We start from the raw sequence: 114,011 nt of genomic DNA on the forward strand, positions 1-114,011 counted from the left end.
CTCCTTGCAGTCCAAGGGACTCTCAAGAGTCTTCTCCAACACCACAGTTCAAAAGCATCAATTCTTCGGCACTCAGCTTTCCCTATAGTCCAACTCTCATATCCATACATGACCACTTGAAAAACCATAGTGACACCGGGACTCTTATCACACCTGAGCTTTCAGCCACAGGACTGCTGTCTGATGCCAGCCACCTGGAACCTGGTGGCTCCAGGAGAGGTGGCTCCCTCTCCTTCCTTGTGTGTGTGCTCCCTCGCTCAGTTCTGTCCAACTCTTTGCGACCCTGTGGACTGTAGCCTGCCAGGCTGCTCTGTCCATGGGATTCTCCAGGCAAAAATACTGGAGTGGGTTGCCGGCCCTCTTCCAGGGGATCCTCCCAACCCAGGGATCCAACCCACGTCTACTGCATCTCCTGCATTGGCAGGCGGATTCTTTACCCCTGTGTCACCTGGGAAGCCCCGATACTACTCGTGATGTTAGCCAAAGGCCTAGAAGCATTGAAATGCACCCTCCTTGGTGCACTGAAAAACCGCAAGATACAAATTAGATCCCACAGGTTCTCGATAAGAGAAGACACAGAGCATTCAAAAGCCAGTGCCTGAGTGGGACACAGGTCCTGTAGTGACCTGGGACCATCTGCAAGGCCTGGGATAGGATGAGTAGGATGAAGCAATTTGTTAAAAAAAAAAAAAAAAAGCAGTGTCCGGTAGCTCACATCATTCGCTCCCTGATGGCTCTCATTTTTCTTCTGATCTAGGCAAACCACCATGTTCTTGGTGTTGTAGCAAAAGGGAACAAGCCAACCCACGCCTCGCCTCCTTTAAACCCCTTCATCTGGCCTTGCTAAGGCAAACAAACCACAGAGCACGCCTGCAGGTTTTGAGTTGTTCACCCCAGGCCCGACCCTTCAAGTCCTCCGGGGACAGGGCGCCCCGGCCTCGGGGGCGGGGCGACACGAGGGGCGGGGTCAGAGGCGAGGTAGGGATTTCGAGGGCGGGGCGCCAAAGGCAAGGGGCGGGGCAAGGGCGGACGCGGCGCCAGAGGCAGTGTTACGGGGGCGGAGCCTCGGGGCGCAGCCGGAGGACTCGCGGCCCCCGCGCCGGACGGGGAGGGGCGGGGCGGAGGGGAAAGGCCTGGGGGGAAGAGTCGGGTCCCAGCTTGGGCCCCGGCTCCCCGATCCAGTTTTGCCCGCGGCCTGGAGCGATCGGAGCGCAGCGGCCCGGCCGGCACCCACGTCCATCGGAGCGCCCAGAGCCCGCGGACCCCGGCGTCGAGCTCAGCGGCGTCCGACTCCGGCGCGTCTCTAGCCGCCATGGCCGCGGCCGCGGGCCTGCGGGCCTTGGGAGCGAAGGGGTCGGGGTGGCTCCGGCGCGGTCCGTGGGCTCCGCTCACCACTGGCTTCTGCAGCGGGGGGCCGGCCGGGATCGGGCGGCCGGAGCCGGGGCCGCGACCCACCATCGCGCGGCAACAGGACGGCATCAGGTCAGCGGCCCGCCTGGGTGCGGGGCTGTTCCCCGGGGGGTGGCCAGCGGGACCCAGGAAGAGAGAGGGGCGCAGGAGGCTGGCTGCCAACCGTGCCACCCACGCAGAGTCCAGAGCGGCTCCGTCGGTGGTCAGCTCCGCCCGCCGCAGAGTCCAGTTTATCTATCGCAGTCCATCTGTTCGGCGGAGTGTCCGACGTGAAAAGAATCCGCGGATGCGGCGTTTACAGAGGTCCCTTGCCTGGGCTCAGTGGCCTCTGGGACCCTGCAGGATTCACACCGAGGATTTAAGTGGGGCTGCCTGCGACGGTGCCAGCACTGCCCCTAAACCCCAGAGCGAGTCGACCTCGCACTTGGACTCAGCGTGGGCAGCCTTGTGGGAGGCTCCTCCGCTGCTGTGCCTTTGAGAAAGCCCTTCATAGAGGGCTCTGGGCCTCACAAACTTGACGCGGCTCCAAGGCGCCGTCAGGCTTAGCGGAGCTGCTCCTCGGCCTGCAGCCAGAAGTGCCCACGTGGGGGCGGTAAATAAATAGGACGAAGGACACACTGCACTGAGCTCTGCCCTTTGGCTCAACAAGCCTAAACCTCTTTTACAAAAACAGACCTGGGCACACACTTGAAACTGGACGGTGGAGTGGTAAGGGCAGAAGGCCTTCAGCTCCATCCAGGCCTCACCTTGACGTTTGCCTGGCCCAAGCAAGAGTGCCGAGGAAGGCCTATCTGACATGTCTTGAGTATTTAGACCTTACAAATTAAGCAAACTGCAAGATAGGCCAATATATTTCCTTCTCTCCTGACAAGTAGGCAGTCCTAAAATCTGGTGTATGTGAGTGCTCAGTGCTCAGATGTGTCTGATTTTTTGCCACCCCATGGACTGTAGCCCAGCAGGCTCTTTGTCCATAGAATTTTCCAGGCAAGAATACTGGAGTGGGTTGCCACTTACTTCTCCAGGGGATCTTCCCTATCCAGGGATCGAACCCACATCCCCTGCATTAGGCAAGGTTTCTTTACCAGCTGAGCCAGCAGGGAAGCCCAAGATTTGGAAGGCTCTTTGAGTCCTCAGGCTCCAAGGAGCTCCCCTAAAGCAGTGGAGAGCACTCTTGGCCTGTAGCTTTGTTCTGTTCTTCCCACCCTGCCCTGGCACCCCTCACCTCTCCCCCACTCCGTCCTGATGCTCTGCTGGGGTCTTGGCACACAGGTCCCAGACATCCTGTGCAGCATGCCCACAGTATCTACTCCTTCACCCCCTACACTCAGCTGCTCACAACCACCCCGTAGGCCTTAGGGTGCCCCCTGCAGAGCCATGGAATTCCAGGGTTTCAGGTGACTGCAGTGGGGTGTGGAAGGGTGTGGGGATTTCCAGGTGCACACATCTCAACATCCCACTGGACTCCTTGCTTGCCAAGAGGGGTACCGCTGGAAGGGGGCCTGTCGGAGCAGAGTTCTCCAAAGTGCAGGGCCAGGGCAGGAGCCCTACTTGCCCATTTTTAAGGGCAAAGTAGGGCCCTTAAAAAACTGTTTCTTCAAATCTGGCCCATTTGGCATGGCAGCCAGATGACAGAAGATGTTTTTGATTATCCAGTGGATGTGTGTGTTCTCAGTCCCTCAGTCGTGTCCGACTCTGTGACCCCATGGGCTGTAGGCCATCAGGCTCCTCTGTCCCTGGGATTCTCTGGGCAAGAATGCCAGAGTAGGTTGCCATTTCCTCCTCCACAGGATCTTGCCAACCCAGGGAGCAAACCCACATCTCCAATGTCTTCTGCACTGCAGGTGGTTTTTTTTACCACTGAATCACTGGGGAGGCTCCCTGGTTCTCCAGAGGTAAAATAAACATAAATAAGAAAGGAGGATGTCAGGAATGGTTTAATAGGAAGGAAGGCAAGCCAGCACTAAAGCAGAACAATGTCAGGCGCTAAGGGGTGAGCTGCAGCAACTCACTGAAGTGTCCCTTTCAACAGCTGCCCCTGTGCTGCCTCCTGTGAGGGCCAGTGCTGAGTGTGGTGCTGCACACTCCTCACCCGCAACCCTCCCTACAGCCACCAGGTGTTATAGATGACGTCATCCCCGCTTGACTGAGGAAATGAGTTCAGAGGACGGCCTGCTGGAGGCCACACAGCTAGGAGGCAGGAGGGCTGACAGAGAAAGGCCCATCTGCCTCCAAAGCTGCCTCCACTCTTGCTGAGCCATTCCAGGGTGCTCGCCACTTGGGTTTAAAAGAGAAGCCAGGAAACTAGACGAGGTGAAAATCCACGGCAATTGGTGGAACTGGCCTTGCAAAATAGAAGTGCTCTTTTTGGTCATGAATTCAATCAACAGATTCATGTTGAGTGTCTCCTCCGCATGGGAGCCTGGCAGCGTCTTGCCCCACAGACCTGTGAGTGGTTTATGGCAACGGGATAGACTCCAGGCAGCTCACTGAAGCATCTACAGGGACCATCTCTTGCCTCGTAAATGGAAAGATTACATTTTTATCACCTGCCCTGGTGGTGACCTTACTCTTAAAGAGATCCCCTTTCAAAAGGGGTGGTGTTAAAGCTCTGGTGCAAGACAAGGTAGCCGCTGGGGAATTCAGACCAGCAAGATTCTCAGGAGGTGTTATCCACTGGGTTTCATGACCTTTGACATAGAATGGAGCAATCGGGTCTCAATAACCCATTGAATAGCAATCCAGGATGGCTTTCTGAGATAAGCAAAGATAGAGGGTTTGTTTGGTCACTGGGAAAAGGAGGCTTAAGGGGCACCTTGGCGGGAGAGTCCAGAAGCCATGCTAGTGAACTTGTGGGTCTGGAGCTCAGAGGTTTGAACTGAGGCAAAGATTGGGCGTGGTCAGCACAGAGGTGTAGCTGATGCCAAGGCCACAGGGAAGCTGCCTGGGAGGAGTGTAGGGAACAAGAAGAGAGAACCCTGAGGATCGTGGCATCTAGAGGTGAGCAGAGGGCGAGGAGCCCATCCCCAAAGTCAGGAAGAAGTGGCCGGAGAAGCACCAAAAAAACGAGAGAGGAGGAACGTGCTTCCAGAAGGCAGGTGGGATTAGTTGGGTTTAGTTCTGGCAATCGGGATTCTCAGTGGCAACAGCCTTAGTGGAATGGCAGGAACAGAAGGCTGGTGATACGGGGCTGAAGAGCAAACTCGCAACTCAGAGCACTCTGACAGGGTGTGTGACGCTCAGGCCAAAGGATTACCGGGACACACAACACCAAGGGCATCTGAGGGCTGGCGTCTTTGTACACAATTTTGCCCAAGGCCTTAGGATTTCATTTAAGCCTATGTCACTGATGGGAGGGCAGCTTTTTAGGTTTGTCACAGGGAGCACACTAATTATTTTACTGCAAGGTTTATCAGCGGTCTCTCTCCACCGCCGCCAGAATATAGGTTTCTGGGGCTGTCAGCATATCAGCTGTGAGTCATTTTTGTGCTCAGGAGAGAGTATGAGAAACCAAATGATGACCATCACAACCACCTAAAGACAGCAGCAAAACCAATGTGGCATTCCAGAGAAAATGGTTACTCTTAATGCTCCAAAATAAATTCAGTCATCAGTGGGTTTCCCAGAAAGCAGAGGCACAGAGGCTATTTAAGGAAGACGCCAGGTGACACAGCAGTGGAAATACCAGGTGCAGAGTGAGGAAGGCAGAAAAAGCACAGCCGGGGCCGGCTGGGAACCAGAAGACACGACCACCACCTGGTGTCTAGCTTGTGACTGTCCCTTAGAAGAGCAAAAACAAGACATTCTGCGTGCAGGCAGCAAGGTGACAAGCCAGGTTATTACCACCAGCTCATGGAGGACCATAAAACAGCAAGCAAGCCTTTGAACACGGGTTTTTCAGGGACAACATGGCCGGGAGACCCTCTTGCTGCAACAGTTCTGCACGTAGCACCCCCTTCTCAGACAGCAGGAATAGTTTGCTGGCTTACACAGTGTCACTACAGGAAAGGTAGGGAGACGCACGTGCCGGCTGGCGTCTGCACCTCGGCTGCCTCTTCCATGGTGTGGGTGGGAGGCGATTTGGGGGCGTATTTTCATTCCTGGCTCCTTTTCTGCCTATTCTTTCTGAAGAACAATGGAAAGAAGCAGGCGTGTCGGCCTCCATGCAGCCACTCAGCCTGGGTGGTGATTATGCTGGAACTCCTATGCCTTGCCCTTTCTGTGGAGGTGGCAGTAATAGTTCTGAGACAGACTTGGGAAAAAAAGGGAAACAACTCGAGAGCAAGGGGAGGAAAGCCTCCACATTTCAGGTAGTCCCCTTGTTGTGACTGAGCTGTCACTCCAGAGACTTGAAAAACCCTCTCAATGGCCTCTGAGTGCCCACAGCTCTCTTTTCCAGGGTTTTAAAAATAGGTCCCCAACCCCTCCTACATTGCTGGTAGGAATGTAAATTGGTGCAGTCACTATGGAGAACAGTACGGAGGTTCCTTAAAAAACTAAAAATAGAACTACCATATGACCTGCAATCCCACTCCTGGGCATATATCGGAGAAAAACACGATTTGAAAGGTTACACTCACTCCAGTGTTCATTGCAGCACTGTTTACAATAGCCAAGATATGGAAGCAACCTAAGTGTCCATCAACAGAAGAATGGTAAAGAAGATGCGGGGCATATACATACATACATACATATATATATATATATATATATATATATATATATATATATAGGAATATTACTCAGCCATTAAAAAGAATGAAATACTGCCATTTGCAGCAACATGGAGAGACCTAGAAAGTGTCATGCTGAGTGATGTAAATCAGAGAAGGAGAAATATCATATGACATCCCTTATATGTGGAATTTAAAAGGAAATGATACAAAAGAACTTAATTACAAAACAGAAAGAGCCTCACAGACTTAGAAAATGAACTTACGGTTGTTAGAAGGAAGGGATAGTTAGGGAATTTGGGATGAGCATGTACACACTGCTATATTTAAAATGGATAACCAGCAAGGACCTTCTGTATAGCACATGAAACTCTGCTCAGTGTTACCTGGCAGCCTGGATGGGAGGGGTTGGGGGAGAATGGATACATATGTGTGTATGGCTGAGTCCTTTCCCTGTTCACCTGAGACTGTCACAACTTTGTTAACTGGCTACACCTCAATACATAGTACAAAGTTAAAAAAAAAAACCAAACAGCTCCCAAATTGCAGCAGGGGTCCTCAGCAGCAATTGTTTTGACTGGCACACAACCCAGTAATTATAAAATGTTCTTTGCAGGAGCATCGTCTTGAGTGATCCAAAGAGGAGAAATGCGCTGTCATTGGCCATGCTGAAATCTCTCCAGAGCGACATCCTTCATGAAGCTGAAAGCCAGGATCTGAAGGTCATTATCATTTCAGGTATTGATGAAATGTCCATCCTCAGCATTCTGCAGAACCCAGAAGAGGTGTCTCAAATTTCTTTAGTTAACTAGGGCATTATCCTAAAGTTGTACTGACACTATCTGCTGTGGAAATTATAGCAAACATTACTGTGCAGTAAAAGTATATGTTTCCATTTTTGGTGGATACTGAACATTGCCACATGAGGCTATGCTGAGATCTGATGTCCTCGTGGGCCCTATGCGATGGGTTTAATCGCCAATCCTTTTGGTAGAGTGCCTGGTTGGCTGGGACCAGGCTGTTAGGACGTATGATGGGTTTGTCTTCCAACTCTTACCGGGCTCTCAGCTGAGCTGTGCAGCCTTCTTCAGTGGTGCCAGAATGCCTGCCAGATTTTGCCCAGTTCTTTCCTGGCTCTTTTTTCCAGTAAGAATTTTTAGCAGATGAGCTGGTGGTGGTGGTGGTGGTATAAATAAGAGCAACATCAGTATTTTAAAGCAGCCACAGACAAGTAATATGGAAACTGCTCTGTAATGCTTTTGTATTTCTTTAATTAAGGATCAGTGTTTCTGGAGAATGTGACCTTCTATCAGTAGTTGAATATACATTTTCAACTGTTTTATGTGGTGAAGAAAAAAGAAATACAGCTGGTAGAGATCAGCAGTCCTCTGACTGCTGTAACCCAGATACGTCGAAGGCAGCTCACTTCCAAACGACTCTGTTCTTTGGCTTGCTTAAAGGGAACAGCACTTCCTGTCACAACGGCCATGATCAGAGGAAATGTAAAATGTTCCCAGCTCATCATGGGATCACATTTTGATGTTGTTGTTAATGACAATGACAATTAAACCACCTCCTCAGGCCCCTAGTTTATAAAATAAAGGGATTCTCTTCACGCCCCGACCTTCCTGATTCCAGCCTTGGGGCAGACTGATGGACAGGGATGCTGCCAAAGGCTCTGGTGGATTTCCGTGGCCCTGCATGAGTTGATACACTCAGGACAGGCCAAGTCTCAAAAAACAAAGCTGAGACCAAAGGGACAACTCTGAAGATGGCTGGTTGCTGAGCTCAGTTGGTTACCAAGCCTTCTCCTTTACATAATGCACATTTTCACAGGTCTCCACCAGGGACCTTTTTAGAGCCTCACCCTGTGCTGTCATCATAAAATACTGGCTATAGCTCTTCCAGCTAACTTGAATTATTCTTATCAAAATCAGGCCATTAACTTTCTCTAAAGCTGTTTCCATAGTGAAAGAAATATAAAAAAGAAAAGAAACAACTTTCTCTAAGTGTCCAGAGCATCAATTCGATCACTCCCTGAAGTTATTCAGTAGACAGGTAAGTGACTGTCCAGCTCTAGCTGGACATCTTTGTATTTTCTTTTCTCAACTGGAAATGTTGCAGCTGAAGGGCCTGTATTTTCTTCTGGACATGATTTAAAGGAACTGACGGATGAACAAGGCCCAGACTATCATGCAGAAGTATTTCAAACTTGTTCTGAGGTAAGCCAGGGTGATGGTCAACATTGCAAGCCTGAGAGTGATAACTGTATTAAATACTGAATTAGGCTTCTATTTTACAGATAAGTATTTAAGCTATGATATGTCACCACTGTAGAACTACTGAAACCCCTGTGGTCACTGGTGAACCCTTCATCCAAGCAAATATTTGGTTTCAACTTTTCAGAAGTGACTGTGGTTGGCATTTGATCATGCAATGCTGCCACTAAGAGTTGCCATCCCTGCCTTACGGGGTACATCTTGGTACCCACGTCTTAAGTAAGAAATAGAGAGTGGGACTCTACCTTTTTAGAAAAGAAGGACCTAAGATTATTAAAATCTTTAAAGTTTTAAACTAAAACAACTCTGTCAACGGAAAAGAGAGCATTCATAACAATAATGATTTTAAAAATGATTTCCAAACCCTTCTTTCAACTAACTTTTATAATCACTGCCTCCCAAGTAGGAAAATTAACCTCTTCATTTTTCCTCTTCTCCCTTTTTCTGTCTCTTTAACCACATTAAGAAGGGAAATTGACAACAGATATAGAGGAGGAAGCGGGTTCCTTGGTGGCTCAGTGGTAAAGATTCTGCCTGCCGATGCAAGAGACGCTGGTTCAAACCCTGGGTGGGGAAGATGCCCTGGAGAAGGAAATGGGAACCCATTCCAGTATTCTTGCCTGGAAAATCCCATGGATAGAGCAGCCTCGCAAGCTACAGTCCAGGGGGTTGCAAAGAATCAGACACAACTTAGTGACTAAACAACATCAACAACCTATAGGAGGAAGAACAAAATTGGGGATGACTTATACATGTATCAGATCAACCGGATAATCAAAAATATAGAATCCACCTTAAGTAACACACTGTCCATTTAGTGAGCATCTCCTGAGCGCCTGCTGTATGCTTACTCGCAAGGTACTGAGGGAAACAGAAGGAAAAGAGAATTTCCAGCCGACCTGAAAACTGAAAATCGACTTGAGAAAGATGTATAAAGCAGTTTCATAACCTGAACCCTAGGATTACTTCACCTAATTTCTCCTTCATACATTGACTTACTCATTCATTTCTTTGGTCATTAATGATGCAACAAATACTTGAGGAGACCTTCAATGTAGACCAGACAGAAGTGAACATCAGAGAGGGGAAGGGGAAGGTGATTGGGATACGTTCTTATTTTCCTTGCCCTTCCAGAAACCCCCAAGGAGATCATAGTTTTCATTTTGTGGAGGGACAAACCTGAAAAGTGATTGACTTGACTTCATAGAGATGAAAGCAAGTCAGAGCCAAGACTTGGTCTTTCGTTTCACATTAATAATGTTTATGGGACATTCTGCTGTTTGTTTGCTAGGACTCGGTGCTTTTAAAAGTTATTTTCCTACTGATATGTTTCACCAAATATAAAATCAGCAAAGAGAACCAGCAGAGCCCTTCCATCTTCCCCTAAATGGCCTGCTTTTGTTACTTTGCTGTGATACCTTAATGAACTGAGAACTTAAACAGTCAGCAAAGGGCCACAGGGGAGCCGAGCTTCTTCAGGGGACAAAGGCGAGGTTTCTTGGGCTTCTACCATATGGATGCCGCCAGATTGCTGAAAAAGACAGACAGGACCTTGTCCTGACATAGCAAAAGAGAAGTTGTATTGACTTCTTTAAGACTTTGTCTAAGAAAATCAAATCATCCCGATAAGTCTGAGCACCATGAACTTGTGCAAGATTTCAGTTTGCAAGTGTAACCAGCAGGCACATTGGAGCAGAATGAGGCCAATACTTCCTTTTTGTTCCTGCATGAGAAGAGGTGAGGGCTTCCCTGGTAGCTCAGACGGTAAAGAATCCACCTGCAATGTGGAAGTCCTGGGTTTGATCCCTGGGTTGGGAAGATCCCCTGGAGGAGGGCATGGCAACCCACTCCAGTACTGTTGCCTGGAGAATCCCCATGGACAGAGAAGCCTGGTGGGCTGCAGTCCATAGGGTCGCAAAGAGTTAGACATGACTGAGCAAATAAGCATGCACGAGAAGAGGGGATGGTAGAAAGGAAGGAAGATCTGTGGACTGGCTCCGCATCTGATTTTTATAGTAGATTTGTCACAACACAGGTGCCTCACGAGGGTTAATTACTTACACATCAAGAATGGGGCAAATTGAGAAGGAGAAGAAACACTTGGTCAAGGTAGGATATTTTTAATGTTAGTGATCTACTGGATTGCCTAAGTATCACTCACCAGCTCATGTGAAATCTCAGGCCTTCTTAGACGAAAGGTGGGAGACAGACTGTGCTGCCCAAGTCACAGCCAACGGACTTTTCATACCCTCAGTTGATCAGGCAACAGATGACACTCAGAGCTGAAACAGCCTTTTCTGTCTTTGCAGTCAGACCTCAGACCTCAGAAGCTCTTCTGCAGCCTCCTGGCTACCATAGTCCCCACCATCCCCACCCTCACTTACAGGCACAACCCCCCTAAACCTACCAGCAATTTGGATGGGGGTACAGATGTGCATTCCTCTGGAGGAGGGCCATTAGCATTTACCAGAATCTCAAAAGGTGACCCCCTTGAAGTCAAGAATATGATATCATATCCCCAAATATACAATTAGTCATTTTAGAATAAAGCAGACAAGTGCCAAATGTTCATGAACACAAACGGTGAGTTCCTTAGGCAAAACTCGGGAACCCATGAAGGTCATTTTCCCTGGAGTGGCTGCTGGGAAGCCAACCCAGAGTCCCTGCTCCTCTCCGTCCAGCCAGGGTTGAAGGGCAAACATTTTGACACTGAAGTTACCATAGCAACACAATCGGTTAAGCATGTCAGGGAAAAGATGGAGAAATTAGCCAAGTTATTTCATAAGCTGCAAAAATAAGTTAAAGTTCGGGAGATTTGAGGGCAGGGGTCTCACACGACCCAGTTTCCGGCTCCCCTCTCTGTGCACTTTGGAATTTTACTTTGATAACAGCAGGGTGTTCCCCCCATCTTAGTAGAAGTGAGAGAGAATCACAGTGGCAACTGGAGAAGTGATCAGTAAGGAAGTCGCCTCCCAGCTTTTAACATGAGAGCTCCACGCTGCCATCGTTGAAACAGGGCTACTTGTTTCCCACAGTCACTCAACCCTCTTCTCTAGGGGGGTTGTGAGCAGAGTGGTCCAGGGGACAGCACCCTTGCTGAAGTCATGCTCAGGGTCAGACTAGGGACCTGGAGTCGGACAGAGACTGCTCAGACCCCACAGCCCCACTCTTGGGTCTGATGGCCTTAGGGAGTCACTTGTCTGGTGAGCCTTGGAGTCCTGGTTCCTTCCTCCTGGATCTCAAGGAGACCAAATCATACAGTCTGATTCACAGTCGAAATTTCATGCAACTTATTCTCCTTGGTCATAGAATCTGATACACTTATGGATTTGAGAAAGGCTCTGAACAGTAAAATCACATAAAATAACAAGCTTTGACATCCACCTCACTCTTGGATGAAAGTGAAGCAGGTGTGTTTGCTCCTCAGGTCATGATGCTGATCCAGAACCACCCAGTCCCCATCATCGCCATGGTGAATGGCCTGGCCACCGCAGCTGGGTGTCAGCTGGTTGCCAGCTGTGACATTGCCGTGGCAAGTGACAAGTCCTCCTTTGCCATGCCGGGCGTGAACATAGGGGTCTTCTGTTCCACCCCCGCAGTGGCCTTGGGGAGAGCAGTGCCGAGAAAGGTGACAACCCCCTGTACCCCCCACCCCTCCCCCAGCTGCGATCCTTGAGTGTCTGTGAGGGTCAGTTCCAGAACTTTCTTGTTGAAAGTACAGTGTGAGTCAGGACATTCTGCCCAAAGCAGAGCTGGCTAATGTACTAATGTCTTGTGTCAGGAGGTTATCCCTGTAGCTGTCAGTTTGTAAGTCATTGTTTTTCACTCTTGCCGGCCCCTCAGTACAGCTGGTTGTTTCCAGATTTGCTTTGCTTTCATAAAGGCCAACATCTTTTGCACTCATGTGAAATGCAATTGAGACAGTTTCATTGCACAGAAAGGCTGCATCTGAGCTGTAATAGCATGGTGACATATGCCAGTATAAGAGGCTAGGACACTGTGTCACTGGCTTCCTGTTTGCTGACCATCTGTCCCGCTCCAGAATGCTTTGAAAGGAGCTGATACGTTGAGTGTGTCACTTCTGCGGTGGCTGCAGGAACGTCCTGCACGTGGTGTGCTGAACGTGCCCCAGAGCTGTTCTGCCATCATTGACCTGAGTGAAGTCCACTTTCTTCACAAAGCTTTCCTCCTTCCTATAACATTGTAAGAGCGTTTACTGACCATCTCAAGTAAAAACTGGTGGTTTCCTCATTCTAGAAAAACACATCCTCATTCTCAATTGAAAATCTGTTTTTAAAGGAGGGTCAGATTCATAGGGCTTCCCAGGTGGCACTAATGGTAAAGAATCTGCCTGCCAATGCAGGAGATGTAAGAGACGGGGGTTTGATCCTTGGGTCAGGAAAAATCTCCTAGAGGAGGGCATGGCAACCCACTCCAGTATTCTTTCCTGGAGAATCCCATGGACAGAGGATCCTGTCAGGCTACAGTCCATAGGATCGCAGAATCAGACATGACTGAATTGACTTAGCATGCACGCATGCAGATTCATAGCAGGTGGGGAACCTAAACTGCTTTCTAGAATATATTATCCATTTTAGCATCAACTAAGAAAACCAGCAGTTGCTCATAGCCTGAGGCACAAAAGAAATGAGACCCAAGGGAAATCAGGCCGAGGGACCAAGTTCAGGGGCGCACTTGCCTTCCATGTGCCTCCTCGTTAGCTTTTACAGAAATATGTTTATTAGAAAATTCTGATCACAGGTACCTACAAACACCCACACCATGAAAACCAGCTGGACATGGGCTCCACGTGAGAGAAGGTGACCCGCAGAACACAACAGCTTGCTCCAGTATCCTCAGAGTCAGGGGGTGTCTAGATCCCACCAGGATACACATTTACCTTAAATGTTATATATTCAATAAATACTTAAGTCCCTATTCAGTGCCAGGACCTTAAATTAAAATACATCACAAAGATATTGTCAGAGCTTATGAACAATTTTATAATTGTTATAATTGCCAGTCAAATCTCATCTCCAGGACTTTTGCAAATTAAAGGTGGTGGCTGTCTGCTTGGCCAACCTGCCACTGCTCAGTTTCAACCCCTGACATTCTGGAAGGTTCTGTGTTGAGGCCTTTGAAACCTTTAAATCAGCCATACTGTACAGATACGAATCTGCTGCTGTTTAGTTATTCAGTCATAACAAACTCTTTTGCCGATCCCATGGGCTGTAGCCTGCCAGGCTCCTCTGTCCATGGGACTTCTCAAGGCAAGAATACTAGAGTGGGTTGCCCTTTCCTTCTCCAAGCTAAGACTCTATTCTTTCTCAAAACAAGGCTTAAAATCTTAAAATCTCTTAAAATCAAGGCTTGCAATTGAGTCCTAGAAACTTACAGGTTGGTCATATGTGTCAACTTTTAAATTCGTTTTTCAGAAGACAGAAGGGCGAGGGGGCGGGGAATGCGACAAAAACAGGCCTTAAATTCCAAGGGAACCGAACCAAGCGGCTTAAACCTCACCTGAGGCGTGGCCCCTCTAAGAGGAAAACCAGAGAGTCGTAGAAATCTAAACCTGACCCAGACACACCTGCCTGGTCGATGCTTGCCTGCACCCCTCGGGGACATATTGTTACAGCGGCCACCGACTATACCGGTGACAGGGCCGCATCCCCGTGCACATCCGCCAGGAAGCAATATGGCAAAACCTTTGCAAACCTAGCCGGTGCTTTTGCACACTGGCCCAGCCTGGAAGCTCCGCCCCTTTCACGCGGCTGCGGTAGCAGGCGTGTGTCGCCAGTGCCCTCTGCTGGTCATCGTAAGGAACTGCCCAGCTGTGAGGTGGCTGCCGCCTTTTGTCCACCGGACCAGCAACCGTGGCGAGGACCTCTAGTGTGCCAACCAGACTGAACCTGGGCGTGAATCATTTCCCCCATGTGCAAAGTGTCCCCGCCCCTGGCGTGACTTCAGCATGCACCTTCATTGCACCTTATAAACAGCCTTCCTGGTGCGGCTGCTCCCTCCCCCAGAGCTGGCCTCTCCCAGCCCCTCAAATAGTAGGTACCAGGGGCCCTGAGAGCACAGTGAAAGACCAGAGCTCCCGCTTCCCAGACCAGCCATGTCTCCGTGCGGGAACACTCGCTTCCCCGTGTTTATCCACAGGAGCTCTGTGTATCTGGGGAATCTGAGTTCTAATCATCTGGTTAATCAGAACCTGCACGCTGGAGAGTGTTAAGTGACAGCCCAGCTACCCAGCCCATGTGCAAATCACCAGAGAGTATGGGGAATGGGGGTCTCCGTGGAAGCTGCGTTCCCTTCTGACCTGGCCTCTGAAGGACTGTAGCATCGCCTGTTTGCACTGTCTGTCTGCCTCTATCCATCTATTCCTTAATTCACTCACCAAGAGACTTCCCTGGTGGTCCGGTGGTTAAGACTTCAAGCTCCCAATGCAGGGGGCCTGGATTGGATTCCTGGTCAGGGAACTAACCTGGTATGCCGCAACTAAGACCTGGCACAGCCGGGGGAAAAAACCACTCGCCAGTAAATATCCTATAAGCTGTCTACTATGTACAAGGTACTCTTCTGGTGCAGTAAAAAGAGAAGTCTCTGACCTAGAGAGGTTAACATGCCAACAAAGGAGATAATACAATAAACAAATGTAAACTATATAGTAAGTATGAAAGTGCAAAGAAGGAAAATGCAGCCTGAAAGAGGAATGGTGCTGGGGGCTGATTTGCAGTGACATGTGACCAGAAGGAGGTGAGGAGGGTTCCCCTCTCCTGGGCACTGGCAGATGCCATCCCCGCCAGAGTCTGGGGACGGAGGACCTTAGGGAAGATGGGTAACATAGCGTCTGAGGAGGAGGCAACCGGGCCGAGGCTGTCAGGAGAGTGAACAGGAGCAGGTGGGGCCCAGGTTGCAGGATGACTTAGTAACAGCCCCATCTCCCTGCAGGTGGCCTTAGAGATGCTCTTCACTGGGGAGCCCATCTCTGCCCAAGAGGCCCTGCTCCACGGGCTGCTGAGCAGGGTGGTGCCAGAGGAGCGGTTGGAGGAGGAGACTATGAGGATCGCGAGGAAGGTGGCCTCACTGAGCCGGTCGGTGCTGTCACTGGGCAAAGCTGCCTTCTACCGGCAGCTGGCCCAGGACCTCAGGACTGCCTACCACCTCACCTCCCAGACCATGGTGGACAACCTGGGCCTGCCGGATGGCCAGGAGGGGGTCAAGGCCTTCCTCCAGAAGAGGAAGCCCGTCTGGTCACACTGAGCAGCCTTATCAGAGGGACTGGGGGCCGTGAGCCCAGTGGGCAGTGCTCAGGACCCCACCACCCCATGCCCAGCCTTCCAACCCCCAACCACCGCCGCTGCCTTGCGACTGTAGCTGTCAGTCTGCTTTCCCAGCATTGGTGATGGTCTCAGTGCACACAGTCTGTGTTAGGAGCCACGACTCCTCGGGGAAGGGGTGACCTGGAGAGTCGGGCACCACTGTCAGCAGAAGGGCCATGCGCACCTCAGCTGAGCCAGCTGGGTGAGGAAGCCCACCCGTGATGCTCCTGGGACCTTAGATGAGGACGCCCCACAGGGGAGAAGGTGCCGTAAACTGAGGCAGGAAGGGAGGATTTCAGCCTGACTCTTACCAGAAAGTATCCCCAAGGTGGGCGTGGTGCTGTTTGCCTTCATCAGGTGAAGCATTTCAAATCTCCACAAGATACTCTTCACTCTGAAAATCTTCTTGGTTCTTTTAAAAAATAATCACACCTATGGCTTTGGGATAATCTTTGGGGTCTTTGAAAGATTACCTATTTAGTGAGACTGATCATTTTATCTTTCCAAACAAACTGTAAGCTGCTTGAGAGAAGAAAATCAGTTAGCTCTTTCTTTGATGCCTGTGCTAATGGACATCTCAGGTGCCTGGTGCTTCTGTAACGAGGGTCCCAGGCACTGGGAACCTGGACCCTGGACTGGGAATTCAAGCATTGCGGAAGAAGAGGAGGGACACAGAACACACATCGTACCCACGAAGAATCACCTACTCCAGAAGCATTCCCAAGCTCTGCTCAGCTTCCGGTAAAGAATCCAGACTAGCTTCAAATGCTTGAGTTCCCCAAAGATGGTCCATTTAGGCTCCAGAAATGTCCTAGACCTCTGGTCACACCTGGGGCTGATTTTTTTTTTTTTAACCTACCAGTTGAGTGGCCATAAGTGTAATTAGTACCAAAGACAGAACCTTGAGGCTCCACCAACTGGTTCTCATTCTAAGCCAGTGGGGCAAGCAGGCCCTGGAAGGGCAGTCTCCTAGTGGATTTCTGTTGAGATTGGATTTTTTTTTCCTTGCCAGAGTCTAGAAAGGTGACAAAGAGTGTTTTCTTGGAAAGGAGAAGCTTGTTACTAAGAATGTTCCTCAGAAGAAGAGAGATCACCAGAGCCACCACCAGGACACGCCAGACCCCGATATGTCCTCATTCAGTCCCCACCAGAACCCCACTGAGTAGGGCCACCATCACCTCCAGCTTGCAGACGAGTGGTGGAGACCGGGTAGAGTGAGTGCCCCAGGCTCTGTCTGCTGATAAAGCCGTGGGTGCCCTCCCCAGCCTGCCCACCTTGTGGGGGAGCCTGGGCTGCAGTGAGGCGGGCCTGCAGACCTGCCTGCCTTCGGGCAGCCTTTCAGAACCCAGAGCTGGACCAAGCGCGCCCCCTGCTGGAGGACTTTGCAAGCTCACCGGCGACGTGGGCTTTGACTACTGGCAAACCACCAGTGTAGTTGTGTTGTTTTGCTGGGAATCTGACAAACAACGGGCTGATATTCCAGACCAGGCTGTGAAGGACTGGCCGTGATGATCTGCTCAGTAATAACGCCGCCGGCGGGGCCCCTTCGGGTTCCCCGCCGTGGGGGTCATTGTGCGGCCATCTCAGACCCCACAGTGAGGAGAGCAAAACCTTCTCCCACGTCCCAGTGAAAACCAAAAGTTGCCTTTCCAGTTTCTGTACGCGCTGCACCATAGCTTCCAACCAGGAAATTCTCAGGCCTCCAGGCTGACTTCCCAGCCTGCGAGCTGAAGTGCCCTCGGGGGACGCGCTATAAATCCTAATAATCGTCGGAGCGGAAAATAATCCTGGAATAAAACCTGCTACCCAACCATCAGTGTCACATAATTCATCCCCAAGGCAGATATAAATTGGGGGTTAATTTGCATCTCTGCCTCCTTCCACTGAGACAGTGAATGAAAGCTCTCTGGTTGGCACACACGACGACCGCTTTTGGAAAGCGTGTGTTCACCTTTCCTTCTGCACCATCCGCTGCTCAGGGAGCTTCTCTGAGCTCAGTGGTCCCCACGCCGGGAGGGGACGGGGCTGGAAAGTCAGTGAAAGGGGCATCTGCTCCGGCCCGGCCTGAGCCCCCGAGAAAACAGCGCGGATACGTCGTTAATTTCCCCGCAGCGACTGAGCGGAGACCCACCAGATACGCTGCGCCAGGCTAACCTAGGAAGGAGCTCTCTGCTGCCCTGGTAGGTGAAGACTCAGAGAAGTGAAGGCAGTGGCCACAGTCGAACCAGCATCTAGCTGACTGTGGATCCCCTGCCCCTGACACCATACGTGTTTCTTTTCTCCCCAAAAAGATCGCTGTTCCAGCCAAGAGAGACAGACGACCGAAGCACTCAAAGGAAACCAATCAGAAACTGCCAAGCCGCAGCAACACAGCTTTGCTTACCAAGGGAATTCCAAGGAAAACACAGGTTTGACCTCAAAGAACACCAAGTTCGAGTCCCAGGTTTGCCACGAACCAGCCGTGTGATGGTGCGGGTGACCGGGCCTCTTTCAGCGCCAGGTCCCCTTCTGTAAAAATGCCGCGTGGACCCTTTTGTCCTCCTGGTTGTGACATTGTGGATTCTGCAGCACTGGATCGGAAACTTAGAACAAGACTGGAAAACAGGTAGCTTTGCCCAAAGAAAATGCTCTTTTACAAATGGAGATGGATTTTCCCCTGGAAGTGGTGAAGAGTGAAAACACCTGATTACCCTGGAGAACAAGAAGCATCACAGATCCTCCCTTCTTGGGAGCCACACCTGAGCCTTTTAAAGGCGTCCGGCTAGCATGGGGGGCAGAGCTCTATCGAAACTGACTATCACACTAGTTTTGTCTGCTGGTGGTTTAGTCACTAAGTCGTGTCTGACTCTTGCAACTCCATGGACTATGGCATGCCAGCCTCTTCTGTCCCGTGTCCATGAGATTTCCCCAGGGAAGAATACTGGAGGGGATTGCCATTCCCTTCTCCAGGGGATCTTCCCAACCCAGGGATCTAACCTGGGTCTCCTACATTGCAGGCAGATTCTTTACCGACTAATCCACCAGGGGAGTCTGATTTTGTCTAGGGGCCCCCCTTTCCTCTCTGCTTTCTGCAAACCCACTGCACTAAGCTTTTAAATTGTTTTTAAATATTTGATTAATGAATGAGTATTCTTTCCTTGCAGTCATCAAGAGGCCAGAGTTGGTTGAAGTTGACTTGTTACCATTAATAAATTTGTGAAATTTCAGTCATGCAAGGGTTTTCTTTCATGGTCTGGAGCCCCAAATGTATCTTTCAGGTTCCAAACAGAGGCTCCCTGAGAAACTGGCAGGCCATCCTGGACCTGTAGGGTGTCTTGGTGGGATGGCCTGGCCCTCTCTGGCTCGCTGGGGGAGAGGGAGATGGCTGTTGCCACAGGCAAGGCAGGGAGGAAGACTAGGGCTGGGTGAGTCCAGTGTTGTGGGGTTTATGTTCCCACCATGGATGTACCCTGACATCCCCATTGATTTTATAATGATGTCTCAGCTTTGACCCCAAAACCAATTTGCAGGTATTTGTCTACACATTTAAGAAGTCTCTCGCTTTTATGTTCTATGTTTTCAATATATACCTTACCAAATTTTGTATTGAGGTGGTACTTAGCACTTTAAGAAATTTCTAGGAATTTAGAAAGGGCGGGTGGCGGGGGGGTGGGGGTGGGGAATGTATGGGTCAAAGTGTCATGTGATTTAAAGCTTACCAGTGCTTTGATTGATGTAGTGCCAGGCACCACTGAAGCGTTTTATGGATGTTAATACATAAATCCTCACAAAATCTCTGTGCACTAGGCTTTATGAGCCTTATTCTACAGAAAAGAAACTGAAACACAAAGGTACTAGGTGACGTGCGTGTCATCACACAGCCAGTAGGGGGCAGGGTTGAGTCCGAAATCCAGGGGTTCCACCCCTTCCTTGTACAGGCTTTTAGGTGAAGGCGACATCCCATCACTTTGTAGATACTTTTGTTGTGCAGGAAGCACGCTGAATTATTATTTTAACTCACAGTCTAGTGTACCATGCCCCCTGTGCTCCAACACTGCAGGCCACATCAGTCTTGTTTGCTGTTTATTTCTCGGAGCCTGGACACAGCCCAGCACGGAGCAGATCTCCCATGAGATTTGCCGGGTCCAGTTCAATGTAGCCAGGGCACAGTTCCCCCCAACCCCATCCAAGCTCAAGATACAGACATAAGAAATTTCTCAAAAATTCTCAGACCATATTTTCTAAATCAGTTTTGCAAAGTTAAGCAGTTGAACAGAATGTGAATTAAATCCATCCTTTCTCTGTATGTCCAGGAAAGTTTTATAGAGTTTCTGTGTAGGTTAGTATTCAGGAGTCACACTGGATGAAATCAGATCCAGGGGATTCCGAAAAGTCCATTTTCTTTCTTTAAAGCACAGCTGACACGTGTTTTGGCCTCCAAATGCTTACATTTCTGGTGATAAAACAGAGAGAGAAAAAATGTATGGTTGTTGGCAAGAGGTAAAGAGCACCCCCTCCCCTCACAAAAAAGGTAGAAACAGGATTTAGCCAAGGAACACATCTTACAATGAGGCCACCAGGCCAGTTGCCAAATGAACACCACAGGCAGTAAGTACTACAGGAATCAAGAGGAAAAATAAATCCTGACTTATTCGTGAGCAGATGGATCCTTCTATGTGAAGCTTTAAAAGACGCTTACTCCTTGGAAGGAAAGTTATGACCAACCTAGATAGCATATTCAAAAGCAGAGACATTACTTTGCCAATAAAGGTTCGTCTAGTCAAGGCTATGGTTTTTCCTGTGGTCATGTATGGATGTGAGAGTTGGACTGTGAAGAAAGCTGAGTGCCGAAGAATTGACGCTTTTGAACTGTGGTGTTGGAGAAGACTCTTGAGAGTCCCCTGGACTGCAAGGAGATCCAACCAGTCCCTTCTGAAGGAGATCAGCCCTGGGATTTCTTTGGAAGGAATGATGCTGAAGCTGAAACTCCAGTACTTTGGCCACCTCATGCGAAGAGTTAACTCACAGGAAAAGACTCTGATGCTGGGAGGGATTGGGGGCAGGAGGAGAAGGGGACAACAGAGGATGAGATGGCTGGATGGCATCACTGACTCGATGGACGTGAGTCTGAGTGAACTCCGGGAGTTGGTGAGGGACAGGGAGGCCTGGCGTGCTGTGATTCATGGGGTGGCAAAGAGTCGGACACGACTGAGTGACTGATCTGATCTGATGTGAAGCTTTAGCATTTCAAGTCAGGAGGGTTCTCAGCACCCAGCTACCTTACAAACTGTGACATCACACAGACAAGGTCCAAATGACTAAAGAGATACAGACCTAGCCAGTCTTGGTACCCAACACAGGATGCTCTGACTGAAAGTTAGGGTGCTCCTCCTAGTGACATCCCCTCCAGACTGTCAGGGTGACCTGTCCAATAAATGTTCCGAGCTTTCCGGAATTTTCCTTAGCACCATTCAGGAGAAAGGCAGAGCAAGAGTTTCCTCCCCAGACTCTGCTCTAGAGGCCCCTGGAGAAAGAATTTATGAGTTGCAGTGTCTCCAGTCTCTCCCTTGACATTTATTGGCGTCTTGATGAATGTCAGAGTGATTTTTCTGTCAACAGCTTCTCATTAGGGGCCTGGTGATGTTCTCTGTGACCACAATTTTACTCAGAGACTGGCCTGATCACTGTGAGGAGAAGAGGTTCCACTTAGAACACATGCATCCCTGCAGTAGCAAGGAACTCAGATAATCCCACTTAAACACTCCTCTAGGCTGACAGCCGCCCTGGGGCTCTGGCACTGACCTCAGACAACCAGCCAGCTTCCAGCGTGGCGCTCCCCATCCCTTTAAAGACATATTTCAGGTCTGATTCTCTGTTTCTTTTTAAAATGAACTACAGAGAACTTGCGGGTGAAATGATCACTAGGATTCACTTCTCAGAGACGACAAGATCTCACCATGAGTGACAAGTCCTGCCTTGGAAAAGTCTGGAACCAGCAGGTATTGGTGCAAGGCATCTGGTTCCCTTAACGGACTGCTTACCCTGCCCCTGACATGCACTGTCTGCACACGGCAATGCTTCAGGAAGGCAAGTGGGGACACCTGAGGCTCTTGTCATTCATCAGTGTTGGTGTCAGCCTTCATCCACCCTCCTCCACCTTCCCTACCACCAGATACATAAACCTAGCCTGGATGATTATTTTTACCCCCAAAAGGATTTTTTGAATTATTATGAACAATTTCAAACATAGGGGAAAATCAAAAGGATGAGTAATAAACTACCCTGGTACTCATGGCCCAGCTTTCATAGCCATTATGGCCAATCTTGTGCTGCCCGCCCTATCCCTGCTCCTCCCAGCCAACCCCTGACTATGCTGAAGTGGATCCCAGAGTCCCCTCCTCAGAACAGAAAACGCTGCTGTCACCCAAGATATTCCAACAGTCTCAGAAGCCCTGCACCAGGACCAGGGCGGGCAATGACAAGCAAGCCCCTGTTGTCTCATCTCACAACAACCCCCTTGGATGTCTTTCCCTCAGGTTCCAAAGGATCACTTTCCAAAATAACTACCTCCATGCAGACCTGGGTTCAGGCTCTGCTTTCTGAGAAAACCCAGGCTGAGATGCCAGCCCAAGGGAGGGGTGAAGAGAGTTCCAAGAATCCAGTAAAGGGAGGGAGTCCTGATGTGATCACTTGGCACAAGACCACTGTTGAATTACTCTCCCAGTCTCAGCACTCCCACTGCAGTACTCTTGCCTGGGGACTCCCATGGACGGAGGAACCTGGTAGTTGCGAAGAGTCAGAAGACCACGAAGACCATGGGGTCGTGAAGAGTCGGACACGACTGAGCGACTTCACTTTCACTTTTCACTTTCGTGCATTGGAGAAGGAAATGGCAACCCACTCCAGTGTTCCTGCCTGGAGAATCCCAGGGACGGGGGAGCCTGGTGGGCTGCCGTCTATGGGGTCGCACAGAGTCTGACTCGACTGAAACGACTTAGCAGCAGCAGCAGCAGCAGCAGCAGCAGCAGCAGCAGTCTCAGCACTTAAAGCGGCAGTTCCAAATGTCTCCAGCAGAGGGCAGTGGTAGCTTCGCTCTAGATAGAAATCTCAGTGGCCTAAATGCAGCCATGAAATTCTATTGAGACCTACAAGACCTTCTAGAACTAACACCAAAAAAAGATGTTGTTTTTTTTTTTTTCCATGATAGGGGACTGGAATGCAAAAGCAGGAAGTCAAGAGATACCTGGAGTAACAGACAAGTTTGGCCTTGGAGTACAAAATGAAGCAGGGCAAAGGCTAACAGAGTTTTGCCAAGAGAATGCACTTGTCATAGCAAACACCCTCTTCCAACAACACAAGAGATGACTCTACACATGGACAACACCAGATGGTCAATACCAAAATAAGATTGATTATATTCTTCGCAGCCAAAGATGAAGAAGCTCTATACAGTTAGCAAAAACAAGACCAGGAGTGGACTGTAGCTCAGATCATGAACTCCTTATTGCAAAATTCAGACTTAAATTGAAGAAAGTAGGGTAAACCACTAGACCATTCAGGTATGACCTAAATCAATCCCTTACAATTATACAGTGGACGTGACAAATAGATTCAAGGGATTAGATCTATCTGATAGACAGTGCCTGAAGAACTACGGACGGAGGTTCCTGACATTGTACAGGAGGCAGTGCTCAAGACCATCCCCAAGAAAAAGAAATGCAAAAAGGCAAAATGGTTGTCTGAGGAAGTCTTACAAATAGCTGAGAAAAGAAGAAAAACGAAAGACAAAGGAGAAAAGGAAAGATATACCCATCTGAATGCAGAGTTCCAAAGAACAGCAATGAGAAATAAGAAAGCCTTCCTAAGTAATCAATACAAAGAAATAGATGAAAAAAATAGAACAGGAAAGACTAGAGATCTCTTCAAGAAAATTAGAGATACCAAGGGGAAATTTCATGCAAAGATGGGCACAATAAAGGACAGAAATGGTATGGACCTAACAGAAGCAGAAGATATTAAGAAGAGGTGGCAAGAATATACAGAAGAACTGTACAAAAAAGAACTTAATGACCCAGATGATCACAATGGGTGATCACTCACCTAGAGCCAGACCTAGAGCCTTACCTGCCTCCTGAGAAATCTGTATACAGGTCAGGAAACAACAGTTAGAACCAGACATGGAACAATGGACACGTTCCAAATTGGGAAAGGAGTATGTCAGGGCTGTATATTGTCACCCTGCTTATTTAACTTATATGCAGAGTACATCATGCAAGATGCCAGGCTGGATGACTCACAAGCTAGAATCAAGATTGCCGGGAGAAATATCAATAACCTCAAATATGCAGATGACACCACCCTTATGGCAGAAAGCAAAGAATAACTAAAGAGACTCCTGATGAAAGTGAAAGAGGACAGTGAAAGAGCTGGCTTAAAACTCAACATTCAAAAAACGAAGATCATGGCATCTGGTCCCATCACTTCATGGCAAATAGATGGGAAAACAGTGGAAACAGTGACAGACTTTATTTTGGGGGGCTCCAAAATCACTGCAGATGGTGACTGCAGCCATGAAATTAAAAGACTCTTGCTCCTTGGAAGAAAAGCTATAACAAGCCTAGACAACATATTAAAAAGCAGTGATATTACTTTGTCGACAAAGGTCCGTCTAGTCTAAGCTATGGTTTTGCCAGTAGTCATGTGTGGATGTGAGAGTTGGACCATAAAGAAGGCTGAGCGCCAAAGAATTGATGCTTTTGAACTGTGGTGTTGGAGAAGACTCTAGAGAGTCCCCTGGGCTGCAGGGAGATCAAACCAGTTAATCCTAAAGGAATCAGTTCTGAATACTCATTGGAAGGACTGATGCTGAAACTGAAGCTCCAATGCTTTGGCCACCTGATGTGAAGAGCCAACTCATTGGAAAAGACCCTGATGCTGGGAAATATTGAAGGCAGGAGGAGAAGGGGATGACAGAGGATGATATGCCTGGATGGCATCACCGACTCGACGGACGTGGGTTTGAGCAACCTCCAGGAACTGGTGATGGACAGCACACTTTCTGGCGTGCTGCAGTCCATGGGGTTGCAAAGAGTCAGGCAGGACTGAGCTACTGAACTGAACTCAACTGAACTGAATTGAAATGCAGCTAGGTTTGTTGTTTAGTTGCTAAATTGTGTCTGACTCTTTCGACCCCATAGACTATAGCTTGCCAGGCTCCTCTGTTTATGGGATTTCCCAGACAAGAATACTGGAGTGGGTTGCCCTTTCCTTCTCCAGGGTCAGGTTACCTGGACTGAAAAATCATATATCTTTCAAATCCCGAGACTAAAAAGCATATTTAGCAGGTTCAATACTAGTAAGTTTGTCGGATGTTATGAGGCAGTGGAGAGGAAAAAGTTCATAAATATAAATAAAAAATAATATAGCTGACCTCATCAGTTCAGTTCAGTTGCTCAGTCGTGTCCAACTCTTTGCAACCCCATGAAATGCAGCACGCCAGGCCTCCCTGTCCATCACCAACTCCCAGAGTTTACCCAAACTCATGTCCATTGAGTCGGTGATGCCATCCAACTATCTCATCCTCTGTCATCCCCTTCTCCTCCTGCCCTCAATCTTTCCCAGCATCAGGGTCTTTTCAAATGAGTCAGCTCTTCGCATCAGGTGGCCAAAGTATTGGAGTTTTCAGCTTCAACATCAGTCCTTCCAATGAACACCCAGCACTGATCTCCTTTAGGATGGACTGGTTGGATCTCCTTGCAGTCCAAGGGACTCTCAAGAGTCTTCTCCAACACCACAGTTCAAAAGCATCAATTCTTTGGCACTCAGCCTACTTTATAGTCCAACTCTCACATCCATACATGACTACTGGAAAAACCATAGCCTTAACTAGACGGACCTTTGTTGACAAAGTAATGTGTCTGCTTTTTACTATGCTGTCTAGGTTGCTCATAACTTTCCTTCCAAGGAGTAAGCATCTTTTAATTTCATGGCTGCAGTCACCATCTGCAGTGATTTTGGAGCCCCCCAAAATAAAGTCAGCCACTGTTTCCACTGTTTTCCCATCTATTTGCCATGAAGTGACAGGACCAGATGCCAAGATCTTAGTTTTCTGAATGTTTTGCTTTAAGCCAACTTTTTCACTCTCCTCTTTGACTTTCATCAAGAGGCTCTTTAGTTCTTCTTTGCTTTCTGCCATAAGGGTGGTGTCATCTGCATATCTGAGGTTACTGATATTTCTCCCAGCAATCTTGATTCTAGCTTGTGGTTCTTCCAGCCCAGCGTTTCTCATGATGTACTCTGCATAGAAGTTCAATAAGCAGGGTGACAATATACAGCCTTGACGTACTTCTTTTCCTATTTGGAACCAGTCTGTTGTTCCATGTCCAGTTCTAACTGTTGCTTCCTAACCTGCATATAGGTTTCTCAAGAGGCAAGTCAGGTGGTCTGGTATTCCATCTCTTTAAAGAATTTCCCACAGTATATTGTGATCCACACAGTCAAAGGCTTTGACATAGTCAATAAAGCAGAAATAGATGTTTTTCTGGAACTCTCTTGCTTTTTCGATGATCCAGCGGATGTTAGCAATTTGATCTCTTGTTCCTCTGCCTTTTCTAAAACCACCTTGAACATCTGGAAGTTCACGGTTCATGTATTGCTGAAGCCTGGCTTGGAGAATTTTGAGCATTACTTTACTAGTGTGTGAGATGAGTGCAATTGTGCGGTAGTTTGAGCATTCTTTGGCATTGCCTTTTTTGGGGATGGAATGAAAACTGACCTTTTCCAGTCCTTTGGCCACTGCTGAGATGGACCACAACCTTATCTAACTCAATGAAACTAACCCATGCTGTGTGGGGCCACGCAAGACAGCCGGGTTGTAGTGGAGAGGGCTGACAGAATGTGGTCCACTGGAGAAGGGAATGGCAAACCACTTCAGTATTCTTGCCTTGAGAACCCCATGAACAGTATGAAAAAGCTGACCTCAGAGTATGCTATAAAGACTGCTCCCTGATTGTTCATTCTGGGTGGCCATCAGAGGAAAGGCCCCATATCAGGGTTCTCAAGCTCGGCACTGTGGACATTCAGGGCCAGGTGAGGCTTTGTCATGGAGCTGTCTGTGCGATGCAGCTTCTGTCTGCTCGATGCCCATAGCACCCTCCCCGGCCAGCTGTGACAACCAAAATTGTCTCCAGACTTTGCCAAATGTCTTCTGGGGAGAAGGGAGAGACAAGATCACCGCCAATGGAATTGAGAAGCTCTGCTCTGGACAATCATCTGGCCAATTAGTTTATTAGCTAAACATAGCACTGATGCTGCGGATGAGGCCAGAACCGTGTTTTCACGCCTGCCTTGGGCTGCTCACATCAGAAGGCAGTGTGTACTGAGAGCTCTCAGGCACTGGGCCAAGAGCTTCCCACAAAACTCGAGGCAGGGGAAGGGGGAAGCTGCTTCTGTGCTAGACCCAGGCCCTCGGAGCAGAGCTCAGCACCCTTCTCTCCCCCAACATAGATTCAGCGCTCAGAAAGCGTTAAAGGGAAATGGGAATATTGCTGAGGATGACCTGAGCAGAAGAAGATAAGCCTCTTCCAAAGACTCTGGCTTTGACTTTTCTGTCCTTGAGCCCAAAGTTCCTTGGCCAGGCCTGGTGGAGGAGGGGCAGATTCTTCTGTCTTTGGCTCCAGCTCAGTCCGCACTCCTCATGAGGTAGCGTGAGCCCTCTAGGGTACCCCATTCTGAGACCCTTATCCAAGAACCCCTCCATCAAACAAGTTTCCTGCTAACAAAGAAGATTTTTCTCCATACTGTTACACCTTCCTTCTTCTCATTTTTATAGATAAGGATGTCAAGGGCTTGTTCCCAAATCTCACAGCTAAGAAGTGACGAAAACAGGACTCAGACTCCAGATGCAGAGAGGGAACCTCTGTCAGGGCGCACAATACTTTAACCAGCTCACAAAAAATGTTTTCATGTTCATTTCTTCTAAAATCAGAAGAATGTCATCATAAAATATAATTTTAAATTTTTTTCATGGAGGAAGGAGCCCATCAAGTCAAAGGTGCTTGGGGTCCCCTAAAGTCTTCCTGCACCCCAACATTGGGCTCTGTTCTTGATACACACCTGCTTAATACAGGTCCAGTCTTGGTCGAACACAAAGCTGACCTTAATACTGGCAGAAAAACATAAACGTACAGGTCTTCTCTATTGTGGGGTCATATTATGGTATCATTTTCATAGATTCATTTATTCATTCAACAAACATTTCAAATAGCTTGCTTTAAATGAAAAAAAATTAATTATTAAACTTTTGCTTTAAATACTACATTAGTTACAAGTTATGAAAATGAGATTTTTTTTTTAATTTGAGGCACTGTGATCTCGTTAGGTACTTTTCCAGCCCTGGGCCAGGGGTGGGGGAATCGTGCTCCTCCACTCCTTTTACCGCTCCGTGTCTGTACCAGTGGGAGAGAGTGATAACTTAGACTGCTCGGGCAGCATAACTAACTATTTCCATAACGGAAAAACCCGAACAAACTCTTTTGCCAACCCAATACCATGGACTAGGACACTTAAACAATAGAAATAAATTTTCTTAGAGTTCTAGAGGCTGGAAATCCAAGGTTAAGGAGCAAGCACGGTCCGGTCCTGGCGAGTGCTTTTCTTCTTGACTTACAGACGGCTGCCTTCTCCTTGAGTCCTCACGTGGCACAGAGAGATATCTAGTGTTTCTTCCTCTGCTTATAAGGGCACCTGGGCCCATGGAATCAGGGCTCCACTCTTATGACCCCCTTTAACCTCAGTCACCACCTTGAAGGCTCCCATCTCTAATTCAGTCACATGAGGGGTTTGGGACTTCACATGAATTTGGGAGTGACAATCCAGTCCACAGCTGGTGTATTGGTTAAACAATTTATAACGTATATCTTTAGTATTTTATTGCAAGTTTGCTCTAAACAACAAAGGAGGAAGGGTGTAGTTCCTGGAGCATTCTTGCCAAGAACTTCACCTCTTCTCTGTTCCTTTGCTCCAATCACTACAGAATTTAATGACCTCGTACCCTGATGGAAATCTCTTCTTTCACGGCTGGAGCTGGTGAGTAATAGCGATCATTTCTGTTTGGGGTGAGATGGGATGTTTTGGGTTGGGCTTGGGTTTGCTCTTCTTCTTTTCTACTCTGAGAATAAGAACAGGCAGGATTCCCGCCTAGGAAGGGTGGCAAATTAATTACTGTGGAAAGAAAATCTATCAGAACTGATTATTCTGTTCAGTGGCTAACATTTCTCAGTAGGCTCTCTTACTTGCTAAGCTCCATTTCTCCACAGTTGGCTATGATTCTGAATAGTCCATTTTAATGGAAATATGAAAAAGAGAAATAAGATTTTTTGAAAATGTACTTAATGGGGGCACAAAGTTATACCATTAATTGTATTTCATTTGGTCTCATCTTAAACCCCCTGAGCACATAGTCCCTGTTGGCTGAATGCACATCTTTCTGATATTAGCATAATGGTTGCTTGACATTGAGATGCTTCTCAGATGTTTAATCTGAGATGACTCTTCCCTAACCACCCAGTCTGGAGTCCTCTGGTCACACCATCCACCATCTCACTTTAATTCTCTTCTCAGCAGTTACAACTCTGATTTCCTTTCTTTCCTCTGCTCTTCCTCCCTCTCTTGTCTATTTTCTTGCACTAGTTATCGGTTTCATGAGACAGGCACCTTGCCTGTTTTTGTCACCTCTGTACCTCTCATTTTAAGGACATGTTTGGCATAAAGTAGGCACTCAACCAGTATTTGTGGAATTAACAAATGAATGAGTGAATGAATGAGTGAGCTCTTGGCAAGGAGGAGAGGCTTCTTATCTTGGTTCAGCAGTTTCTGGCTTTGCTTAGAGAGCTCTTTACAATTAGTGAAAGGATTACAAAAGGAAGAAAGGTCAAGGAGAAAGAATTCTTAACAGAGAAAGAGAAAGAATCAAGAGGTGCAGAACCAAGAATGAAGCATGGGAACTCGAGAATTCCCCTTGATGGTGAAAGACCTGTACCCCGAACACTAGAAGATACTGATGAAAGAAACTAAAGATGCTATAAATAAATGGAAGGATATTCCATGCTCACGGATTAGAAAAACTAATATTGTTAACATGCCCATATTAACTAATATTGTTAATACTACCCAAAGCCACCTTGAGCTTTAATACAATCCCTATCAAAATTCCAATGGCATTGTTCACAGAAACAGAACAAATAATCCTAACATTTGTATAGAACCAAGAAAGATTCCAAATAGCCAAAGCAAGCTTGACAAAGAACAACAAAGCTGGAGGCATCATGCTTCTTGATTTCAAACTACAAGCAACAGCCATCAAAACAGGATAATATTGAAATGCTGCTGCTGCTAAGTTGCTTCAGTTGTGTCTGATTTTTTGCAACTCTAAAGACTGTAGCCCATCAGGCTCCTCTGTTCATAGAATTCTTCAGGCAAGAATACTGGAGCGGGTTGCCATTCCCTTCTCCATGGGATCTTCTCAACCCAGAGATTGAAATCAGGTCTCCTGCACTGCAGGCAGATTCTTTACCATTTGAGTCACCAGGGAAGCCTAATTGGGAAAACTAGATTGCTACATGCAAAAGGCATTGGATTCAACATGTTTAGAGTCAGCATTATATAACATGATATACATATCAGCTATATATACATATACAACTATATCTAGCTGATACATAGCTGTATAACAAAAATAATTATTTTTTTATTAGAAAACTACTATGCACCTAATAAAATTTTGTAGAGAGAGGCACTGCAGGAAATCAAAAGAAGTATGAGGGTCCTACTTGTTAGAGTGTCCAAGAGTGGATTAAAGCTGTCTTCACTTTGGTAGCTCAGAAACAATCATCAATGATTGTCAGAATTTCCTCCTAGGACCATGCATATTAGAATCACCTGGAATGTTTCATACCAGACCCGCTGAAGCAGAACCTCAGGGTTTGGAGGAATGCAGGTATTTGCAATTTCAACAAGTTCCTCCGTTGATCCTTATACAGAATATGAAGAAGGGGGGAGAGAGAGACAGACCGAGTGATCAAGTAGAAAATGTTTCTGTACGGCACACACAAGTTTGCATTTAATAACCCTCCTCCACTGCTGTTTGTTTTGTCTAGTCCTAAAGTTGCCTTTAACAAGGGAGTAGAAATCCTTGCCCATGAAGCTTGTTTGCTTTTTTAAATGATGCTTTGATTTCTTGGTCAGGCTGGGTTTATATTGCCCTTGGCATCCTCTCAGAGAACTTTACTGCCAGTGAGAAAATGTGTCTGCTGACCTCTTTACTTATCCCTTCCACTTTTTTGTTAAATGCTTACTTGAGTTTATTTTTATTTATTTATTTTTTTTGGCCTCACCATGTGGCATGTGAGATGTTAGTTCCGTGACAAGGTCTGAACCCATACCTCCTGCAATGAAAGTGCGGAGTCCTAACCACTGGATCTCCAGCAAAGTCCCTCCTTTCCACTTTCCGAGCACAATATTGTAGGAGGTCCCCAACTTTAGATATCTGAAACTCAGAATTGTGTACAGAGGCATGAGGTTGGACCCTGGCTAGACTTCAAGAGCAGTGGAAGAAAATCAAAATGAAAGCTCCAGGGAGAGGACCTTGCCCACAGACACAAGACCCCTGGTAATCTGTAACGACCCGCCACATTACCTCACTCCTCAGAAGGAAGGGGCTAGCCCCTCAGGGCCAAGAAGCATCTTCGTGGTTCACTGGAAGGGCTGGGGGTACAAATACAGTGTTGCTGGCCTCCTGGGGTACCTCTTGGGAGCCTGAGTATGGTAGGATGAAGCACACAACATCTGCAAGGCCCTGGGAGGACTGCACTTTAGGAACCTGGCTGGATGCTTTCCACCAGGTATTTGCTGGGTGTCTCTTCTCCTAGGGGTTCATTGCCTCCTTGTAAATAGAAGCCGCTGTACCCTGAGGAGGGAAGAGGGGTGTCTTTGGAGGTCATCAGTCACTCATGCCAGCCCAACACACCCAAATGTTCACATATTTCTGGGCCCTGTTCCAGTCTCAAGAGAAGGCCTTTCTGGGTCTCACAAGCCCCAGGCAGCAGAGCACACATGGAGCCAGTCTTCTGCCCAAGAACCAGGCTGACTCAGCCCCAAATTCTGAGCAAAGCTCTGGCCTACTGGGCTTTATTGTGTTCCCTAGGGAAGTTACAGATCAAGAGTTGGCGATGGAGGAGGTATCTTAATATTTGGGTCTTTATCATTCCTGGCAAAATGATATGGAGCCATGAAATCTGGATCAAGGCAGGAATGTCTTTAAGACCTTATTATACCACTCCTAACAACAAACACTTATACTGAATTTTCTCATTGCAACACTGTGTTAAGCACATCACATTAATTTTCTTTTCCTCCCAAGCAAGATTTCAACAACATGAAGGAGCCAGCCTGCACTGAGAAAAGCACCAAGAGTCAGGCCTGTGTATTTAGAGTGTCAGGAAAAGAGCTTTTCCAGGTGAGCAAATGCTTTGTTACCATGTCCATCGCTTCTCCCTGGATTTGCTCCCATGTATTTAATGGCTCTTTTCTCCTGAGCCCTCTCCCAACATATATTATTTAATAATACAACTTTTAATATACTTATTTATACCCTGTATTGTTCTGAAAAGCAATTATAGCAACTCACAGCTATACTGCATATGGCGATGAGCACTCATGGATTCAACATGCATGGAGCACTTCCTATGTTTCAGGCTCTGTGGGAGGCTCTAGAGCAACAGCATCCACGTTCTGCGGGGCTCTCTCAGGTCCCTCCTGCACACATGAGCAGTTTCCCAGCCTGCAGGGATGTGTGGGGAGCCTGTTTCAACCCTTTGGCTCTCCCATTCCAAGATTTTCTGTTAAATTTATAGCTGGCTCACCACCTACCCCGATCAGGAGACATTCTCAAACTTGCAGAGATGGGAGCTCTCCCCATTTGTCTCGTGCCAATTTCTCCTGTTATTATCAATGCTGCAGGTTTCCACCCACTGACCAATTTTGATTTGACCCTTTGGCAGTGAACTTGATCTTTTTTTCTGGTCAATCCCTTGCTGATAAGATTTCTACCAGAACTGGGAAGAGGCCTGGGATGGAGGCAGACAGAGAGGCTGCAGACCCTGCTGTTCTTGCCCAAAGCTCTATTTATTTTTCATGAGTAAATGCTTCTCAGTTTATTGTCCAGTTTCATGCTGTTTGTGGAGGAGAGGATTTACTGACCTTTTCATGCCATAATAGCTGGAAGTCTGGCCTCAGAAGTATTTTCTCAAATGTTTGTGATGCGGCAAGAATGTCCTGGTTTTCTCTTGTTTCCAGGGTCCGTGTGGTTCTACACTTGTGCTTCATTATCTGCCCCACCCTTGAAGGCACTGAGCTTAAGAATGATGATCCAGAGTGAGAACCTAGACAAGGCCTTAAACGTGCGATGGAATGCACAAATAGTGCTCAGGCCTGTGTGCCACATCCTCTTGGACAGAAAAGCATTCACAATAAGGTCCTTATCTTCAGGGCCCCCAGAATCCCAGGGGAGATGGGGGACATGGATACAAAGAGATAACCAACGATGCAATGGCTGGAGCCCACGATAAAGCACAGGGCTATTTTCTGTAGGCTGCAAAGGACAAGAAATGATTTCTAGGACTTCCTCGGCAATCCAGCAGTTAAGACTCTGCTTCCTTTGTAGGGAGCACAGACAGGTTCAATCCCTGGTCAGGAAACTAGATGCCCTATGCTGCAATTAAGAGTTCACGTGTCACAACTAAAGATCCCGACGCCGCAGTGAAGATTGAGGATGCCGAGTGCTGCAACTAAGACCTGGTGCGACCAAATAAATAAATTTTTTTAAGAAATAATTTCTCAGGTTTATGACATTCAGACCCTTTGTGTGGTTTGTTAGGTTTCTTGTCCATTACTAAATGTTACTTAGGTACTTGGAATGAAATTGCCGACATTGGAGGGAATAAACTAGTGTATCCTAATAGAGAAGAGTTTGGGAGGCGGAGTGCTAGGGTGTCACCTTGCTTCTGGTGGGAAACAGAATCCTACATCCCAGCTCTGCTGCTTTAGAGCTGTGAGAGCTGAGACGTCCATTCCTGTATCTGTGCAGTGCAGAAGGAGTGGGGAAGTGGAAGTCATCTTTAATTCAAATGCCCTGTGGTTCTAAGGGAGGAGAGAGCCTTTCCCTACAGTCTCTAGAAGATATGATTATGTTTGCTTCCACGTATCTCAAAGATGAGTCACTAGATTTGCCCAAAGCAATACTCCCCAGAATGGTTAATTAAGCAGGGATTCTGAATGTTTTAAATGTATTTTAGTAAGACTGTTTTGAAAACCTGATGAAAGATATGACATTTGTATCTGGGCAAAGTAAAGGACATGCTCCTATACAAACAGAATGCTGTCCAGAATCACAGGGAACTGACAACCCAGGTGAAGGACTCTCACGAGAAAAAAATGAAAGAGAAACTATGATGAGCTTCAAATCCTTGAATTCAACTCTGGCTGCGATAGGCTTCTCAGTCTCTTTTAAAACAGTCAAAGAAAACCAAAGTGCAGGTCTAAATTTAAAACTAACCTAAGAGAATCTGTTACAGAAAATGAAAATTGCTCATCGTTGAAAAAGCCTCAAGAACAAGAAAATCTCACTTTTCACAGAATTCTAGGCCCAAGGGAGGAATGAAAAATTAAAGGCATTAATATTTATCACAGCCAGAGAAGGAAAACCTGCAGGAAATGATGAGTGAGGCTGCAGCAGCAATTATAACCCAAGACAGGAAACTAAAACAGGAGGCTTATCTCATTAGTTAATTTGAATGCAACACCACAGGGGGGCATTTTGGCCTGTTGCCTCAAAGAAACCTTTAATCCTTCCATAGAAGGAGTATTCAGAGATCATCTGGAGAGTTATTAATGCTCTTTCAAACCTCTTCTCTTTGCCCTCTCCCTTTTGGAAAATGTAGAAGAAATCTGGTTAGGTTAAGTGAACATTTTAAATTTCAACTCCTAGAACATTATGTTAAATATTCATTTTGAAATCATGTTACATAGAACCAGCCCACGGGCTAAAGTACAGATGTGTTGGACAGAAGAGAAGAAGCAGAGCCCAGGGGTCCAGCAGGACCATGAATTTCGTGCTCACTGCTGCTTTGGCTGCCCAGGGCTGCCTCCAGGTCAGAGGTTACCCAACAGCCAGGGCAGGCACTCCCACATTCTGCAAAGTCAAAGGCAACACTCCTGCTGTGTTTACAGGCTCCCTAGTCGTTAGGGGGAAGGGCATCCTGCAGAATGACTTTGGGGACAAAAAATGAAATGCAATGACCTGTGTGTTCTTCTCTTTGTCGTGCTTTTTGCTGTTTAGAAGTCTGCTGAAGCAAGCAGTGTCAGAGCCCCTATGTCCTTAGTCTCTACAGACTGTTTGCCTCAGATCCCAACAGTGATTTTTTTGAATACTGATTCGGGTCATAATATTCCTTCATAATCCTCCCAACAGACCCCATCTCTCTCTGAGGTAATCAAAGTCCTTGTCATTGCTGGGTTTCCTGGCTGCCTTTTGTTTTTGCGGAGGCAGAGGCATACCACGTGGCATGCGAGATCTTATTTCTCTGACCAGGGATAGAACCCCTTTCCCCTGCAGTGGAATTGCAGAGTCCTAACCACTAGACCACCAGGGAAGTCCCTGGATTCCTTTCTGATGCCCACTTCTCTACTCCCTGCACCCCAGCCCACCTGCCTCCATGCTGTGTCCAGAGTGCTCTGAGCTCACTCCTACCTCAGGACCTTTGCACACACTGCTCCCATGCATGGAGAGCTCTTTCTGAATCCCCCAGTATCTGCAAGGCTCACCCTCACTTCTTCAGGTCTCTGTTCATATGTTACCTCATCAGAGAGGACTTCCCAGCCACACTGCCTAAAATAACAGCACTTCTTTGTGCCTCCCTTAACCATCTTTACTTTCCTTCATAGCACATATCATTCCCTGACATTCCTATAGATCCTCTGGGTTTGAATGGGGATTTCTGTCTTGTTCCCCAACCATATCCCTAAGACTTAGAATGTATCTGACAAATAATAGACATTCAATAAATATTTTTTGAATGAATGCTATTGGTTATTCTGCCTGCTTGGGTGGATAATGATATTAACTATTTTCTTTCTGATAGTGAAAGGTCATATATGCAAAAATGCACATAATGCATATGTACAATTTAAAGAATAAGTGCACATTGTGTACCTCCATGAAGTGTAGCCGTGATAGCTTCTAATGTAACAACATAGATTTTCTGTCAAGTTTAAGTACTAAATTCTTTTCTATTATCAGTTAGAACTCTCTTTGATGTAAATAGCAGAAAGGCTGACTCAGAGTGGCGTAAACAATAAGGAAATTTATCATATAAAGTCCCAATTTTAAAAATTCATAAGCAGATACACGTATCCCGATGTTCACAGCAACACTATTCACAATAGACAAGACATAAAAGCAACCTAAATGTCCATCCACAGAGAAATGGATGAAGAAAATGTGGTACGTATATACAATGGAATATTACTCAGCCATAGAAAGAATGAGATAATACCACCTTTTGCAGCCATATGGCTGGATCTAGAGATTATCATGCAAAGTGAAGTAAGTCAGAAAGAGAAAGACAAATACCATATGATATATCACTTATATGTGGGATCTAAAATATAACACAAATGAACCCATCTATGAAGCAGAAACGAACTCACAGACATAGAGAACAAACTCGTGGTTGGCAAGGAAGGGGAGGTTTTTGGGGTTGGTAGAAGCAAACTATTATATGTAGAATGACTAAACAACAAGGCCCTACTTGTATAGCACAGGGAACTATATATCCTATGATAAACCATAACAGAAAAGAATATGAAAAAGAATGTATATGCGTGCGTGCGTGTGTGCGTGTGTGTTTGCACAGCTGAATCACTGTGCTGTACAGCAGCAGATGACACAACATTGTAAATCAACTATATGTAAATAAAATAAAAGTTTTTTTAAAAGAACTCAGGGACTGAAAAGGCAGTGATGCAAGCTGGGATGGTGTTCACAACTGTCCACTGTACCCTTTCACCAAAGTGCTCCCAACCCATGTAGGTCAGAGTAAGTTTATCCAACTGTAGACATATTCTAGCAAAATTCATGTCTGTTCCCAGCCCAGAGCACTCAAAGCAGATAGAATGACAAAAATAGGCAATGGCACCAAGTTTACCCAAGAGTCCTAAAAACATGACCATTCACCCACAAGGGTGAAATGACCAACACAGTGGCTCACCAGTGACACTCCAATTATACCTCAGTGTGACAGGAATGGTATGACAACCTGAAGGAATGACACTTCTAAACTGTATCTGTTACCGAAACACCAGTCTGTGTACCCAATGCACAGTGAGGCCAAACAACACCAAAGCGTCTGGAGCAGAGAAAGGTTTACTGCAGGGCCACGCAAGGAGATGGATGGCTCAAGCCCCCCAAAACCCCAAACTCCCTGGGAACTCTCAGCAAAGCCCTTTTCTAGGGAAGGGGAGGGAGGGGCCAGTGTGTTGTTGCCAACATTTTGGTGGCAGAGCCTGTGTTCCTGAGGTCAGGTCACAGTCAGGGAAAGATGCTCCTGTAAACCTCCACCGAGTGACTATTATTCTCTGTTCTGACAAGAAAGGACACGGTCCCCAGGGACAACCGTCACCCTCTGAGGTCCAGCCCTGGCTGAGATAGGGCAGATCTCAGCTGGCGGCTCCCTCAGGGCCAGGTCTCCAGATCCCGTCCAGCCGCCATCACTGAGAAAACCAGGCGCGCAGGATGCAACCAGTGCTCAGGCTCCTCAGGCTGCCTGTATGGCAGGTGAAGGAAGGGCAGGTCCCGCAGACGCTGACCCAGGCAGACGGCCGCTGCCATGAGGTTGCAGATGTGGGGGAGAGGGTCACCTCAAGGCCTGGGCCTGGCCAGTGGGTGGCACCTGGTGAGGGCTCTGGAGCCTGCAGGACACGGCCCCCAACCTGTTTCCTGGGCCCCTCAGTTCATCTGCCAGCCGGAGGCCAGATGAGCTGGAGGGACCCTGGGAGAGGGCCAGGATCCGCCTCTTACTTCACTCTCCCGCCTGACGACCACCACTCCCCGACCACCTCTCCACTGACCCTTTGCTGTGCTGGACCGCTAACGGTCGCTCATGGACAGTTGCTTGCTTGCGGGAGGGGCCACTCTGGTGCCAGACCAATGGCTGAACAGGACTACTAATGGTCCCCCGCCCCCTGCCCCCCACCCAACTGCCCCACTGTTGCCTGGTAACGGGTTGGGGGAGACAGTGCAGAGTGACCCAGATGATTCGGTGGCACTGAATTACATATCCAGTGGACAATGTTTAGGAAGATAAAAGGATATTTAATGGATTTTGAAGAGATTCTATCAAAACATGAACTATTATAGTGAGGACAATAAAGAGGTAAGTCTCAGTTCTCCCAAATGATGCCAACTAAATGAGCAGCTGTTAGCTATAATCATCAAAATTATAGTGCGATGAGAAGCCATACTTTCCACAATTTTGGGGAAATTTTTATCTATTACAGACCTATTATTAAAAAGAAAATTATAACAATTTAATGAGCCAAATGAAATTTTTTCCATAAAAAACAATAAGTTTCCTCCAAGTTGAAAAATTAAAAAGGGGAACTTAAGTCTCAGGTCACTGTATTTCTCACTTCTAGTAAGTATGTTGGAGCAAGAGATTTAACAAATATTTACTGAGAATCTAAATCTTTTTTTCAGCTTGAATGTCCCTGATGGTGTTTTGAGCAAGGAGACAACGGCTAGCATGACCAACAGTTCTGCACATGGAAAATCAAGGCACTAAGTAGTGAAATAACTCACTTTTGGGGAAAGAATTGAGCCCACTCAACAGGGAAACCTCCCATACTGGCCCATGTTCAGTTATGTTTTGATTTTTTTTTAATTAATTAGTTAATTTGGCTGTACCAGGTCTTAGTTGTGGCATGGGAAGTCTTTAGTTGTGGTAGTGGTGGCATGAGGGAGCTAGTTCCCTGACCAGGGGTTGAACCTGGGCCGCCTGCACTGGGAGTGTGAAGTCTTAGCCACTGGACCACAAGGAAGTCTCTGTTGATTGTTTTAAGGGACTAAAGTAGAAAAAGAGAGGAATCAATATCTGAGAATGAGTAAGACATAGGACTCCACCTGGGGATGCCATGTTGAAGATTTTGTTCAATTTTTAAACTCAGTTTTGTATCCCACAGTCCATATCTTTTTTTCTTTTCAATTTTTTCCTTCTTTATCCAGGGAAGCATAAAGAGTAGAAATAGCTGGCGATCCCTAAAGTGATATAATCTGAGGGCCGCCTATGCTAATGCTATGCTAAGTTGCTTCAGTCGTGTCTGACTCTGTGCGACCCCATAGACGGCAGCCCACCAGGCTCCCCCGTCCCTGGGATTCTCCAGGCAAGAACACTGGAGTGGGTTGCCATTTCCTTCTCCAATGCATGAAAGTGAAAAGTGAAAGTGAAGTCGCTCAGTTGTGTCTGACTCTTAGCGACCCCATGGACTGCAGCCCACCAGGCTCCTCCATCCATGGGATTTTCCAGACAAGAGTACTGGAGTGGGGTGCCATTGCCTTCTCCGTGGGCCACCTAGGAAAGACCTTTACTCCAAATGCTTTCTCCACCACTGTCATGAAATTCTATCACTGGAGATCACTGGGGGAGGAACAGATATTGTGCCATCTTCAGGGGTCCCCCACTACATTGCATATATTCCTGGGAGACATGACAAGACCCTGGGCGGTCAAGGCCTGAGTCATGAGAAACAAGTTAAGCAGTTGTGCAAGGGATGGGTGAGCGAGTGAGCTGAAGCTGGGAGCAGAGGTTGGATGGGCTGTTTACTACTGTCTTAATCCAGCCTGACTTACAATTGTCTATACTCCTCCACCTCCACCCCCTGAGCCCCAGAGCCTTCCTCCATAATCTAGAACAGTGCACTTTAGCTCTGTCATTTCAGAGCAGTCCTTCAGGCTCCAAGCTGGGCCTCCCTCTCCTGGGCCTTGTGCCTGCTCAGTTAGACTGATATAGAGACAATTACACTGCCAAAATGTTTCAAGCACTATAAAAAGAGAGAGATGGCAGTTCTTAAAAAAAAAAAAAAAAAATAGAATTACCATACGATCCAACAATCCCACTCCTAGGCATATAGCCAAAAAGGAGAAAAACTATAACTTGAAAAGATACATGCATCCCAGTGATCACAGTAGCACTATTTACAATAGCCAAGACATGGAAACAAACCTAAATGTCCACCCAGAGATGAATGGATAAAGAAAATGTGATGTATATATATCCATAGAATATTATTCAGCCATAAAGAATGAAATAATGCCATTTTCCATTTGGATCTAGAGATCATCAGACTAAATGAAGTAACTCAAACAGAGAAAAACAAATATCATATGGTATCACTTATATGTGGAGTCTAAACTGTGATGCAAATGAACTAATTTACAGAACAGAAACAGACTCACAGACACAGAAAACAAACTTACAGTTAACAAAAGTTTGGGGGGATGATTAATTAGGAGTATGGGGTTAACAGATACACACTACTATACATAAAACAGATAAACAAGGACCTACTGTATAGCACAGGGAATTATATTCAATATCTTATAATAAACTATACTGGGAAAGAATCTGGAAAAGAATATTGTTGTTGCTGTTCAGTCACTCAGTCATGTCTGACTCTTGGTGACCCCATGGACTGTAGCACACCAGGCTTCCCTGTCCTTCACTGTCTCTAGAGTTTGCTCAAATTTATGTCCATTGAATCGGTGATGCCATCCAACCATCTCATCCTCTTCTGTCCCCTTCTCTTCCTGCCCTCAAACTTTCCCAGCATCAGGGTCTTTTCCAATGAGTTGGCTCTTTGAACCAGGTGGCCAAAGTATTGGAGCTTCAGCTTCAGCATCAGTCCTTCCAATGAATATTCAGGGTTGATTTCGCTTTGGTTCAGTTCAGTTCAGTTTCTCAGTCATGTCCGACTCCTCGAGACCCCATGAATCGCAGCACGCCAGGCCCCCCTGTCCATCACCAACTCCCGGAGTTCACTCAGACTCACGTCCATAGAGTCAGTGATACCATCCAGCCATCTCATTCTCTGTCGTCCCCTTCTCCTCCTGCCCTCAATCCCTCCCAGCATCAGAGTCTTTTCCAATGAGTCAACTCTTCGCATGAGGTGACCAAAGTACTGGAGTTTCAGCTTTAGCGTCATTCCTTCCAAAGAAATCCCAGGGCTGATCTCCTTCAGAATGGACTGGTTGGATCTCCTTGCAGTCCAAGGTACTCTCAAGAGTCTTCTCCAACACCACAGTTCAAAAGCATCAATTCTTCGGTGTTCAGCCTTCTTCACAGTCCAACTCTCACATCATACATAACTACTGGAAAAACCATAGCCTTGACTAGACAGACCTTAGTTGGCAAAGTAATGTCTCTGCTTTTGAATATGCTATCCAGGTTGCTCATAACTTTTCTTCCAAGGAGTAAGCGTCTTTTAATTTCATGGCTGCAGTCACCATCTGCAGTGATTTTGGAGCCCAAAAAAATAAAGTCTGACACTGTTTCCACGGTTTCCCATCTATTTCCCATGAAGTGATGGGGCCAGATGCCATGATCTTCGTTTTCTGAATGTTGAGCTTTAAGCCAACTTTTTCACTCTCCACTTTCACTTTCCTCAAGAGGCTTTTTAGTTCCTCTTCAATTTCTGCCATAAGGGTGGTGTTATCTGCATATCTGAGGTTATTGATATTTCTCCCGACAATCTTGATTCCAGCATGTGCTTCTTCCAGCTGAGTGTTTCTCATGATGTACTCTGCATATAAGTTAAATAAGCAGGGTGACAATATACAGCCTTGACGTACTCCTTTTCCTGTTTGGAACCAGTCTGTTGTTCCATGTCCAGTAGCGGTGGCTGCGTGGGCGCAGGAGGGCCTAGAGGAGCTATTCCACGTTCAAGGTCAGGAGGGGCGGCTGTGAGGAGATACCCCTCGTCCAAGGTAAGGAGTGGCGGCTGCGCTTTGCTGGAGCAGCTGTGAAGAGATACCCCACGTCCAAGGTAAGAGAAACCCAAGTAACACGGTAGGTGTTGCAAGAGGGCATCAGAGGGCAGACACATTGAAACCATAATCACAGAAAACTAGTCAATCTAATCGCACTAGGACCACAGCCTTGTCTAACTCGATGAAACTAAGCCATGCCTGTGGGGCAACCCAAGACAGGTGGGTCATGGTGAAGAGGTCTGACAGAATGTGGTCCACTTGAGAAGGGAATGGCAAACCACTTCAGTATTCTTGCCTTGAGACCCCCATGAACAGTATGAAAAGGCAAAATGATAGGATACTGAAAGAGGAACTCCCCAGGTCAGTAGATGCCCAATATACTACTGGAGATCAGTGGAGAAATAACTCCAGAAAGAATGAAGGGATGGAGCCAAAGCAAAAATAATACCAAGTTGTGGATGATTTCACTTAGGATCGGTATATACATCAATCCAGTATATGTATATATAACAGTCCTACTCTCTAGTTTTTTATATATATATCTTCAAATCAGTTTGCTGTACACCAGAAACTAACAAAATATTGTATATCAACTATACTTCAATTTAAAGAAAGAAATATATATTTAAGGCAAAACAAAAAAAAGAGAGAGAGGAAGAGGTGGGGATTTTGGGGGGACACACAGGAAATCTCCATGAAGCAGCAGCACTCAAGCTGTGAATTTCAAGGACCAGCAACATCTTTAAGGAGCCAGAATGAGAGCAAACTGGCAGATGCGGGTGCAGATCAGGAAGAATTCAGGCCACAGAAGCAGCAAGGATCCAGTAAAGAGGGAATTTGGGGGTAGGAAGGAGGAATGCAGCTGAGAAGGCAGGCCTAAGCTTGGCATGTGTGAGCAGGAACCTTTATCAGCAGCAGTCACACCTCACAGACTGGGGCTTCACTCCAACTTGTCTGCTTATTAGCCACAAAAGAACTGAGTCATTATTACAGCAGATCCCCAAGTTCTGTTCCACTAAGCTTGGTGGTTCAGTCCCACTTGTGAAAAAAAGAGACAATTCAATGGCTTCATAATGAGTAAGTGACTTCATCTTTTTAAAAAAATACAATTATATTTATTTATTTGACTGCGCTAGGTCTTTTGCTACGAGGGCTTTTCTCTAGTTGCAGAGAGCAGGGGCTACTCTCTAGTTTCAGTGCATGAGCTTCTCGTTGCAGCAGCTTCTCTTGTTGTGGAGCACAGTCTCTAGAGTGTTCGGGCTTCAGTGGCTGTGGCACATGGGCTCAGTAGTTATGGCTCCTGGGCTCTAGAGCACAGGCTCAGTAGTTGTAGCACATAGGTTTACCTGTACCGCGGCATGTGGGATCTTCCTGGACCAGGGATCGAACCTGTGTCTCCTGCATTGGCAGGTGGATTCTTTACTACTGAGCCATCAAGGAAGCCCCTGACTTCAGCATCTTGATATGAGCAGCAGGTTCCATTCTGATCGCCCATGAAAAAATGTGTGGATGAGTGAGCCACATCTCATGAGCCAAGCCAGCGGAGGGGTGGGTCTCTGATGTCTGGGGGGATTTGATGAGCCTCAGGCCTTCTGCTTCCATCCCTCATCCATGGTCTCCTCGCAGTTTGTTTCTTAAGGGAACTGGGTCATCACTTCACAATCTTGAAATGGCTGCCAAGAAGGCTCTGTCCCCACAGGACAGCGTATGCTGCTCCTGGAGGCAAGCCCTGGTGAAATGGAAGGCCTTCAGATAGCAAACCGTGCCCAGGAGATAGTGATCAGACCCCAGGGGGTGGTCGGCCCACAGGCTGGCACTGAAATGACACACAGCCTTGGCATGCACGGATCCTGCAGTTCTAGTTACTAGATACTTTTTTACTTATTTAAAGATGTCCAGGCAATGCCACTCCCACCCTTCACTGGGCCAGAGAACAAATGCTTTATTTTTTAAAATACATTTAAATAGCCTTTTATTCCTCTATTCCAATGCTTATGGCTTTCTTCAACTGTCTGAAAGCTATTTTGCCAAAAATCATAGTGTGTTTTTCTACTACTGTCTTATTGTAATAATTTGTTTTATAGTCGCTTAGTCATGTCTGACTCTTTGTGACCCCATGAACTGTAGCCCACCAGGCTCCTCTGTCCATGGGGATTTTCCAGGCAAAAATACTAGAGTGGGTTGCAGTTTCCTCCTCCAGGGGATCTTCCCAACTCAGGGATGGAACCTGTGTCTCCTGCACTGTAGGCAGATTCTTTATCACTAAGCTACCCCTATTGTAAAAACACCCTGCTTTGATAATCACTCTACCTGTTGGGCAGTGTCCTTCAATTTGCAAAGGTCTTTTATTGAAGAGAGCTACAGATGGGAGAGCAGGAACCACATCCTTCTGCAGGTTTTCTGGAAGCCTCAGTTTCTTCTTCTGAAAATGGAATATAAAATGTCATCTAGTTAATGAATTGGTATCTGAAAAATATTTCGAGATTGAGGTATAAAAACTGCTATAGGACCAGAGCTGTAGATGTAGCTTAAGCTGCAGAAGTAGTTTTATATGTAACTTGAATATTCTTAATGCACCAGAGGAACTTACAATTTAAGTACATCTTTTAGTAAAATGCATTTATGAAAGGAAAAATTATGTGGCCCTCTTAGAAATGTCTCAGACATTTGGAATTTCTTAACAGGACACTTTAATACAATATGAGTCAAAGTGGCTTGTTATCTGTCATGCTCTCTGCTGATCAAATCAGACGACCTTACCAGTATATTGCGTTTGGCTCTAGAGTCAGACCTCAATTGCTTCAACAATTCAATTTATGAATCTAGGCAGGCCTGTTCCTCTTCAGAGTTCATCAGCATATCATCCCAGAAGATGGAGGGAAGGGAAAGCCAATGAAAATTAAATAAGTTAATTTTTCTGTATTTTAGTAAATGTGGGAAATGAGCTGATGGAAGACAAAACTCAAAACCTATCACAGAGATGTTTGTGTTATCAATTACCCCTGTTACTCTCAAACAGCTGTTGGAAAATGGGGATGTCTAGATTCCCTGTTGGGAGTAATTATTCTCCTACCGTAATACAGGTGTTGCAGGGTGGACCATCTGTCCTGCCCAGGTTGGGGTGGGTGGTCAGTAGGAAGGAGACTGCATCTTCTCTCTGACCAGCTCTGCCCCTCACCTACAGGGTCTTGAGTCTATCTCTGTGACCCCTGTCAGCCTGGCTAAGGGATTCCAAATAAAACCAAAGGAAGATGTGACGATGGCCAAAACAATGAAGTCTGGGCACATGACCTGTAGCCTTACCTCCCTGTAGCTTCTGTGGTTCTGCCTGAATGAAGACTCTGTGTTGGCGGAGATGCTGCTTTAAGTGCATTGTCCTTACTCGTGGAATCTCTTTGATTTCTTTGATTTATGAAAGCACAGACTCTTTTCACAGGTCTAGAGTAGTACTTTGTACTTGGCATTCAGTAATTGTGGAATGCTTTGGGAAAATGTTTTGGTGCATTCCATCGAAATAATGTATTTTTATGTAGTTCTCAACCTTTAGCTGAAACACAGTTTCTATTTTTTGCCATCCCCATAGCCTTCCCATAGTATTTCCTCAGCTGATTCCACTCAGATGAATATTTAATAAGATGAGATTTCTATATTTCTGATGAGATTTCCACATTTCTAATGTCTATGACTATTCCTGAAACTCTTATTTAAAAAGTTTATATTTCCCCCCAACAGTAATTTAATAACCTTGAAAATAGTCAACAGTATGAGCACAAATCCCTTAATTGGCTTTACAGAGAGAAAATACATGGAAAAAGTACTGCTGTACCCAGTCAACACAGACCCAGGAACAGCAGCTCTAGTGAAAAGCAGAGAGCAGTGGGTTAGAATGGCCACTTAGGCACTTACTACTCGAATGAGATCGAACAAGTCACCAAACACTTCTGAGCCTCAGTTTCCTCAGAATGGGAATAACCACACTTTCTAAAAAAGATTAAATGTGAGTGAATAAGTTTTGTTAACCATGAAATGGTATAAGGATGTAAGGGTTATTATTATTTACACTCCTGAAATGTGAGCAAGAGAGGCTCCAGACCATTTTTTTTTTTTTTTGGGTCTTGCCACACGGCTTGCAGGATCTTAGCTCCCTGGGTCCCCTGGTAGTTGAAACTCAGAGTTCTAACCACTGAACCACCAAAGAATTCCCTCCAGGTCTTTTAAAGTGCTTAAGAAAGAAGGTCAGGATCTGAGAGATGATGAGCCCAAAAGACAAGGGCCAAACATTTGGCATGATAAACACACGTTGCTGGTCCTATGAGGATGCTAGCTTGTATGAAGAACAGACACTTCGTGCCCCAGGTCAATTCTTGTTCATGGAGATTCTATAATCTAAGCATCTCCCTGGCCTCCAACTTCCTGAGGTCACTGTTTCACTTAATATCAAAATGAAATGCAGTCACAACAGCTGAATCTAGAACCTTCTTGTCTTTTTCTCTAAAATACCTGAGAGCACAGGGGTTTTCCTTCTCCCGCACACCGTCACCAACTTCCCTGCTGTCCTCTGACACCACTACTACCAGCCCCGCTTTAGCCATCCTTGCTGTCCTGAAATCATGGACTGTGACCCCTTCTGTTCCCCTAAAGCACTGCCAGTGTTACACAGCTTGGGAGCAGCAGAGAGAATTACCACACGATGTGCAAACACTTCAAATTCAATGTTGGATGTCGCTGCCCTGAGTTCCATCACCTCCCACATAGAGAATGTCTACATACGCATCTCTCCACATCTCCCTGGTTTTCTCCCATGTTTCTAGCTAGCCCTCCCCAACCCCATTCCTCTAGATTCTTCCATTTCTTTCTTCAAGACCTCTACTCCCTTCGTGAGATACCAGTGAATTACTCCTGTTTCTGTATCATGCAGAATGATTTAACTTTTTTGTTGCTGTTGTTCTATACTTCTCCCAACTCAAGCATGCTAAGGAGAGAGCCTCACCTTTCACAACCTAGTAGGGATAACAGATGAATGAATGAATTTGAGTTTAATGAGATGCCCGACAGACAACTCAAAACATGACTCCTGACTACACAGAGGAGGTACCAGCTTGTTCAACAAAGTGGATAATGCCCAGAGGTAGAGACTGTTCAGGTCATGGTCTCAGAAATCATATTTAAGGCCAGGGTGATGAATGTCTTTGCCCAAGGAGAACAGAGTGAACTCTGCTACAGACTCAACTCTGGGAAAAAATACTTCTATTTAATGGATGGTCCAAGCTGCTAGATGCCTGTAAGCTGGCAGAAAAGACAGCTTCCAAACAGTCATGGCAACAGAATCTGGACAGCCAGGGTTTTGGAAGCAAATGGAGGTGAAATGGAAAAGGCAGTAAATATGTGTGGGCTGCTGCATTCTTACATGAATCATTGTCAAAGCTAGTAAGCATTTTAAGAAAAAGAACTGTATGCCTGTAACTGGTTTACAGAAGATTCTCACCGTGTTAGGGTGTGAGCATGGAATGGTTCATTGCTGTCAGCATCCGCCCCCAGCTGCTCTCCGCTGAGTTCCCATTTCCCCGAGTAGCAGGACATCAATGATCAGATTGGCCAGATTTTAAAAGTTGCCTAATGTTTTTGATTATTAGACCAGTCTCATTTTTGTATTTAAGATTCAATTCTAATTATTAAACAATGGGGACAACAAAGAAAATAGCAGGTGTTGATGAAGATGTGGAGAAACTGGAACTCTCAGACAGGCAACGCTGGTCAGACTCTACAGTGGTGCAGACACTGTGCAAGACAGTGTAGTGGCTCCTGGAAAAAGTAAACATGCACACACCATGCCATTCAGAAATTCCACTCCTGGGTGTACACCCCGAACCATTGAAAGTGGGAGAGTTTTGTGCACCCAATTTCACTGCAGCATTATTCACAATAGCCAAAATGTGAAAACAATCTAAGCGTCCATCCACGGAAGTGAAGTGAAAGCCTTCAGTCGTGTCCGACTCTTTGCGGCCCCAGGGACTGTGGCCTGCCAGGCTCCTCTATGCATGGGATTTTCTAGGCAAGAATACTAGAGTGGGTTGCCATTCCCTTCTCCAGGGGATCTTCCTGACCCAGGGATCAAACCCAGGTCTCCCGCATTGCAGACGGATTCTTTACCATCTGAGTCACTAGGGAAGTCCCTAGAAGAATGTCCCACAGAAGGATGGATTAAAAAAAAGTGTAGTCTATACTTAATGTGGGGCTTCTCAGGTGTCAACAGTGGTAAAGTATTCTCCTGCCAATGCTGGAGACTCAGGTTTGATCCCTGAGTCAGGAAGATGCCCTGGAGAAGGAAATGGCACTCAAGCAATCTTGCCTGGGAAATTCCACGGACAGAGGAGCCTGGCGGGCTTCAGCCCATAGCTTCGAAAAGAGTCAGACACATACATACAATGGATTATTACTGAACTAAAAAGGAAGGAAATTCTAATTCATGCTATGACATGGATGAACTTGAAAATGTGCTAAGTGAGAGAAGCCAGACACGAAAAGACAGGTACTGTGTGATTTCATTTATGTGAGGTCCCTAGAGTCATCAAAATCATAGAGGCAGCAAGCAGAGTGTCGGGTGCCTGGGGTGCGGGCTGGGGAATGAGAGTGAAAGATTAATGGGGACAGAGGTTCCATCTGGGATGATGGAAAAGTCCTGCGAACGGATAATGGTGATGGTTGCACAGCATTGTGCGTGTACTTAATGGCACTGAACTGTACACTTAAAATGGTCAAAACAGTAAATTTTATGTATGTTTTACCACAATGTTTAAAAAATTTTTTAAAAAGATTCAGTCCTAGGCATTCCATCTGAAATTCAATTGCTGGCCCATTGCCCCTTTCCCCCACCAGCAGCTTGCTGGTTCTGCCTCTTGGGTAACATGCATTCTCTCTTATGGAGCCCCAGGAACTGAGGAGTCCCCTTCATACACCTGGACGGATTTGAAGAGTGGGGTGGTTAGAGCTCCCCATCTTCCCTCCGGCCTACTGTTCTTGCAGCCCTTCAACCCCGATGGAAGGGACCACCCTGAAATCCCCACCCGGGCAGGTAACAAGCCTCTCAAGGCTGCTCCCATACTTTAGAGGAGAGGACGCACTGTGCCTTGATCCTGGGCTCCTAGGATGTTTGCTGAGACCTTCTTACCCTGCTAAGCATCTTGTGACCTGTGGACAGCTGCAGGGTCACCCTAGCAAGAGTCCAGTTTTCCTGTTTTGCTGTACTCCAGTCTTTACAAGTGATTGTCTTAAGACTCTCCCCAGACTTGGCTTTGGGGATCAAAGGCACCTCATCCCTCATCCTCTGTGCAGGCAGAATTCTAAACTGGCCCCCAAGATTCCAGCCTCTTGAAGCATGAGTAGAGTCTGTAGATACGCTGGGGTGTCACCTCTGTGATTATGCCACATTTTATGGCAAAAGGGATTCTGTGGATGTAAATTCCCTCATCAGTTGACTTGGAGAGGATTAGAAAGGAGATGGTCTGGGGAGGACAGAAAGGGAATATATTCCACCCCCGCCTCCAGTCCCCTACGGGGGACAGGGACCAGCTTCCCACTGTGAATACTAACTGCACCTCCACAAAGCTTAGGACCCGCATGCCTCTTGGATTGGAAATGGGGTTGAGGGTGTGGGTGTCAGAAGGGCCGGTTCAGAAGCGTCAACTGTCAGTAAGTCCTGAGGAGGGGCTTAGTTCCTAGTGACTTCTTCAACTGGGAGTGTAAGAGATAATAAGTATTTTGACTCTCAGGGCAATTTTAGGACAACAGGGGGGGAAATCTCACCTTTTATCACACAGTGAATGGGAACATCTTTTCCTATTGTGACTCTCTGTAGAGAATACTTTAAATCCTATTTAACAATCTAGAAATTGAAGTAAAGTATTTTTAAGCTTATCAAAGAATTGCCAGTTTGATTTTACCATCCTTTCCTCCACCAAGATTGCCACTTGGGAATACAATTGAGACCCAGTGTCTGAGCGCCTGGTCACATCCAGATGATCCTGAAGGAATCGAGTTATTGAGTCTGTAAAGCTGGGGACAGACCTGGACTCCACTGTCCGACTAAGGGGTCAACGACCCTCCTTGGTGATTCCTCTCATTCTCTGACTGTAACACTAGGCGCATCTTGCTCCCTTGAAATCAGAGAATCAACATCCTTAAGTTAAGGGTCACTTCAAAGAAGAAGTTATGGCTTGGTCACAGTGGAATTGTATAAAAACATGTCAGCCCTCAAACCTAGGAACTGGGTGCAATGAAATCCTTACACTGAAATTGTTTTAGGAGAATTCAACTTAGCAGAAGGTAACACAAGCTACAAATGTTAAGTATTCCAATGCACGGTACTCATCTCTCCTTCCAAATGTCCCTGACACAAACAGGACTGGGTCTCACTGGGTCCTGGCTCAGAGACCCACCCGAGGCCAGTTTCAGCCACATTCAAATCTCCTGAGAATAAGGCTCACTCCAAAAGCATTCCTGAGGAGTGGAGGCGTTAGTGAAGTTTGAGGGGAGATGGAGAGGATTAAAAGACACTGCATAGGAAACTTCTATAATGCTCTCCTATCCCCCGGCTCCCCAGCCACCCACGGGTTCCTGGAGTCATTTCCAAAACCCTGTTGGCTTTGCATACTCCATCTGCAAACCGAAAGCTAGCCAGATAACAGGAGAAGCAAACAAAGTTGTTTGGCCAAATTTAGACCAACCATGAGTCCTCAGGCTTATGTCGGGGTGGGGGGGGGAGGATGCCATTCACCTTACCGTTGTTTTATTTGCAGAATCACTCCTACTCTATTTGGGGATTAATAGACAGATGGTGACCAACTAGTTTATCACTGGAGTCTCGTCTGTATCCCCCAAACCCTCCTGGATCATAAATTTTCCTTGGACAGGGAACTCATCCATACTGCTCACTGTTGCACCTCCTTCATAACACTTGGCACATACGAAACCACAAAGTATTTTTGGATGAAGAATGAATGGGCTCCATACATCCTCTCTTCCTGTTTGGACCTCGGTCACTTGGCGGGTCCTGAAGCTCAAATGAACGGTACTTCTTCACCATGAATCTTTTTAGAACCTTGCTTCTCTTCCAGACTTTTTTTGAATTTAGATGTAATTTATTTACCATTTTCTTCCATATTTGTTTCTTCCACATGCATTTCTCCTTCAGAATACTGACCTGGAAAACGAACAAGGTAGTACATGATCTATTTGCTTTCAGGAAGTATGGGACCACTTTATTATCATCTTTTAAAGTTTTTCTTGAAATCATCACCAAAAGCCCTCCAGGTTGTAATTTCCTTGTTGGTAGAATAGTTTCTTTTTATAAATCAAGAAATTTCACTAGCAAGTCATCCTTGAAGTACATCAATCTCCTTCTATTCCTTCCTTCTATCATCTACCAAATATTTACTGACTTTGATATAAGCCAGGCTCTGTGCTATGCACATTGGCATTTATTGTCTCGAAAAGATGTGTATACCTATATTGATTTATAAAAGTCATGTAGAACCAGAACAGAAAATTTGGGACATATACAATACTAAAAATGAGAATGACATGAATACCGCCAGAAAGAACGTCATCCTTTTGATATATTCACTCAGTTTTTTAATATATACATGCACTTTCCATAGCTGAAACAGTAATTTACACACAACTTTGTAAAGTTCTTTTTTCCCCTTTAGGTATTTTCTTGTGTTCATGAAAAATACTTCATTTTTAAGAGCTGCATAGTTTAATAGTTTACTTAAGGAGCATGTGTGCATACTCGCAAAGAGTCAGACACGACTGAGACTTTCCCCTAATTTTTGACTTTTATGGTTATTTATAATTTTTTGACATTATGAAAAAGGAGACAGTGCACAAATTTTTGCACTCATCTCTGATTATTTCTATAGAATCCCTAGATATGGAATTATAAGGCCAGAGTATACAAATATTTTTCCAGTAAAGTTATATCAACTTATGTCCAACCAATAGTATATAAAACTTTCCATTTCATTGCATTCCTGCCAGTACTAAATATTAGACTTAAATTTTTTTCTAATATAATAGATGTGAATATTGCTTACTATTTTAATTTTAAATTACTGGATAATCCAAGCACTTTAAAATATAATTACATGGGAATTCCCTGGTGGTCTAATGTCTAAGACTCCATGCCCTTATTGCTGAGGGCACAACTGTGATCCCTGTTTGGTGAACTAAGATCCCACAAGCCTCATGGTGTGGCCAAAATAAATAAATAAATTTGAAAATTAAAAATATATAATGGCATACACACTAATCATTTTTATTTCCTCTTTAAGACAATTTTTCCATTTAGTTATTAGAGTTTTCTTATCAATGTGTGTGTGCTCTTGTATTGAGGATGAAATGAATTGCCAGATTTGTTTTCTATAGTTTTGTAAGTTTTTTTTCTTTTCAAATTTTGCTTACAATATTTTTAGTTAGTTATCAGAATTTTAAAACTCTCATGTAATATAGTCTACTGGTCATTTCCTTTATGATTTTTTTCATTTCTTTTATTCCCTCATCTTGAGGTTACGTAAATATTTGCCTAAATTTCCTAGTTTTAAAGTTCTTTAATGTAGCTTAAATTTCTTTTAACACATAATGAAAGGTATGAGCTCAACTTGATTTTTTTTCAAATTACTAGTTTTCTTAAGTCCATTTATTGAGAATCTGTCCCTTTTTAATTTATTTTAGATGACTCCATCACATATTAAAATCTACACTATATTGACTTTTTTACTATCTTGACCCAGTGTCTTTTCTGGGTTATCTACTCCATTTTATTATCTGTATCGTTCAATATATATTAACATTCTATTTCTATATGCTAACATTCACTTTATTATTTATACTATGTTTAACTAACAAATGGGGAAATTTCCTGTATTTTTCTTCACTTTCATTATTTTCTTAACATTTTTAATCTGCTACTTGTTAAAGTAAACTTTAAAATAATTTTGTTTTAGCCTCCTAAAGTAGGTTTAATAGCTTCATCATACAAGTAAGAAACTGAGTCTCAAAAGGAATATATAGTTCAAGTTTACACATATTCTAAATGGAAGAGGCATAAATCAAACATATGTCTTTTGAAGAATTCCCTGGTGGTCCAGTTGTTAGGATTTGGTGTTCCCACTGCCAGGCCCGAGTTCAATCCTGGTAGGAGAAATATGATCCTTGCAAGCCGCACGGTGCGGCCAAAAAAAGAAAAAAAGGAGAGAGAGAGAGGGAGAATCATGTCTTTTGATATCTCCCCTTTTAGCTCTAAAATACTATAATTTTTTAGTAAAGAAAACTCTTGAAATTTATTTTCTGTTCTTTCCCATTTCCGGTCTACCTCCCTCTAGTGGTCATTACAGATATTGCAGTTTCTCAAGCCAATTTACACAGTTCTTATTTTAATACAAGAAAAATCATTAGCTTACATTTTAAAAGTTTACTTAAAAGTTTTTAACTTACACAAAGGTAATAAGAATAATCGTCTAATATTTGGGGCCGTGTATCACTGGTATTTTCTTAGCAAAGACCAGCCTCAAAAGAATTCAGTAAAAAGTCAAGTGAACAGAAAGCAAAGTTTTGTCAGTATCATGGACTTTAAAGTAGTAAAAATTGCAGGTCCACAACCCTCCAGATGTTTCTTTGCTCTTTTCTCCATTGATGTTACCCAAGTACTTTTAAATACAAAAAAAAAAGTACTTTTAAGAAGAGCAATCTTTAAATTCCCCCCCTAACCTATTTTTTGCTTTTTACTTCACTTTGCATCCTTTCTCACCATCTAACGCCTTTGGGTATGTTCAGTTGGCCCAGAGGTATGTGGACAGGAGTACAGAGGACTCAGGTACTCACGCTGGGCCCTGGCCAGTTCTGCACCAGCCCCAAAGAAGGGCAGCCAGCTTGAAATTCCCACAAGGCTCGGGTCCCAGTTAGCAGGGCTGGCTTCATCCCCTACTGCCTTGGTTGTAACCTCAGTCTCATTTCTCCCTTTTCATTTCTCCCATTTTCATTTCTTGTTCCCTTCCCACCTTTTTTTGTTTGCCTTTTTCTTTTTCCTTTCTTCCTTCCTAATCCCATCATCCTTCAATTTCTTCCTCCTTATATTTCCTCTTCACCTGGAAGAAGATACCATGTAAAATTTAATTTGTATGCACAACATAATGTGTACTTTATAATAACTAAGTTAAGCATATGCATATGCATCATAAAAGTTTAACCAAGCTAAGAAAAACAACAACCAGTAAAGAGGAAAAGAAAAATTCTGGGAAGCACTCATCATAATGTCTTTTTAAAATCTGAATTTATGAAAGATAGAGGTTGCCTATATTACCTCCCACCCGTGGCTATTTAATTTTTTTTTTTTACTAAGCCAATTCATGATAAATACATTAATGTTTAACAAATGGTACAAAAGAGGACATAAAAAGAACATGGACAGAAAGCTTAGGTGCATTATTTAAGGAGGATTAAGGATTTAAGTCTCTTCTGGATTTGGTTCAGAAAGAGGGGGTAATAATACTTGCCTAATTAAGTAGTAAGTGGTGTAGATTAAAGTGTTTGTAAACATTAATTAAAGACGCAGGGAGTTAGATGAGGCCAATGTGTTATTAGTGAAAAAGTTTTCTTCCCTTTAATCAGATGCCTCCTTCTGGGAAGGGCAAAGAAATGATATCAGGACTAAGGAATTAAGGCTCAGCCCTAAGTGTCGCCAGCGACTCAGTCATCCTTTGCCATCAACCACTTCCTTCCTTAGCTTTCTGTAAAATGGGGATAAGTACAAAGTACTCTGCAATACGAGTTTTTATCATATCTGCCATTTGAGTATATATCAAACCCTGCAATTAATAAAACCCACAACTCTTGCTTTCTCCCTTCTTACAGAGTTGTCCCACCCCATTAACTTCCACCAACATTAATTTCACTTCCACCAACTTACAAAAGCTTTCCACAACCAGCTAATAACCTCAGTGGACATTTCCACGGTGATTAAGGAGAAACGGGACCGCGCAATAGGTCAAAACCTCTTGGACGCGTTTCTTCGCCTCTCTGAACCTCCGTTTTCCTCCTCTGTAAAATGGGGATGAGAAATCAGGCAGCTGTTCTAAGGATTTAATGAAATTATGTGTGTCTATTAAAAGCCTTGTTGGAGGCTAATAAGAATTTGATTCGTGATAGTTACTATCGCTAAATATAAAATAACCTCTTAAAGCTGACTATAGGAGGAGGAAAAAAATGGTCCGTTTCATTCAGACTTTCAAATGCAAATCCCTATGTTTCCCTGTGTAATTCAGAGATGGGGCTAGGGGTTCACTCAGATCGGACCAATTCAAACCTGGCACCGACACCAACGACCTCTGAGGGAGGCGGCAGCCTGGCAGCACCGGCGCGGGGACTGGTCCCTTTAAATGTCCCGGGCACGCGCCCTGTGAGTTTGGAGAGCGGGACAGCCAAGACCCCGGTGGGAGCGCGTACGAGCACGCGTGGCGGCGCGGCGCAGAGCGCGCAGCCGGGTGTGCGCGGAAGCGAGCGCCCTGCCGGGAGCGCGCGGCAGAGGGCGCGCAAGAGCGCGCGCGCGGCGGGGCGGCTGGGGATGGTCCGCGAGGTGCGCGCGAGCAGACGGGCGAGCGGGTGGCGCGGGCGCTCGGCTCCCGGTCCGCCGTCAGGGTGGGCTCCTGCGGTCCCCGGGGAGGGCGCTCCTGCCAGGTGAGTGCGGACTTCTTTATCCGGGACAGGGTGGGAGAGCGGGAGGGCGCTCTGGCAGCGGATCCCTTCGCCCCGCACGACGGTGAACCCGGCGGCGTTTGGAGCCGATCGCTGGAAGTTGGGGTTCGGGTGGGGCCCCAAGGGGAAGGGCGACCCCCTTTCCTAGTGAGCCAGCGGCTTGCTCTTCCCGCGGGTCGCTGCCGGTGCGGTCCTGGTAGGGATCTCTTTTAAAGCGCGTTCTTCGGTTCTTTCGCATCTCGTCCCTTGGAAGTTTGGAAAGACTCTGGCGCCATCCGAGGGGCTGTCGTCGGCCCAGTGGCCTCTCACCCAGGAAATTCGGGACCTCCCTCGGGATCCTGGGAGTAGGCGTGCGCCCGGCTCGGGGTCGGTGGGGAGGACGCGTGGTTTTCTGACTCCGAGGCTATCCTGCCGGGGGTTGCACGGTGGTCAATGGCACGTTTCTTGCTTTGCTCGCAGAGCTGTCCGGGGTTGTCCCAACACTCCTGCCCTGGCCCCACTGCCCTCCTCGGAGGAGCCGCAGCGGCTGTGCAACTCCCGGGCACTGTGTCCCTTCCGCCGCAGGCAGGAGGGCGAGAGTCTCATATTGGCAGGAGGTGGCCGAAGCCACCTGTTAAACTTGGGTCCTGTGCAAAGTGACCAGTGGATTTCCGTCCCCACCCCCGCTCCCCAGCCCCTGACCCTCAACAGGTAACTGAGTCACGCGGGAAACGTGTTCCGTCCTTGAGCTGGGGCGCGAGGGATTAAAAAAGAGAAGACTTTGTGGCTGATGTGGTGCAATTTAACAAAAGGCAATAAAACAAACTCCAGTATTTCTCCAAGGCTTTGAAAGTTTCCCAGTATTGTTTTACGGAGTCTAAATTTAAGCATCTAGCCTTTTTTTTTTTTTTTAAACCGCAGGAACTAACCTCAGAAAACATTTAACTCTTTGCCAGGACCCACTTGGTGCAAAACGAACACTCACAGGAAAGGAAAATGATTTTGTGCCTTTCCCCCTGCTAAATACAGTAGAACATTCAGGTCTGTTGCTGGAGACTGTAGGAAGAAGGTTCCTCTGGCTCTAATTTTCATTGAGAACTACTTTTTCTTTTTAATCTGTATTTCTGGAAGTTATAGAAACACCAAATCAGATACAAATGTAAGGTCACAGAAGAACCTAAGTTTATTAAAGATGCTTTTCTTTAAGCACTACATTCTTACTGCTCTAGCATGCACTGAAAAAAGTCTGCCCTCAAAGCTCAGTGTCTGAATGTTAGATTGTTTTTCTAGGTGGAGGAGGTATTTTGGTTTATGAGACCAATGTGGAAATACAAACAAATGCCCTATTTACTTGGGATTGGGTGGGAAGGGTGGAAGTTGTCAAAAATCTCTCTTGCCAAACTTGACAGTATATGTATGGAATCTTGTGTATTTTCTTGCTCAGACCTGTAATGGCCATTTTTAAGGGACTGGGTATATGCCTTGGTAACAGCACTACAGAGGTTTTTTTACATGTGGGAGTTGCTGATGGACAGGGAGGCCTGGCTTGCTGCGATTCATGGGGTCGCAAAGAGTCGGACATGATTGAGCGACCGAACTGAACTGAACTGAACTGAAGATATTGGATGCCGATAATTTAAAAGTAACACATTTTCTCTTTTAGTATAAATCAGAAAGCCAAAATCAGATTATTTAGAGAAGTCTGGAAAGGAGAAAGATGATTTTAAGAAAATATGAGGGCGTTTGGCTCCACGTTGACTCTCTTTGAGGCTGTGGGCAGGATTTGCCTGTTTTAGTGCAGGCCCTGGGCATTCATGGGGCTTCCCTGGTGGCTCAGAGGGTAAAGAATCTGTGCCTGCAATGCAGGAGACCCGGGTTTGATCCCTGGGTTGGGAAGATACCCTGGAGAAGCGAATGGCTGCCCACTCCAGTATTCTTGCCTGGGAAATCCCATGGACAGAGGAGCCTGGCAGGCTACAGTCCATAGAGTCTCAGAGTCACGACTGAGCGACTAACACACTGGGTGATCATAAATTAATTCAGCAATATTTGCAAGCTTGTCTGACCACTTCCAATGTGCTGAGCGCTGAACTAGTCATGGGACACACCAGCACACCTAGATAACTGCCACTCGACCCGAACTGATTAAACCAGATCGAGTAAAGCCTTCATTGGAAGCTGAAGCTACACCTGGCCCTGGTTCCAAAGCTCTCAGACACCTTAGGAGCCTGTGGTTGGCACCCTCTGCTGATTGTCAAGATCATCTCAAATAACTCCAAGAGATAGAGCTGAGCCTTGAAGCCTGGGGGAGAGGAGAAAGGCTTGGGTGGAGCAGAGCTGAGAACAGGGCATCCTCTGGAACAAAAGTTCAAGTGCATCGGCTGCCACTGGTACCAGGACATCCTAGGAGCATCCCAGAACCTGCGCCTTCGCTGGTAGAGGGCGGCTTTTCCTTTCAGCTTCCACTGCCCTCTCTGTGCAGTGTTGGTGGCTTCACCGCTGCCTGCATGTTCTCAGGATGACGGGCTGGGCAGCTCTACCCCTGGGGCCCTGCAGCCTTCCTCTCTTGAATCTGAGTGGGTTCAGCTTCTGTTCACGTTAGCACAGGGGCGTCAGGACCGTGCAGTCCCCATAGCAGCCTCTGTAGAGAACCACCCCGAAGCTTCACTTCTCAGCAATGCTGTTGGCCCCCTCCCAAACCTGCAGCATTAATCTTGAATCGTGTTTTGAGGAAGTAGGTGCTAGGTTTATGGTAAAGAAATGTGCAGGGCAGAACATGCTGCCTTACTGAATAGCGATGTGATTGTTCCATACAAACTTGTATTTTCAGACTGGATGTTTCCAAATACCTACCACTCAAGACTTGGTTCTCTCTCTCTCTTTGATAGTGAAAACCATAGAACAGTGAATTTATCATTTTAGAGTGTACAGATCAATGACATTAAGTACATTCACATTATATGTGTTTGAGAAACATGTTTTCTTTCATTTTGTTCTGTAGAGGTCTACAGATATCCGTTCAATGAACTTTATTGAAATCCTATTTTTTTGTTGTTGCTTGTTTCTTTGTATATGTCTCTCTTCATATTAGTTAATACCTACAATTGTAATGACTGAATGCTGTGCTGTGTGCTGTGCTCAGTCACGTCTGACTCTGTGACCCCATGAACTGGAGCCTGCCAGGCTTCTCTGGCCATGGAATTTTCCAAACAAGAATACTGGAGCAGGTTGCCATTTCCTACTCCAGTAAATGAACTTTATTAATTTCATCATTTCTCACTAACTTTGTGTGTGCTTAACATGTCAATCGTTGAGAGAGGTGTATTGAAAGATCCCACTGTAATGGGGTCTTTGTTGATAGCTCCTTATATTTGAGCTAAAAAATATTCTGAGACTATATGTAAATACAACTTTCTATTTTAATTTCTAACTATGCATCTGTACATTTATATTGTTAGACATACACTGTCTAATAGGAATTGAATTTTTATTATCACATAGTTACTTTTATCACTAGTGAGGATTTTTGCCCTAAAGTCTATTTTGTCTGATGTGATATAGAAAGAAAGAAAGTGAAGTTGCTTAGTTGTGTCCGACTCTTTGTGACTCTGAGGACTATAGCCCTCCAGGCTCCTCTGTCCATGGAATTTTCCAGGCAAGAATACTGGTGTGGGTTGCCATTTCCTACTCCAGGGGATCTTCCCCACCCAGGGATCGAACCTGGGTCTCTTGCGTCTTCTGCAATGACAGGCAGATTCTGTACTGCAGTATACTTGACATTCAATAAACTGGAGTACATCCACAATGTTCTGCAACCATCACCACTATCCAGTTCCAGAACTTTTTCATCACCGCAGAAGGAAAATCCATACCCGTTAAGCAGTCAGTCTCTACTTCCTCCCCTGTTCCAGCCCCTGGAAGCCACTAACCTGTTTCTGCCTCTGTGGATTTGCCTTTTGGAATATTTCATACCAGTTGACTTATACAATGTATATCTGGCTTATTTTACTTACAGTGCTTTTAGGATTCATCCATTTGTAGCATGAATCATTACTTCATTCCTTTTTGTGGCTGAGTAATATTCCCCTGAATGGATATATCATAGTTTACTTATTCATTATCAGCGTATGGATATTTGGGTAGTTTCCACCTTTTGGTTTGTGAGTAGTGAAGTTACAGGGAACTTCCAAACTGTTTTCCACGGTAGCTGCACCATTTAACATTCCCGCTAGCAATGTTTGAGGATTCCAGTTTCTCCACATGCTCACCAACACTTGTTATTTTCTGTGTTTTTGTTTTTACAGCCACCCCAGTGGTCATGAAGTGGTGTCTTTTTGTGGTGTTGATTTGCATTTCACTAATGGCTAATAATGATGAGCATCTTTTCATGGACTTAGTGACCACTTCGAGATTTTCTTTGGAGAAAACTCTGTTCAAGGACTTGATTCTCCTTTGTATTAACTTTTCTATCACCAGCATCTTTCGAGTGAATAAGAGTAGGTTTTTTTTTTAATATATATTTATTTATCTATTTATTTATTTGGCTGTGTCAGTCTTAGTTGAAGCATACGGGCTCTCTAGTTGTGGTGCGTGGGCTTAGTTGCCCTGCGGTATATGGGATCTTAGTTCCCTGACCAGGGATCCAACACGAGCTCCCAGAATCGGAAGGTAGATTCCTAACCACTGAACCACCAGGGAAGTCCCAAGAGTACTTACTTTTATAAGACTTGGTTTGTATAGTATGTTCCTTCTCAAACCCTCATTCTGTTGTTTGGCTTCTTTTTTTTTTTTTTTTTACGTTTTCTCTTTTCGGCTTCTGCTGCATCTCCCAGAAGCCTCGTTGTCTAGTTTTGAAATATTTAACATTCTACCTATTCTAGTTATCTGAAGGCCTGGTCTGTTCATTCAGCAATATTTGTAGGCTGTTGGGGCATCTGCCATGTTCTGGTCACTGAACTGTCCCTGGAGATACAAACCTGCCACTCCTCAGACGCTTCTGTTTTAGATGTTTGCAGATTATATTTTATTTTACTTCCTTTTTCTCATTTGTTCCAAAAACTGTTACAATTAATTTTTATTGGAGTACAGTTGCTCTACAACATTGCGTTAGTTTCTGCTGTAATTTTTTTTTTTAATCAATTAATAGTGCCTGGCACCGGGAAAAAGAACAGTACTTAACTCTCTCCACCAAAGGTTTCAGCACCAAATAGCTGTGTAACCGTCGGGTTCCCCACTTTACCTTTGTGGACCCCAGTTTCCTGGTCTGTGAGCCTGGGGGGAAGGACTAAGTGACTTCTCTGGTGCTCTCAGACCTTGAAACTGGAGATGATACACTCAGGCTTCACCATAGCTCTCCCCTACAAACCTAATTCTCTGAGTGTCTGTAAAATAGCTCTTTTTGTATAGCTCACTTCAAGGAATTGTCTTGTGTGGAAAGACAAAAGATGGCTCCGTTCCTGTATACTCAACAGGTGAGTTTGGTCAGTTGCTATTTTCCACAATGGCACATTTGACGTTTTCTGTGAAGATCCCCAGGGTTCGAAGCGCTTTCATGAACTTTCAAGTTCCTTCTGTGCTGGGCATACCTGGGAGTGCAGATAGATGTCACTGAATATGGTCCCAGCCTTCGAGAAACTTGTGATCTAGTGAGAGTGTTACAGGTGTCAAGTGGGAGTCGATCTCAGAGGCCCATGCGTCTTTTGGAAGCAGAGGTCAGAGGTACCCTGACCTGTCAGGAGGTAATGTTGGAGCCAGGCCAACAAGGGCAGGACAGTGGGTTGTCCGAACGGTGAGCCATGGCTTTACTCATCATGCTGAAGAGTTTAGCCTTGAGTTTGGGGGCACAAACCATGGACGGGTCATGAGTGGCTGGGTTCTGCAGTGGAGGAGAGGTTTGTACGTGCACTGAGGCAGTAACCTGAAGTTGAGCAGGGTGCCAAGGGTTGAGGAAGGGAGGCTAGAAAGATGAAGGAGATAAGATGGTACAGAGAAGGGGGTGGTGCTGGAAACGTCTAATGTTGAGCAGAAGTTCTGGTGCAGAAAAAGTCTGAAAAGGCATTCCTCTAGAGTGGAAAGCTGAAGCCTAAATCCAGCTCTCTCTGACCTCGGTTTCCTCATGTGATTTGTCCCCCACACGCATCGAGACCCAGTGAATTTGTTGACTGAGCTCCTGCTGAGCTTCACTTCATCAATCAGGTTGTAAAGTGTGTGCAACGTGAATCTGTTGTGTATTTTTTTCCCTCCCTGTTCATTCTTACTGTGAATGAATGTTGTGATTTCAGAGATATTGTCTGAGGAGAAACATTTATTAAAAAAAAAAAAAAACTCATAGTTCCAACCAGGCATGTAAAAGATCATTTTACACCAGGGCTCCCACACGGAACTCTGAGGAGCCAGGAATTGTGGGCTCATTTTCCTTATAAGCCAGAGACCTGTTTTAAATCCCTTCCACACAATTTGCAGGAGGAAGAGAGAGAGAGTAGCGCTGTAACATACACACTACCACATGTAAAATAGCCGGCTGGAATTTGCTGTGTGACGCGGGGAGCTCAGACCCTGCGCTCCATGACTACCTGGAAGGGTGGGATGGGCCAGGAGGTGGGGAGAGGTTCAAGTGGGAGGGGACACGTGTATGCCTATGACTGATTTATGTTGATGTAAGGCTGAAACCAACACAATATTGTAAAGCAATTATCCTCCAATTAAAAAGAAGTTAATTAAAAGGAAAAATATTTTAACATCAACGGGTGCTAAAGCCATACTGCAACGAGAACTGCATCTCAAGAACACTTTCCTTTTTTTTACAGTGCTAATTGTCAATTCAGATCCAAAATCGTTAGGTTAACCATGGCTATTCAGCTGTATTTTTGTTCTCACTGATGGTGTTGTTTTCTTATTTATTTATTTATGGCTCCGCCGGGTCTTCCTTGCTGCCCAGGGTTTTCTCTAGTTGCGGAAAGTGGGGGCTACTCTTCATTGCAGCGCTCGGGTTTCGCATTGCAGCGGCCACTTCTGTTGAGGAGCTCAGGCTCTAGGGCACGTAGGCTTCAGTAGGTGCAGCACACGGGGTTAGTTGCTCCGCTGCACCAGGGATCCTCCCAGGCCACAGATTGAACTCATGTCTCCTGCATTTCAAGAAGGATTCTTAACCTCTGAGCCAACAGGGAAGCCCCAGCTATTTCTGACCTACGTCAGTGATTTGATCCACTAACTGTGGGCCAGACATCTGACCCTTCCCTTCTCAAGCTCTGGAAGAATGTTGTCCGAGAACTTGAAAATTCACATAAAAATACAGTGTGTTTAAGACTGTATTCCCTAACTAATTCTCATGTCAGTCTTGTTTTCCAAAGCGGTGGGGAACCTGACAGCTTCAGTAGCCAAGAGGCCTTTGTCAAATTTTGAGTAATTTGAGTAATCATCGAATTCCAGTGCTGATTCATTCAAGGTGCCAAGTTTTTTCCCAGAGAGTTTGATAAGCAGTCCTTGAAATGCTGACATCAGTATCACCTTGACTGTTCATTAGAGTCCTCCAGTTTTTTCAACAAACATTTGGTTGAACACATTTCTTTGTTTTATTTCGTTTTTGTTTGTTTTTTTTTTAACTGAAGCATTCAGGTGACACTGGTGGTAAAGAATCTGCCTGCCAAGGCAGGAGACAAAGGAAACAAGGGTTTGATCTCTGCTTCGGGAAGATCCTCTGGAGAAGGAAATGGAAACCCACTCCAGTATTCTTTCCTGGAGAGTTCTATGGACAGAGGGCGGGCTACAGTCCATGTGGTTACAAAGAGCCGGACATGCCTGAGCACACACACAAATAGTTGATTTACAATATTGTGTTAGTTTCAGGTGGACAACAAAGTGATTCAGTTATATCTACATACACATATATCTATTCTTTTTCAGATTCTTCTCCCTTATGTTACTACAAAATATTGAGTATAGTTCCCTGTGCTATACAGCAGGTCCTTGCCAATTATCTATTTTATATTTGTTGTTGTTGTTGAGTCACTACATCACGTTAGACTCTTTGCAATCCCATGGACCGTAGCTGGCCAGGCTTCTCTGTCCATGGAATTCTCCAGACAGGAATACTGGAGTGGGTAGCCATTCCCGTCTCCAGAGGATCTTCCCTACCCAGGGACTGAACCCAGGTCTCCTGCTTTGCTTCCCTGATAGCTCAGCTGTTAAAGAATCTGCCTGCAATGCAGGAGACCCCAGTTCGATTCCTGGGTCAGGAAGATCCGCTGGAGAAGGGATAGGCTACCCACTCCAGTATTCTTGGGCTTCCCTAGTGGCTCAGCTGGTAAAGAATCCGCCTGCAATGTGGGAGACCTGGGTTTGATCTCTGGGTTGGGACGATCCCCTGGAGAAGAGAAAGGCTACCCACTCCAGTATTCTGGCCTGAAGAATTCCATGGACTGAATAGTCCATGGGGTCCCAAAGAGTCAGACACAATTGAGCAACTTTCACACACTCCTGTATTGCAGACAGATTTTTTACCACTGAGCCACCGGGGAAGCCTATTTCATATTGGTTATCCCCATTTCTTGAAAAAGTCCTGAAAGCCCCTTATCTTTTCCCCTCTGTTAAAACTGGGGTAGGAGCCTGTGCCCACAGGCCTGGATTTACAGGGAGGGAGTTGAGTGCTTTGTTCCTGGATTGCAGGGGGTGTCCAGAAAGAGTGCGGGCAGGAGGAAGCCTCTGGAGACGCAGGCGCAGGGCTTGCAGAGAGGCTGGAGAAGACAGGGTTCAAAGCTGGACACAGTGGATGGACCCAGCAGGAGGTCCTGCGGGAATTCTGCTCCCCTCCGGTTTGGATTTAAATCTGTTCAACCTGAGATAAGACATGTAAACCAGGTCTTGGCTTCCGGTCTCACCAGGTGTTATAAATACCAGAGCTGGATGAACGTGCTCTCGGTCAGCTTTATTTTTGCTGTGAGGAGGAATGAAAAACTCAGCCAAGAATTTTTTTGAGCTTCTCAGGAGAAAGAAAAAGCATTATAAAGCAATAAGGCATACTTATTATGTCCAAGTAAGAAGTTCGTTTTAGCACCGTGGAGTAGCACACAGTGGCTGCTCTGGTAACATTTGCTGAATAAAGAGGAAGCACACAAGCTTGTTTAACCAAAATAGAACAACTTAAGCTGGGATTTTTCCTTCGATCTTTTTTTTTAATTTGTCAAACAATCCAGAAATGCAGTAGGCATATGTTTAGTTGCTCAGTCGTGTGCAACTCTTTGTGGCCTCTTGGACTTTCAACTTGCTAGGCTCCTCTGCCCATGGGATTTCCCAGGTGAGAATACTGGAGTGGGTTGCCATTCTCTTCTCCAGGGGATCTTCCCGACCCAGGGATTGAACCCAAGTCTCCAGCACTGCAGGTGGATTCTTTCCATTTTTAAAAAATGGGCTAAAAAATATCAAAAATTGAAGTGTCTACCTTTGCAGACATTTCATCAGATGAAGCTAGATTTTCCTCCTGTTGATTCTTTTATGTTTGCTTCTTCCTAGGTCATTACTTTTTGTTATTAGTAACGAAACTCAAATCTGGTTAAATTTGTTTTCTGGTGAAGATTTGTGTTGGGAAGATCTGATTTCTGCCTCCTCTGTTCAGTGGTAGTACACTGGGGTGGAAAGACTGCTCCCCTTGGGGCAGGTTAACCAGCCTACCTGGGTGAGGCCTCTGGTGTGAAAGTGTTTGCTTACATGTAGGTGAATCAATTACTTTCATGTGGCGTATGGCCTTAAGAAAATTAATTACTGCCTCCTACTAATAGTTGAAACTATTCACAATTGAGATGATCTGAAACCAACCTTGTTTTTCTACATTTTTCAGTAAGAGCTTTTTTTTTAATTAAAAAAAAAAAAAAAAAACTCTAGATGAAAGCATGGAGATTCTTCTGGAGAAGTAAAACTGCCAGGCTTTGAAGTGCTTAATTGTCTTTCATACCCTTGAGTGCTAGTTAAGAGTTTAAGGTCCTAAGTTCTTACAGAGGACATTTTCAGAAGTAAGGAAAATACCCAACTCAGAGAAAAAGCAAAACCGTAGGAAAAGGATGCTAAACCACTGACCACGTCAACGATTTAAAACTCCAGACAGAAGTAAGCCTCTGCCTGCAGCTCTCCCAGCAACTACCAGTCTCTGCCTGAGAAAGATTTTCCTTTGATGTTCTGTGCAGGATCTAGTCTTAGTTTGCTAGTTTGCATAGTGAGTATTTTGGGGGGCATTCTTTTCTTTTCAAGGCTTTTGTTTTCTTGACATGGAGAAAGAGCCCACACTAAAGAATAGCTGCTGCTGCTGCTGCTAAGTCGCTTCAGTCGTGTCTGACTCTGTGTGACCCCATAGACGGCAGCCCATCAGGCTCCCCCGTCCCTGGGGTTCTCCAGGCAAGAACACTGGAGTGGGTTGCCATTTCCTTCTCCAATGCATGAAAGTGAAAAGTGAAAGTGAAGTCGCTCAGTTGTGTCCGACTCTTAGCGACCCCATGGACTGCAGCCCACCAGGCTCCTCCATCCATGGGATTTTCCAGGCAAGAGTACTGGAGTGGGGTGCCATTGCCTTCTCCGAAAGAGTAGCTACTACATATTTATTTTGCTTCCTCTGTCTGTTTCTGTGGCAGCCCATTTTGAGATTTCGTGTTGGTCCTGGTCACACCTGTGGATGTACACATGGGTGCATGCATCCTGTAACTTGTCACGTGTTAATATCAGGAAGCATTACTGGCTTAGCATTTCCGGTGTTATTGCTGCCAAGCTTCTATCAGATCATCATTCGTGCTTAAAGTTCTCCCCTCCTGCTTCACATTTGTCCTTGATTGAAATCTCTAGGTTGACTGGGAGTAATTTCTCCTAAATTTCAAGGCTTTGGTCTCTGAATATGACAGAGGAATAAAGGGTGATTACCGCAACGAGGTTAACGTGTCTGAAATGATTCTTACACGTTTAACTTTTCCTTTAGGTCAAAGGTCCATTTTAAGGATACTCTAATGGTTTTAGAGTTTTAAAATATAAATTCTGTGTTCATATCAGTACTATTTACAATAGCCAAGACATGGAAGCAACCCAGGTACTCATCAGGGAATGAGTGCATTAAGAAGATGTGATGTATATACAATATAATATTACTCAGCCACAAAAAAAGAATGAAATGCTGCCATTTGCAGCACTGTAGATGGATACAGAGAGTTTTGCCTAGTGAAATAAGACAAATACTACATATTGCTTATACATGGAATCTAAAAAATAATACAAATGCATATAAATACAGAAACAGACTCACAGACATAGAAAACAAACTTATGGTTATCAAAGGTGGGGGCAGGGACAAATTAGGGGTATGAGATTAATAGACACAAACTATTATAGGATATAGTGTGTAGCACAGGGAATTATAGCCATTATTTTATAATAACCTATATGGAATTCTCCAGGCCAGAATACTGGAGTGGGTAGCCATTCCCTTCTCCAGGAGATCCTCCCAACCCAGGGATTGAACCCAGGTCTCCCGCATTGCAGGCAGATTCTTTACCAGCTGAGCTATCAAGGAAGCCCTTAATAACCTATAATGGAATATAATTTGCACAAAATACTGAATCACTATTCTGTACATCTGAAGCTAACACAATACTGTAAAGCAACTATACTTCCATAAAAAATTGTAAAATAAAATATAAATTTTGCTTATATAATGAATGCTAAGTCAATAGTTTGGGACTAATATTTCCAAAATCCCTGGCTATAGTTTAAAAAGAGAGAGAGGAAAATAAAAATAAAAAGAGAGAGAGGGAGCTTTGCCCGCAAGTCTAGTCTAACTGAGGAAGAAGAATTACATGCATAATGACATCTGATGTGTGAGTTGTATCCAAGGGACAAAGGTGGCGTTGCATGGTTAACAAGTGGTGGGAGATGAGCAGTCGGCGGGAGGAGCAGGTGGAGAGAGGGGTGACTAGCAACTTCCAGAAGGAAGGAAGGGTGGACGAGGCTTGCCATCGTTTCTGAGCCAGGCTCTGAAGATGGGGAGGAGAGTGACAGGAAGCAATCCAAACGTGGCTCAGAGTGTTAGGGAGACCAGGCTGGGTAAAAGGGTTCGTATCGTGGAAAACAGGTTTGAAGAGATAAAGTTAGGCCGATTCCAGAGATACTTGAAAGCCCTGGGTCTTGCAGGTCAGCTCTTTGGCAGGATTGGTTAGGAAAACGAAAACTGCCAACTTTGACAGGCCTGTGGTCCCAAAAGGAATCCAGGATTTCAGAAAGGTTTATTAGGTCCGTGCAACTCACTGGTGAATGTTGCATTGAGTCTTTGTTTTATTTTTAACAAAGTTTTGAGAGCATAAAACTTGGAGGAAAATGAATTTCAGGACCCCAAAAGTACTTTGGCCAACCTGCCAGGTCAGTTCTGTATGTTTGTGTCTAAATGTGCATTTTTGGTACCTTGGGGGGTGATTGAGGGGGGCGTGCAGAAACTGTCCTTTATGTGTGAAATGGGAGACAGGATGGAGCTGTGTTGCACTATCAGATGTGTTGTGATAACCAGAGCATAATAGTTTCTGTGGAGTTCGTCTGTAAATTACTAGGGGGAGAAATGAGATGATTATTTATAGCCTAAGAATTCTATTGAAGCCCTAACTAAGTTGCATAGTAGAAAAGAAAGAATATCAGGACTCTGTTTCCTTTTAATCTACGGACTGGGCTAATAAAACAATACAAAAGAGTCTTGATATCAATCACAGCTTCATCTTGTAGGTTGTTTCTCATTATAAAACTCACTTTTGTTACTGCACATCACCGCCGTAAAACTAGGAATGAGCACAGAAACAGAAACTATAAGAAACCATAAAATACGATTCCTCTCATCTTTATTTGAGTAACTCAGAGCGTGTTAGGACAGGTGAAGATTGTTAAGAAGTGCCAGCATTGGGATGACCCTGGTCCAGCAGCTAAGACTCCGTGCTCCATGCAGGGGGTCCGGGTTTGATCCCTGGTCAGGGAACTAGATCCCACATGCCACCACTAAAGATGCCGCGTGCTGCAACTAAGACTCGGTGCAGCCAAAATAAAAATACTAAAAAAAAACCTGCCAGCACTAAGGCTAACAATGTCTCTTGTGTATATTCAGATTATATTATCTCAGAGTGTATACCTTCCATGTAATATGACTCTTATCTTTACTTGCACCCACTGCTTAACCAGAGGAAAAGCCCATACCTGGTAATGATCTACGGTGACTCAGAAACAGTTTCCACTGTGAAGCTCCTGCATTTTTAATGTCCCTGAAGGTCAAGAAGAACTTATCTTTTTGGAAGCAGCTTGGCTGTTAAATCATTATATTGGGATTTCTCAGGATATAGTCTTCAAGGTAATTTCTATCTTCAGATTGTTTTTCTAGGTTTGGGAACAAAACTTCCCAATGTTCCTGTGAGTGTAGAATGAGATGATGAAAGAGTGGGATGTGGGTTTGCACATGGATCCGGCCTGCCCTGGGAAGTGGGGGTGTTTTTAAGGAGCTCATTTCTCCCCCTTTTCCCAGCGGAGGCTGTGCTTCTGCCGACTGTACCTCGGCTCTGGAAGTTTACAGTGGGGTCTGGACAGGAGTTGGGGTCTCTAAGCCTGGATCACAGTCCAGGGGTTCAGAGCCCCAAGACCCAACCCAGATCTTTTGTGAAGAGTTTGCCTTGGCAGCGAGTCGGAGCGGTTCTCATTTTAGAGTTGTCACACAGTTGTGCTAAGCAAAATTAGTTCCACGTCACTTGGTTAAGGAGGATCATTTTCCCCTTCATGTTCGGAACTGCAAAGACAATAATCACCCTTGTGATTCCGTTTAGCTTGTCTGCAGGGAATCTTAAGTCTCAGAAGAAGTTGATCCCCTCCCCCCACCCCAGGGGACAAAGCCTAGTAGTTGAATGGAAGGGAACTCATCTGTTTGTTCCAGTTTAGATTCTTTAGTAAACTGGGTCTGGTCAGCCTTTGCCTGGCTAATTTCGAGCTAAGTTGTGATCCAAGAAAAGTTTAAATTCAGGGTTTCTCCCTCCAAGTAAAGCCAGGCTGTCTTCAGCGTTTCCTTTCTAGACTGTCCCCAGGTTTCTTGACTGTGGATGTCTCCTTTGCTTCTCTCACTAAATCCAAACTCATCTGTCCTGTATCACCTCCTGAGCCACTGAGCCTTGCAGAGTTTCCCGAGTTTCCCAGGAAAAGTCATTGTTCCTCAAATCTCTAGGGACCCTGGTCAAAGAACTAACATCCCACATGCCATGTGCCAGCTAAGCCTGAGTGCCACAACTGGAGAAGCCTGTGTGCACGGCAAAAAGCCCAAGCACTGCAATGAAGACCCCCCCGCCGCCGTGAAGACCACCCAAAATTTTTTTTTAATTTTTTTAATTAAACAAAACAAAATTCATGCCCTGCTTTGCTCAGGTCTGCTCCTCGTACATCTAGTTGCACTTCCTCCCTTTTCCAGCCCATTTGGCATTGTGCTTTAGCCCAGTTCAGCGCTTCACTTCAACCACTCACCACTTTTCAAACAAGTCATGTATTTCCATAGCTTTGCTTACTCTATGTTTCGAATGCCTAGCACGGTTTGCTTCATTAGCAGTCTCCTGAAATCTCAAACATCTCTTAGTGCTGGCCTTTCTGAAAGTCCCTGAGCCCTCCCAGGGAGTGTGGCCACCTTCCCCTTGATTCCCGTGTGCCATGTCATGGCGCGGAACACAGCGATGCATCTGTCCTCTGTTACAGTTGGCACCACGTGGCAGAGTTACTTGTGGAACGTGATAAAAATGCACACGCTCAGGTGTTACCCCCGAAGATGTATTCAGTAGGTCTGGGTCTGACCCGTTGCTAGATTAAGGACCAATACCCTGACCAAGTTCCCCTGAGGAGGAGATGCTTCTTATTCACCTGCCTGTTTTTTTCTAGCACCTGGCATCTGCTCCTTGTGAAGTAGGAGAATGGTAAACATCAGAAGAATATGCTGAGATTAGAGAGGAAGTTGGATTGCAAAGGGAAGCAAGGAGTGATGGGTAGGCGTGCGTGCTAAGTCGATTCAGTTGTGTCCAACTATTTGGGACCTTATGGATTGTAGCCCACCAGGCTCCTCTGCCCATGGAATTCTCCAGGCAAGAATACTGGAGTGGGTAGCCATTCCCTTCTCCAGAAGACCTTCTCAACCCAGGGATCGAATCCAGGTCTCCTGAATTACAGGCAGATTCCTTACCGTCTGAGCCACCAGGGAAGCCCAGTGGGTAGGACGAACTTTGATTCTGCAGCCTGGCGGTGGGGTGGGGGGGGTGATTGCTTTTAGGAGAAGGGTGACATCACAGTGGTGTTTCAAGATTAATCCAGCAGGATGGTCAAGAGTGGAAAAGGTGAAGAGCAAAGTCAAATGTGGTAAAATGTGGTCCTGTACTCGGGAGGGGGCCCAGAAAGGAAGTGGAACCAGCTGACATTGTGCAGGAAGAATCAACAGGGCCGAGCAGCTGGCTGGCTGTGAGCGGCAGGGACAGGGAGGAGCCAGTGATGTCCCCACGGCTGTTTGTGTGACGAGGCTGAAAGCTGCTGTGCCTGAGATGGGTCTTTGACAAGATGACTCAGCTCTAGGGTTTGGTGAATGATGGAAAGACCCAGATCCTTGGATTGCTTTGTAGACCTGACTGTGGCCAGTTGGAACTCTGATGGATGGGGATGATGGTGGAAGGAGGGCCGGCTACCTTCCATCCAGGCCATTCTGGGTCTTTCTGGAACGTACAGGGGAGGGGTGGGTGGGAAGCCACCTTCCTCTCTGGCTCCCATGCGCTTGCTGGGCGTGCACTGGCCTCACCAGCCACAGCCCCATCAGCTCCACCAGCACTGTCAGCTCCGAGGGCCACGACTGGCCGCTCTCGGCACATGGAGATTTACCAAGACTGTGGATCACTTGCAACCTTGTCCCGATAAACTGGACCTCACCAGAAAAGGAAACTCCTAGTAAATGCTGAGAAACAAACACAGGAAGCCTAACAAATGAACAGAGAACGTGCACACACGGCTGTGGGTCCCTCCGTGGTGTTAACCTGTGACGCCTCCTGCTCTGCTTCCCGGGGAGAAGGCGGTTTTCATCTCTGGGGCCCTCTTACCAACCCTGGTCTCCCTTTGTATAACGCGCACATTTGCAGCCATAAAATGTGAGGCCTTGATTGGGCGAGGAGATGAGACATTGAGAGGTGGTCGTGAACTCACAGACCCTTAGCTTCTGGCCACTCTGTCAGATGGGTCTGCTCCCGCTTCTTTATCTCTGGCTGTCCCTTTGACGGGGGCAGACCCATACTCCTCTCGCTCAGAAATCCGTCCCCCTCCGTGGCTCTCCTGGGGAATTCTATATTTTTGGCTTCTGGAGAATGAGGACCAGGAGCAGCCCCTGGTTCTTGATTCCTTAAGAGATGAAAGAAGATTGACTGTGTGAGCCTGTGAAGGGTATTGAGCCAAGGTCTCCACTTTCTCCCCCACAACCTCTGGCTTCTGAAGAATTCTGATTAGTTTCCTCATCTTCTTTCAAGGGAATTGTTTGTAGAAGTCTAAGCACTGCAGTTTTACAGTATCAGAATAACTTTTAAACTGCGGGTGTGCACGCGTGCTCAGTCATGTCTGACTTTTTGCAACCCCACGGACTGTAGCCCACCTGGCTCCTCTGCTAATGGGATTCTCCAGGCAAGAATACTGGAGTGGGTTGCCATTTCCTCCTCCATGGGATCTTCCCGACCCAGGGATCGAACCCATGCCTCCTGCATCAATCGGCAGGCCGATGGTTTACCGCTGAGCCATCAGAGAAGCACAGGAGAAAGGCTTGCTCTCGTATGGTGTGGTCAGTTACTGCCCCTGCCCCACGGGCTGCACTCTGCGCAGACCCCAAGCCAAGTCTGCTGAGGGACTTGGCAGGATAAGCCAGGTCCTGTCCCACCCCGCACACAGCCCCCGGGTCCCTCACTGGAGGTGAATCAGTACGTCATCTCCTGCCTTTCCTGTGGCTGTTGAGGGGACGCCTCACTGCCCGGCCCCCTTTCTGTGAGTCCTGATGACTTAGTTCGGGATGAGGCAGTGCTGAGTCAAGGGGTAGGAATCTGCAGGGCAGAAGGAATCTGAGAATGCCTGTCCCAGTTCCCACGTGACCCCAGGATGCAGCTGTGACGCCTCTGTCTGCCTTCACCTAGCTCTGTCACCGGCCACTGCCATTCACACACTGAGTGTGTCTGCTGTGTGTGTGTGTGTGCATGCTCAACTCACAGCAGGCACTTAATTCATTAGAGTGATACTCTTGGGAGTTTCACCACCAATACCTGAACATCTGAGTCGCATTTTATTGGCTGTGTGGACAGTTCAGGCTTTCTTATTATTTATTTGTTTAGGCTTTTTCTTCTTTTTAAAAACTTATGTGTTTAGGCTTTCTTATTGTTAAGTTGCAAAACTTTTAACATTTTCTCAAGTCTTTTTTTTTTTTAAATCATTTGGCATAATAGTGACTTACAAAAGGGTATATACGCTCAGAATTTTCTGTTCCCTAGCCTCGCTCCTAAATTGCCATTTGATTAGTGCTGATTGACCTGGGAAATAAAGAGAAATGAGGGTGAAGAATAATTTCTTTTTTAATCTGTTCTAACGTCTCGGGATTTCTATGAGATTGCTCAGCAATGCTGGACGTCTTAAATGACAGGGTCCACCTAACGGTGTTCAATACTGATTAAGTTTTCTCTGAGAATAATACGTGCATTGGGACTTCCCTGGTCAGCTGAGACCACGCTGCCAACGCTGGGGGCCCGGGTTCAATCGCTGGTCGGGGAACTGGATCCCACATGACACAACTAAGAGTTCCCACGCCACAACTAAAGATGCCACCGTGAAGACGGAAGATCCCAAGTGCTGCCGCCGAAGGAAGAAAGAATAGAAGTAATGTACACACTAGTGCCTGTACATAACCCAGATAGTACCTAGGGCTGTTTTAGCTCATGGCCCCCTCAGGAATCTTCAGGGGCTTGTAAGGCCTCCCAGCGGCGCCTTCCGTCTAGGGAGGGAAGAACACCCATGTCTTCACTTGCTGTAACGTCAGGTCACGTGTAACACAGGCAGTGTCTTCCCGTATTCCCCGCTAGGCTTCTTTGGTCTTCTAGACAGTTTTGTTTAACTCGACTGTCTATTGTTCAGGGGCTGAACTGAATTTCCTGCTGGAACAGCCGAGGACTGTACAAGACTAAGGGGCTTGGGTTGTGGGGTGGGGACAGTTTCACTGTCTTTGTCTCTGAAAGTGCAAATGTGAGCTTCCCGACGGTATTAACTAACTGATGGGGCCTTAGCATCTTATGTAGAAATTGCAGTAGCATCATGGCCTCCAAAGTCTAGGATCTCCCAAGTGTCAGTCTTCTGTTAGCAATTCATTAGGTCTTGTCACTCCCCCTAACCTCTGAACTGTAATGAAGCTGGAAAGGAACCATAATGTTGTGGTGTCTGAGGCAGAAAAGGCTAGAATTTATGAGCAGCACGGGGAAGCCAGAACCTGAACGTGACGGAGTGTGCAGAGCATGGAAGTACAGACCCAGAGAGCAGAGGACTGTGTCAGAATATGATTTCATCAGAATTTCAGCACCAAAACAATTTTTAGTACACCCATCTTCCCTTAAAAATAATTCTTACTATGAGCATTCCCTGACACTCCAGTGGTTAGAACTCGGTGCCTTCACTGCCATGGGCCCAGGTTCACTAAGATCCCACATGCTGTGCAGCCAGAAAAAAAATCTTATTACTATTCAGCCATAAAGAATAAAATAATGCCATTTTCAGGAACATGGATGGACCTCAAGATTTCATACTAAGTAAAGTAAGTCAGACAGGGAAAGACAAATATCATATGATATCACCTATATGTGGAATCTATATATGAACTTATCTACAAAATAGAAACAGAGTCACTGACATAGAGCACAGACTTGGGGTTGCCAAGGGGGAGGGGGCAGGGGAGGGGAGGACTGAGAGTTTGGAATTAGCAAATGGAAACTATTATCTAAGATAGCTAACAACAAGATCATGCTGTTTAGCATAGGGAACTATATTCAATATCCTGTGATAAAAATGTAATGGAAAAGAATGTAAACAAGCATGTATATATATATATACATATATATATATAAAAGACTGAATCACTTTGCTATACAGCAGAAATTACAACATTGTAAGTCAACTGTACTTCAATAAAAACAATCCTTACATCTTCATAATGAAGAAGGAGATAAAGGAGAACTGGAAATGAGCATCACCAAACAAGCTGACCTGGGGGGTCATACTTGTCTTAACAGTGGAAGCTGTAGACCAGCTGACTTTAACTCTTAATGCCCATGTGTCTTGCGGGGCACGAGGCCTTCACCATCTGTGCTGACTAACCCTTGTCACCTTGTGCTTACTCCTCCAGGGGTGACCACCACCTGGGCATGGGACACTGGCCCCTTCCCCACTTCCTGTGAGTGAGCCAGCGGTTGGGGTTACTGTGGGGATGCCTGTCCATCACCGGAAGTCAGACTCTTGGGAGATGGACCCTGATTCATCACCCGGCTGCAGGCTCGGTGACCTGAGCAGAGGGAGCAGTTTGGAGAGTCAGGCCAGCAGCTCCCGTTCCAGAAGCCTCACTCTGGTGAGTGACTGTTTCTCTGGTGCTCTGTGTGCTTGAATGTTGGCTGACTTCGCCCCCCTCTCAGGAGTATGTTACAGCATCCTTTTGGGGTAACTGGCCTGATGTTTTGGAATATTTTCTCTCTGAAGTGGCATTTTGATGTTAATCATCTTAAGTTTTGCACACATGCAGAGCAGAGAATTGGCTGCTGCAACCCAGAGCACACGTACCTGAAGGCGGCCACCAGTCCAGCCCGGATACCTGCCTTTACGGTCCAGTGACTGGAAGATGGGAAACACCTCACAAGATAAATCAAATTCACTTTAAAACAGATGTTTAACTCCTTTACAAGTATAAATGCTTCCATATCCCTTTCTCTCAGCATCCAGACTTTTAAATGAGCATCAACAAGCTTTGGCCACTTGAGTGAAAAAAAAAGAAAAAAGTCTTTAAAGTTAAGAAATGACCTTTTGGCCCTCCCCACCCCTCAGGGTTAGGGAGGGAGACCTTCATATTCATAGAGGGAAGGACAGGAGAAAGTTCATCTTGAATCTTAATAATAATGGTCCATTGTTCTTCTCAGCCTGCCTTCTAATGGGAGCATGAATTTCCTTCAGATACATGGAGCCCTGAAATTAACCTCAGCTGTGCTGAACATACCCACTGCAGTATCCTTGCCTGGAGAATTCCATGGACAGAGGAGCCTGGTTGGGCTACAGTCCTTGGGGTCGCAAAGAGTTGGACACAGCTGAGCGACTGATACTTTCACATGCTAAACATAGGGACTTACCTGGTGGTTCAGATGGTAAAGAATCTGCCTGCAATGCAGGAGACCTAGGTTTGATCCCAGGTTGGGAAGATACCCTGGAGCAGGGAATGGCTACCCATTCAAGTATTCTTGGATAATCCCTGGAGAATCCCATGGACTAAGGAGCTGGTGGGCTACAAGTTCATGGGTTCACAAAGAGTCAGACATGACTAAGTGACTAACACTTTCACTTTTCATGCTGAGCATAAGAAAGAAATAGACAGAGGGCAGTTAATAGTAATAATAATAGAATCTTATAGACTCCTACTCGGGAAAAAAAAGAAATTTTTTTCAACCACCCTGCTAAGTATGTAATAAATTTTATTTGATTGATTCACCAAAGGAAAAATATGTTACAAATTACTCTCTGAATATCTGAGAACCTATAAATCCTTAAGTATGGAGAATTGGGGACTAATTTTTTAACTTAAAAAATGTATATGTTAAAAGACATGTTGAGACTTCCCTGGTGGCTCAGCGGTAGAGAATCTCCCCTGCCAGTGCGGGGGGACGCAGGCTCAGTCCCTGGTCCGGGAAGATCCCACATGCCGCGCGGGGCAACTAAGCAACTAGTGAAGCCCACGCGCCCGAGACCTGTGCTTCGGAACAAGAGAAGCCACCTCGGTGAGAAGGCCGGGCACCGAGAGGAAGAGTAGCCTCTGCTCACCGCAACCAGAGAAAGGCCACGCAGCCACGAAGACCCAGCACAGCCAAAAACGGGCAACTTGTTTTTTAAAAAGACACATTGAAAGACTGGGTAGAGAAGACATACAGATTAATACTCCAGCCATTGGTAGAATCTGTTCTCCAAAGCGCAGCTCGGAAACAGCCCTGCCCTGATGTGAATGTGGTGTGGCTAACTGAGGAACACAGTCGGAAGGCTGCCCTGTGAGCCTGCGGGGAATAAAGCTGCGAATGGTCGTCAGATGACCTCCGTCTCTGAGGAAATAGGTGTAGTGTATATTATGTCAGTGTTTGAATTATTTTTGTGTCTTTCACATTCATTGTCTTGTTGAACTTGAGGCGGATCTCTTAGCATCCTTTCTTCCATGGCCCCTTTTGCTAGAAAGTCAAAATAATCCCTTCTGTCTCCTCCTGGGAGAGGCCATGACCCCAGGTGTGTCTAGTGCTCTGAATTTGGGGCCGGCAAGTTGCTACTTTTCCACCTCTGTGGTAGTCCTGCGGGGTCCCCTCTTCACGTGAGGCGTAACGCCCCCTCCCATCACATCCCCTGTGGTGGCTCACACTCATACACTCAAAGACAGACAGGGCTTGAGGGAAACCTGTCCACGGAGGACGCTTTCTGTCTCTTCTGTGTGTGTGATTTTTTGCGTGCATGTGTGCTAAGTTGCTTCAGTCGTGTCCGATTCTTTGTGACCCCATGGACTGTACTACAGCCCACCAGGCTCCTCCGTCCATGGGATTCTCCAGGCAAGAAGACTGGAGTGGGTTGCCATGCCCTTATCCAGAGGATTTTTCTGACCCAGAGATTGAACTCGTTTCTTTTATGTCTCCTGCACTGGCAGGCGGGTTCTTTACTATGCTTGGCTCCACTGTGGAACCTACCCCATCACACATGGGGAGCCTGTGTGTGATTTCTCCCTTGGTTCTGATCTATGCTTGGCTCCACTGTGGAACCTACCCCATCACACATGGGGAGCCTGTGTGTGATTTCTCCCTTGGCTCTGATCTACGCTTGGCTCCACTGTGGAACCCACGTCCCCCAGCACCGAGGCCCACAAACGCCTTCCAGCACAGGCAGCTCAGAGCTGTAAGGCTGTGCTCACCCTGCTCACCTTGACCCCCTGGGGTTTACAAATGTAAGAGATCTACAGTCTTTCTCGTCTTTGAACCGAAAGGTATTTCTAATATTTTACCATAAATACATCCATGATAACAGTTTCACAATAAACCATTTCTCCCTGTGTCTGGAGCTGAAACTTAACAGACCTCCTTTCAAAGAAGAGCTTTGGTCTCTGAAGATGACTCCCTGGGTCTAACGTGGGTGATTTCTCCCTTTGCTCAGACACTGAAACACGTTCTCGGAGGTGAGGGTGCCGGTAGAGCCTGTGCTCTGGTGGCTGTGGTCCATCCTGACACAATAGGCTGCAGGTTTGCTCCCCGGGGCAGCGGATCCTGAGATGGAGGTCCCAGTGCAGGAAGCTTCTTAGGCCCGTTCCTGGGCTCAGCATCTGGAAGGAAGAGGAAGCGGGACTTGGGCAGAGAGAGAAGCTGTGATGCAGGCCCAGCGAAGGCCTCAGCTGATCCTCAGGAAGCCCTGGTGCCGGGAGGCCCTCCAGCAGTCTCGCAGTGGGCTGAGCGTGGAGCCTGGACGCCCACTACTCAGCCATCAGCCCTGGGTGGGGACACCCCTGGAGGGAGGCGCGACCTTGACAGGACAGTTCCCAAGGGGACTGCCAACTGAGGGCCGCCTACCAGCAGCATGCCCAACAGGTGGGGGACGAGTCCTTCATCCCCAGGGCGCATCACACTCTCGGCCACGAAGGTGTAGGAGGAAAGGAACAGAGCCTTTCAGAGGGACCAGTGTCACCAGAGCAGCAATAAGATGTTTGAATCAGAAGCAAAACTGTGAAATGAACCTGGGGAGTTTGCAAGAGACCACCATGTAAATAAAGCTCTTTATGCAGTGTCCATCTAGGCAGGTGGGGCTTTCATACCCTCTTCTGTCAGATTTGGAGGACGTGTGTGATGCTGACTCTGTCAGGACGTTAGACCCAGGGAGTCATCTTCAGAGACCAAAGCTCTTCTTTGAAAGGAGGTCTGTTAAGTTTCAGCTCCAGTCACAGGGAGAAATGGTTTATTGTGAAACTGTTATCATGGATGTATTTATGGTAAAATATTAGAAATACCTTTCGGCTCAAAGACGAGAAAGACTGTAGATCTCTTACATTTGTAAACCCCAGGGGGTCAAGGTGAGCAGGTGAGCACAGCCTTACAGCTCTGAGCTGCCTGTGCTGGAAGGCGTTTGTGGGCCGGTGCTGGGGGACGCCGGTTCCACAGTGGAGCCAAGCATAGATCAGAAGGCCGTTCCCCAAGGTGTTTATAATTCCTCTTAAGCCCTCCAAGAAATCTGTATGCATTTTTCCAGTTGCTTTCTTCCTTACTGATGCTACTCAGTAGCCTGAAAAGCAGCTCAGAATAGTAATAAACACAGGATATTGGAGACATGCCTGGGTTCAAGTTAAATTTGCCTCCCTTTGTAAGCCGGAACAGCTACTTAATCACTTTCTCCATCAGTTCAAAAAGGGGTGGGGGGCTGAGAGGGATAGCGATTTCTTTCTCCAGGGTTACTGTAGAGATGAAATGCCCAGTGTCTAACCGGTGCTTCCTAATTGCTGGTACCAGCTTCTCCAAGTGCCCTGTTAGCCCCGGGTGGAGAACAGCACCACTTCTTTTTGCCTCTTCATCTTGCTTGGGCCCATGTTCTCTCTTCTATCCACCTCTTATCAGTAGCCTTCTGAACGTCTTGCTTTGACCAGTGAAGAAGAGATGGTAAAAGGAGAACTCTCCCTCCTCCCACCCAATGTCTCGCCCATTTTGTAATTCCACCCATCTTATTGTGGGGCATCACCTTGAATTTAAATTAAAGAATGCCTGCCCTCTATTCTTTTCTATCTGGTAAAATCTTACAGTAACACTGTGACATATTTGATTCATCTGTATGTTCATCCTTTTATGTAATAGAGAATAGTTGTGGAAACAGCATTACGGAATCTATACTTTTATGAAGCACGTCATTCAGTTATATTCTTATATTATGTTTGCTTGATTCGGTCCATACCCCACTCATCTACCTGCTTCTCACTGTCTGATGGAGGTTGTGCTCCCATCCCATTCCAGTACTTTCTACCTAGACCAGTGGACTCTTTTTAAGCTTCAAGCATTTCGCTTCATGGAAAAATCACTGGGCCAACTTTAGTTGTCATCTCTTTTTATTTCACAGTTGTGTGTCTTGCTTAGATAGAACTGACACACTGAGAAAATCTGGCATTTGATTTTAAATGGCAACTAGAGTTTCCTAAATGCCTGTGGAACATTTGACTTTTATAAAACACCATATTAGCAGCCAGGTTCCCTTGAATGAGTGGACTGTCTACACCACTACAGAATCTCTAAGTTTTTAAAAAATTTGTTATCCTTATACTCTGCTTTCTAAGAGTCTAAATTTGGGGAGGATCTATATGTTTTTACTCTAAATACTTAGTCTTTTTATGATTTGTCTCTTTAGAATGAGAATCAACCGTAGTAGTTTCTATACTCCCTGTTCTTGATTCTCTGACCTCATAAAAGATTCATCAGCAATAGTGTTTTTAGGCCTCCAGACTGTATGGGATTAAATGCACCCCTTGTAAGAGTCTTTAAGTAAAAGATAGTCAAGTTCTGGTACTTCCCTGAAGCTCAGACTGCCTTCCCAATGCAGGGGGCCCAGGTTCAATCCCTGGTCAGGGAACTAGATCCTACGTGCTGCAGCTAAGACCCAGGGAGGCTAAATAAATAACTTTTAGAAGGCAGTCTGATTCCAATTTATAGAAGTGGGTATTTCTTTTAAGCAAATGTTATTTTAAGAAGAAGATAAACATTAATGCCTAATGTTAAAGGAGAGTATCGTAAAGCTTTTAAACTCTCGTTGCCTGGAAGAGAACAGATCTTTGTTCTTTAGAACCCTTTCTCCTGACCCAGTACAAGTTAAAAATTGAAAGAGCTGCTTAGGTAGGATTGTTGTGGCTATCCACATGGCTGCGGTTATGACCTAGGCTATTCTAGGAAGGTGAAGTAAATGAACTCTTTATCACTCAAGAGGTTAGTTGGGTGTAGGTGACCTATATTCCTAATCTCTTAAGGAGAGTATCTCAGACACTCATGCGTCTCATCAGACCTCTGGGGTTCACTGCCAGGGACCAGTGCTGCCCCATGCCAGGATCCCTAGGTTCTTTGACTGAACACAGTCTGAAGTCTGTTCTGCCTGCGGGCACCCTGGAGCTTCTTCCAGGAAAGAATATGATTTGGCTAGCTGGAAAGAGCAGGACCCTCTGAATACTGTAGGAATTAAGGAATTTCGTGATTTGTGTGCCACTTTGAGAGTGGATTGGAAACATCCCAAGTCCCCAAGCATACTTCCTATTCATTTTTACCTCTAGCTTGGGCAAAAATGATGACCTAAATTCATTGCTACATTTTTGAAGTTTTGATATCCAGTAAGCTGCTTCCCTGGTGGTTCAGAAGGTAAAGCATCTGCCTGCAATGTGGAAAACCCAGGTTCAGTCCCTGGGTCAGGAAGATCCCCTGGAGAAGGAAATGGCAACCGACTCCAGATTTTCCCTAGGGAAAATCCTAGGGATGGAGGAGCCTGGTAGGCTATAGTCCATGGGGTTGCAAAGAGTCAGACACGACTGAGCGACTTCGCCTTTCCTTTCCTTTAAGCTGTCTTGAAACCCTCCCTGGTCCCTCAGCAGACAAATCCTGTGGCCCTTAAGTCACAGAATGAGGCTGTGATCAGATAGCAGTTGTCAGCTCCTGACCACCCCTTCCCTCTCCCAAACCTCTGAGGTCGTTTGGTCTCACCCATCAGTTGTGGAAGAAGAAGGTAAAACAAGTGGAGGTGAGGCTGTCTCCACACTGGCTCCACTGAGGTCCAAACAGGACACTAAGAATCTGACACGCTGGTTACCAGACAGTTTCAAGGAGAAGACACAGAACAGAGGCGTGGAAAGGAGGAGAGGCTGGTCAGTGGCAACCCCACTGTCCTTTGAGCTCTGGCTCCTTCCCCAGATTGAACCCAAAACTTCCTGGACAGGACGGCTATTTTAAAACAAAGCTAAATACTTTGATGAGAGGTCAATTCAGTAAACATGGAGTAAATGCCTGCTATACACCAGATCAGATAGGTGATGGAATAAAACTCGACTTTAATCTTTTGGGGACCTCACAGTGTGGTGACCCGATGGCCGCGTGGAGCTCTGGGACGTGTGACAAGCTTATGTGGGGTCTCACACATGACGCCATGCACTTAAGGCGTTCCCATATCGGTCAGGACAGCTTTATAACATTGCCAGTTCAGAGAAGTTCAAGGCAGCTCTCAAAGCCATGACTCTTTTGATCTATAATCAAAACTGCACACATATCTCATCCCCCACTGGCTTGTTTGTGTCTCTTTCCGGCCAGAAGTACAGGTTTACGTTAACCATAGTGAAAAATTACAATGGGGACTAGTTAAAAATCACCATAATTAAATCCCTGTGATGAAACCATGGGAAAGGCCACATGTACTTATGGGCTTTCTTATGAGGTTGCCAAAGTAAGCGTGGCATTCACAGAAGAGACTGATTCCTATTCTCTTCTTGCTGCCCCTGTGTTGAGTTTCAGCTCCTATTTGGTGTGTTGGGGGTGGGGGCTCTCATCAACTTGGGTTTTTAAATTAGTAAAGCCTTACTCAGGTGTCAGGGAGATCATTTTGGTGTCTCTAGGAAGAAAATGTGAGCATCAACTCAGATTCTGCCAAAACAAACACCCAAGGTGGCCTAACCCAGGAGAGTAGGGGTTAAGAGATCTGGGTTCATCTCAAGAAATTTTTTTAGCCATCATAATATTTTGTAATTGTGGCGCTGGAGAAGACTCTTGAGACCCTTGAACAGCAAGGAGATCAAACCAGCAAATCCTAAAGGAAATAAACCCTGAATATTCATTGGAAGGACTGATGCTGAAGCCCCAATACTTTGGCCACCTGATGCGAAGAGCCGACTCAATGGAAAAGACCCTGATGCTAGGAAACATTGAGGGCAGGAGGAGAAGGGGGCAACAGAGGATGAGATGGTTGGATGGCATCACCGACTCAATGGACATGAGTTTGAGCAAACCCTGGGAGATAGTGAAGGTCAGGGAAGCCTGGCATGCTGTGGTCCGTGGGGTCGCAAAGAGTCGGACAGGATTTAGCAACTGAACAACAACAATGTTCATAATTTCCATCCTCCCCCTTTCTTTTTGGTTTAAGATACAGGTGATTTCTGCTGGTTCATTTTTTCCCCCTCCCTCACAGGGAGTCATCACCATTGTCTTAATTTGCCATTGAACCCAATTTCTTTGCTTAAAAGAAAAGCAAAACAAAAGAAAAAAAACATGGGATTTCCCAGATGGTCTAGTGGTTAAGACTCCACCCTTCTAACACAGAGGGTGCAGGATGGATCCCTGGTTGTGGAACTAAGATCCCATATGCTGTGCAGTGTGGCCAAAAGATAGAAAAATAAAAGAAGACGAAGGTAGAAAAGAAGCCTCAAAACTGAATTAATTCAGGATTTTTTAAAGTGGGGTTTTGGGGGCTTCCCTGGTGGCTCAGATAGTAACGGATCTGTCTGAAATGCCAAAGACTCAGATTTAATCCCTGAGTCCAGAAGATCTCCTGGAGGAGGAAATGGCAACCCACTCCAGTATTCCTGCCTGGAGAATACCCTGGAATACCCTGTCCAGAATACCCTGGACAGAGGAGCCGGGGAGGGGCTACAGTCCATGGGATCACAAAGAGTCGGACACAACTGAGCAACTAACTCTGCTGCTGCTATTTTAGTATGAGTGTTTTAAGCCTTCTTGACTTTTTTGTTCAGCAATATAAAGGTTTTATCCTCTCTGCCATTTCCCTACAAACACATCTCCTGTCCCACCCCAGAATTCCCATAAGGATGTCTAGAATTGCTGACTGTTATCACTACTGGTCAGATTCGCTGGAAGAGTTTGTCATCCGGCCAGAGTTTGTTCCTCTCGGAGCCCTACCGGGACCAGAGGGACGCTGGTGCTGTCATCTTTGCTGGAGAGGGTAGACCTCGGAGAGACCAGGACTCTGTCCTACTCCTAGGAGACTCAAGCTTGCGTGTTACAGTTACAGTAGTAGATTTGGTGTTTTGAATTTTCTGGTTTGAATACATTAGAAATTATTTCTTCACTGTCACAGTACACAGATTAGGGTAGAAATGTCTGTACTCCCAAGTTCTTGAAGCAAAGCAGTGTTTTCCTGGGAGGCTTGTAGACCCCACCCGCAGGCAGTGTGGTGGGAGGGGTAGCACAGGTGAGAGATGGTTTCCTAGACGGTTCTTTTAGCTTTTCTTTTAGCATCTGGAGATTTGTATCCATAAAGAACCTCCCTTTACTCCACAGCCCAAATATGCACTTTAAAAACTTCATTGATGGGGGTGGGTGGGAGGCTCAAGAGGGAAGGGATATATGGCTGATTCACATTGTGGTACAAAAACTAACACAACATTGTAAAGCACCTATACTCCAATTTTTTAAAAAGGAAGTGAATATTACGAGGGAAAACATTTTAAAAATAAAAACTCCGTTGATAGAAGGGGGGTTTAAAAAAAAATTCTGTCAGCCTACTGCTGCTGCTGCTAAGCCACTCCAGTCGTGTCTGACTCTGTGACCCCATAGACGGCAGCCCACGAGGCTCCCCTGTCCCTGGGATTCTCCAGGCAAAAACACTGGAGTGGGTTGCCATTTCCTTCTCCAATGCATGAAAGTGAGACGTGAAAGTGAAGTCGCACAGTCGTGTCCGACCCTTAGCGACCCCATGGACTGCAGCCTTCCAGGCTCCTCCATCCAGGGGATTTTCCAGGCAGGAGTACTGGAGTGGGGTGCCATTGCCTTCTCCTACCACCTTCCAAATGATAGGGACAAACGTACATTCTCTCCCATTCACCCTTTCCAAGAAAGCTGGTGTGTGTTTTATCCTCATTCCCTCTCCGCTTAGTTTTCCGGGGACTGAGTTAGCATGTCTCCTGTCCAGTAGCACCAGCGATCAAGTGGGGGCCACCCCACCAGGATGCCAGCTCTCTTCCCTCCTCTTGTGGGGCCCCCAGGCTGCTGCCTTGCATTTTTTTTCTTAAACATATTATGACAGCTGTATTGACATATAATTCACAGACCCTGTGGCTCACCCATTATAATATGCCATTCAGTGGTTTTCAGTAGGTTCACAGAGATGTGTAGCCATCATCATGGCCAAATTAGAACATCTTTGTCATCCAAAACAAACCCCGAGCTCTCTAGCAGTCACTTCCCGGCCCTCCAGCTGCCCCTGGCCCTGGCCAGCCTCCCGTCCACTTCCTGGCTCCATAGATGCGCCTGTGCGTGCCTCCTTGCCTGTCAGGGTTCCCCAAGGCTGAGGTCTTCCTCTTTAATATCCCTGCCCGAGAGAGGCAGCAGCAGCATCTCCCAGGGACAGAGACACAGACGGGAGCTCTCTCGGCCACCTACCGTCTGCTCCTTTCCTGGCCCTGAACCCTCGGCCCTCACCACTGGGGCTTCCCTCTGTTTCTGCTTCCTTGACTCTCCTGGGTACGCAGAGTGCAGGGTCATGTGGAGGGCAGCGGCGTGTTTGGGGAATTAGTCAACAGACTGAGCCCACGGCGTGTTTGGCCCTTGGTCAAGGCTCAAGGCCAGACTGATCGTGAACAAGTCACCCAGCCCGTCCTCCACACTCTTAACTCGAGCGAGAGAGGCTGGACAGAGGAGGATGCAAGAATCTGAGTCTGCCAGGACCAGGGGCTCCGACTGCTGACCTGCCCCATTAAAATTGATTTATGTCTCGTGTTTTACAGTAACACTGAGGCAGAAATGTCAGCTTGAGGAACTCCAGGATCAGACGTACAAGAACAGCAGGCATCCAAGCACAGGTCTTGGATTAGTATGTGATTAGAAAGGGAAATGACTAGAGAGAACAGAGAGCAAGCAGAAAACTAGTTCTGGCCTTGGCCACTCTAGGAAATACTTGAGCCACTTAGGAAGTCACAGCATTGCCTCTGCAGCCGGTTTTCACACTTTCAGGGAGGGAGCTGGATGGGTTGCATGCTCTCTGGGTTGCTTCTCTCAGCCCCTGACTCCCACAGTTTGTTGCACGATATCAAATGGTTGAATGGGAGCTTCCCTTCCTAAGCTTACTCTCCAAATGAAATCTGATGTTGGGACTCCTTGCTCTGAGGTTGGATTAGATGTGCCAGGTTTATATAACCCATTCTTACTTTTTGTTTTGTTTTGTTTTAAATCTTTGGCTGTGCTGCACAGCAAGTGGAATCTAATTTTCTTGACTAGGGATTGAACCCAGGCCCCATGCATTGGCAGCCTAGAGTCTTAACCACTGGACCACCAGGGAAGTCCCCCATTCTCATATCTGCTCCTCACTTAATGTGTGAAATGGGCATGTGTCTTAAGTTGATGGTTTCTTCCAGCCCAGCTGCCTATTTAATTCTACTGTCTGTCCAACCAAACAGAAATCATGGTACCTCCCAAAGTAGATTATCTCAAAATCCAGGGAATAGAAACACAGAGTTGGGAAAGTCAAAGTAGGAGGAAGAGGGTAGAGAGCAGTAGTTTATTTCCCAAGACATTTGATTCAGTGAAAAGTTGGGCTTAACGTTTATCTTTGTTCTTGGTTATTAGCATTTTTATGTCACCCTAACGACATCGGTGGTGGTTGTAATTATTAACTAGAGGGACATTTGTCATGCTAATGTGAAAGTCGCTCTGATTCAGTCGTGTCGGATTCTTTGCAACCCCATGGACTGTAGCCCACCAGGCTCCTCTGTCTATGGAATTCTCCAGGCAAGAATACTGGAGTGGCTTGCCATTTCCTTCTCCAGGGTATTTTCCCAACCCAGGGATTGAACCTGGGTCTCCTGCATTGCAGGCAGATTCTTAACCAACTGGTAAAGAGCCACCAGGGAAGCCCTCATCATGCTAAAAACCCTAATCCTTTTAGACTTGCAGCATTTTCTGTTGTTGTTGAATCACTGAGCTGAACTGCTTTGCATGTTCAGTCACTCAGTCATATCCAACTCTTTGCAACCCCATGGACTGCAGCACATCAGGCTTCCCTGTTCTTCACCATCTCCAGGAGCTTGCTCAAACTCATGTCCATTGAGTCTGCCATCCAACCATCTCATCCTCTGTCATCCCTTCTCCTCCTGCCTTCAAATCTTTCCCAGCATCAGGGTCTTTTCCAATGAGTTGGCTCTTCACATCAGGTGGCCAAAGTAGTGGAGCTTCAAAATCAGTCCTTCCAATGAATATTCAGGACTGATTTCCTTTAGGATTGACTGATTTGATCTCCTTGCAACCCACAGGACTCTCAAGAGTCTTCTCCAACACCACTGTTAAAAGGCATCAATTCTTTGGTGCTCAGCTTTCTTCACAGTCCAACTCTCACATCCATACATGACCGCTGGAAAAACCATAGCTTTGACTAGATGGACCTTTGTTGGCAAAGTAATGTCTCTGCTTTTTAATATGCTGTCTAGGTTTGTCATAACTTCTTCCAAGGAGTAAGCGTCTTTTAATTTCATGGCTGCAGTCACCATCTGCTGTGATTTTGGAGTCCACCACAATAAAGTCTGTCACTGTTTCCATTGTTTTCCCATCTATTTCCCATAAAGTGATGGGACCGGATGCCATGATCTTCGTTTTTGGAATGTTGAGTTTTAAGCCTTCTCCCCTTTCACCTTCATCAAGAGGCTGTTAATTCCTTTTCACTTTCTGCTATAAGGGTGGTATCATCTGCATATCTGAGGTTATTGATATTCCTCCCAGCAATCTTGACTCCAGTTTGTGCTTCATCCAGCCCAACATTTCAGATGATGTACTCTGCATATGTTAAATCAGCAGGGTGATAATATATAGCCTTGACGTACTCCTTTCCCAATTTTGAACTAGCCCATTGTTCCATGTTCTAACTGTTGCTTCTTGACCTGCATACAGGTTTCTCAGGAGGCAGGTAAGGTTGTCTAGTATTTCCATCTCTTTAAGAATTTTCCACAGTTTGTTGTGATCTACACAGTCAAAGGCTTTAGTGTAGTCAATGAAGCAGAAGTTTATCTGGAATTCTCTTGCTTTTTCTATGATCCAACAGATGTTGGCAATTTGTTGGCTTTGCATGGAGAGAAGAAAAATGAGAAATGTCTTATGGTGACTCTGGGAGTCATGTGGGGTGGCATGTGCTGAATGATGGACGCACGATAATCCAGCAAGACTGAGGCAGACAGGAAAGAGGAGACGGGAAGCTCTGTGCCATACAGTGACCAAGATGATCCCACCAACATGCACTAAATCTAGAAAAATCACAGATTGAGTAGCATTGCTGGATTTGTTATGAAAGCTGTGTGTCTGGTGGCCACAGCACCAGGACAGACCTTCATGGTGAGGAGGCAGCTGACAATGGTTCCAGTGCCTGCCTCCTGGACACGCGACAGCTCTGTGCAGAGTTCATGGATACCTCAGATGTGGGTCTTTCCTGTTAAGTCTAGCAAAAGGAAAATGCATGGGTGATGAACAACTACAGTAAAAAATAGAATTTTATACAAAGAGTTGATCCTTCCTGTTAAACATCCCTCAGCTCCATCTCCTTCTCTCTCCTTCTCCCATCACCACGGCTCTTCTTTAGGTGACTTTTAACTTTTGTCTAAATTGTTTCTGTATTCAGTTGTCTGAACTCTTTCCTGTTTTCCACACTACGGCCAACAGGATCTCTCCAAAATACATATCCCTGGATTCTTTTTGTTTAATTTTCACCCAATTCTTCAATATTAGTGACAATCGTTTCTTCTCCAGAATTTTTCCATATCAGACTCCTTGTCCCCAAAGTGTGAACTGATGCCCATTCTGTGTTTCTCTAACACCCCATAGTCACCTTGTCATAGTCTTTTCCACCCAGTAAAGTAAGTGTTTATTTTCTTGTCTGAAGCCCTCATTAAAGGGACTAAACCAGACAGCAAGAACATCATTTACACCCTTGTATTTACATTGCCCAGTGCTTACTAGATGCTCAAATATTTGAATGCATGATTCAGTGGATGTTATGGGAGTAGGCTGGAGGTGTGGTGACATTTAAATTGGATCAGGAAGGACAGGTAGATGTGGCTGTGTAGACATGGGCATTGCTGACAGAGAAACAGGTGTAGGAAATAGCAAGTGATTTGATTTGATCATAGGGCAAGAATTAGCAAACCCCAGCCTGTGGACTAAATCTGGCCCCCCAGCCTGTTTTTGTAAATAAAGTTTTATTGTAACAAAGCTAAGCTCATTCATTTACATATCTCGTGTAGCTTTCACACCACATTGACAAGAGTGGAACAGTTGCCACCATTAAGAGTGCAAAGCCCAAAATGTTTATTATCTGGCCCTTTACAGAAAAAAGTTTATCAGCCCTGCTATAGAGTAGACAGGGGAAAGAAGTAGGAGTGACATTTAAAAGCTAGGTAGGGCCAGATCCTGGAGTTCTCAGAATAAAGTGTGAACCCATTAGTCAAATATTCTGTAGACACAGAGAACTTGTAAGATATTACACTAGTTCTTTTAAAATCTGCTCCTCTCTTCTTTGGTTCAGTGCTCAATAAAAAGTATTAAATAAGGAATGCATTGTGCCCATTTCCCCCTATAGTATCCTGCTACTCTCCTAATGTTCTTCAGACCAAGCCTCTTATTAGAAGGAAAATAGAAGTTTTTAGGGGCTACACAACTGTTAGGTATGTAAGCTGACAAACTTAGAGAGATCTAGTTAATATGAAACTATTACAATTTCAACTGGAAAAAAAATTGCTCTTAAAATCAGTCTGTTCCTTCCCCAACCCCACTCAGCCTCAGAAGAAGTGGAGCAAAGGGACTTCCTTGGTGGTCCAGCGGCTAAGATTCCACACTCCCAATGCAGGCTGCCCAGGTTTGATCCCTAGTCGGGAAACTAGATCCCACGTGCCGCAACTAAGAGTTCACACGATGCAACTAAAGATCCCACGTGCTGCACTAAAGATCGAAGATCCCGAGCGCCACAGCTAAGACCTGGTGCAGCCAAATAAATAAACAAATATTTTTTTAAAAGAAGTGGAGCAAAAAGATATTCTGTGAACTAAAATCTTAGAGCACACTATTTTCTAAGTTTAAAGTTGAAAAAGGAAATACATACAAAACCTGATGACAATGAAAATTATTATGTCTTGTTAATATATATGCAAAAATTCTAAACAAAATATTAGCAAATCACATTCAGTGATGTATAAAAAGGATAGAATCACAACCAAGTCGGACTTATTCCAAGAATGCAAGGTTGGTAATAGTTGAAAATCAATCATTGTACTTGAGTGCATTAACAGAATTAAGAGAAAATTGTGACACCAGAATTGTCTCTGGACATTGCCAGTGCCCATGCAGGGTAAAATCACTCCTAGCTGAGACCCACTGCAACAAAGGAAGAAAAAGCCTTTGACAGAGTTTAAAACCCATTCATTATTTTAAAGAAACACACTTAGCAAACTAGGAATGGAAGACAGCTTTCTTTTTTTTTTTTTTTGGAAGACAGCTTTCTTAATCTGATGAATATCATTTTTTTTAAAAAACCTACAACAAACACTGTGCTTAATGGTGAAATATGGAAAACGTTCTCCCTAACATTGGGCAAAAGACAAAAATGCCACTCCTGTTCAGCTAACTGGAGGACCCTGGTGGTAGAATAAAGCAAAATGAAAAAAATGAAAGGCATGAGGAATGGAAAGGAGGAAATAAAAGTCTTTCATTTACAGACACCACTGTATATGCACAATACTGAAAAGAACCTACAAACTTAGTATTGTGCAGCAAGTTTGTTAAATTTACTTATTTCAAGGTCAGTATATCTTGTATTTCTACAGACCAGCAACAATTAGAAGACATTAAAAAGTGATGCCATATCTGAGCGATCCAGTGGTCCAGTGGCTAAGATTCCCGCTTCCAATGCAGGGGGCCCAGGTTCGATCCCTGGTCAGGGAAGTAGATCCCACATGCTGCAACTAAGACCCAGTGCAGCCAAATAAATAAATACAAATATTTTAAAGTGATGCCATTTCTAATAGCATCACAAAACATCAAATACCTAAGAAGAGAAATAACAAAAACTGCGTAAAATCTGTGTACTGGAAACTACAAGATATTATTGAGAGAAAATAAACCAGATCAATGCATATCAAATGTTAGTGCATCAGTATTACCTGGAGGGTCTGTTAAAACAGATTGAAGGCCCATTACAGTTCATCAGAATGAACTTTTGTGGATGGTGTGAGGTCACGATTCACTGTTTCCAGCACAACTGCTTGAAAAGATCAGTGTTTGCCCACTGCAGGTTCCTTGGTTGTAAATCAGGTGACAGTGCATGGGTCAGGCTGTTTCCAGGTTCTCTTTTCTGTTCATTCGTCATTTGTACACTGATAAAATACCATTTTAATTATAACTTTATAACTGATCTCCTGTGGCTGAAACTTCAAGGGGTGGGCCTTGGTGTAGCACTGTTTTATACTTGTTTATCAGGTCGTTCTCACAACCCTTTGATCTGGAAACTTGCATCCTTCTGTTTAAGGGCATTTCCTTGAATTATCTTGCCTGTTTACTTTGATCATTTCCTCCCCTCTGTTCTTCCTGATTCCTGTTTCTGGAATTCTTATTCAGTTGTTGGCCCTCCCACGCATATTCTCTAATTTTCTGCTTTAAAAAATGTGTTTTGTTTTTTTTTTTAACTTTTTTGTTGTGCTTTTCCAGTTACTCTAGTTTATTTCTAGACTTTTCTTTTTTTCCTGTCATTTTAATATCTAAGAGCTCTTTTCTTCTAGTTTTTTAAAGTAGCATCAGATTCTAGTTTATGGATTCAGTCTCTCCTCTGATCTCTCTGAGAATGTTCATGATTTTCTTGGAATTTCCAGCATTCTGCATGGTTTATTTCTTGTAAGTTGCCTTTTTGTCCTTCTTGTTTTGATGTGTCTTTTTCCTTAAAGGTTTTTCTCGCCTGCTTGGTGGTCATTAGCTCTATGCACATGCTTAAGAGTGAGATATTAAACTGATTATAAATATTCTGTGCTGGGGTGGTTGACTGTAACTTCACTGGTAGAGTGATCTTTTGGAGCCTCTTGACACTTGGACCATTCAGTTCCCCAGAGAAGGTCCTTCTGATCCTCTGTCCAGAGAGGGTCAGTTTGATTCCCTGACTCCCCTTTATCAGTATGGTTCTTCACCGTAAACTCAGCTTGATGCCCCCACCCCTTCTGATCCCTCTTTTACCTTAAGAATAAACGTCTAGTTTTCTGCCTGGGTGACCTAGTTGCTTCTGAAAGAGCCTCTCATCCAGTTCTGCTCTTTTCAACGTCATCTTAGCCAGACTTCCAGAACCTCCCAGCACCCCCACACTGTGCTGACCCCTGTGAAGTCTGAGCCCCAGACCACAGGAAGTTGGTTTCTGCCTGCCCCCAGCTGCTGACTAAAATTCACCTTTCTTGGGTCTTTTGCGTCAGTTCCCACCTTTCTTTCTGCTGTCTACCTTCCCAAATATTGCTGTCACCTCTTTTCCTATTATAGTTGTCTTTGTGACTTGTATTTAAAAAAAAAATAAAGCCCATTTTTGTTTTAGTAAGGTTTCTGGAGGGAGATGAGCTAAATATGTAAGTTTACTCCACCATCTTTAACCGGAGATCCCCCCACTGAAACCAAGTGTATCTGTTAGCGATGAGTTGAAAAGGCCTCTTCTGGAGATACTGAAGAATTGCTTTCTTGTCATTGACTCACCAGGAACAAAACTGTCTAAGATCCATAATTTGCCACACCTTTTGGACAACCTCCTTCTCCATGCAGGTCTAATGGTGAGGGACACACAGGCAGAGGTGTGCCGGCGCAGTTACCTGGGTGGTACACTCTCCCCAGGTGGGAAACTGGAGGGTCCATGATTTCCACCCTGGGCTCTGTATTGATCCCTGTGTTGTTGTGGGTTTTTCCCTTCTGTGAAGCCACTGTTGGCTTTATCTCATTCCTCACGCCCATACATTTTGTACAGGATGATGAGAGCCTGAAGTACCTCACACACGAGGAAAAGGACGTCCTCCTGTTTTTTGAAGAGACAATTGATTCCCTGGAAGATGACTTTGAGGAGAAGGTCCTGTGTGCTGGTGACGCCCAGTGGCACTCTCCGAGGTCTCTGGAAGAGAGCACTTCCGCTCCCTCCGAGCCAGAGGATGTCGTGGACTTGGTGCAGCCGGGCCCTGGAGCCGGGGAGCCTGAGAGCCTTAGGGTGGTGAAGGAGACCGCAGGTGAGGACAGGAGCAGCCTGACGTGGCTCCTTGTGTGGTGCCAGACACAGAGCCCTCCTTCTTCTCATGGTCTCTGTGTTTCTAGCCTGTATGGAAGCTTGTGAAGCTTGTGGGGCTGATCAGATTTTTTGTAGGGTGGAAGCATCCTCTCTGTAGTTTGACTGACCAACCAAATAGGTATTTTCATGGCATATTAGGATGACAACATAGGAAGGGAAATTCCAACAGGGTGAGAATAAAGAATGAGACCAATCAGTTGAACAAGCAGATTGCATGTGTGGATAAAAGAAAGAAAGGGAACTGGAAATGGCTTCAGGTAACAATTCCATTCTACAAAGAAAACATACAAAAGACTAGTACTTTAGCCCTTGAAGTTTAATCTCCTCTCTTGTGTAAGATTATATCCCTATTCCGAGGTGGGAGTATTTGAACTGAAAAGTCAGCTGGTTTAGGAAAACAAAATCGATCAGAACAAAAATTCAGCTCAGTATCTATTTTGTCAATTTTGCTTGACTCAGGGTGGCGTTAGAGGAGAGCTATGCTTTTTGTCCCTTGAGTCCTGTGACAGAAACTGAGGGGCATGGGCAAGGAGAAAACTTTCTTCTAGTTTTTTTTTTTTTTTTCCTGGTTGGAAAGAATATTGGAAATGTGGGTAGGGGGTTAAGGACTGAAAAAAGATGAGGGAAAAATAAGAGGGGAAATATCTTTACCCTGCTGTCTGCAAATTTTGCCACTTGTCACATGCCTCTAGAAATATATCCCTCCCACTTTTATTTTTTGTAAGCAACGCTGTGTATGACACAGAATTTCACATACTATTGATTTTATGTTCCAAATATGGGGCTCAATTTTCAAAGAAGAGACTTAAATATGAATTTCCCATTTTTATCACACTTCTCTGAAGAATAATTCCTAAGATAAATTTGAACCAGCTGATCTTTAAAACATGTCAGATCGTATAATTATGCTAAGGAAAACACTTTTTGACTGTAAGCCATTTACCCATCAATTCTCTAACATGATGTTTTCATCACAATTTTAAGTACCCATTTGGGGGCAGGTATTGTGTGAGATTCTGAGGATACAAACATAAATACATGGTTCCCAATTTTGCAGCAGATATGAGTGCAGAAAAGTGTTAGGTGATCTATGATCAGGTATGTTAGACTATATTAATAGTAAACGTTCACAGGCTGGCATAGTAACCTCTGTCAGAGGCTGTTGGCAAACGTTTCTATTTCTGGAGGAGAGGGACACATCCAACTATCCTTTACCTACAGGATCTGAGGGAGGGGTTGGTGGGTACCACAAACTACCCCGCCTCCTTTCCGTTTGTAAAAATCCCCTATAACATAAGGTGTTGTTTCCTCCCGGTACATGTCTCAGGATGATGGCTCCTGTGCGTCCCAGGTACTGACTGCTTCTGGCTTGTACTTCTTTTATCTTGTGATTTTGAGAATCGTACTACCTTCTCTTTCTCTAGTTCAGGGGCTGTAGAAGGAGTTTAGTACAGGAGGTACTGTTAAAACTGGTATTACATCCCTTGAGACCTTTGTAAAGTCAGTGGAAAGGAAAGGCGATGCATTTATTTCTACATGTGGCCGTAGCTTATGAGGATTCTTGCTACTTTTCAGGGGCTGTCCCTTTTGGAAAGGAAGACCCCACTGACCTTGAACGCAAGAAAGAGGATGCAGAGAAGTCTCCCGCATCAGACCCCCCAGGGCCTGAGGCCCTGCCATCTTCCCCACCTGCCTCACCTGCAGCAGCTCCAGCCCACCCCAGGAGAGAGCCCCCCACTCCTCCCGCAGAGCACCCCAAACTGCCCCGCTCGGTCCCCACTCCTCTCGTCATCGCCCAGAAGATATCTGAGAAGCTCGCAGGGAACGAAGGGCTTTCGCCCACATCTCCGTCCAAAGAGGGCAGGCCTGCAGAGTGGAGGACGCTGGCTTCTCTGGCCCCTCGACACGGAGACCACTCACCGTGGCACCGACATGCGGCCCAACCAGCGCCCAAGATCCACCGCTTCCCGAGCAACATCAGCGTGACCAACAGCGCGGGGAAGGACTTCAATAAGACCATCTCCAAGGCCGCAGTCAACGTGCAGGAGCGCAAAGCCCAGGTCCTGGCCAACATCAACGGCGTCTCCTTCCTCTCCGTGGGGGAGACAGAGGACCGGGCCCAGAGGGGCGAGCCCACCGAGCAGAGAAGCGTCTCTCCCGAGCAGAGCCAGCCAGGCCCGGCCCAGGAGGCTGTCCCCACGCGAGAAGGGGCCCGCGGCGCCCAGCAGTCCAGAGGCGTGCAGACAGAACAGCCCCTGCCGCTGGCCAACGGCTTCCAGAGCATTCACGATGTCCTCAAGAGCCAGGCCGGGCCCTTCGTCTCCACCGGGAAGACGGTGACCTTCCGTCCGGACCCGGCCCTCCCCAGCAGACTTGCACCCCAGCAGCCGGACTGCGGCCAGGCAGCCAGGAAGCGGTCAGGCTCTCTCCCCAGGACTGTGGGGTTCAGACCCCAAGGTATCACTGTCCAGTTCTCGGGCCGGGGTTCCACAGAGGAGGCCCGCCGGGAGGCCCTGCGGAAGCTCGGCCTCCTGAAGGAGAACTTATGATGGAGCGCGAGTGGGCGCCGGGGGAAGGCAGGGTGGCCTGGTACGCAGAGCCAAAAATGGATGTGCTCATACGCACAGCGCAGCTGCAAAGCCCCGACTGGGTACCCGGTTGACAACTAGAGATGAGGGCCTGGGAGTCAGTAGACGAGCTGTCCCCCTTCCATTCTGCATCCGAACTGGGACAGCCTTCCACGTGAGAGGGCCCGCACCACATCTTGTCTTCCCTTTTCCAAGAGCTCAGAGAATAACCTTGAAAACCTACAGGTTTCTATGATTTGTAAATGCCGTATGTTTTTTGGATTTAGGAGGAAGGGGATTTGGGTCTGATTTTTTTTTTGGCTGTTATTGAGTCTCTGATCTAACCTTTAAATCCCCGAATGCATGAGAGGAAAGCCAGTGTAGATCTCATACTCGTTTCCCTAAGAAAGGGAACTTCCCCTTCTTTTCAAGAAAATAAAGAAGTGCTTGTTCAATTTTCATAGTGTCTTAAAGTACTGTTTTGGTCTTTTGTTAGTTTTTTAAAGGTGAAAGACAGTATGTTAGCCTGAGATATGCCTTTGTTTCTTGATAAAATTTGGTTTGCCCAGTTTTGTTTTTTTTTAATTGAAAATTAAAGCCTTTAGGGTATGATTTGCTGTAATGTTGAGTTATGGGAATAGAATGTAAGGGTTCAGTTTGGAAAAGGGGGTAATTTTAAGAAAGTCTTATCAAACTACAGAGTCTTTGTTACTGGGAGATATGTGTATGATCATGTACCGTGTATATACATGTACACAATATATGTTTATAGGGACATATATACAGATATAGGTGGTATGCACACACATTGTTACATATATATTAACTTCTTAAAACCCTGTTGCATAACTGCAAGATTCAAGCACTTCCTATTCTTTTGATACACAAACCATCTCAGTGTTGAGATGATGCCACAGAAATTACTTCCTAATCAAGAAGACTTTTAAGAACACATGTCCATAACATTTCGGTGAACTAAAGTGCTTTTTCTTCAACAATGTGTTCTGTTCCCAATTAAACTAATAATCCAAATAAGCTTCCTACTAAGCATGAGAGTTCATTTTTTTACTGAAAGGTTTTTTTTTTTTAGTGAAATATACTTTTTGTATGTGTATGAAGTACACTTTTAAAGATGTCATGTATCACCTAATTTTAACCTAATTTTATCACCTAATTTTAGTTTTGCATGTTCCAAGGTGGCTGGTAAACAGAAGGAAACAAGAGTCTTAACAGCCCCCATGTTCCATGGGCAAGATCTCAGGATTAATTTAAAAGGGAAAAAGCAGCAAAGTAGGTTACACAGCATGAAACTGGTTTTCTCCCATACAGTGTCTCCCATGCTGAGTTGTAACCACCAGCTTTATTATCAAAACTATTTCAGGCTGGAGTCTAAAACCTCTAAAAATAGACCAGGAAGGCCCACACTTGACAGTCACAGTCTTTTGTTGTATGTCTCAGCCACTGTCACAGAATCTGTTTCTTTCCTGTTGAGATTATTTAAACTCAGACTTCTAAATGTGCTGTGAAGGGTGTTTTTCATAGTATCAATTTGCCTTGTAAGTTACATAAAATGATTCTAATGTTTTCCTTAGAATGACAGTATTTAGTGACTTGCCTAGCTCTTGTCCTCCCGAAATAATCTCATAGATTCTCGATGGTCTTAATTTAAATAGGTGCTTTGATTTTACAGGTTTTTAAAAATAGTTTTTGTTTTGCTTCTGTTTATGTTGGATTTGTTTAAAGGATTCTTGGGGGCTGTTATTTCCTTTTTATAAAGCGAGAAGCCATGTTACACAGTATTTTAAAATGGCTTACATTTTTAAAATCTCTTGTATTTGAGGATTCTTTTTTTCTTGTCCTATGACTTCATTGTGATTAAAACTTGACTATATGTTAGTATATTTGTTCTCATAATGATATTTTTGAAAAATAAATTTAGAGATGTCTCTTAAGTATAAGCAACTTTATTTTTGCATTTTACCCTTATTCTCAGGTATTTTCTTTTAAGTGGTTATATTCTTTCCTTCTGTTTATTCATAATGTTTTCTGCCTACTTATTCATAATTATACTGACTTACTCTGGCCACTTCGTGCCCAAAACCCTAGCAATTAAACCCCTATATCTTGTACAAAGCTCAAATTTTAGCCACTAATGAACCAACCTGTATTTATATGTATCACCTTAACAAAATTCGTTTCCTGAGGGCCATTTGTTTCCTTCCCATAACTCTGTGATAGGACATCCTTAAAGGATCATCTTCAAGGGAATTTTAAGGACCATATTTCAAAGCAAACTTGTAACAAAAAGGAAATATGAATCCTAAGTGCTCAGTTTTTTTTTAAGTGATGCTTGTAAATCAACCCCCATTTTAGTCCCCATTAAGATAAAGATGAAACTTTTTTTTTAACTGATTTTAAGTATTAAGATAAAGATGAAACTCTTTAAGTTAATACTTAAAAAAGCAGGGAGTGGGGGAAGGGGGGATTCTCTGCTTTTAGGCAGGTGTGTTCAAACTGGCAAACCAGAGTCATCTGCAAAGGTTAATACCCTGCAGTTTCCAGGGTAAGAGTCCAGCGTCCTCCACCTCCTCCAGCTCTATTGGCTAGTGTGCATGGCTTATCTTCACAAATTTGGTGGAAATGTTGATCTTTGCTTTTGTCTGCCCAGGGTCATTCCCCTCTTATAAGGCTTGTGGAGGAGAAAAGGCAGAGGTGGGGGTATCCCTCCTGTGTCTCAAGTCTCTCAAGACCAGAGGGCTCAGCTGGAGCTGCTCCGTTCTTGCTCTCTCTCCCCCTCCCTCTCCCCCCAACAAGCTGACTTCAAACTGACTTCAACAGGTTTCTTCACTCAGAGTTCCTATTGGGTGGCCTCCAATGTAGGCTCCCCAAGAGTTTCATAGAATTGATAAGTCAGGTCTTATGGAAGGAACCCTGAAGACTGATTGAATGTTTTGTTTTAAAAAAATTAGAACTGTTCTCTAAAAAATGCCATTTGCAGCAACATAGACGGACCTAGAGATTATCATACTAAGTAAGTCAAAGACAAATACCATATAGTATCACTTACATGTAGAATCTAAAACACAACACAAATGAACTCGTCTATGAAACAGGAACAGACTCACAGACATAGAGAACAGATCTGTGGTTGCCAAGAGGGAGGTAGGGAGGAGGAGAGATGGACTGGGAGTTTGGGATTAGCAGATGCAAACTAGTATATACAGAAAGAATAAACACCAATATCCTTCTGTATGGCAAAGGGGACTATATTCAGTATCCTGTGAGAAACCATAATGGAAAAGAAAAAAAACTGTATTCTCTTTGCTGAATTCCCACAGCTCTGGTTATGAGAAATGTGACCGTCAGAGGATGTGATAGGGGTGTTTTTTTTATGCAGGTGATCTAAGAAATCAGTTCTTTCCAGAGGAATGGAGAAAAACAAGATAAATATAAAATCGATTTACTTTTATCAAGAAACTTTTCCTGAAACGTTTGTCACCGAGTCGACACGTTCTCCGAAGGAGCCGAGCGAGCTGTTTGGTGTTTTTCTTCCCTGCCTGTGAACCAGGAGGAAGGGGAGGCTCAAGGGGAAAGCTCACCTGTGAGAGGCTTATGTTTTCATTGAAATGACAAGTCACCAAACAGGTTTTGTTTCTTCTCTTCACAAGAAGGCTCTTTTTCCCTGCTTCAAAATATGGGGAACAAGTTCCCATATCCTTTCCTAATCTACTCGCTGGACAAGCCTGGCTTTCAGATATCCGAGAAAAGAGAAGGCAGGGCTGTCAGCGGCCATGGCCTGGGGAAGTTGGAGCCCTGCTTGGCCCCGCAGAGAAGAGAGGCACCTGCATCGCCTGCTCACTGACCACGGACCGCGGTCCTCTCCCACTAGCTCTCCTCCGCCAGAAGCACCTTCTTCTCTAAGAGAAAAATCGGTGTCAGGGAATCAACCCACCTGTCCATGAGCAAAGTTTGGGCAACAGGATGATGGCTGAAGGGCACTTTTCAGCACAAAAACCTCCCAGTCCTTTCAAACTGTCTCTTGACTCAAAAAAATAGAATAGAACTCTTTCCTACACATTTCAAATTCTAAGACTCCAGAAACGCTAATCGCTGCTATCACCAGCAGGCTCACTCTCCCCCCTGGTTGTTGTTCTAGTGGGGGCACTGATGACCCCAGGTGAGGCTGCCCCGCTAGGTACAAACCTGGCTGTGAATGATGCTCTTCGGCCTTGCTTCTTATCATCGAGACAGCACAAACCTTTTGTTCAACAAGCTAAAAGAGGGGTGACATGGTGGTTTCCAGAAATGACCTGAAAAGCCTCAATGACAAACAAACCCAGTATTCTCTGACCTTGGTTGGGAGCACCACATGTCTCTCTAAGGAGCAGAGGGTGCCTAGGGAATTGGGTGACCCTGGGGTGCTCTCTGCCCCTGAGTCCTTGGCAGCCCCTTACATCTGTCTGCCATAGTCCCCCATGAGCCCACCTGCTTGGGGTCACACTGGGGTCTGAGTCAGGAAGACTCACCCTGCCCCCTGCTTAAGTTCAAGGAGGCTTTCCTGATTCTCACGGCTTCTTCAGGACCCTTGAGGCCAGCTACTTCCCCAGCTGAGCAGGACTGCTGAGGCTCAAGGAGCATTTTGAAAACCCACCCTAGTTCTGTGGAAGCCCCAGGTTTACTTTCTGGGTGTGGGAGCCCCTAGCCTGGTGGGATAGGCTCAGGGTTCCATGACTGCCCCCACCCCACACTGCCCTGCCTGCCCCCAGCACAGGCAGCTGTTATGACCGTCTGACTCGGGCCAGAGGTAAGAATTCACATTTGGAAGCTGAGGTTAATGGAACTTAGTCATTGATAAACAGGTCACACTTCGTAAACTTCAACCTCTGAGTATTTGTGTGTAAAGCAGAGCTGCCAAGGGCAGTAGTAACCTAAGTTCTAGAAATACCTTTAAGGGGTGGGGCTGAGTCAACAGGGACTCTGAGCATCCAGGGAGCCGGGAGCTCTGAGCACGTGTGTGCCCGCGGGCTTCTCGGTGGCTGGCTGGCTTCCGCCCTTGGCATCCTCTGACATTTTTGTGTGGTTAGACTCCCTTTGAGCATTGCGATGTGCGTAAGAGGCCTGCTCTTATTACTAAAGATGCGTTCAGGTCTCAGGGGCCCTTAAAGATATTATATAATTCCTCATGGGGCCACATCCCTGATAAGTCACAGAGATGGCCCGGCTACAAGGTCCTCTTCAGCTTCTAACTATTTCTATTGTACACCCATTTCTGGGACTGTTTATTCAGTGTCTAAGCATTTTAAATTTGGGGGAAATAACCTCTGCCTTGTGAAGACAATTTCAAAGAGCAGGAAGGTACAGGGCGGGGGTGGGGGGTGGGGTGGGGCTTGTCTGTGCAGGGCACGTTGTAGCCGAAAAGGTGTCCTGCCGTCCTTGGTTCCCAGACCCACAGTTCCGGGCATGCGTGACTGAGCTCTTCTCAGCTCACAGTCCATGTGTTTGTGAAACTGTGTGTGTGTGTGTGTGTGTGTGTGTGAGTCACTCAGTCATGTCTAACTCTTTGTGAACCCATGAAGCCCGCCAGGCTCCTCTATCCATGGGATTCTACAGGCAAGAATACTGGAGTGGGTGGCCATTTCCTTCTTCAAGGGATCTTCCCAAGCCAGGGATTGAACTAGAGTCTCCTGTATCACAGGCAGGATCTTTACCGCTAGCACCACCAGGGAAGCTCGGTGAAACTCTGTAAAGCTCTTTATTTATTCTATCTTAAAGGCCAAATGAACCGAATGAAAATGTTTAGAATGTGAAGAGCTGTCTGGAACTTAATTTCTTTGTTTGTGAAGCTTAGGAGCTGACCCAGGTGGTACTGAATGCGACAGACACAACAGGTGGTGCTAAGCATCATCACTTGGTCCTCCCAACCTTGGGCTCCTCCTCTCCTTTTCACAGGGCCTCGTGGGGGCCACTGGCTGCACACTCCCTGCTTCCCGAACCTTCTGTGAAGCCATGAAGGCTGTGCCAGCCAATGTCGTTCCCTCTTCTTTCTGTCTCCTTCCCTCGTACAGGGCTTCTCCCCTCACCCCCTGGCCTGCCTCCTGTGCCCAGCTGTCATGAAGTCTCATCTCTGATTTGGACTGTCCTCATGTTTCTGCCAACAGTGCTAGGGCTTGTCTTTGGGGATGAAAAGAGAGACAAGTAAAGCCTTTGGAAGTTAGGCCTGGGGGAAAGAGTGGGCCAGTGAGCTGCAGGGGACTTGAAAGAGGAAAAAGAAGGCAGAGGGTGGCCCCAGCCTCCCTGCCTCCCTGCCAACCCTACTGGGGGTGTCTTAAATCACTACTCGTGACCCCTGCCTTGGGGGATTCACTTCAGAGCAGATCCTTTGGCTGCATCCCTCCTCCACCCTCCCTCCAGACTCGGTTCTGGAGCCTGGAATTGCCAGGGGGTGGTTTCCAACACCCTTGTGCTCAGGACACCCACGCACGCAGCCGAGTGAGTTCACTGGGGAAACTGCCCAGTCTGCTCGCTGGCAGTCCTTTGAAGTCATGGTTGTTACTGGAAAGGCAACCAGGCTTCAGTGGAAAATCCAGGACCTGGCTCCATGGAGCTGGAGCGCTGGGGTAGGGTGAGGCAGGGCAGCCCCCCACATCTGCATTTGGCCTGGCCCCCGCCAGGGGCCACTGGCTTCATGGCACTGGTGGGACTATTTCACCATCGTAAATTCCCAGCCACATTGCAGTTGGGACACAGCTGCAGTGCAGATGAGCTGGTGGTCCCTCTCCAATCATGTCTTAAGTTTTTACACTTCTGCTGATATTTAAAAGCGGCACTGTTGAAGTTTCTGTCTGCATTCTAAGGAGATGTGCCGCTCTCAGAGAACTGAAGTGTCTCCCTGCCTTGGGAGGGTCTACACGTCACCTAGTAATTTTGCTATTGTTTAAATTATTTTTTGTAAATTTCTTCTAGGAATAAATGCTTTCAGGGACAGTTTGGGCCCCATTTTATAATCACTCAATTTGATCTTTGAAACCAATTTTTTTTTCTCATCTCAATCATCCACCTCACAAAATCTTGATTCCAAAAGACCATTTGCTGTTTCTAAAAATCAGATCCACCTTCAAAGGTGCTCTAAGTGTATCATTCAACTTCCACACTGACTCAGGCCACCCTTTCTAAGGGGCAGACACAGCTGACAGGACTGAGCATGTCTCGCAAAATCAGTTCAGTCAGTACAGTCACTCAGTCATGTCCGACTCTTCCTGACCCCATGGACTGCAGGACACCAGGCCTCCCTCCATCACCAACTCCCAGAGTTTGCTCAAACTCATGTCTATCGAGTTGGTGATGCCATCCAACCTTCCCATCCTCTGAAGTCCCCTTCTCCTCCTGCCTTCAATCTTTCCCAGCATCAGGGTCTTTTCCAATGAGTCGGCTCTTCCCATCAGGTGGCAAAAGTATTGGAGTTTCAGCTTCAGCATCAGTCATATGAATATTCAGGACTGATTTCCTTTAGGATTGACTGGTTTGATCTCCTTGCAGTCCAAGGGAGTCTCAAGAGTCTTCTCCAACACCACAGTTCAAAAGCATCAATTCTTTGGCTCTCAGCTTTCTTTATGGTCCAACTCTCACATCCATACATGACTACTGGAAAAACCATAGCTTTGACTAAATGGACCTTTGTTGGCAAAATAATGTCTCTGCTTTTAATATGCTGTCTATGTTTCTTGCAAATAGAAGAGAAGAGAACTAAAGACGCTGTGAGAGTGATCCCAGAGGCAAAGAGCTGTTACAGTACAGTTCTGCATGGCCACAGAGATGATGGCATGAGAGATTTCCACGAACACGGAATTCATAGCACTGAGAGCCGACTGAAAACAGAAACAGCGGTTCACAGGAGTGTCAGTGGCCATCTCTGTGGAGGTGTGCAGACACCAGGCAAGCGCTGTGCAGAGGAAAGTGACCGGAATTGCACCAGTGGCACCCCTTCCAACCCTGAGATTTCATGACGGGCTCATATAGCGCAGGAGTTGTCATTATCCTGACCTGACCCAGCCCTGCAATTGCTGTGTGACTTAAGCTCCCTCTCTGAGCCTCACTTTCTTCATCTGAGAAAATAAAGGGGAACCGTAATCACCTAATTGGGTTGTTGTAAGGACTGAATGAGATCACATGTGTTAAGAACCACATACATCACGTGTGTGCCTGGCACACACCATCATTGCTCTCATCAGCATCATCATCACCATCATCACCATCGCCAAAAGCAGCACCACAAAGGCCAAACGGGAATTCCTACAGAGCCTTCCAGAATGGCTCTGTTCAACCCCCGCAGTCTGGAGGGGTGAGCAGGTGCTGGTCTCACAGCCTGGTTCAGACTCTGCCATTCACCACTGTCCCGTCCCCAAGTGCAGTCCAGTGACTACTTCAGCAAGGAAGCGAGTTTTAGATTTAAATTCCACTGCCTACTGAGAAATAGGGTTTTGCCACTTTCTAAAAATAGGTCTCCAGAGTTTATTTTCCTTCTCCAGGGCTGGGCAGGTCTGGCTTCCTGCTTAGATACACATAGGAGGACTCCCCATCCAGGCTCACACTTTTCCACGTCTTCTGGCCTCTGCCCGCAGAGCTCCTCTGGGCGCTGGGCTCCCCTGCAGCCCCCCTCCCCACAGGGCCTCCTCCCAGAGGAGGAAGTGCCCAGCCCAGCCCTGCGCCGCAAGGCTCCAGGGAACACTGGGGGATTGTGCAGCCCGAGCCCCTTGGTCACCATGGGGCTGCCGGGGAGGAAGTGCTTGTTCTGAGTTGCTGGCTGGCCGGGATGGGCCCTCAGACTTTCCGTCCTGCCCGGCACACTCCCAGCCATTCCTGGGGGAGGGCAGCGGCCTCACCACCAGAGCTTCCAGAGCAGCCCTCACGAAGCAGGTAGGATGACCCAGGCCCCAGTTAAACCTGCCCCAGTTAAACCCCTGGACGGCCCCTTCCTCTGCAACATCGCCTCCACCCTGCTCCGCATTCTAGGTGGATGGGGCCATTAGTCCTTCTTCAGCTGTTTTTCAGCCCCTGTTGCCCCAGCCAGTCTCCTTCCAGGATGGAGTGGCAGACCCTCCCTCCAAGAAATGACCTCCTGGCCCCTTCCTCTGCAACTGGAGCCCCGCTTCCTCCAACCAGACCCATAGTCACCTTCTCAGCACTCCCAGGGTGGTGGAATTTTCTTTCTTTCTTTTTTTTTTTTTTTAATTTTTGGCCATACCCTGTAGCATGTGGGCTCTTAGTTCCCTGACCAGGGATCGAACCCATGCCCCTTGCATTGGAAGGCAAAGCCTTAACCAGGGACATCCCAACACAGTGAGGATTTTCAGATGCCACCCGATACCTTTAACCTAGGGCAGTCTTCAATAGGAAAACCTGGGCTTACATTCAACTTCAGCTCTCACCAGCTCCATGCACTTAAGGTACTCAGGTGAGAGACTCTGAAAGACCAAATGAGATAATGGGTGTGCAAAACATCCAAAGGCGGTACGAGCAGTGTAGTCAAAAGCAGTGGTTCTCAAAGTGGGGTTCCCTAACTGACAGAATCACCATCACCAGGAAACGTGTTCGAAAGGCAAATTAGCAGTCATCTCAGATCTAGTGAATGAAGAACTCTGGAGGTGGGACCCCAGGAGTCTGGTTTGAGCAAGCCCTCCCTGTGATTCAGAGGCCTGGGCTAGAAACAAAGAACAGGCCCCAACTTCTAAGGTGCACAGATGGGGAAGTGAGCAAAGATGCAGAAGAGATGCAGGACTGTGATATCCTGAAGGGTGGGGACCATCCCAGTGCCTGGGGTGGCATCTGGTGCATAGTAGGTGTTCAGTGAGCAGCTCTTACATAGAATGAGTGTGTGAACATGAAAAGACAGGAGGACCTCTGAAGTCTTCCAGTGAGGATGTTACTTTTAAATTTTCAAAAGCACAGATAATCCTGTTTGAGGGAGGGAGACAGAGACAGAGAGAGACAGAAAGATTAGTAGACTCGGGCCACCATCTTGGCCTCACCCAGAGCAGCCCTGGGGGAGAGGGTCTGTGAGAACCCTCACCTAGATGAGGGGCCAGGCCACACTTCCTGCATCCTCGCCACGTGGCCTTGGGGCCTCCCACGAGCGGATCAAGTGGTCACATGTTGGCCGTGATTGCCATGCACCGATTCAGCCGACAAGTATTTGAGCACCTACTATGTGCTGTCCCAGGGACTGAGGAGACGGCCGTGAGCCAGGCACACCCAGTGCCATCCTCCCAAGCTGGCAGTCCAGGGAAGAAAGAGACAAGGAAGCACGGTAACTATGAGAAGGCAGTATTACAGGGAGGAAATCCAGGGCCAGGGCGAGAAGAGGGGGCAGTGATGGGGTAGGTGGCCAAGCTGAGACTTGAAGCATACACAGGAGCTCGTGAGACTGCAAGGGGAGTGGTGGTCTAGGCTGAGGGCACGGCCGGTGCAAAGGTCCAGAGGCAGGTCAGGACTAAAGCGGTTAGGAGAGGAGGGCACTGCGAGGGGCTGTCAGTATCCACAGTTGCTGGTATGAAACCTTGAGTGAGGTGGAACTGCAGAGCAGGGGTGCAGCCCCTGCCCACACAACTCTGTAGACTAGCAGTCATTCAACAGACACGCCAGCACCTTTCCTGACACTGGGAACAGAGGAGATCAGAAACAGCACAACACAGACCTTGCTTGCGAGAAGACGGAAATCACGCAAAGCCAAGGACGGTGCTTGCAAGAGAGGCAAGTGCAAGGATGGGCAGAATGCCTGACGAAGGAGTGGGGCTGAGGACGGTGAAGGCGCTGACATCACCAGGAAGGAACACGCCCAGCCCTCACGTCACCCCTGCCACTCAGGGCTCCGGCTTCAACCAGATGGTCCCAGAGTCCTGCTTTGCACTAAAAGAAAGAGGAAATCACCAAGCTCTCACAGGAGGAACAAGACGAGACAAGTACTACACTCTGCTGTGCTGATCCTCTCCTCTGGGCACAGACTCTACTGCTCCATCCAGGTTCCACCACACACAGGATGCGATGCTGGACTAATACCATGCTAATACCAAACATTCTCCATTACATTACACATACTATACAATACATGCTCCACTATCTAAACAGCCTAATGCCTAACACACAATCCACACTAAATAAATGTTTACGGAAGCTAATGCCTCTCCAGCAGACAATAGGGAACTTTATTTCCTCTGCTTGGCCTTTGGGGACTGTGAGATAAGAAGAAACATATATTTATTTCTGCTATATTGCTTCCTGGGCTTCCCAGGTGGCGTTAGTGGTAAAGAACCTGCCTGCCAATGCAGGAGCTATAAGAGACATGGGTTCGATCATTGGGTCAGGAAGACCCCCTGGAGAGGAAATGGCAACCCAGTATTCTTGCCTGCAGAATCTCATGGACAGAGCAGCCTGGTGGGCTACAGTCCATGAGATCGCAGAGTCAGGAACAACTAAGTGACTTATCATGTGTGCATATTGATTCCTAAAACCCATAGAATTTCCTGGGTGTCTTTTGTTCTAATGAGGAGACTCTAGGTGGGCTCCTGGATGGAGACCAGTCACCAGAAAGATCAGGCCATGATTAGAAGCTTGACATTTTCAGCACCTTCCCTATACCCACCTCCCCCATTCTCCAGAGAGGGGAGAGGGGCTGGAAATGGAGTTAATGATCAATCATGCCTACGTGAGAAGCCTCCATAAAACCCCACTGTGGGGCTGGTGAGCTGCCAAGCCGGTGAGTACAGCCATGTACTGGGAGGGTAACACCCCCCACCTCCACAGGGATGAAAGCTCCAGGACTCAGGACCCTCCCAGACCTTACCATCTGTGTCTATCAAACTGCTTGTTCATCTGTATCCTTTATCATATAAGAAGATAATAAAGTAAGTGTTCTGAGTTCTGGGAACTGTTCTAGCGAATTACTCTAATCCAAGGGGAAGAGATCATGGGAAATTCCAATTTGTAGCCAAATCAGAGAGAAATCATGGGTAACCTGGGGACCTATGACTTGCGATCAGCATTTGCAGAGGGGATGGGACTCAGCCCTCACACTTTGGGCTCTGATGCACTCGCCAGGAAGGCAGTGTCGGGATTGAGTTGACTTGTAGGACACCCAGCTGGGGGTGCAGCGAATCACTTGATGGGAGAACACCCCCCACACATCTGGTGTCAGATGTGCTGAGGGTGGGGACAGTGTGAGATACAGGGGGACACAGGAAAAAAGAACTGAGGCTTGTCCCAATACAGGGCCCAAGTTCTATGCCCTAAGAAAGTCACCTGTAAAACTGCTTCTGTCTCTGTCCAAGCACCAGATCCATCCAGATAACTCAGAGGGGAGGGGTAAGTCCCAGGCCAGGAGGGAGGCTTCGGGTGAAAGGTCAGCCAGGCTAATGATGGCTAATGGATCCCAGACACCAGCTGAACCTGCTGATCCTCTAAGGAACAAGCAGGTCTGGCAGGTGTCCTGCAAGCTGGCTGCCTCTGGGAGCCTCCCTGTGAGGGGGTCCCAACGGATCTTCCTTGGAAATAGGGTTTTGAACAAAATTTCCTCAGATTCACAGTATTTCTGAAAAAGCTTTTGGGAGGGGAGAAACCTCTTGGGTGTGGGAGGCAGGCACTGTGAACAGTGAACATGAAGTTCGAACCTGGCCAGGCCCCGCCGCTAAGCAACTGCTCAACCCGCCGAGTCACCGCCCATGGCTCCATCTCCTCATTGCATTAGTCAGGATAGATTAGGCTGTGCTGCGCTAACAAATAAACCCCACAATCTCAGCGGCTTACCAAAATAAAAGTTCCTTTACTCAGAGTCACTTTATGGGGCAGGCATCCCTCCTTGTCACATAGCTTCAAAGTCAGGGACATCTGGTCTCCATGGGCCCCGAGCAGGGAAGGAAGAGGCACCTGGAGGGTCCTGTCTGAAAGTGGCTGACATCACCCCGCCACATCATCGCCTGGACTCATTGGGGGAATACAGCCCCTCCCCAGGAGGAGGAAGCACACAGAGGTGTGTCCTTTACTGCTCAGCCATTAAATTCACGGAGTCAGTCATCACATTTCAGGAGGGGCCCCTAAAGTGTGCCAGGCATTATGCTGAATGTAGAGCTACAGAGACGTCCCTGTCCTCGTTGAAGTTCAGATGTGTGTCAACGTACAAACTGGTGCAGCGTTACAGTCCTGCGGGGGCAGCAGAGAGGCATCGTGCCCAGCCTGGGCGAGGGGCAGGCAGCCTTGAGCAAGCAAGCAGTCCACACCGACTCTGAAAAACCGTGTTTGCCGACATATACACGCTTGTGTTTTTGAGAAATGTAACTGATGTAAAGGATGGGTTACACACGATTTACAAACAATGCTTAAAATCCACAATACAGGTTCACCTCAGGGATATCAAGGGCTTGGTTCTAGATGCCAAAATAAAGCACATATGGCACTAAAGTGAATCACGTGGCTTTTTGGTTTCCTGGTACATATAAAACTTATGCTTACACTACACTGTAGTCTATTAAAAGTGCGCCAGTGTTATGTCTAACAAACAATAGTAAAGTGAATAACTGAGTGTTAGTCACTCAGTCGTGTGCGGCTCTTTGCCATCCCATGGACTATAGCCTGCTGGGCTCTTCTGTCCATGGAATTCTCCAGGCAAGAATACTGCAGTAGGTAGCCATATCCTTCTCCAGGGGATCTTCCAAACCCAGGGATCGAACCCAGGTCTCCTGCATCACAGGTAGATTCTTTCCCACTGAGCCACTAGGGAATGTGCATACCTTTATTGAAAAGTACTATACTGCTAGAAAGTGTTACCATTATCTGAGTCTTCAATAAGTCTTAGTCTTTCTGCAATGGAGACATCAAAGATCACTGATCACAGATCACTAGAACAGAAACTATAATAATAATAATAATGAAAAAGCTTGAAACATCATGAGAATTACAAAACTGTGACACAGAGACAGGAAGAGAGCAAAGGCTGTTGGAAAAATAGCACTGATAGACTTGCTTGTTGCAGGGTTGCCCCAAATCTCTATTCTGTTAAAAAAAAAAAAAAGCAATATCTGCAAAGCACAATAGAACAAGGTCTGCATATAGTCCACACCATAAGGCCCACACAGCCAGATGGTTCTCATAAGACATGCTCACTGATTTTGCTAAACCCTTCCACTCAACCATTATTTGACAAATGAAGTTGCACCCCCATCAGCTCTTTCCCCATATGTGATCAGATAAACAATTTCTCACTTTCATATGAGATACATTTATTAATTATACCACACAGCATGTAGGATCTTAGTTCCTCAATCAGGGATCAAACCCATACCCACTGCTTAGAAGGTGGAGTCTTTATCAGTGGACTGCTGGGGAAGTCCCCATACATACTTTTTTGACCTGAGTAACTTCTTGACTGAATCAGATAACTGTTCTCAAATGCTAGGAAATGGTCCCTCCTTTTTCTGTGTTAATCAAAAGTGTCATGGATACGGACACTGTAAGTTTTTAAGTTCAATCTACTTTATTAACATTTTCTCTCTTTCATATACTTTTATGATACTCTTCTAAAGTATCGACAACCAACAAGACAATAAATCCTGCCCTGGTGTGTAGTGCTTGCCAATGTGGATGGTGTAATTACTCCCACAGCAGACAATCCCCAGCTGCCCCTCTGATATCACTGAAGACACAGGTGCGAGCAGAAATGCAGGAATCAATGAGCCCATGGTATTCCCATGAAACAAATAAAATGGACATGTGGTGGTTTAGTTGCTAAGTTGTGTCAGACTCTTGCGATCCCACGGACTGTAGTTTGCCAGGTTCCTCTGTCCATGGGATTCTCCAGGTGAGAATACTGGAGTGGGTTGCCATTTCCTTTTCCAGAGGATCTTCCCAACCTGGGAATCGAATCCTTGTCTGCTGCATTACAGGAAGATTCTTTATCAACTGAGCTATGACATATATATCATCAAAAGCATAGAAAACAATAATATAATGAGCAACTGATGGGTTTAGAATAAATTGTAAGTTTAAGATGATGGCAGCTGATTTGAAAAATTTCTGAAAATCTATCAGTTCAGCAAACCAGGAGAGGCTGGCTCTAGCCCACAACAGGGAGCTGGTTAGGGGAGACAGGTCTGAGTGGAGTGAAAGCAAGTGTTGCCACTATTTCAGCAGAAAAAGGAAGGAGGAAGGTGCAAGCCTGGTGAGGGCGTCAGTTGAGCATGCAGGCATGAGACGCTGGTGGTGGAGCAGGGTGACCCACAGCTTCAATCACTAGGACTGTCCCCTTTGATTTTCAAAAGTGTCTCGTTTGGAATGAAAATGATAACAGGTGAAGAACTGCAGCCCTTTGGGTCCCCAGCTAACTAAGCAGGACCCTGTGGGGCCTTCCCAGGACAGACACCCTCCCCCCTACCATGCCTCTTGTTTGGAGAAAAAGTTTAGCCTCCTAGGCCTTCTCCAAGTTCCAAAGAATAAATTTAATCTGAGAAGTGAGAAAATTCAGAAATAAAGGAAGACGAAATAATAATAGTTGAGCAAAAGTCAAGGGCCTTTAGTTCTTCCTCAAGGGCTACAGATAAGATCCTGAGCCTTAGCCTGTGAGCAGCTTGGCAGAGACTGAAACCCCCACCAGGTGGAAGAAGTGAAGTGTATGCTGACCATAAGCACGTAGACCCCAGACTGAACAGAACTAAAAGGCCTGATGATGGTGACCCCTGATTCCCTTACCACCAACCAGTCAGAAGAATGTCCACGGGCTGACTGGGCACCCTGTGACCCAGTCCCTCACCCTGTCTTCAGAATTGCTCCCTGAAGACTGTCCAGGAGTCTGGGCCTTTGGAACATTAGCTGCCTGAGCTCCCTGCTTGATACCTGCAATAAACACTGCCCTTCCCTTCACCACACCCTGGTGTCAGGAGACTGGCTCTGCTGGATGCAGGTGAGCGGACCTAAGTTTGGTTCAGTGATGCCCAGAACCTTGGTTTGGGACAAGAGTCAGAGAGGAAGGTGGCAGAGAAACCAGGTTAGAGGAGGAAGCAGCAGGGAGGAGATGGTGGTGGGGAGTGTGGAGGACACATTCTGGGGAGCTGGGATGACAAGGGAAGGCGTAGGGCTGGCACCCGGGGAGGGTCTCTGATGGGGAGGAGCTGAACCCCAAGCCTCCCAAAAGGGACCCTGAGCCAGCATGCCTGCTCCTCAAGCTTGGCCTCACCTATGCTGGCTGGGGAAGAAGAAAGGAAAAGCAGGTGAAATTCAAGCGTCTGAGCCCCCAGTTTTCTGAAACAAGGGAGAGGTGGGCAGGATGGTGGGCAAAAGGGGTGAAAATTTCCCACATGGCCACTCTCCTGTAGGTGGCTTGGAATCCCCAGTGCAGCACCTCTGAGGCTGCCTTTGTGGTTTTTTCCCACAAGCCAGTTAACATCCATCTCACTTTCTTCCCAGCTACGAATCCTCTCAAGTGTCCAAACTCTCACCCCTCCCAAGCCTCCCGGGCTCTCATTTTCTCCCCATGTGGAGCCAGGGGTGGCTGGCCCTCCTCTGGGGATGCAGCCAGGAGGCAGCACAGGGCCCAGGCTGAGGCTTCCCCACCGCCAAGGAGCACCGGGTGTGGCAGGAGCAGGCCAAACCGCTCTGGGTGAGCAGCCCAGGACAGATGGTCCTGAATCAAAATGCTCTGAAATCTTAGAGTCTTTCAACCCACCCCTAAATAAAGCAAAGAAGTCAGGGAACAATCTTTGGCCTTGAAGCAAGAGGGGAGGATCAAGGGCTCTTCAGGTTTTGGGACATGTGCCTTGTGACTTTCATGGCAGCTTTTTATAAAGAGTGCTTATTTTTAAAAGACAGAATTGAAATGCTGTCTGGGGACTCTTTCTGTGACTCTCTCTGTGTACACAGATGATAGAGTTGATAGATACACAGAGTAGATAGATAGGGAGATAGATAGATAGACAGAGTTGATAGACAAATAGACAGGTAGATAGATGATTGTTGTTGTTCAGTCGCTCAGTAATGTCTGCCTCTTTGCAACCCCATGGACTACAGCACGCCAGGCTTCCCTGTCCTTCACCATCTCCAGGAGCTTGTCCAAACTCATGTTCATTGAGTCAGGATGCCATCCAACCATCTCATCCTCTCTTGTCCCCTTCTCCTCCTGCCTTCAATCTTTCCCAGCATCAGGGTCTTTTCCAATGAGTTGGCTCTTCACATCAGGTGGTGAAAGTATTGGAGTTTCAGCTTCAGCATCAGTCATATGAATATTCAGGACTGATTTCCTTTAGGATTGACTGGTTTGATCTCCTTGCAGTAAAAGGGACTCTCCAGAGTCTTCTCCAACACCACAGTTCAAAAGCATCAATTCTTTGGCTCTCAGCCTTCTTTATGGTCCAACTCTTACATCCATACATGACTACTGGTAAAACTATAGCTTTGATTAGATGGACCTTTGTCAGCAAAGTAATGTCTCTGTTTTTTAACACACTGTCTAAGTTTGTCATAACTTTTCTTTCAAGGAGCAAGTGTCTTTTAATTTCAGGGCTGCAGTCACCATCTGCAGTGATTTTGGAGCCCCCAAAAATAAAGTCTGTCACTGTTTCCATTGTTTCCCCATCTATTTGCCATGAAATGATGGGACCAGATGCCATGATCTTAGTTCTTTGAATGTTGAGTTGTGTTTTTTTTAATGTTGAGTTTTAAGCCAGCTTTTTTCACTCTCTACTTTCACTTTTATCAACAGGCTCATTAGTTCCTCTTCACTTTCTGCTACAAGGGTGGTGTAATCTGCATATCTGAGGTTACTGATATTTCTCCCAGCAGTCTTGATTCCAGCTTGATGATTCCATATATCAGCAGAGTATGATGTACTCTGCATATAAGTTAAATAAGCAGGGTGACAATATACAGCCTTGGTGTACTCCTTTCCCAATTTGGAACCAGTCCATTGTTCCATGTCTAGTTCTAACTGTTGCTTCTTGACCTGCATACAGGTTTCTCAGGAGGCAGATAAGGTGGTCTGCTGTGCCCATCTCTTTAAGAATTTTCCAGTTTGTTGTGATCCACACAGTCAAAGGTTTTAGGGTAGTCAATGAAGCATAATTACATGTTTTTCTGGAGTTCTCTTGCTTTTTCTTTGTTCCAATAGATGTTGGCAATTTGATCTCTGGTTCCTCGACCTTTTCTAAATCCAGCTTGTATATCTGCAAGTTCTCAGTTCACATAATGTTGAAGCCTAGCTTGAAGGATTTTGAACATTACCTTGCTAGGATGTGAAATGAGTGCAATTATGCAGTAGTTGAACATTCTTTGGCATTGCCCTTCTTTGGGACTGGAATGAAAATTGACTTTTTCCAGACAGATGATAGATAGATAAACAGAACTGATAGAGT

General features: G+C 46.1%; 3 protein-coding genes and 1 long non-coding RNA gene across 14 annotated transcripts; 2 read left to right on the forward strand and 2 right to left on the reverse strand.

Annotated features, from left to right (window-relative positions):
* Positions 1 to 888: 888 nt before the first annotated feature.
* Positions 889 to 1,314, reverse strand: LOC113902736 (basic proline-rich protein-like). Its single transcript, XM_027558131.1, has one exon. It carries the CDS (start codon positions 1,312 to 1,314, stop codon positions 889 to 891), a length of 426 nt encoding a protein of 141 aa, XP_027413932.1.
* Positions 1,103 to 39,820, forward strand: ECHDC3 (enoyl-CoA hydratase domain containing 3). 4 transcript variants are annotated; one of them, XM_027560208.1, is made up of 6 exons: positions 1,103 to 1,482; positions 6,697 to 6,818; positions 8,205 to 8,302; positions 11,787 to 11,987; positions 28,694 to 28,746; positions 38,471 to 39,820. In XM_027560208.1, the coding sequence occupies exons 1-6, from the start codon at positions 1,313 to 1,315 to the stop codon at positions 38,553 to 38,555; spliced, it is 729 nt and encodes a 242-aa protein (XP_027416009.1). In that variant the 5' UTR covers positions 1,103 to 1,312; the 3' UTR covers positions 38,556 to 39,820. The 4 variants fall into 4 exon arrangements, with proteins under 4 accessions (XP_027416009.1, XP_027416010.1, XP_027416008.1 ...); XM_027560209.1 differs by lacking the exon at positions 38,471 to 39,820 and adding an exon at positions 33,013 to 35,794; XM_027560206.1 differs by lacking the exons at positions 28,694 to 28,746; positions 38,471 to 39,820 and adding an exon at positions 15,311 to 18,891 and having other exon boundaries at positions 1,106 to 1,482.
* On the reverse strand, positions 19,965 to 55,229 carry LOC113903674. Of its 6 annotated transcripts, none has more exons than XR_003514235.1 (4): positions 55,106 to 55,229; positions 50,901 to 54,850; positions 44,066 to 47,557; positions 19,965 to 20,113 (listed from the first exon to the last, which is right to left on the reverse strand). It is a non-coding gene; the product is annotated as an uncharacterized LOC113903674 (long non-coding RNA). The 6 variants fall into 6 exon arrangements; XR_003514237.1 differs by having other exon boundaries at positions 50,901 to 53,898; positions 54,720 to 55,229; XR_003514238.1 differs by having other exon boundaries at positions 44,066 to 44,177; positions 45,662 to 47,557; positions 50,901 to 55,229.
* A 110-nt stretch (positions 55,230 to 55,339) lies between these two features.
* On the forward strand, positions 55,340 to 97,580 carry PROSER2 (proline and serine rich 2). 3 transcript variants are annotated; one of them, XM_027560203.1, is made up of 4 exons: positions 55,340 to 55,486; positions 74,904 to 75,122; positions 92,750 to 93,002; positions 94,637 to 97,580. In XM_027560203.1, the coding sequence occupies exons 2-4, from the start codon at positions 74,985 to 74,987 to the stop codon at positions 95,608 to 95,610; spliced, it is 1,365 nt and encodes a 454-aa protein (XP_027416004.1). In that variant the 5' UTR covers positions 55,340 to 55,486; positions 74,904 to 74,984; the 3' UTR covers positions 95,611 to 97,580. The 3 variants fall into 3 exon arrangements, with proteins under 3 accessions (XP_027416004.1, XP_027416006.1, XP_027416005.1); XM_027560205.1 differs by lacking the exon at positions 55,340 to 55,486 and adding an exon at positions 59,232 to 59,979; XM_027560204.1 differs by lacking the exon at positions 55,340 to 55,486 and adding an exon at positions 68,532 to 68,834.
* The last annotated feature ends 16,431 nt before the right edge of the window (positions 97,581 to 114,011 follow it).

This window comes from Bos indicus x Bos taurus, chromosome 13, assembly GCF_003369695.1.
Source record: "Bos indicus x Bos taurus breed Angus x Brahman F1 hybrid chromosome 13, Bos_hybrid_MaternalHap_v2.0, whole genome shotgun sequence".
NCBI lineage: Eukaryota > Metazoa > Chordata > Mammalia > Artiodactyla > Bovidae > Bos > Bos indicus x Bos taurus.

Excerpts from the sequence above, each read along its gene's own strand:
- ECHDC3 (XM_027560206.1), top strand. The coding sequence starts at position 1,313 with ATGGCCGCGGCCGCGGGCCTGCGGGCCTTGGGAGCGAAGGGGTCGGGG. Across the intron at positions 8,303-11,786 it reads TATTTCAAACTTGTTCTGAG|GTCATGATGCTGATCCAGAA; the intron begins GTAAGCCAGGGT and ends TTTGCTCCTCAG. Across the intron at positions 11,988-15,310 it reads GGAGAGCAGTGCCGAGAAAG|GTGGCCTTAGAGATGCTCTT; the intron begins GTGACAACCCCC and ends ATCTCCCTGCAG.
- LOC113902736 (XM_027558131.1), bottom strand. The coding sequence starts at position 1,314 with ATGGCGGCTAGAGACGCGCCGGAGTCGGACGCCGCTGAGCTCGACGCC.
- PROSER2 (XM_027560203.1), top strand. The coding sequence starts at position 74,985 with ATGCCTGTCCATCACCGGAAGTCAGACTCTTGGGAGATGGACCCTGAT. Across the intron at positions 75,123-92,749 it reads GTTCCAGAAGCCTCACTCTG|GATGATGAGAGCCTGAAGTA; the intron begins GTGAGTGACTGT and ends CATTTTGTACAG. Across the intron at positions 93,003-94,636 it reads GGTGGTGAAGGAGACCGCAG|GGGCTGTCCCTTTTGGAAAG; the intron begins GTGAGGACAGGA and ends GCTACTTTTCAG.